At 46.1% G+C, this 143,170-nt stretch overlaps 2 protein-coding genes and 1 long non-coding RNA gene across 19 annotated transcripts; 1 reads left to right on the top strand and 2 right to left on the bottom strand.

Moving 5' to 3' along the window:
- Positions 1–58,719: 58,719 nt before the first annotated feature.
- On the top strand, positions 58,720–135,474 carry FGFR1 (fibroblast growth factor receptor 1). 10 transcript variants are annotated; one of them, XR_005660007.1, is made up of 20 exons: positions 58,720–58,836; positions 69,576–69,774; positions 96,116–96,382; positions 98,474–98,563; positions 99,235–99,407; positions 100,597–100,720; positions 101,680–101,870; positions 103,927–104,071; positions 106,060–106,262; positions 107,199–107,344; positions 107,650–107,771; positions 108,627–108,737; positions 110,054–110,244; positions 110,880–111,002; positions 111,186–111,256; positions 111,567–111,704; positions 111,854–111,959; positions 115,485–115,658; positions 121,741–121,904; positions 135,345–135,426. XR_005660007.1 is itself a non-coding variant. In XM_029066418.2 (19 exons), the coding sequence occupies exons 2-18, from the start codon at positions 69,684–69,686 to the stop codon at positions 115,656–115,658; spliced, it is 2,466 nt and encodes an 821-aa protein (XP_028922251.1). In that variant the 5' UTR covers positions 58,720–58,836; positions 69,576–69,683; the 3' UTR covers positions 135,345–135,474. The 10 variants fall into 10 exon arrangements, 9 of the variants coding, with proteins under 9 accessions (XP_028922251.1, XP_028922256.1, XP_028922254.1 ...); XM_029066418.2 differs by lacking the exon at positions 121,741–121,904 and having other exon boundaries at positions 135,345–135,474; XM_029066423.2 differs by lacking the exons at positions 115,485–115,658; positions 121,741–121,904 and having other exon boundaries at positions 58,721–58,836; positions 135,345–135,423.
- On the bottom strand, positions 64,657–86,632 carry LOC114812248. The gene is made up of 2 exons (XR_003759907.1): positions 86,473–86,632; positions 64,657–64,963 (listed from the first exon to the last, which is right to left on the bottom strand). It is a non-coding gene; the product is annotated as an uncharacterized LOC114812248 (long non-coding RNA).
- Positions 119,505–142,956, bottom strand: LETM2 (leucine zipper and EF-hand containing transmembrane protein 2). 8 transcript variants are annotated; one of them, XM_029066431.1, is made up of 13 exons: positions 142,891–142,956; positions 141,904–142,016; positions 141,665–141,799; positions 141,236–141,312; positions 135,354–135,807; positions 133,914–134,057; positions 127,720–127,857; positions 126,896–127,096; positions 126,093–126,212; positions 124,956–125,069; positions 122,969–123,061; positions 122,636–122,719; positions 119,505–120,718 (listed from the first exon to the last, which is right to left on the bottom strand). In XM_029066431.1, the coding sequence occupies exons 4-13, from the start codon at positions 141,280–141,282 to the stop codon at positions 120,659–120,661; spliced, it is 1,455 nt and encodes a 484-aa protein (XP_028922264.1). In that variant the 5' UTR covers positions 141,283–141,312; positions 141,665–141,799; positions 141,904–142,016; positions 142,891–142,956; the 3' UTR covers positions 119,505–120,658. The 8 variants fall into 8 exon arrangements, with proteins under 8 accessions (XP_028922264.1, XP_028922263.1, XP_028922262.1 ...); XM_029066430.2 differs by lacking the exon at positions 142,891–142,956 and adding an exon at positions 142,207–142,518; XM_029066429.2 differs by lacking the exon at positions 142,891–142,956 and having other exon boundaries at positions 141,594–141,799; positions 141,904–142,518.
- Positions 142,957–143,170: the final 214 nt, after the last annotated feature.

Raw genomic sequence — 143,170 nt, 5'->3', positions numbered from 1 at the left:
TTCGCTCACATATTTAATCTATCACTAAATCCTATCAGTTCAACCTTACACCATCACTAAAATCCACCCTCTCCTCTTCATCCAAACTGTTACCACATTAATCCAAGCTCTTATCCTACCTCGTCTCCTTGTCTCTTCCCACTCCAGTCCATACTTCACTCGGCTGCCCAGATCATTTTTCTACAAAAACATTCAGTTCATGTTTCTTCACTCCTCAAGAGCCTCCAGTGGTTACCCATCATCCTCCACATCAGAGACTCCTTACCATCGGCTTTAAAGCACTCACCTTGCTCCGTCCAATCTCACCTCCTACTACAGCCCAGTCTGCACACTTTGCTCCTCTAATGCCAACCTACTCACTGTGTCTCGATCTCATCTATCTCGCTGCCAACCTCTCATGCATGTCCTGCCTCTGGAATGCCCTTCCCCTTTATACCCAACAATTACTCTCCCCATCTTCAAAGCCTTAATGAAGCACATCTCCTCCAAGAGGACTTCTCTGATTAAGACCTTGTATCATTTTCTCCCACCACCTTTTTCATCGCCCTGATTTGCTCCCTTTATTCGATCCCTACTCTCAGCCCCACAGCACCTATGTACATACCAGTAATTTATTAATTTATATTAATGTCTGTCTCCCTTCTATGAGGTAACTCTGGGCAGGGAATTTGTCTACCAACTCTGTTATCTTGTACTCTCCCAAGCTCTTAGTACAGTGCTCTGCACACAGTAAGCACTCAATAAATACAATTGATTGACCGATGAGGCAGAGAGGAAAGGGAAACCATTAGAGGTTTTTGGGGAATGGGAAGTTGTGTGCAAAATGACATTTTAGAAAAACAATCTGGGCTGCAGAGTGAAGTATGGGCTGAGGAGGGAAGAGACTGGATGCAGAGAGATGAGTGAGGAAGCTGATGCAGAAGTGAAGACAGATGTGACGAGTGAGAAGCAGCAGAGAAGCAGCATGGTATAGTAGGTAGCCTGTGCTCTGTGCTCGGAATCAGAAGGTCATAGGTTCTAATGCCAGCTCCGCCACTTGTCTGCTGTGTAATCTTGAGCAAGTCACTTCACTTCTCTGGGTCTCAGTTGCCTCATCTGTAAAATGGGAATTGAGACTGTGAACAACTCAACTTGCTTGTATTCACCACAGCACTTAGCACAGAGCCTGACACATAGAACGCCCTTAACAAAGCACCATTATTATTATTATAAGTGCCTGGATGAGCGTGGGGTGGAGGGGACATTTAGTTAGAGAGGAAGAGGCAAATTCTGAAAATGCCACATATTTGCCTCCTTGACAGGTAGTTCATTCATTTATTCATTCAATAGTATTTATTGAGCACTTACTATGTGCAGAGCACTGTACTAAGCACTTGGAATGTACAATTCGCAACAGATAGAGACAATCCCTGCCCAATAAAGGGCTCACAGTCTCAATGACGGGTTGTGAGCCTGAAGTCGATCTTGGGGAAAAATTCACTCAGTTGTGCTCCAGACAGTCCAGTTCTCAGCTGGCCAGTTATGCCACCAACTGCCTTTATGCTGGTATTTTAATCTAAAGTACCGAGCCTCCCTCTGCCTCTGCTTCTGCCACCAGAGTCTATAGCTTGGAAGCAGCACCCTTCTTCAGGGTGAACTGGGAGAACACAAAAGCTCTGAAGCAAGTCTGCAGGGGAAGGGGCAGTCAGGGCCCCCATAGTGAAATGCTCTTGGGTCAGGAGGATAGGCACAAAATTTGTGTGTTCATTAAGTTACTTCACAAGCCCAGCATAACACATGTGATGTCATATATATCCATGAGTGCCATCAATGATGACCAGAATCTTACCTCTCCCTATCCACCTTCCATTCTCCCCAAAGGAAAAGAGCAGCCTTCTCTCCTCATAGAAAATTTTTGCTCCCAACACTCATTCTAGGATTTCCTTTGAGAGGGTGGTAACAAAAATAGGGCCAAGAACTCCAGCAAAAAACCCCAAATGAAGCCAAAGTGTCTGGGAAGATGGCTCACCTCCATCATCAGTAGCTTTCCTTTTAAAATGCTATTCAGTTCGGTACATGACCCACTGGCATTCCATTTACCATGGAGTTTTCCAAGAAATTGAGTAGGGAGCTCTTCTAGGAGATGTCAGGGAGGAAAATCCTTTCATCCAGGCAAGCCCCATCTGTTCTAAGAACCCACCCCCACCTCCCCTCCACTTCCGCGGAATGCAAGTGCTCACAGGATCATCAAAGACAGAGCCGATGCCGATAACTCAATGTTTGTTGACACGGTAAAATACTTCTTCTCAGGGTTATTGCTATACAAAACATCTTTTCTATCTCTCATCTTTTATGAATAAAGTGCACAATTGCTCCATTCATCACCACGGACGAATCTGTCACTGAATTCATAAGCTGCTTTCTGCCGGTAGGCAGGGCAAGATGCAGTAGTGAGTCAACCCGACAGGGACCAAACACGAGGATCAGATCATTCTCTGGCTTTGATAAAGCACCAGACACCTAGCCTGGAAATTGGGGGTAGGGGAGTGGGGAGAGGAGAAATCATATGGCCTCAGTGGCTTGAGAAACCCAGCAGAGGTGGTCCAAAAGGACAGGAAGCAGGTCAAGGACCTGAATGAAACATAAAAGAAATTTCCAAACCAAACCCAGACTTCTGGTTTAGAGTCAGCTTCAGGAGGAACAGAGACTCTGGGGGGCAGTGGGGAACAGGTTGGCAGAATGAACATTGGTCCGTCAAGGAAATGTTTCATGAGTGCCCACAGGGCTCACGCACACTTGAGGAACTGTGGTTTAAGAGGAGCTTGGTAGCAACAGGTTAAGGACCAAGTTTGGGCTGGCCCTGAGGCAAGATGAATAGGGACACCCCCCCAAAAAAAAGAGCTGGTTTCTGGGGATTCCAGAGGAGCCTGGCAGCCCCATATTGATTCTGCTTCCACCAACGTTACCAGTGGAGGCAGAAGCAAACGAGAATGAATAGCGGCTGTGCTGCCCTCCACCTTTTCACCGTCCTCAAGTGTTAATCTAGGACCCCCCTCTAAAGGACTGGCCCCTCTGCTTGCTTCCTTTGCTGAGCACAGCGCTGACCCCGGAGTGCGCTGACCCTGAAGTCCAGGGGAAGATCATGATCATGACTGCATGGGAATCTCCACTGGCTTTTCACATGCTGAGCATGGCGCCTGTGCCCCTGCCCTCCCCTTGCCCCCTACTTCACCCCTACCCCCCTCAACCAGGACTTACCCCCTCTCCACTATGGAGACAGGAAGCACTCAGCTCCTGCAGAGAGCAGGCATCTGCATAACCATAATTGAGCCTGTTTCTGTGGAGTGATTTGTGAGTCGAAAATATACTCCAGCAGTAAATCAGGTGGTAGGAAGTCCCCCCTCCCCACAACCCTCCTCTCCCGCAGCCCCCTGCTCTTCCTCACCCAAAGGGAGGTGGAATGGGTAGCCACATGGCTCCAGGAGTGGAAAAACTGTCCTGATTTAAGACACACTCTGTGCTGAAGTTTTTAGCATGAAGTCAAGAGCGGCCAGCCTGAAGGACAACGTTCCTGGCTCTCCTCCGACATCCCTGCAGGGAGCAGAAGCATTCACCTCTTTCTCTCCAGCTGGGGGGCTGCAGCCCAGGTGCCTAACTGGCCTCAGGGTTTTGAAAGCAGCCGCTTAACAGATCCTAACCCGAGAAGTTCTTCCAGAGAGTTTTCCGCTGCCCAGCTTGAATCAGTTTCCTGAACCTGGCCTCACCAGGAAGGCAGGGGGTTAGGGGACGACACCGGAAAGGGTAGCCAGTTGGAGCAGCCCTCAGTGGCCCCATATTTTGGGGAAGTCCTGTGGCAGCCCCATGAGGCGCTGCAGAAGGGAGGTTTTGGCCAACAGGTCCCAGTGGCCTGCCTGTGGGGAACGGTGCTTGGCACAGGGGCACTAAGGGAAGGTAGAGTGTCTGTCAGATGTGACTTCAGGGACTCCCTGACTCTAATAATAATTGTGGTATTTGTTCATTAATTAATTCATTCAATCATATTTATTGAGCCCTTACTGGGAGCTTGGGAGAGTACAATATAACAATAAAAAGACACAATCTCTGCCCACAGTGAGCTTACAGTCTAGAGGGGACAGGCACTGTACCAAGCACTGGGTGGATACAAGAAAATTGGGTTGGACACAATCTCTGCCCCACATTGGGCTCACAGTCTTAATTCCCATTTTACAGATAAGGTAACTGAGGCACAGAGGAAGTGAAGTGACTTGTCCAAGGTCACACAGCAGACAAGTAGCAGAGCGGGAGTAGAACCCAGGTCCTTCTGGCTGAATCCAGCGACTGTGTCAAATCTGATTATTTTGAACCTACCCCAGTATTTAGTACAGTTCCCAGCACATAATAAGAAAAAAAGAACTTTGCACACAGTAGGCGCTTAATAAAGACGATGACAACCATAATTACTAACTGCATATGAATGGATGCAAAGGATGCAGTATTTTCCAACACCTGCCTCTCTCCTTTCGGGGAGTGGGAGTCCCCTGGGACCACTGCTACCATCTGAAAAAGCCAAGGTTTGTGATTCTGTCCTCACCTCAAGAATTGGCTGCCCAAGGGGGAAAAATCTCAGTGTTCCTTTGCAGGTAAGGGATTTTATTGTCCTGGCTTCCAGATTGGGAGATAGGAGCCGTCTATATAACTTCCCCACTTCCAGCAACACTGGAAACTTTATTCATTTACATTAATGTCTGTCTCCCCCTCTAGACTTCAAGCTCAGTGAGAGCAGGGAACGTGTCTACCAAATCTGCTGTATTGTACTCTCCCAAGCGCTTAGTACAGTGCTTTGCTCACAGTAAGTGCTCAATAAATGCTATTGATTGATTGATCGATTGATTCCAGGAGATGCAAGCCCTCTCTCCCTCTGTCCTTCCCTCCCTCATCCCTCCATGCCCTCTCCCAGGTTCCAGGAGAAGAGAGAGGCTGTTCCTGCTTCCTTCCACCATCACTTACTGGGTGCTTAAACCCTGTCTCTCTCTGATTTTCTGTTTTCACTCCAGGCACTAGATCCGGCTCCAGGAAGCAGGTAGGAAACCGCAATTCTTGGGGTTAAATGGAGAATTATATTTAGTGCTCATGGAAAGCCAAATATTGGGTTAGCAGCCAGAAATGGGGAGGGGCGGGAAAGAACCTAAAGCAAACACCAGGGAGTAGGGATTGTGACAGAACAAGGTCTTATTCATTCTTCCGGACCCAGGTGCGAGGCCTCCGGGGGCGAGACCCGCTGAGCCCGGCTACCCAACCTGGTACCAGGGCCAGGGGCACTCAGACTTGGCAGAGGCCCAGTACTCCGATCCCGGCCCCAGAGCAAATAGAGGCTCCTGTGTACTCTTCCCCAGAGGGTACCTAAGCTCAACTCAGAACATGTAGACATCACGCCCTGGCAGGGACTCTGACCACTTGGGGCTTTCTTGTTCGAGACCTGATGAGGAGCGTTTAACCTGAGAGCGTGAGGCAAGTAAAGGGGCTTGGAATGGAACTGAACACGTGGTATCTCACAGCTACAATATCCAGAGACAGAGCACCATTCTCGCCCCAGAGGGACTCGGGGCCAGAGCTGGAGCGATGAGAAGAGCGAGTTCCGCTTGTCCCCCACCCACTCGGCCCTCCTCAGGCCATGTTGGCCTCTGCCTGGGCTTTGCTTATGAGGACCTCGGAGCTGACTCAGAGCTCAGCTTGCCTCTAAAAGCCCCAGGCCACCCCCGCAACCTGCATCCGGATGTCTTGGTCAGCGCTGCAAAGCTGTACTCATTTGGACTGTGAATAAGGTTGCTTCTGAGGAACGGAGGTAGCAGCTGGGCTCTAGTAAGAGCCCTGGAGAGAGGGGGGCAGAGGCAGGGAGGGAGATGTCGAGGGAACGGAGTGGGAGAGGAGGATGGAGGGGAAGGGCAGAGAGAGAGTCTGGCACTGGCTTTCCCATCTCCAGATGGAACACAGACACATCATGTCAAAACTCAGGTCCTGCTGAATATTCATAACCTCGATTTGCATGATTCATTTGCATTAAGTCTTGGGTTTCATCTCTGCTGACAAAAATGTCTCTCCAGCTGAAACGTCCTGGAATACTAAAAGGAAAGTGTCTTAAAGGAGAGCAGTCTGCAAATGATAAGGTCAAGTCTTCCTCCCTTGTCGGCCTCACCTAGTCTGGGAGAGTGCCAATCCCTCAATCAATCAGTGGTATTTACTGAGCACTTATAGGGTGTAGAGTATCATACTAAGTGCTTGGGATGGTACAATTCAGTAGATTTGATAGGCATGACCCCTGCCCACAAAAAGCTTACAGCCTACAGCGGGAGTCAGACATTAAAATAAACTACAGATAGGGAAAATAGTAGAGTACAAGGATATGTGCATAAGTGCTTCATCTTTCACCTGAAAGGACTGTTCCTTACAACAGCCCAGAAAACTCATCAAGAAAATATCTCCTTACACTTCGGAGCATAAGAAGCTAAAAAGCAGCATGGCCTAGTGAAAAGTACCTCAGTCTGGAAGTCAGAGGACCTGAACTCTAATCCCAGTTTTGCCACTTACCTGCTATATGTGACCTAGGGCAAGTCACTTAGTTTCTCTGTACTTCAGTTTCCTCGCCACCAAAATGGAGATCTAACACCTGTTCTCCCTCTTATTCATACTGTGAGTCCGATGTGGGACTTGATTACCTCATATCCACCCCATTGCTTGACATATAGTAAGCACTTAATGAATACCACAATTATTCTCATTTTTATTGGGAGTGAAAATTTTCCAACTGGTTTTTGGGCAGTATGAAGGTCCAGGGTAGGCAGCAAGATTTTTTTTTTTAATTGTATTTGTTAAGTCCTTACCATGTGCCAAGCACTGTACTAAGTGCTGGGGTAGTTGCAAGCTAATCAAGTTGGACACACACACTCACAAAAAAAAACACCTACAGCCAAGTCCCACATGGGGCTCACAGTCTAATCCCCAGATGAGGTAATCGAAGCACAGGTTACATAGCAGACAAGAGATAGGCAGATATTAGGACGCAGGCCCTTCGGACTCCCAGGCCTATGCTTTCTCCACTAGGCCACTCTGCCACTCTATTGTGGCGGCAATTTGTTTCTAATAAGGCTGAACCATGCAGGGAGGGGAAAAGAGTTCTGGGCTCAATTCTGGGAACTTCGTAGGAGAGGGGAGCGGAGCTAGTAGGAAAGTTGAGGCTTGGGGTCTGATTCGGTCCTAATGACAATGATAAGATCCCCAGTAGGTGGCAGAGACCAGAACGTTTCAGGACAACCTGTGGCCCATGTGAGATCTGGTTCATACTTTATTGTGGGGAATAGGGAGGAGGACCTGAGCGCTGTGCTCTCTGCTGCATCCGGTGGATCAGAGTTAGGGATCCTCTTCCTCTGGTTTACTATTAAAGTAATAGTGAATAGCAATGGGAAGCAGCATGGCCTAGTGAAAAAGAACTCAGACCTGGGAATCAGAGGCCCCAGTTTCTAATCCTGGCTCTATCACTTGTTTGTTGTGTAAACCTTGGGCAAGTCACTTAACTGCTCTGCACCTCAGGTTTTTCATCTGTAAAAAGGGGATTACATCCTACTCTCTCCTATTTAGTGTGTGAGCCCCATGTGGGACAGGAACTGTACCCAACCTGATAACCTTGTGGCTACCACAGGACTTAGAACAGTGCTTGGCACATAGTAAGTGTTTTTTATTGTTATTATTATTATCATTATTTAGTCCAGCTGGTGTCACTATCTAACTCCAGTAGTTGCCTATCAACCTCCGCTCCAAACAAAAACTCCTCACTCTAGGCTTCAAGGCTCTCCATCACCTTGCCCCTTCCTACCTCTCCTCCCTTCTCTCTTTCTACCGCCCACCCCGCACGCTCCGCTCCTCTGCCGCCCACCTCCTCACCGCTCCTCGGTCTCGCCTATCCCGCCATCGACCCCTGGGCCACGTCCTCCCGCGGTCCTGGAATGCCCTCCCTCCTCACCTCCGCCAAACTGATTCTCTTCCCCTCTTCAAAACCCTACTTAAAACTCACCTCCTACAAGAGGCCTTCCCAGACTGAGCTCCTCTTCTCCCTCTACTCCCTCTACCACCCCCCTTCACCTCTCCGCAGCTAAACCTTCTTTTCCCCCTTTTCCTCTGCTCCTCCCCCTCTCCCTTCCCATCCCCTCAGCACTGTACTCGTCCGCTCAACTGTATATATTTCCATTACCCTATTTATTTTGTTAATGAAATGTACATCGCCTTGATTCTATTTAGTTGCCATTGTTTTTACGAGATGTTCTTCCCCTTGACTCTATTTATTGCCATTGTTCTCGTCTGTCCGTCTCCCCCGATTAGACTGTAAGCCCGTCAAACGGCAGGGACTGTTTCTATCTGTTGCTGACTTGTTCATTCCAAGCGCTTAGTACAGTGCTCTGCACATAGTAAGCGCTCAATAAATACTATTGAATGAATATCTGGATGTAAAAAGTTAACCTTCAGTTCAAAGATGACTCTGCCGACAGTGAAAATTGCAGCCCTGAAAGTGAGTGCCACTGGGAGAAAATCTCTTGCATATTTGCCCATTTCATTTCTGAGAACATAAGAGTAAACTTTTTCTGGCCCCTCAAACAAATGATTAAGTAATCATAGTAGTAGCATTTATTGAGCACTCACTAGATGTAGTGCAGTGTACTAAGTGCTTGAGAAGTAAAGAATAATTACGTGAAAAGTTCCCTGCCATTTGGAGTTTATGCTGTAACAGCGGAGGTAAATATTTACAAACATAGAGTTCAAAAATAAATAAGCAGAAAAATGGAAAGAGCACAGGCCTGGAAGTCAGAGAACCTGGGCTCTAATCCCAGTTTTACAACCTGACTGTTGTATGACCTTGGGCAAATCACTTAACTTCTCTGTGCCTCAGGTTCCTCAACTGAAAAATGGGGATTCAATACCTGTCTTCCTTCCTACTTAGACAATGAGTCCCACGTGGGATAGGGATTGTGTCCGACCTGATTAATTTGTATCTATTTCAGCCCTTGACATATAGTAAGCATTTAACAAATACCACAATTATTATGCATCTACTCTACGTAGATAGATATGCTATATATATAAACATATTGTATATACATAGAAAACTTATTCATTCATTTGTATTTATTGAGCATTTACTGTGTGCAGAGTACTGTACTAAGCCCTTGGAATGCACAATTCAGCAACAGATAGCGACAGTCCCTGCCCAGGAATGGGTTCACAGTCTAAAAGTCTATATAGCATATATATATGCTAAAAAGGATACAAATCAATGCTAGATTTGGTTGAAGGGGAAGGTCTCTTAGAGGACGTGATTTTCATAAGGCTTTGAAGATGGGGAGAGTGATCACTTATTAGATATGAAGTGGGAGGGAGTTCAGGCCAAAGGCAGGACATGGGCAAGGGGTTGGCAGCGAGATAGATGAGACCGAGGTTCAGTGAATAGGATGGCATTAGAGGAGTGAAGTGAGCATGCTGGGTTGTAGCAGGAAATCAGTGAGGTAAGATAGGAGGGGGCAGGATGATTGAGTGCTTTAAAGCCCAATGGTAAGGAGTTTTTGTTTATTGCCAAATTGTACATTCCAAGCACTTAGTACAGTGTTCTGCACATAGTAAGTGCTCAATAAATGCTATTGAATGAATGAATGGATGGGCAAGCACTGGAAGTGCTTAAGGAATGGGGAAACAGGGATTGAATTTTTTTAGAAAAATAATCTGGACAGCAGAATGAAGAGATAGGGAGGTCAGGAACGAGGCTGATGCTGGAATCAAAGTAGGAGAGTACTTGGATGAACATGGTAGCAGTTTGGATGGAAGGGGAAGGGTGGATTTTACCAATGTTATGAAAGTAGAACTAAAGGGATTTGGTAACAGATTGAATATGTGGGTTGAATGAGAGACAGTAGGCTCGTTGTGGGCAGGGAATGTGTCCGTTAAATTGATATATTGTACTCTCCCCAGCGCTCAGTACAGTGCTTTGCACACAGTAAGCGCTTAAAAATATGATCGACTGAGAGATGACTTGAGGATAATGCCAATGTTATGGGCTTGTGAGAGAGGGAGAATGGTGGTGCTTTATACTGTGAAGGGAAAATCAAGGACCAGGTTTGGATGGGAAGATGAGGAGCTCTGTTTTGGACATGCTAAATTTGAGGTTTCAATGGGACATCCAAGTAGACATGTCTTAAGACAGGAGGAAATATGAGGCTGCAGAGAAGGAGAGAGATGAGGGCTTAGTTCAATTTTTGATTGGTACAGGCAGGTCATCCATTCTGGAGGCATGAGACGTGGGATGGGAGGTCAGGCGAAAGGTCAAGACTAGAGAGATAAATTTGGAAGTCACCCACATAGAGGTGGTAGTTAAAGTCATGTGAGCAGACGAGATTCCCAAGAGATTGGGTGCAAAGTGGGAAAGGTAGAGGGAAAAGGTATAACCTACTGAGAATAGAACATGTGCTTAAGTTGCTTTTGAGGAGTGGTGATGTGATGGTTTGCACTGAACCATCCACACTCTCTTGCCTGGTCCCACTGTGCCCAGTGACACACGTTGAGAGACAATGACAAGGAAAAGGGGTGTGGTCTGTGATCCTGGAACAGATCATCTCTGAGAATACAAAAGCAGTATTTAGTGATCACTATTGAGTATGACACCCAGAATGAGTTAGTAAGGTCAGGGGCATTTCTTTGGCAAACCAGGGGAAAAACAAAGACAAGAACTGAAAAACAAAACAAAGAACAACAACAGTGACCCAGAAAACCCACACAGTTGTTCTCCACACAGCTAGACAGGCTGGAGCCAGAAAATGGCAGGAAGATTAGAGTGTGACATAGGCAGGCAAGGGCGTTCATTTCAGAGGGGCAGGCTAGCGTCATTAGACAATGACTTTCACCTCTGGGCAGATTTGGGAGACCTGAGTTCAGCAATTGTCTGACTGCAAAACCACCCCAGATAGCCACTCCCTGACCATTGCACCCAAAATTGCTTGTTCTCCATCACAATGGCACCCAGTGAAACGATCCACTTAGCACTTAGTATAGTTCTCTGTACACAGTAAACATACAATAAATGTCATTGATTAATTGATTCAAAGAGCCAGCAGCAAAAGCAGGGTAGCTCAGTCCTCTGTCTGCATGTCTCCTGGTGGGCTTGCTAGCTTTTTTTGCTAGTTCGCTCTCAGTGGTATTTGTTAAGCACTTACCGTGTGCCAGGCACTGTACTAAGCACTGGGGTAGACACAGTCCACATCCCACATGAGGGCCTCATAGTCTTAATCCCCATTTTACAGGTGAGGTGACTGAGCCACAGAGAAGGGATGTGACTTGCCCAAGGTGGTAGAGCAGGGACTAGAGGCCAGGTCCTTCTGACTCCCAGACCCATGCTCTATCCAATATGCCATGCTGCTTCTCTTGGGCTACCAAACTGAAAACTTCCAAAATCCCTTATTTACACTTTTTGATCCAAAAGTAAATTGTTTGAAGAAAGTAAGCAATTCCAGATTGCTCTGATTTACAACACACCATACTGAGGAGGAAGCTGCCCTGTTCTTGTGCATAGGCTTTGCAGCTAAGGGTCACCAGGTGTGACTAGGGAGGTCTAAGGAAGTAACTGATAACCCCCTGAACATCATTCAAGGAGGTGCACATGACCTTTGACACGGTGGTCCACCCCTTCTCCTCGATATCTAAGCTTGGCTTTGCTGGGACTCTTCTCCTGGTTCTTTTCTTATCTCTCTTCTCAGTCTCTTTTGCTGGCTCCTCCTCTGCTTCCCACCTAATCAAGCAATTGTATTTATTGAGTGCTTACTGTATGCAGAGCACTGTTCTAAGTGCTTGGGGAAATACAATGTAGCAGACATATTCTCTACCCTTCAGGAGTTTAAAATCTAGAGGAAACAACCCTAACTATGGGAGTTCCTCAAGGCTTTGTTCTGGGTCCTCTTCTATTCTCCATCTATACCCACTCTCTTGGAGGACTTATCTATTGTAATGGCTTCCACTACAATCTCTTCTTGGATGATTCCTAAATCTCCCTCTCCAGCCCTGACCTCTCTCCACTCTGCACTCTCAGAGTTCCTTCAGCCATCAGGACATATCTACTTTGATGCCCCACCGACACCTCAAGCTTGCCAAAACAGATCTCCCTATCCTTCCATCCAAACCCTCTCCTCCCCACAACTTTTCCTTGACTGTAGGCAACACCACCATCTTCCCTGTCTCACAAGCTTGTAACTTTGATATTATCCTTGACTCATCTCATTCATTCAACCCAAATATTCAGTTCGTTGCCAAATCCTGCCATCTCTACCTTTAGAGCATCTCAAGAATCCTTCCCTTCCTTTCCATCCAAACTAATATCCTGCTGGTCCAAGCACTTATCATATCCCACCTAGATGACTGCATCACCTCCTCACTGACCTCCTATCCTCCATTCTTCCCTCTTCTGTTCATACTTCATTCTCCTACCTGAATCATTTTTCTAGAACATCATTCTGCATGTCTCCCCACTCCTCAAAAACTTCCAGTGGTTGCCTATCCACCTTGCTTCAAACCAACTCTTTACCATCAGCTTTAAGGCACTCAGTCAGCTCTCCCGCTCTTCCCTTACCTCACTCATCTACAACTCAGCCCTCATACCTTGTTCCTCTAACACCAATTTACTCACTGCATCTTGTTCTCATCTCTTTCAGTACTACCCCCTTTCTCAGGTCCTCCCTCTGTCTCAGAACTCCTTCCTACGTCATGTACACAGACCACCACCATTCCCATCTTCAAAGCCCTCCTAAAATATCTCTTTGAAGAGATCTTCCCTGACTAAACTGTCATTACTATACCCTATTTTCTTCCCTTCTGTGTTGCTAAAGAACTCTATCATATTGAACTTTTCCAAGCATTTAATACACCATAAATGCTCAACAAATCCCACTGATTGATCGATCAATTGATCTCACTTGTTACACTGGCACACAGAGTAACATGGAGATTTCACAGGTACCAATTTCCAGAAATATATGAAACTGGCTTTCTCCTAACACATTTCTGCAGGAGGATCCCTGAACCTCAGTAGCCTCAGAACCTTAGTGCTCCCGTTGGAAGGGTCATGGCAGATGGAGGCTCTGGGTGAAAACTAAACTTTAATGTAAATACCAGTCAGTCACTTATATTTATTGAGCACTTACTGTTTGCAGAGCACTGTACTAAGCATTTGGGAGAGTGCAATATAACAATAAACAGACACAATCCCTGCCCACAACAAGCTTACAGTATAGAAGGGGAGAGACAATATAAATAAAAGAATAAAAACATATTGTTCCATATCAGAACCAATCAGAGACAGGTCAACTGAAAATGAGACTACCCAATGTAATACAGGCTACTGGTCACTCCTGAGTGATGATTCCCAGCTGACCACACATGTACCAGCTGTGGTCACTGATCCCCTGGAGTCTAATATGGGTCCATTCCCTGATTAAGTGGTAACTTGTTGATTTATACCCTTAGGCTATAAACCCCCTATGAGACAGTGACTGGATCTGATCTGACTGTATTGTATCTACTCCCGGGCTCTGTGCAGTGCTTGGCACACAGTAGGTGATTAACAAATGCCACTGTCATTATTATCAGTATTATTACTAGTTGCTTAATTGATGCAGCTTGGAAAATGTTTTCCCTTTTAGCAGCATGGATAGAGTGTGGCCTGAGAGTCAGAAGGTCATGGGTTCTAATCGTGGTTCCACCACTTGGCTACTTGTCTGCTGTATGACCTTGGGAAAGTCACTTCTCTGAGCCTCAGTTACCTCATCTATTAAAAAATGGGGATTAGGAGTCTGATTCCACTGTGGGACAGGGACTGTGTCCAACCTAAATTATATGTACTGCTTAGAACAGTGCTTGACACATAGTAAGTGCTTAACAAGTACCATAATTATTTTAGAAAATGGATGGTCCTGATTAGGGAAGGGGTTGCCAGGCATAGTTTTCCAGTCCAGCTGTGAGGGTTGGAGACCTTCCCTCTTAGATCTCTCTGTCCCAGGGAGAACCAGGACAGAGAAACTGTGGTTTCAGTGTGCATCACCACTTGCCTGGGGTAGAATTTGCCACCACTGCTGCCTGCTTTGGACTCTCAGTAGCTGTCTTCTCTCCACACCTTCAGAAAGCAGAGGGGCTGGATCTTCATCTGAGGGAGATGGGCTATCCAGGAGGTTGTGTGCCCCCATCTGGGGCCTAGGAGGAGAGACCAGGAGTTCACCTAAAGAGCCTGCTCTCTTTCTGGGGGTCCACTCCAGCAGACTCTAGTGTCTCCAAAGAGAGTGAGCAATCAAGGCATTGGGCTGGAAAGATAGAGTTTGCTAAGAGAAAACCTTCCTGTCTTTACCCTCCTCAACGCTGCAAAGGGCCAGAGGGTGGGAGACCCTTGCCCTATTCCACTGAATTCCACTATAAACTCATGGTAGGCAGAGAATGTGTATACCAACTCTGTTATATCATACTCATTGTTATATCAATCAGTAAATACCATTGATTGATTGATTAAAAGTCCTAGGATCACTGGGAGAGATTTAGTAAAGTTGAGCTCCAGAAGGAATTAATTCAAGCCTGATGGGACTGATGGGAGCCAAGCAACAACTGAGCAAGAAACTGAAAAAGATTGAATGGAGAGAGGGAGGAAAAAGTCGAGAACTGAGAGAGGAGCTGCGAAATAGGCTAATGCCAAGAACTCAAATGATTTCCCAAAGCTACCAAGACCAGATGTCCCTTCAATAAAGCAATCATTCCAAGTGCCTTACGGGGGAGTGTGTGTCAGTGCATAATTACGGTATGTGTAGATGTGTGTGAATGTGCAAGAATGCATTTGTAATTATGCTGAGTCATGTGTATGTGTGTGTGTGTAGCAACATCCTTTTGTATTTTCTCAATTGCTTAGTACAGTGGTCTGCACATAGTAAGAGCTCAACAAATACCACTGAATGAATGAATGAATCAGTGCCTGAGACTCATACGTAATGACTCGGTCGCTAACGTTGTTTCCTGTGTGTGAATATGTATGTGTAAGCATGAACCAATGTCATTTTGCTTGCATGGGTGAATGAAATAATGTTGGTGCTAGGATTCATTGTGTGTGTGTGTGTGTGTGTGTGTGTGTGTGTGTGTGGTGTACATGTCAGCGGGTGAGTCATTGTGTGTGTGGGGTGTATGCGTGGAACGGATTCAATGAGTGAGTCACTGTGTATGAAAAAATGCTAGTGCCTGAATCATTATGTGTGCAAGTGTGTGGGTGCGAAACAAGTCATTGTTTGTATGTTGGTAAATGGAACAACATCAGTACCTAAATCATGTGTGTTCATTTGTGTAGGCAACATTGTCAGTGTGTCTGAGGGTGTACACACTTGTGTGAGCAGCCTATAGAAAGAGTTATCTAAAAACGTCAAGAATACCACCATGCAAATAGCCAATAGTATGTGAAAGATACAATGTGTTATTCACACCAAAAGTCACACACCACATTTCTGAATGGGTGCCAGACAAAGCCACCTGTCTCCAATTCCTGCTTAAACCTCCCTGTGGAGTAGGGCCAGGTTTTGCAGGCCTGTTCTGAACTATTCCCTCTTAGGTGGTTTTCCTCACTGTACTGGAGTCTTTCAAATGTTTGCATTCCCCATGGCCCCCCAGTCCAACATGGAACCAGAGTTCTTTGCCTTCTCTAGAAAGAAATGAAGAAATCTCTCTCCTTTTAAAAAAAAACAAACTCCATTTACCTCTTCTCAGAAATTCAGAGATTGATGCTCAAATAAGAAAGAACCTGAATCAAGTAATCCCAAGAAAGAGGCCTGGAGATGTCTCCACCCAATCTCCAGGCAAGTTTCCATTTTGACGGACTAGTTCGCTGTGTGGTCAATCCTTCTTCTTAGGCCCCTCTGGTACACAGTCAACTGAGACTGTTTACTCAGTAGCTGAATTATCCTGGCCCTGATCTCCCCTCCTCCTTCTCTTCCTCCTCCTCCTCCATTCTTTTGCTATCTGGCTTTTGGCCCTTCCTCTGCTCATTTATCCTTTTATAGGTGGGTAATTGGGTTAAGAAGGTAAAATCCAAATCAATCCATTTTGCTATATTTTCTCAGTACCTCTGGGAAAAGGGAGAGGTTGAAAATATTTTCTATTTTGGGAATTTTGGATAATTTGTTCATTATTTATATTTGCATATTCAAGTGGACATTCAATTATTTATTCTGATTTATTCTGGTAATGATGATAATAATAATTGTGTTATTTATTAAATGCTTACTCTATGCTTAATACTGTAATAAGCACAGGGTAGCCACAAGACAATCAGGTTGGACACAGATCCTGTCCCACATGGGGCTCACAGTTTATGTAGGAGGGAGAACACATATTTTTATTCCCATTTTGCAGAAAAGGAAAATTAGGCACAGAGAAGTTAAGGTCACGTACAAGTCACTTATAGAAAGTAAGTACCAGAGGCTGGTTTAGAACTCAAATCCTCTGACTCCCAGGCCAGTGCTCTTCCCATGATGCTTCTGATATTCCATTCTGATATATTCATTCCACTTCCTAGCTAATCTTTGCTCAACCTCCTGGTCCCACTATTTATAAATAATTTTGAATGTCTATCCCGAATAGAGTGGAAGTTTCTTATGGGAAGGAATATATGTTTCAACTCCGTTGGCCTTTCCCAAGTACTACTACTACTAATAATAATTGTAGTATTTGTTAAGCACTTACTATGTGCCAGACACTGTACTAAGCACTGGGATAGATACAAATTAATTGGGTTGGACACAATCCTTGTCCCACATGAAGCTCCCAGTCTCAATTCCCATTTTATGGATGAGGTAACTGAGGCCCAAAGAAGTGAAGTGACTTGCTCAAGGTCACACAGCAGACAAGTGGTGGAGCTAGGAACAGAACCCAGGTCCTCTAGTTCCCGGGACCGCGTTCTATCCACTAGGCACCCCTGTTTCACGTGCTGGGCTTCTTGCAGTGACAAGCTGTGTTACTTGTGTTTCACAGCACACTTTTCCCCACAGTGGTGGGCTGCCCTGTGCCACTGCTCCAGCCCTGGGCACAGCACCAGGGGCAGCATCCTCTCCAACAGCCAAGAAGGGGTCCCAGCCCCCAGCTGTCCACTGCTCCTCACCACTACCTCCACCCCTTGTCCCCTATCACCTCCCAACCACCAGCTCCACGTACCTGTTAGAGCAATTTTTTTTATACTCTGCAACTCTTGGTCATATTACTTTGTGAGTCTGCAGCTCTGGTTACTGCAACTAATATGGAACAATACAAAGTGCCTGCTCTTTAGGTTTCAATGTTTAGTACAGTGCTCAGCACATAGGAAATGCTTAACAAGCACCACAGTTATTGTTGTTACTTGTACAGTTACCAGTAACAGCCCTTATTTCACGTATTTCAGCTTCAAAACTCTTTTCCTGAAATAATGGCAGGGCTTCACCTTCCCGCTCTGAGCCCTGCCTATAGCAATGGGAGTGCATGGAAAGGGCAGAGAGTATATTTTCCTTGACAGAGGAGTGACTGAACAGCCTAGAGAAAATGACCTCTCCAGACAGAGAGTGCTGGAACACATTAGACTGTGCTAAGCCAAATTGTTCAATAAAAATAAAAGAAAAAAAAGCCAACAACCTAATAAGAGGCTTCAAATTTTCACACCCCAGCCCCATTAGAACAGTTAGAAGGATATTTCTCTCTCTCTCTCTCTCTTTTTTTTCTCTCTCTCTCTCATTCTCTCTTTCTCTTTCTCTCCCCTCTCTGTTGAAAGGCCTGGCAGTCAGGTATGGCTTTACTCTTCCTGGCTTGGATCAATACCCACCAACCACTAATCGTTTTGATTGATGGATATGACAACTCAGAGGGCCCCAGGAACCACTGACTTGCTCTTGGAATGGTGGCTGCAGGTGCCATAGCCCTTTCAACTGCATTTAATGCCCTTGGGGGACTATGCAAAACCAGTAAAAGATGCAAGTGCTCTATCCCAAAGAGTGCTTAGCCCCCAGTAGGTTCTCAGTAAATGCAGCAGGGGCTGTCACTGAAGAAAATATAGCATAGGTAAGAGGGAGAGAATAGAGAGACACAGTAGACCCAAATGGAAAAAGAAATAAATAGCCAATAAATCAGTAGACAAATGCCTGAATCCTGAGAAGGAAGAGGATGCAAAGGCATGGCCGGAAAAAAGGTAGAAGGTAATTACAGATAAGTACATAAATTCTGTGAGGCTGAGGGAGGGGTGAATAAGCATGCAAATCTAAATGCAAGGGTGATGCAGAAGGGAATGGGAGAAGAGGGAATGAGGGCTTAGTCGGGGAAGGCCTCTTGGAGGAGTTGTGCCTTCAATAAGGCTTTGAAGTGGGGGAAAGTAAAATTGTCAGATTTGAGGAAGGAGGGTGTTCCAGGCCAGGCAGGACATGGGCGAGAAGTCAGAGGTGAGATAGAATAGATTGAGGTACAATTAGTAGGTTGGCATTAGAGGAATGAAGTGTGCCAGCTGGGTTGTGGCAAATCAGAGAAGTGGCGTGGCTTAGTGGAAAGAACACCGGCTTGGGAGTCAGAGGATGTGGGTTCTATTCCTGCTTCTGTCTTCTGTCAGCTGTGTGACTTTGGGCAAGTCACTTAACTTCTCTGTGCCTCAGTGACCTCTTCTGTAAAATGGGGATTAAGACTGTGAGCCCTATGTGGGACAACCTGATTACTTTGTATCTACCCCAGCGCTTAGAACAGTGCTCAGCACATAGTAAGCACTTAACAAATGCCATCATTATTACTGTTATTATTACTAAGCAGTGTATTCAGAGAGTACGATACACCAGAGTTGGTAGGCACATTCCCTGTCTACAATGAGCTTTCAGTCTAGAGTAGGATACAGACACAAATATAAATAAATAAATTATAGATGTGGGAATAAGTGCTTTGGGTCTCAGGAAAGGGTGAATAAAGAGAGCAAATCCAAGTGCAAGACAGTCTCTCCAGATAAACAGAAAATCCTATCCAAGGGAACTTTCATCACTTCATCATTTATATACATGTGTTTAGTGCCTGCTGGGTTCAAAATCCTGGGCTTTTAGAACGCAGGAGGGGCTAGGATCTTTGTGAGCTTTTTGGTCTGGGATTTTTTACTTCCCCTCTGCCTAGACACAGCATTTTAGAGCTAAACCTAGAAGCCCTACCCTGTGCCGCCTCTCAAGAGTTTATTTACAAACACTGGAGCTTCCCCTAGTCTGGAATCTGCTGGCAAAGCTGACACATTTGGGATGTAATTTACAGCCCTTCCTGCCTAGCCCAAGCAGCGCCATCTGTTCCACAGGGTATGGCTTCCAGAGGCCAGGGTCTGTCCTCTCCTTGTAACCCTACCTGTGGGGAAAGGCACTTTGATGACCCACCAGATCAAAGATAAAACCAAAGTGTTTACAGTATCAACTTTCCTCCCTCTGGGCAGAAGTGTATCTTTCCCTGGCTGTAAAACTGAAATATCACTCTTTGAATGAATGTTCCAGTGTACCTCGATGCCCCCAGGGGACTCGGGGCCCAGCTGCCGTTCTCCCAGATTGCATAGGGAAGGTGAGTTGCTCACTGACTCTGCTTGTCCAGCGAATCAAGCCATCAATCAGCCTTAGGAGGGCCCTGTCGGCTTGGCACAGCTTGGCAACACTTCATCAGATGAGGAGCCCAAGGGCTTGAAGGCTCACTTCAGAGCCTTCCAAACTGCCAGGTTCTTGGTCCTTGGAACAGAGAGCAGCCCGAGTTTCTTCAGAGGGGCCAGAGACCCCTTACTTCACCCCTTACTTCTTTGACCCTGAGAAGAGCTCAGAGTTCCATCCCCCTGGGGAAGTCTAGAGCCAACAGAGGTGGTCCTGGTGCCTATTGTTTATACAACAGATCAGTCAGTCAGTCAGTCAGTCAGTTGTATTTACTGAGCACTTACTGTGTGCAGAGCACTGTATTAAGCTCTTGAGAGACTACAATGCAACAATAAATGGACACATTCTCTGCCCACAAAGAGATGTGTCCTTATAGGTATAGCTACTTTTAAAAAATTTTGTTATTAATAATAATTACAGTATTTAATAAGTGCTTACTATATGCCAGGCATTGTACTAAGCACTGGAGTAGGCACAAGCTAATCAGAATGGACACAGTCAATGTCCCACATGGGGGTCCCAGTCTGAATCCCCATTTTACAGTTGGGGTAAGTGGGGCACAAAGAAGTTAAGTGACTGGCCCAAGGTCACACAGCAGACAAGTAGTGGAGCTGGCATTAGAACCCAGTTCCTTCTAACTCCATTCCCAAGCTCTATCCACTTGACAACACTGCTTCTCTATTTTGTAGTACATCTGCATGCAAAACTGCACCCCCAATCCCTTAACCCTTGTGTTTTACCTTCAGTTGATGTTGTGCTTTACTAGTCAATGAGTGGCTCTAGTGTGCTAGGTGTTGTTCAAAACATTTGCACGGCACCAAGAGTTGCCCTCTTAAGTTCCCTCTGCCTCAGGGAAACAACGTGGCTCAGTGGAAAGAGCCTGGGCTTCGGAGTCAGAGGTCAGAGGTTCGACTCCCGGCTCTGCCACTTGTCAGCTGTGTGACAGTGGGCAAGTCACTTCACTTCTCTGTGCCTCAGTTACCTCATCTGTAAAATGGGGATTAACTGTGAGCCTCACGTGGGACGACCTGATTACTCTGTATCTACCCTAGCGCTTAGAACAGTGCTCTGCACATAGTAAGCGCTTAACAAATACCAACATTATTATTATTAAGAATATATAATCCACTGCCTCTCAGCTTCTACTGGGAAGGATCGAGCTAGGACAAGCAGAAGAAAGGACTGGATGGGCTTTAAGAAAGTGCCCCATTGGGTTATAAGAGGCTGAGGACTTGGACAATTGCGGGAGATCAGGAGGAACTTGTTTCCTGCCCCATGAATACCACTGTTGCTAGAGAACTTGCAGTTGCTGCTGAATATTGTATCATTCTGTGGTGTGTCCCATGCATGAAGGAAGCCTGGCCCAGTCCTGCAGAAGTCACTGGACAGGGAGAAGGGAGGGAAGGAAGGAGAAGGAGGGGAACTTCTCAAAGATCAGAGGAAAAATGGATAGAGAAAACAGAATCTCAGAAGTCCTTCCCACCTATGGTAGCTGAGCCTAGTGGAAAGAACACATGACTAGGAGTCAGCAGAAGCAGCGTAGCCTAGTGGTAAGAGCACTGGCCTGTGAGTTAGGGGATCTGGGTTCTAGTCCCACCCCTGCCACTCGCTTGCTGGGTGACCTTGGGCAAGTCACTTGGGTCTCAGTTTTCTCATCTGTGAAGTATGGATTCTACACCTGTTCTCCCTATTTTTTAGATGTCCTCCATGTGAGACAGGAACAGCATCCAACCTGATAATCTTGTATCTACTCAAGTGCTTAGTTCCATGCTTAGCACATAGTAAGCACTTAACAAATACCAAAAGTTTCATTATTAGGAGGCCCAATTTATAATCCTAGCTCTGCCACTTGCCTGCAGTGTGACCTCAGACAAGTTATTGAACTTTTTTTTTTAATGGTCCTTGTTAAACTCTTACTATGTGTCAAGCATTGTACTAATCCCTGGAGTAGATATAAGATAATGAGGTCAGACATGGTTCCTATCTCATGGAGCTCACAGTCTAAGTTGGAGGGAGTAGGATTTAATTCACATTTGACAGATGAGGTAACCAAGGCCCAGAGAAGTTAAGTGACTTGCCCAAGGTCACACAGCAAATGGTAGAGACAGAATTAGAACCCAGGTCCTTTAACTCCCAGGCCCATGCTCTTTCCTCTAGGTCATGCTGCTTTCTCTGTGCCTCAGTTTCTTCATTTGAACAATGAGGATAAAAATACTTGTTCTCCTTCCTTCTTAGGCTGTGAGCCCTGTGTGGGGTCTTGGTTACTTTGTATCTACAATTGGGGTTGGTGCATAGTAAGCACTTAATAAGTACCATCATTATTATGACTGCTCTCCCTGATCACATGCCCTTCTCTGGAATGTAATGATTTGTGAGAAGCCAGAGAGGCTAAAAATAGACACGGGGAGAGACAGAGAGAGAGAGAGAGAGAGAGAGAGAGAGAGAGAGAGAGAGAGAGAATGAGGGAGAAAGACATCATATAATAAAATAGGAATAAAACAGGTTATGAGAATGAAGCCAGGCATAACATCTGAAACTCAACACAAATAGGCCAACTTGCCATCTTTGTCACAACAACGACTCAGAGGGACAGAGCCAGTTAATTCTAAAACAGAAGGCATTTATGCATATCAGAGAGGAGAAGGAATAGTGATTGGGTTCCTGGTTCAGCCATTCTGGCCTGCCATCTGAATGGCCTGAGTTGGGCCTATTAGGTTCCCATTGTTTTGTCAGTAATAGGTGGGTACACCCAGTAATTTTTTTGTTTGGTACTGGTGTTTTTAATAGTATTTGTTAAGCACTTACTATGTGCCAGGTACTGTACTAAGTGCTGGAGTAGATACAAACTAATCAGGATACAAACTGATCACAGACTTAATCCCCATTTTACAGATGAGCTTATTGAGGCACAGAGAAGTTAAGTGATCTGTCCAAGGCCACACAGCTTACAAGTGGCAGAGCTGACAATAGAATCCAGATCCTTCTGACTTCTGGGCCCTTGCTCTATGCATTAGGCCATACCGCTTCTCATGCTTCTCATGACGTTTGCTAGGTATTTGGTTGGCTGGGGGTATCTTCGGCTGGCCATTCACTTCACATTCATTCAATCACATTTATTGAGTGCGTACTGTGTGCAGAGCACTGTACTAAGCACTTGGGAGAGTTCAATATAACAGTAAGCAGACAGATTCCCTGCCCGCAACATCTAGGGGGGAGAGAGACATTAATGTAAGTAAATTTTCACAGCCCCAGCTAGGGGAAGACCTGACAGCCCCCCTACTAGAGCAACTAATGCTGCAGGAGCGGGTGCCGGCACTACTAACGGAGCAGCCACTGCTGCTGGAGACACTGCTGGAGCCAGTCATGGAGCTGCTACAACTGCTAGAGCTGATTCCCAAGTCGCTGCCACTGCTCCCATGGTCTTGTCTGCTCTATGGTTGTTTGGAGATACCGATCATGTTTGTCTGTTGTTTGTCAGATCCCAGCTCCCGTTAGAGTCATCACTAACAGATAGGTCATGGCAGTCCAGCTGGTGGCAGCCCCAGGAGAAAATGCCTGACCTGCACTGAGCTGCCCTGGCTCCTCGAAGTGGATGAATATATTCCTCACCCCTTTATTTGACCTCCTTTTCCCCTTCTTCCTTTTCCTCCGCCTCTCATCCCCCTATCTCTTTTTTCTTCTTTCCCTCACTCTTTGGTCCCCTCTCTCTCCCCCTTGAACTGTGAGCCCCCTGGGGGACAGGGACTGTGTCCAATCTGATTATCTGGGGCTTACCCCAGTGCTTAGTGTGGCTCAGTGGAAAGAGTCTGAGCTTGGGAGTCAGAGGTCATGGGTTCTAATCCCGGCTCTGCAGCTTGTCGGCTGTGTGACTTTGGGCAAGTCACAACTTCTCTGTGCCTCAGTTACCTCATCTGTAAAAAGGGGATTAAGACTGTGAGCCCCATGTGGGACAACCTGATCACCTTGTATTCCCCAACGCTTAGAACAGTGCTTTGTACATAGTATGCTTTTAACAAATACCATCATGATTATTAGCAAAGCGCTTGGCACTCAGTAAGAGCTTAACAAATACCACAGTTAACCACAGTTATTATTATAATTATTTGCTATCTCCAGTACAAGCCCCATTCCACCTTAGAAGAGCAAGAGTTTGGTCACCTTGAAGAGCACATTGTGGGAGAGGGAGAGTGTGTTGGAGAGGGTTGGACTGTTGGGGAGCCACTAATCCTTGGTCAGCACTCAAATGTAAAATGACCCATTAGATATGTTCAGGAGGTGAAAATACTCTCCTTTACCCTCCTGGTGGGAATTGGCTTTCTGGAGAAAGTGGGGCTCAGAATGTGGAAAGAAAGGTCAGAGATGAGAAATGGCACAGTCTAGTGGATAGGGCATGGGCCTATGAGTCAGAAGAACTTGAATTCTAATCCCGGCTTTGCCACTTGTCTTTTGTGTGAACTTGGGCAATCCATTTCACTTCTCTGTGCCTCAGTTATCTCATCTGTAAAGTGGGGATTAAGACTGTAAGCCCCATGTGGGACAGGGACTCTGTCCAACTTGATTATCTTTTAACTACCCCAGTGCTTAGAATAGTGCTTGACATGTAGTAAGCACTTAACAAGTATAATAATTATTACCCCATGTGTGAGGTACCCCCTTCAAGGAAAGTGTGAGGAGGGAACAAAGGGAACAAAGAGGAAATGCACTTGATCAGTGAAAATGGAATAGGTGGGAAAGTGTGCATGACTTTCCAAGCAGAAAACACAACAGCCCAGAGGAGGAGGAGGCGGCTTTACCTAGTCCAGAGGAAGAGGAGAAGGAAGAGGAGGACTAAGAGGAGGCTTTAAACAGCCCAGACGAAGAGGAGGAGGTGGAGGAGAAGGAAGAAGAGGAGGAGGAGGAGAAGGAGGTGAAGGAAGTGGAAGAGGAGAAGGAGGCTTTACCCAATCTAGAAGAAGGGGAGGAGAATAAGGAAGAGGAGGAAAAGAGAAAGAAGGAGGAGGAAGAGGCTCTGCCCAGCCCTTTAGCAGGCACAGGGAGCACCACAGCCCCAGGTTTTTGTTTCATTGCCTTAACCCCTCCAAAGAACCCCTGGTCAAAGATAGAGCTCAAATGCATAGCCCCTTGACCCCCAGAAAGAACACCTGCCTACAGCCCAGCTTTGTCCCTAGGGCTGGAGAGGGATCATTCAGGTACTGATTCACCCAGGAAACAGAGGGGTAACCTGATTCTCTGGCTTGGTCCTGCAACAGACAAACATGATCGGTATCTCCAAACAACCATAGAGCAGACAAGACCATGGGAGCAGGAGATGGCATTCCCAGAGATCTCAGAGATGATCGGGTCTGGTCTCTGTCCCAAGGGCTGGGAAAGACCTGGTGTTTCTCCCTGCCTCTCCCCACTCAGGAGTGAGGGGGAGACTGAGCTGATGATGGCCTCTCTTTCTTTCCTGACCTAAGCAACAAAATGTCACTCCACTTCTTAGCTCCACCACCACCCTGATCCCTTGGAGCTCTTATCCACCACCCCAGCTTTCTCCCACCCATAAAGAGTGGGAGATTTGATTTGGGCAGAATGCATCAAATCAAAGTGGTTTCCCCAGCAACAGTAGGAGAAGCGGGGTTTACTTTCTCCACATAATTAATGCATGAGTTGGGGCTGAGAATGGCAAACAAGTTCATGTTACTAACAGGTTCACTGAACCTCATGCTCTGCTCCCAGGCCAGATCCCAGGGGATAAAGTTGCCACTTTCCTTGTTCTCCACTATTCCCCACCCCCATCACCCCCGGGCCTTCCCCCAGCTAGGTGAAGAACTCCAAAGGAATCCTCCTTGTGTACATGCTCAATTCCTTCTTCTCCATAGCATCTCTTCCACTCCCCACTTAAGCACCTTGGATACTGGGCCTAGGGTGCCCATCTCTCCAGTTTTACAATACACAGTCCAGTTTTTTATAACTGTGATATTTGTAAAGCGCTTAATACGTGCCAAACACTATACTAAATCCCGAGATAGATACAAGATACACATGCAGCTCACAGTCGAGATAGGAGGGAGGACAGTTATTGAATCCCCATTTTGCAGATAAGGGAATTGAGGCATAGAGAAGTGAAGTGATTTGCCCAAAGTCACACAGCAGACACGTGGTGGAGTTGGGATTAGAACCCAGGTCCCCTGGTTCCTAGGTCTACGCCCTTTTTCAGTTGGCCCGTTGGATGCCCAGGGCTGCAGGAGTCCTGGGGTGTTTTATAATAATAATAATTATTATTATGGTACTTGTTAAGCACTATGTGCCAGGCACTGAACTAAGTGCTGTCCCATATACTCACTTTCAGCCTCCAGCCTGCCTTTAGGGCAGCTCTGGCCGCCAATTTTCTGGGACTCTGGTTGCAGTGACTGAGTTTACATGGACCTGGAAGGCAAATTTAATGTCTCTGAAGCAAATGGGGGTGATCAGGATTCCCCCAAAGAAATGCTTTAGGTTTGAGTCGAATCTGGCTGGTTCAGTCAGTCGACCATATTTATTGAGTGCTTACTGTCTGTAGACCACTGTACTAAGTGTTTGGGAGAGTATAATATAACAGTAAACTGACACATTCCCTGCCCACAACAAGCTTACAGACTAGATGGGGGACTGTATGAAGTCCCCTCTCTAGAAGTCCTCCTTAGGTCCCCCCCTCTATGAAATACAACTGTATGAAGTCAACATCTTGAGAAACAGCATGGCCTAGTGGAAGGAGCATGGACCTGGCAGTCAGAAGGGCTAGAGTTCTAATCCCGGCTCCACCATTTGTCTGTTGTGTGTTCTTGGACAAATCACTTAATTTCTCTGTGCTTCAGTTACTTCAGTTGTAAAATAGGGATTAAAACTGTAAGCCCCATGTGAGACGCAGACTGTATCAACTGATCAATCAATCAGTGGTATTTATTGAGCATTTACAATATGCAGATCACTATAATAAGCACTTGGGAGAGTACAACAGAATTAGCAGACATGTTTCCTGTCCACTACGTGTTTACAGTCTAGAAGACCCGGCCTGATTAGCTTGTATTTACCCCAGCGCTTAGTACAGTGCCTGGAACATAGTAAGCACAAAACAAATACCCTCCCCCTCGAAAAAAAATAAAGTAATTCTGGTGGCCATGGTGATATGTAAGACTCACATGCATCTCAGGGTCCAGTTTTTGTTGTGTGTGCTGTCATTGGCTACCATACCTAAGCCCAAAGGACTGGATGTCAGTTTCTATACATAAGGGGAAGGTGACAGTAAGCTTTGGGCCTCAGTCCTCACTCCACACTCTTCTGAAAAGGGATTTTGGTTATCTAAACTTCCTGAGGGAAAATTTTTGATTTTGGAATTGTCCCAGGAGTCATAATGACAGTTCTGTCGGGATCTCTGCTTGGATTGAGAAAAAGGGGGTCTTCTGAAACTGGACTGGAATCCCCTCTCTCTGGACTGATGCCCTTAGGAAAATCCCAGATATAGCCCCCAGCCCATATTGGATTGAAAGTGAGAATAAAGACTGTTTGGGTGGGGAGTGGGGGTGGAGGGGAATGTTGCCAGTATTAGGAGTGTGTGAAAGGGCCGCTAAAGTTAAGAAGGCTCCCCTAACCTGGGAAAGTCCCCATTTTTCAGTCTTTGGTACCTCCCTACCTTTTGAGCCATCAGTGTCCATCAACCGCAGATTCTCCTCAGAATCCAAGGGACTGTTTCTAAATCTTTTGAATCAGCATGACCTAATAGAATAGAGTATGGGTGTGGGAGTCAGAAGGACCTGGGTTCTAATCCCGGCTCCTCCACTTTTCTGTTGTGTGACTTTAGGCAATCCTTCACTTCCCTGTGCCTCAGTTACCTCATCAGCAAAATGGGGATTAAGATTGTGAGTCCCATGTGGGACAATGTGTTCAACCTGATTAGCTTGTATCTACCCCAGTGCTTAGAACAGTGCTGAACACGTAGTAAGCGCTTAACAAACACCATCATCAGCAACAGCATCATTAAAACTGGGGTCTGGAAGTTTGGAGAAAACTAAAAACCCTTTCTTTCCACCTTCAAGTGTTATTAAAGTCTCATCTCCTCCAAAAGGCCTTCCCCTAAAAAGATCTCTTTTCCTCAGCTCACTCTCCCTTCTGCATCATCTATGTACTTGGATCTGTGACCTTGGATCTGTGACCCCAACCCCAAACCACTTATGTATATATTTTTAAATTGTATATTATATATTATTTATTCATATTAATGTTGGTCTCCCCCTTTAGACTGTAAGCTTGTTATAGGCAGGGAACGTGTCTGCTAATTCTGTTTTACTGTACTTTCCCAAGTGCTTAGTACAGTGCTCTGCACATAGTAAGCACTCAGTAAATACCACTAATTGATTGATTGATTGATTGATTGATTGATTGATTTTTCCACCACTCCACTCCCTTGACTGTCATACAGGGTGAAGCCCAGTCTCCTGCTAAGCTAGGGCTGGAGACACAGTGGGCTGCAGGAGAGTGGTGAGAGGGGAAGGAAAGGAGAGAAAGAGGAAAATTGTAGGCCTTGATCTGAGGACAGAGAAGAGTTCATGCAAAACCCAGAGCTACACTGGCTTCTTGTACACCTTTCTGGCCCTGTATTTGACTATGAAGAGGTTAGAGTGTGCAGGAGGGGTGGAGGGGGATGGGGAAAAAGCAAAGGGGTTGGTCAGGAATCCATCAGCCAGAGCTGCATGTACACACTCGGAAGCAATCTCCCGTGGGCCTGGGCCATAACACCACATTTCTCTAGGTAATTCAAGCCAAATATCCGTGGTTGTTTCTTAAAATTACTCAGAGAAGTGAGGAAAAATCTGAGGGCCACATAAGGGTGGTTCATAATTATTCAGATTTCTCAAACCATTGCCAACCTACAGGAAGGTTAACTACCAAAACCCTTTTCAGGAGGGTGTGGAGCAAGGACTGATGCACAAAGCCTACTGCCACCTTCCCCTCTACATTGAGAAGTAGGATGGCCTAGTGGAAAGAGCATAGGCCTGGGAGTCAAAAGACCTGAGTTCTAATCCCGACTCTGCCAATTGCTTGCTCTATGGCTCTGAGCAACTCACTTCTGTGCCTCAGTTCTCCCTCCTACTTAGAGACTGTGAGCCCCAAATGGGACAGGGACTGTGTCCAATCTGGTTAATTTATATCTAATCCAGCACTTAGAACTCTTACACAGAGTAAGTTTATAACAAGTTCCATTAAAAAAGCAAAACAAACAAAAATACCTTTCACTTTCCAGAGTGTTGCATCCAACTAGAAACACAAACATCTCCACCCTCGCCCACCCACAATCAGTGCACTGTACACACCCTCAGACACCCACCCCTCCATCTCTACTCTTGCATCTCACATGCCCAACACACATCCACCTGCCCACTGAAAAAGACAACCTTCCCCATCCTCTGAGTCATACAGGCATATCCCTCTGCCTTCCTTCAGGGGGATACTTTGAGGGCTGGTATTTATGGTCAGCCAGCCCAGGCACAGGGACGAGCTCACTGGGGCAGTAAGACCTGCCTGTAACCCCTGGCCAGGTTGTCTGGTGGAGGCAAGGCCAGTTGGCACCCTGCCATATCATGGTCAAGATTAAAGCGACTGTATTTTTAGAAACTCAGAGTGAGATCTTAGCAGCCCTGGGACTGAAAAGGCAGGAAAGAAAGAAAGAAAATAGAAAAACAGTCAGAGGAAGGACTGTGGGGGAGATAGAGAAACAGTGTGGGGAAGAGAATAGGACAGAAGTTGCATGTGATGATGGTGGGGTGTAAGGGGGAGGATACATAAAGAAAAGAGGGAAGAAGGGAGGAAGGAAGGGAGAGAGAGAGGGAGAGAGAGAATGAGAGAGCTAGGGAGTGAGAGAGATAGAAAGAGAGAGGAGAGAGAGGGAGCAAGAGAAAGAGAGAAGGAAGGAGAGAGTAGGGACAGTGAGAGGGGACAGAAGAGGACAATAAAGGAAACAGGAGAGAGGGAGGAAAATGGGACAGAAAGCGTGAAGATACAGACAAGGGAATGAACAGAAGGAAGAATGAAAAGGGCAGGGGTTACAGTAACTTGATTTACCTCCAGACACACACATACAAACAGGACTCTCCCACTTCCCCCTCCAGTTATCGCCCTATCTCCCTACTACCCTTCCTTTCCAAAATCCTAGAACGAGTCGTCTACAATCGATGCTTAGAATTCCTTAACTCCCATTCTCTCCTAGACCCCCTCCAATCTGGCTTCCGTCCCCTCCACTCTACCGAGACTGCTCTCTCTAAGGTCACCCGTGACCTCCTTCTTGCCAAATCCAATGGCTCCTACTCCATTCTAATCCTCCTTGACCTCTCTGCTGCCTTTGACACTGTCGACCATCCCCTCCTCCTCCATACCTTATCTCACCTTGGCTTCACGGACTCTGTCCTCTCCTGGTTCTCCTCTTACCTCTCTGGCCGGTCATTCTCGGTCTCCTTCGCTGGAGCCTCCTCCCCCTCCCATCCTTTAACTGTTGGAGTTCCTCAAGGGTCAGTTCTTGGCCCTCTTCTGTTCTCCATTTACACTCACTCCCTCGGTGAACTCATTCGCTCTCACGGCTTTGACTACCATCTCTACGCAGATGACACACAGATCTACATCTCCGCCCCAGTTCTCTCCCCCTCCCTTCAGGCTCGCATCTCCTCCTGCCTCCAGGACGTCTCCACCTGGATGTAGGCCCACCACCTAAAACTCAACATGAGCAAGACTGAGCTCCTCATCTTCCCTCCCAAACCCGGTCCTCTCCCAGACTTCTCTATCACCGTGGATGGCACGACCATCCTTCCCGTCTCTCGGGCCCGCAATCTCGGTGTCATCCTTGACTCGTCTCTCTCGTTCACCCCACACATCCTATCCGTTACCGAGACCTGCCGGTTTCACCTCTACAATATCACCAAGATCCGCCCTTTCCTCTCCACCCAAACGGCTACTTTACTGTTACGGGCTCTCGTTATATTCCGGCTAGACTACTGTGTCAGCCTTCTCTCTGACCTCCCTTCCTCCTCTCTCGCCCCGCTCCAGTCTATTCTTCACTCCGCTGCCCGGCTCATCTTCCTGCAGAAACGATCTGGGCATGTCACTCCCCTTCTTAAACAACTCAAGTGGTTGTCTATCAACCTCCGCTCCAAACAAAAACTCCTCACTCTAGGCTTCAAGGCTCTCCATCACCTTGCCCCTTCCTACCTCTCCTCCCTTCTCTCTTTCTACCACCCACCCCGCACGCTCCGCTCCTCTGCCGCCCACCTCCTCACCGTCCCTCGGTCTCGCCTATCCCGCCGTCGACCCCTGGGTCACGTCCTCCCGCGGTCCCGGAACGCCCTCCCTCCTCACCTCCGCCAAACTGATTCTCTTTCCCTCTTCAAAAACCTACTTAAAAATCACCTCCTCCAAGAGGCGTTCCCAGACTGAGCTCCTCTTCTCCCTCTACTCCCTCTGCCATCCCCCCTTTACCTCTCCGCAGCTTAACCCTCTTTTTCCCCTTTTCCCTCTGCTCCTCCACCTCTCCCTTCCCATCCCCACAGCACTGTACTCGTCCGCTCAACTGTATATATTTTCGTTACCCTATTTATTTTGTTAATGAATTGTACATCGCCTTGATTCTATTTAGTTGCCATTGTTTTTACGAGATGTTCTTCCCCTTGACTCTATTTATTGCCATTGTTCTTGTCTGTCCGTCTCCCCCGATTAGACTGTAAGCCCGTCAAACGGCAGGGACTGTCTCTATCTGTTGCCGACTTGTTCATCCCAAGCGCTTAGTACAGTGCTCTGCACATAGTAAGCACTCAATAAATACTATTGAATGAATGAATGAATGAATGAATGAATGAATGAATGAATGAATGAATGACTCAGCCAGCTGCCAGTCACTGATGCTGCTTCCTCCACTATCACTGTCAGATCACTGATGTTGCCTGTCACGGACTCTCAGGCCTCAACAGCAAGCACCCCCACTACCCCACTGCCTCTACCATGACCAACACCAGGCCATTTCCTGAAGCTTTCTGGCATGGCCAGAAACACATCAAAGGAAACACACCAGAAATCTTCAGGAAATGATCCAGGAAGTGGCCAGTTCAGCTGTGATAATGGCGACAGCAAGGACAACAGTGCCAGAAGTTGGGGGGAGAAGAAGACAGCCTGTCTTTTGCTCCTTCACTTAACTTCTTGCAGATGCCTTGCTGCTGTCATCACTGTTGAATCCCCTTCTGCTAGCCCAGCCACACATGGGACACTAAGCCATCCTAAGGCTTTCCAGATGATGGGATGGGATTTCCCCCACCAAAAAAAACTGGGACTGTCCCAAATTAGGTAGTGCAAGAGGCGATTGGATTTAAGATGGGAATGAGATTCAGGGGAACTCTTTCCTTATGCTGTCGAGTCATTTCCAACTCAAAGCGACTGTATGAACACACCTCTCCCAGAATGCCCTGCCTCCATCAGCAATTGTTCTGGTAATGTATCCACAGATTTAGCAACTCTCAATCACCCACTTCTGAGAGCAGTATGATGGTCTGATGTCCACAGTTTGCCCCTAAAGACACAGCTGAACAACTGAGTTCTGGAGCAACAGAGTTTGAATGCATACTTTCCTCCAGGTTCAGACTATCTTTAAGGGAATTCAGGTGTTTGCCCAGTTATTCTTCTAGACTGGAAACCCATTGTGGGCAGGGAACATGTTTACCAACTTTGTTATATTGTACTCTCCCAAGCACTTAGTACAGTGCCCGGCACACAACAAGTGCTCAATAAAGCCCATTGATTGTTTGATGGATCTTATATTTTCTCTTTCATGCTTTTTCCAAACAAGGTTACCAGAACCACTGCCCTATGCCCAGCTCCAGGCTAGCCAATTAAAGACTGGTATAAAGGGGAATTTGCCTATCCTCCCAGGGAGAAAGGAAGTCTGATAATAATTGATAATAATTGTGGTATTTGTTATGCACTTACTGTTTGTCCAGTGCTGGGGCAGATAAAAATTAATCAGAACAGGCACAGACTCTGTCCCACACGGGATTCACAATCTAAGTAGGAGAGACAACAGGTATTGAATCCTCATATTACAGATGAGGTAACTGAGGCACAGAGAAATGAAGTGACTTGCCTAAGGTCACACAGCCAGCAAGTGGCAGAGCCAAAATTAGAACCCAGGTCCTCTGGCTCCCAGGCCCATGCTCTTTCCGCTATGCCACGCTGCTTCTCTGAGCCCTCTAGAAGTCTGCCCCTCTGGACTGTAAGCTCGTTATGGGCAAGGAATGTGTCTGCTAATTCTGTTGTACTCCCAAGATCTTAGTACAGTGCTTTGCACATAGTAAACACTCAATAAATACCACTGATTTATTGATCCTCTGGTCCTCTGATACTCTACCCCTTCTCTGCCAAAAATTCACTCTCCTCTCCACCAGAACTTTTCTCTCTTCTCCCTTTCTGAAGTCATGAATTCTAGTCCCATCTTCCTTCTTTTGCTAAAGTTTGAAGGAACACTCTCCCCAATCCCTCAGTCTCCTTGGGCAGGTTAAATCTGATTTCAGGCCTCCAGAGAAGTTGAAAGGGAGAGGAAAAAAAAACCAGCGAGGTTAAGGCAGTTGTACCTGCCTAATCTCAACCTCATCCAGAATTCTGGGGACTCTCCACCATTCTGAATCTGTTTTCTCCTCTGAAATTTTGGGGGGAACTAATCCTGTCCCTTCTGCCTACTAGAGGAATGATGTGGATATAGAATAAACTTTTATAGAAGGTCTTGGAGTTGCATTCTTATTGACAACCTGTATGTTATGGCTCGGTTCCTCCTTGTGAAACTGGCTTTTGGAGGGAGTTGAGCTGAGCTATACCTCTGAGAGAGTGCGGCATAATGGGATGCAAATTGGAATCGGCTCCCATAAAGATGTATTATGCATGGACTTTCTATTAGATTTCATTCCAAAACCCATAATCCATCATACCGGCAGGTTCTCAATCCTGTGTCAGCGGTTTTCCATTGTCTGGTGTCTAATGCTGAATTCGTCCCCCACTATTGTGAGATTTGGACTTTAGCTCAGATCTATGTAGAATGGGGGAGATGCAGAATTCTCTTTTGCTCTCACAAACAATGGTTGAGAGGAGGCAGAAGCTGATGACAACACTTGGACCTTTTGATGACTTCAGGGAAACACTGACTACTGGTCCCAGGTCACACAACAGACAAGTGGCAGAGCCAGAATTAGAACCCAGGTTTTGTGACTCCAAGACCAGTGCTCTAGCCAAAAGGCCACACTGCTTCCCTTGGCAATCCGTGTGTGTGTGTGTGTGTGTGTGTGTGTGTGTGTGTGTGTGTAGCTAGGGCTCTAGGCTGTCTGGAAGCTACTGTGTGTCCCTTTTGTCCCTGTACCTATTGACATCCATTCTCCTCAACACAGTACCCACCTAACGTTAGTGAAGGTGCAGCAGCTGCTGGGTCACGCCTGGGTTGTGTGGGTTTGGCAGAGCTGGAGGACAAACCCAGAATGCTAAATCCAGCAGGCTCATCTGAGCTGTCTAGACAGGAAGTGATGCTAGGAACCGAGAAAGAACACTCCTCTAGGCAGGCCAGCAGACTGGCAGGCAGGGAGACAGGCAGGCAAGGAAACAAGCAGGGAGGTAGGCAGGTTAGGGGCCATGCAGGGAGGGAGGCCAACAGGTAGAGAGGCAGGGAGACAAGAAGGCAGGGAGGCAGGGAGGCAGGAAGACATGAAGCCAGGGAGGAAGGGAAGCGGGAAGGCAGGCAGGAAGGGAGGCAGGTGGGCAGGGGGAAGGCTTGGAGGCAGGCAGGAAGGGAGCAGGCTGCCACTGGCACTGCAGACGCGGGCTCCATAATCAGAAGAACTGGGGTGGCCAAAACCCTTGGTGACATAAAACCTTCGGATCAGGTCTGCTATGAGACCCTGGCCTGGGCTTTCTGGGCTATAACCATTGGAGGAACACCAATGCTGGTCGAAGAATGGCAAATGATCTGCTGAGAGAACCAGAAAAGCCAGGGTCAGCGGGCTGTTTGAATGCAGTGCCAACAGGGGGGCCAGAACAACTACAGGGAGAATGAAGAGGGACCCCAGGGTCCTCTCTAATGGTAACTGCTCTGCAGCGAGCAGGGCATGGGACTTTGCTTTGGAGTCCCTTATTTTGGAAAACAATAAGATTTGTTGAGAACCTAGAGAAAGTCTCTCTGAACCAGACAGATGTTAGTTTGTTTATGGTATTTGTTAAGCGCTTACTATGTGGCAGGCACTGTTCTAGGCCCTGGGGTAGATATATGCCTATTAGGTTGGGCAGCAGTCCATCTCCTACATAGGGCTCAAGGTTTTAATCCCTGGTTTTACAGATGAGGAAACTAAGGCACAGAGAAGTGAATGAAGTGACTTACCCAATGTCACACAGCAGACAAGTGGCAGAGCCGGGAGGAGAACCCAGGTTCTTCTGACTCTCAGGCCTGTTCTCTATCCGCTAGGCCATGCTGCTTAGTGCTCTCCACCTAGGAAGGGTCCAGCAGCACTAAGCTTGAGTCAACTCTAGCTTAGTTGAGAAGCAGCGTGGCGCAGTGGAAAGAGCACGGGCTTTGGAGTCAGGGCTCATGAGTTCAAATCCCAGCTCTGCCACTTGTCAGCTGTGTGACTGTGGGCAAGTCACTTAACTTCTCCGTGCCTCAGTTCCCTCATCTGTAAAATGGGGATTAAGACTGTGAGCCCCACGTGGGACAACCTGATTCCCCTGTGTCTACCCCAGCGCTTAGAACAGTGCTCGGCACATAGTAAGCGCTTAACAAATACCAACATTATTATTATTATTAACTCTAGGGGTTAGAATTGTTTTCCATTCCCAACCACTAGGGATATCCTAGCCTCCGGGTTGTAGCCTCTGGAGAAAGGTAGAAACGCAGCTCTCTTCCCACCATTCCAATACAAACAGATATCCCCAAATCCCTCTGAATCTCTGTTACTAAAAACTGCCAAAACAAGATTATTAGAGAATTGAAAATTTGTTGTTTTCCTGTACCTGATTTGGGATATTTTAAGTATAAGATTAGCAGATCATCCAAAAAACCTACCATTTTTTGATACAGAACACAAGAGAAATACGCAAATGCAAACAGTACGAGGAAAAAAAGTAATACGAGCAAAATCCATGTGGGGTTTTCTCTGCCCCTCTCCAGTTCTAACATAATTCTTATTATCTTTACATTTATTAAGCACTTATTTTGTGCAGAGCATTGTACTAGACACTTGGGAACATACAGTAGAAATAAGAGACTGACAAAAGAGCAAGATCATAACGACAAATGGTGAAAACAAAATGATGATGAAAATATTTGTTAAGCTCTTATTTTGCACCAAGCGTTATTCTAAGTACTTGGGGTAGAAACAAGGTAATTAGATCAAACACTGTCCCTGTCCCACATAGGGTTCACATTCTAAGAGGCAGGGAGACCAATCAATCAATCATATTTACTGAGTGCTTCTTGTGAGCGTAAAATGTACTAAATTCTCGAGAGTGTATGATACAACAGGTATTCTACGCCCATTTTACAGATGAAGTAATTGAGACCCAATGAGGTTAAGTAACTTGTCCAAGACCACACAGTAGACAGAGGAGTAAGCAGGTTCCTGACTCCTAGTACTGTGTGTGGTCTATCCATTTGGCCATGCATGGAAATTAATGTTAATAAATAGATAGATATACCCAGGAGTGCTAACTTGGTTTATAGGGTGGTATAACTTATAGAGGACTCCACAGCAAACGTCAAGATAACTAGGGTGATGTGACTAGGGAGATGAGAGATTTGTCAAGGTTTTGGAGGAGGGGATTTGTTGGGAGGGAGTTCCATGCAGGGGGAAATGCATGAGCAATGGTCAGAGACAAGAAATGCAAGAGAGATACAGTTAGAAGGAAGGACAGATTTGTCACTGGACCACCTCAGGTACTGCGGTTATTGCACTCATTAGTACAGCAAGACCAAATAGAAAGAACATGGGGCTGGGAGTTAATTCTAACCCCCAGCTCTGCCACTTGACTACTGTGTGATCTTGGGCAAGTCACTTAACTTCTCTGTGCCTCATTTTCCTAATTAGTAAAAAGGGGACTCACTACCTGATCTCTCATGTATTTAGACTGTGAGCCCCAGGTGGGTCAGGGACTGTCTGCCCTGACCATCTTATATCTATCCCAGTGCTTACTACAGTGCCTGACACATAGTAAGTGCTTAAGAAATACCACAATTATTATTGTTATTATTATTATTACTATTTTACAGTGTCCTCTCCTTGGGTGACTTCAATTCCAAATGGTTGAAGTCACCCTACAAATACTGTTGCAATGTGCTCTGATAATTTGTAGGACCCATACAGCAATTGAAACATTATTTTCAAGTATCTACCGTGTATAATATTGAAATAAACATTTTTAGTATTTTTTTTTAACTTGAAGACTTGCTTGCCCCACCAAATTTGTTACTTTGGGTCAGTCCTAAAGGACCTAATGGGAAATCCACCACTGACTGAAAGTGTTGCTTGAGAGGAGCGAAAAGTTTGAGCTGAGGTATAGCAGGTCCAGATAAGAGAGAGACAACTGGTGGGGAGCCTTGAAGCCAGTGGTTAGGGGGTTAGCCCAACCCTTGGAATTTTTTGACGACTACTGGGTCCTGAAGGATTCAGCTTGATTGAGTAGGGCCCCTTTCCTCTTTGATGTCCTCTGAAAACGTCTACATCTGGTGGCTTCGGGGACCAGCCAGCTGTTCTTAGCTTTGGACATCTGCCATCTCACCTCTGACAGCTCCTAGGCCCCTGCCTTTATGTTTATCTTATCCTATCTACTTTGACTCCATAAGGCAGTGAGCTTTGATTTGCATTTTAGCACACATCTTGTCTCTGCCAATTTCTCTTTTAACAAAATACAAAGTCAGATGCACAGATCTTTAAGGAAATACGAAAGTGTGAAAGATACAACCCCAAGATCTTAACCAAATGTTCCTTTAGAGCTTTGCACATTGGAGATAAATGATTCTGTCAGGAGGTGATTCAATCACCATTCATTCCCCTTCCCAGTCACTCAGAGTCCTATCCTGACCTCACCTATCTCAGTCCTTGAAATGAGTGCCTGTTATCTATAACTTTATATAAATGTAGTTCTATATATAAGTATGCACATATATGTATTTATATCTATAATTATAGATACATACATATATACATAGTAATATAGATATATATATATAACTTCCCTTGATTGAAAATGTTACTTTAGATGGTGATGCTATCTAGTCAGTTTGTGTAGTATACTAATAATTATTCTGATTACCATTTTCCTCTTAAGTATTTTATGCAAATTCTTGGAAAACCAATGAATAAATCAGTGGCATTTTGAGCATCTATTGTATTCAGAGCACTAAACTTAAAGGGCCTGAGAGAGTAGAGTAGAATTAATAGACAAGATCACTTGCCCTTAAGGAGCTAATAGTCAAATGGGAGAGACAGACACTAAAATAATTTACAAACTAGTGAAAGAATGAAAAAGGGATAGGTATATGAGTTAGTGCTAAAGTAATAGAGTATGAAAGAAATGTAAATAAGTACTGTAGAGGATGTGAGTCCTTGAGAGATTTAGTGGTGCAGAGAGCTGGGTGGCAGTTAAAGGATATAAACTGAGAGATTAGAAATTAATTGAGGAAGGCCTCCTGGAGGAGATGGGAATCCAGAATGGCTTTGAAGACTGGGTGTCAGATTTGTTCTGCCAGTGTGGTCTGCCAGATTTGAAGGGGGAAGGAGTTTCAGGCAGCAGGAAGGGCATGAGCAAGAGGGCCCTGGGTGGAAGAGACAGCAAGGCTGGACAAAAAGCAAGGAAGCAAGGCAGAGCAAGGAAGAGACAAAAAGATAGGTAGTTTTTTTTCAAATGCAGGCTTGCATTTTGCTACAGGTCATTTAAAAATACACTTGCTATATCCACTGGGCAAACCCTCCCACCCCTTCCCCCCTCCCCCACAAAAAAAAACCCAAAACAGTTTAGTTCCTGCCTAGGTCTGCACCAGCCAGGACTTTCCCTGACCTGAACTGTCTGCATTTCAGGGCAATCCTGAGGTCTTTAGCTTTCCCCATTCTGGCTGAAATGTTTCCAACTAGTGTACCCAAGATTATTGTTGTAAATTCCTGCCTCCATTTCATGTCAGTTAATCAATCAATCGAATTTACTGAGCACTTACTATGTGCAGAGCACCATACTAAACTGTCCTGAAGTTAAAACCCCCTTAAAGTGTGGGAATCTTTTGGAATTCCACTATCCGGTCTTTTCCTAAACTGGAACTACTATCTGTGCTTTGAGAAGTGTTTGTGAATTTTCATCTCTCCCCAGGTTTAGAGTGATCCTAATTAAGTGGACACCTGTTAGACTAAGATCCATGAGGGCAAGGATTATGTCTAGAAACTAAATTTTTCCCTCCAAAGCAATTAGTATAGTGTTCTGCACATAGTAAGCATTCAGTAAATACCATGGATTTATTGATTGGTGTCATCCATAGGTTCCTAGAATACAGACAAGCAGGCTCCCCTCTTGATGTTAAGAAGAGGTAAAAATTATTTACTTAACTAAATATAGTGTTTCAAGATACAATCAAACAGTATATTTATTGAATTCTTACTCTGTGCAGAGCACTTTTAAACGGTTGGGAGAGTACAGTATAATTCCTAGATATGATCCCTGCCTTCAAGAAACTTACCATCTAGTGGTGGGAATAGACCCTAAAATAAATTACAGGTAGAGAGAAGCAGCCCATAAGTGCACTATGTATGGTACATGAATACCCACTTCTTGAAGCAGAAATGCTGAAATTACAGTAGTGAAGGAAATAGAGTGGGAAAGGAGAGATTAATCAGGGAAAGCCGCCTGGAAAAGATACGATTTCAGAGGACCTTGAAGAAGAGGAGAGCCGAAGTCTGCTGGATGTGAAGAGCCAGGGGGCGGTTCTGATGGAAGGGAGAGCCTAAGTAAGAGGTCAGTGGCAAAGGAGATGAAAAGGGAGCACAGTGGATAGGTTGGAGCTCTTTGTGGGCAGGGATTGTCTTTATTGTTGTATTATACTTTCCCAAGTGCTTAGTATAGTGCTCTGCACACAGTAAGCACTTAATAAATACAATTGAATGCATGAATGAATGAACAGAGTCGCACTTAATAGTAACCAGGCCAATATAAGGTCAGGCAACATAAGGGCAAATCCCATTACAGAACCAAAGTCTTTTACACTTTCCTTAAATACAGATTAGCCGTTTGCCCATGTTCTTAGACCTCTTTCACTTGGCTTCTTTTTCAGTCCCCAGAAGCCAGGAGGCTTCAATCTTTAAAAGCTGAAAAGGCAGAGAGCAAGAGTTCTGTCCCTAGGGGTGTTTTACATCAATTTTTCAATCAATGGCATTTATTGAGCTCTTACAGTGTGCAGAGCACTGTAATAAACATTTGGGAGAAGTAAAGGTCCCATTCCCTGTTTTTGAGGACTTTGTAACCTAGTGGGAAGAGTTTTTTAGTTCCAGAGGTATCAATAGCTACAGGTAATGAAAAGCCTTCTGGCCTTCCCATAGCACAAGCAACCTCGCTGTGGGCAGGGAACGTATCTGTTATATTGCTATAATGCACTCTCCCAAGTGCTTAGTACAATGTCTGCATGCAGTAAGAACTTGAGACATACCACTGATGATAACAAACCCAGTAATACCTGCTTCCAGGTGTTAATAATAATCACATTAACATAATAATAATTGTGATATTTGTTAAGCACTATGTGCCATGAGCTGTATTAAGTTCTGGGGTAGTTATAAGCAGATTGGATACCATCCCTGTCCCACTTGGGGCTTACAGTCTAAGGGAGACGAAGAACCAAGTATCTTGTCCTCGTTTTTAAAGATGAGGAAACTGAGGCACAGAGAATTTAAGTAACTTGCCCAAGATCATATAGCAAGCAAGTGGCAGAGCCAGGATGGGAAGAACCCTGGTCTCCTGACTCCCAGGCTTCTTCTCACTTGGAATGGGTTTCTAGAAGTTGGCATGACAGGGGTGACTGCAATTCAAATCTTACATTTCACCTATTCCAATGGCATTGCAAAAGGATAAGTTGAAGCCTGACCTGGCCAGAACACCACATGGAATTTTTTTTTGATCTAGCTCATTGTTGAGAGCTGTTGAAGTTAGTAGAAATTTTGAAATTAGTTGAAATTAGTTGAAATTTTGAAATTAACAGTTGAATATTTGGTAGACTGTGTTTTACCCTGTCTGTCTGTCTCCCACTGCTCCTAAGACTGTGAGCTCCTTATTTTTTTTTAATGGTACTTGTTAAGCACTTAGTATGTCCCAAACACTTTACAAAGCACTGGGGTAGATATTAGATGATCTGGTTGGACACAATCCCTGTCCCAAGTCTGAGTGGATAAAGCATGGGCCTGGGAGTCAGAAGGACCTGGGTTCTATTCCCGGCTCCACCATTTGACTGCTGTGTGGCCTTGGGCAAGTCACTTCACTTCTCTGTGCCTCAGTTACTTCATCTGTAAAATAGGGTTTAAGACTGTGAGCCCTCTGTGGGACAGTGACTGTGTCTAACCCGATTTGCTTGTATCCAACACAGCACTTAGAACAGTGCCTGGTACATAGTAAGTGCTTAATAAATACAATTATTATTATCATTATTATTATTATGTCCTACATGGGCCTCCCAGCAAGCCCTGGGTGGACTTACTATTCTGTGTGGAGCTGAGTGGCTGGAGTCCCATTTGCAAAAAGGCTCAACTCCTCTCTCTCCATGCAGTTGCTTGCTCTTCTGCCCTCCCCAACTCCAGACACTGGCAAATCTCCATCTCCAGAAATACTTCTTAGCCCAGACAACCCATTACCCTGGCAGCAGGAGGAAGGCATGAATGAGCTCCCAACTGCAGCCAAATGATCTATTCACATCCCATTGCTCTGCTAACTCAGCTACAGAAACGTTAGTGCGCTTCAGGGCAGATGGTGATAACTGACTCAGTCTCCCAGTATGGGCAGGCTGAATCTGGGACTCTGACCAGGGCCTCCAAGATGCTCTTTTCCTCTCTGAAAGCCCATGCATTGGCAAGATGCCATCATCAATTGGTATTCCTGACTTGGGGTTGGGCAGCAGTAGGTAAGGGAGAATGGCAGCCCATAGGAAAGGGAAACACTTAGCTATGTTGGATCTTAGCAGGGTTGGGTGACAAGGAGACTAAGCCCATCAAGTGTTTCCCCAGCTACGGCCAAATGTCTGTTGTGTGAGAAAGGGCTACCCCTGCCTTAGAAGCCCTGCTTGTTTCCAATCTCCCACTGCCCAAAATGGAATTTATGAGAAAGAATATGTAAAGACCAAACGGACAAGAGGGAGTAGAGGCCCTTTCAGTCCCGTGTGTCACTCCTAACCCAGTTAAAATTGCTACCATTAACAATAGTCGATCATTTTATTGAGGACTTACTTTGGGCAGAGCACTGGATGAAGTGCTTGAGAGAGCATGATATAACAATAAAATAGATACATTCCCTGCCCATAACGAACGGACAGTCTAGAGGGGTTAGGGACACGCACTTTAGGGCTCTTTTCAAGTACGCCTCATTCTCTCACAGTCTTTCATTACTTTCCAATCTGTCCTACTGTAACTCAACTAACATTTACTAAGCACTCAGAATAGAGTGCATAACCTCAATTACAATGGGGTGATAAAACCTCTATTAGTATTAGGGAACATTATGTAACTGAAAAAAACAACACATTTTTCTTTAAGGCACTAAATCAGTTCTTTCTCTCCTGCTTATCCACTCTCTTCTGCCAATGCACCTCGGCTCACATTCTTCTTTCCTTTTTAGCCAACATCTTGCTCATGCATTTCCCTCCTACCTGGAATTTCCTCCTTCACATATGGCAGACCATCACTCTCTCCACTTTCAATGTCCTTCTGAGATTAAATTTCCTCCAGGAAGCCTTCCCTGATTAATTTCTCATCTCTCCATCCTGTAGCCCTCCAACTGCTTTGGATGCTTTGGGACCACCTAAGCTTATAAGTAGTCCCACACACTATGAGTACTTATACTCTCTTCAATCAATCAATGGTATTTATTGAGCACTTACATTGTACAGAGCACTATACTAAGCATTTTAAATGGTATTTGCTAATAAATAACAATAATAATGGTATTTGTTAAGTGCTTACTATGTGCCAAGCATTGTTCTAAGTGCTGGGGCAGATACAAGGTAATCAGATTGTCCCACATGGGACTCACAGTCTTAACTCCCATTTTATAGATGAGGTAACTGAGGCACAGAGAAGTTAAGTAACGTGCCCCAGGTCATACAGCAGACAAGTGGCAAAGCCGCGATTAGAACCCATGTCCTCTGACTCCCAAGTCTGTGCTATTTCCACTGAGCCATGCTGCTTCTTGTTAAGTGTTTATTATGTGCCATGCACTGTAGTAAACTCTGGGGTAGCTACAAGCTAATCAGGTTGGACTCAGTCCATGTCCAACAAGAGGATCACAATCTCAATCCCCATTTTACAGTGAGGTAACTGAGTCTCAGAGAAGTTAAGTGATTGGCCCAAGGTTACACAGCAGTCAAGTGGCAGAATTGGGATTAGAACCCAGGTCCTTCTGACTCCCAACCTCTGTGCTCTAACCACTTGACCATGCTGCTTCTCAAGCACTTGGGAGACTATAGTACAAAAGAGTAGGCATATATAATCCTTGCCCGCAAAGAGTTTACAGACTAGAGCAGTTTACCATTACCTCCTCTAAAACTGTAAAGTCTTTGAGGGCAGAGATCACATCTACTAACTCTATTGTATTCTCCTAAACACTTAAAACAATGCTCTGAATGCAAAAGATAATAAAAACTATAGATTGATTGATAGAGAAAAACATGGTCCTAATCTATAAGGAACTCCTATAAGGAATTTACAATCTAGTTTTCTCTCACATCTCTTCTTTGAAGAACAAATCCACAGGCATTTTCTTACTCCTGAGGTGCAGACAAGGGAATACACGTCTGAGGTCTAAACACAAGTAGATGATAGAGCATATTTGGAACTGAACCGGGATTAGAACCCAGTAGTCCAAGGAAGGGAAGGAGAGAGGAATCAATCAATGGTATTTATTAAGTGTTTATTGTGTGCAGAGCAATGTACTAAGCACTTGCAAGAGTACAATGTAACAATAAAACAAAGCTGAAGACATGTTCCCTGCCCACAGCGAGCTTATGGTATAGGGGGGAAGAAAAAGAGGATGGAGGAGAAGAAGGGAGACACATGAACAGGGTCTGTTCAAACCTGGTTATCTTGTGCCTACCCCAGCGCTTAATAAAGTGTTTGATATGTAGTAAGTGCTTAGCAAACACCAAAAAAAAAGAAAGAGGAAGGGGAAATAGTGCTCACTTTCTACTTCTTTGCCATCGCTGCCAACTTTTGTTGCCGCTGCTAAGAACAAAAGATGCCCAAGCCAGAAGGGGTTAGCCAGGGCTCCTGCTGCTTGGGCGGCATTAGCAGGAAATGAAGGCCCCTGATCTGCAAGTTGGGAGGCGAACAGGATCCCTGCAAACTGGCTCAACAGAATGTTTGATGAGCTTCTGGTGGGACTCCCAGGAGTGGCACAGCACATGTCTGCCTCACCCCCCAGGAAACCCATCAGGTTCCCTGGGCAGACCAGTGGTGAGACTCTTCTTTAGCCCAACCCCAGAGCCCAGCAGGAGTAAAAGGTTCCTCGCCACTGAACCAGGGTCTGTTGAAAGGAGGCACACACTGGAGAGAACCTTTGGGTTCCAGTTCTAGCCCCTGTGCCTCCTCAAGGGGCAGCAGGGTAGTCTAGCTAAGGCCACATAAACAACAGCAAAAACCAAGCTAATAGCTTCTCCCTCAGAGACCAGTCCCCAAAGGGTGATGGCATCCCTGAATCCTGGGTCTTTCCATTGATATTAATGGTAATTGTTAAGCAACACATAGTAAGCGCTTAACAAGTGCCATTGTTTATTTATTTATTTATTTACCAAGTACTGTTCTAGGCTCTAGGGTAGATAAAAGTTAATCAGGTTGGACACAGTCCCTGTCTCACACTCTTATTCCCCATTTTACAGAGGAGGGAACCAAGGACCAGAGAAGTGAAGTGTATTGCCCAAGGTCACACTGCAGATATGTTGCAGAGCCAGGATTAGAACCCATGTCCTTCTGACTCTCAGGCCCATACTCTTTCCACTAAGCCATGCTGCTGTCCGAATGACCAGCAACCAATCAATCCATCAATGGTATTTACTGAGCACTTCCTCTTTGCAGAGCACTATACTAAACAATTGGGAGAATATAATATAACAGAGCTGGTATATACGCTCCCTGCCCACCATGAACTTCCAGTCTAGAGTCTTGAAGGTCTTTAACTTCTGTACCTCTGGGCTCTGGACCCCAGCACAAGCTAATTCTGTCCCAGCAGTTTCAAGATAATCTTCTGTATCTCATATTGGTCACTACAGCAACCCTAGGAAAAATCTGTCACCCCTGGTCTGACAGTCTTGGGGGTCTGGACCCTGGCATGTTGGTTGCAGGTCCAACAGCACACACCACGGTGAGACTGTCTGGCCCAATTGTTGTCCTCAGACAATGAAGTACCATGTGAAGGTTCTTAATGAGTCTCTTCTGAGAGCCCACAATAGCTGTGTGGCTGCAACTCCCTGAATAGGCCTCTTTCTTCCCAGTCGGTGACTGTGGCTGCTCTATTCCCTGGGCTCCCTCCTCTCATTCTCTCTGCTGCCTCCTCTCTCATTGCTTTTCTCTTTTATTTTCCTTTTCTCTCCCTTTTCCTGACTCTCTTCTCCCTTCTCTGACATCTCTTTCAGAAAATCTCACTCGTGTTGCCCATCTTGGTCCGAATCCCATAGGTGTACAACTGTTTATCCGCTCTCAGTTCCTTCCCCAAACAGGGTGTATTTTAGGATTCCCAGAGAATGAGGGTGGGAATTACAGTGAAGCTTAGGGAGACACCCCATAGGTTTGACAGGTTCTACTTCTTTTTAGAGACCATCAGAATTTTACATAAACTGCAAGACTCAGGGACCTCTCTCTGTCCTGAATTCATGTTTTTCCTGGGACTTGGGCCCAAGGGTTTAAAAGAAATCATTCATTCAATTGTATTTATTAAGTGCTTACTGTGTGCAGAGCACTAAACTAAACGCTTGGGTAAGTACAATACAACAATAAGTGTCATTCCCTGCTCAAAATGAGCTCACAGTCTAGAGGAGGAGAGACAGATATTAATACAAATAAATAAAATTAAAGATATATAAAAGATGCCGTGGGAATGGGAGAGGGGAAAGAGCAAGGGGAGCAAGTCAGGGTGACGTATAAGGGGGTGGGAGATGAGGGAAAATGGGGTTTAGTCTGGGAAGACCTCTTGGAGGAGATGTGTCTTCAATAATGCCTTCAAAGGGGGAGTAGGGGCGGGGAGAGTAATGAGATCAGTCCCCTAGACAAAGGAAGAGAGGGAATAATATATACAGCAGCATTCTTCTGGCAGTCAGGAAAAGGACAAGATACTGGCGGTAGGGTAAAAATGAGTGGGAAAGAACTATTACCATTAGCATCATTATCACTGTCATGATTATTTTCTCACAATTCCCTAGAGAAAATAACAAAGCAATTAGGCATTAGTCAATGGAATATTCTAGTAGTTGAAATTTGGTTTTAAAGAATCCCTTGCTCTCCTGAAAAGTGGGAGTGCAGTTGTTGCTGCTGCTATTCCTAGCTTTATGATTCTTTCAATGAAAGAAAAATTACAGATCTGATCTGAGGGAATGGAGTTCCTTGAGGGCTGGCACCATGCCTTTTACTTCTGTTGTATGCTACCAAGCACCTAGACTAAAGAAGCTGCTCAATAAACACTGGTGATGATGGTGATGATAATCAATCAATCATGTTTACTGAGAGCTTACTGTGTGCAGAGCACTCTACTAAGCCCTTAAAAGAGTATGCTAAACAGAGTTGGTAGACATGTTCTCTGCTCACAACAAACTTATAGTCTAGAGGGGGATGCAGACATTAATAGAATTAAATAAATTACGGATACATACATAAGTACTATGGGACTGAGAGAGGGGTGAAATAAGGGTGGAAATTGAAGTGTGGGCGATGAGCAGAACACATTAATCCTCCTATATTTTAATTTGGAGGCTATCGCTTCCTCAAATGTTGACTGGTCCTTATGAAGGGTGGCTTCTCCATCCTCTCCTGTGGACATATAAATCCCTGATGGTGGGGTCCCTCTGAAATCAGAAGCGAGAGGCTGGTCCCACCTCCTCTCTTTGGGTTCCAAATTTGGAACCTGGTTGAATTAGAACTGTTGCTAGGCCTGCGATGGTCCTCCTCACTCTTATTGACACAGTCATGATTAATAATTGTGCTTACTATATGCCAACCTCTGTACTAAGTGCTGGGGAAGATACAAGGTAATCAGGTTGGCCACAGTTTCTGTCCCACATGTGGCTCACAGGAGATCAGGTATTTAAAGATGAGGAAACGGAGACACAGGGCAGTTAGGGGATTGGTCAGTACTTAGAAAAACTAAGGGTATTTATGTTCAATCCACTATATTGCTATCCCCTCTCCGTGGATAAGAATTTGTAGCGTGGTTGGAACGTATCTGACTGTGCTGCAAAGATTCATCAGTGGTATGGAAGGACCACTGGAGAAGGAGTGTTGACTAGTGGAGAGACTACAAGCCTGGGAGTCCTAAGGACCTGGGTTCTAATTCCACCTATGCCACTTGTCTGCTATGGGACCTTGGGCAAGTCACTTCTCTGTGACTCTGTTACTCATTTACCTCATCTTGTAAATGGTGATAAAGACTATGTGGACAGGTACTGTGTCTAACCCAATTACTTTGTATCTACCCCAGTGCTTAATACAGTGTCTGGCACATAGTAAGCACTTAACAGCATGGCTAAGTGGTCACGGTTCCCACTGCTGCTGATTCCTACCATTACATGCTCAACTCAGGTGGCAGTGGCCCTGGCAACTGGTGGCAATCACTCGGTCCCCCAGTCCCAGCAAAACTAGTCTTTCCAGGGCATTAATTGTTTGAGGCTGGAAAGTACAGTACAGAATCTGGCTCATAATAAGTGCTTAACAAATACCATTTTTTAAAAAAGGAGCAATTATGGCAAACTGAAGTGATGTTTCTGGTTAATGGAGGATGGGAGCAAGGGTGGTGGTGGCAGAGACAAGTGGTGGCAGCTGTGGTAACAAAAGAAAATGGTGGCTGAAGGCAGCTCAGAAAGTCCCTCCAATCCCTGTTCCTCTTGCCTCCTTTCTGCCTTTCTCCCCCATCTTTTTCCTCCCTTTCTCTTTGTCTCCTCCTTCTTAGTCTCTTTTCCTCTGACCTATTCTTTCCCTCCCTGCCACCACCCCCTATTCCTTTTGTCCTCACTTTTTTCTCTACCCTGATTTTTTTGGCCTCCCCCCCGGAGGTCACATGTTGGGCCCCATAAGATCTTGTCACCTTAAAAGAAGTTCTGGTTACTTTGAACCAAACACTTTCTCCTGAGAGGCTGCCCCTATTTTCTGTGGCAGCCTCTCGGCATCTAAATAGAAAGCAAAGTGAAGCAGAAAGCAGAAAATGAAAAAACAGCTTAAGGCAAGATCATCTGCTTCTCAGACCCTGGATAAAACTCCCTTAGCACAAGCCAGGTTTGGGGAATAGGTTCCTGCAGCCTATGAAAATATTAGGCCTCTGAATTCCAGATAAAACTATTTATTGTTCCAACGCGTTTCATAGCAATTCCATGCCTGTCATCAATACTCTTCTTTTACTGCCACAGACACGTGATAATCTGATCTGGAAGAAAAAAAAGGAGCAGAGTATCTGTAGAAACAAATATCATCAAATATCCTGGCTCCCATCCCAGGGTTTCAATAAAAACGTAGGAAGGAAGAAGGCAATAGAACTCAGCTCACATCAGCAAGTCTAAGTCTCCATGAAATCATTAAGAGAGTATTTTCAAGCTTCTCTTCTGATCTCCAAGATACCTAGTTGGGTGCTTCAGCCCCTTCAAATGGAAGGAAAGTGGTGGTGTCAGGCAGTCAGGCCAGCAAAATATCAAATATGTATCTTCCCTAGGATTTTTTTGCACACTTTCTCTTTGTCATAATAATAAGAATTCAATCAGTCAGTCAATCATATTAATTAAGGGCTTACTGTGTGCAGAGCACTGTACTAAGTGCTTGTATCTGTGAGATTTGTTATCTTCTAAACCTAAGATTTGAGGTAGTAATATATGGTAATTTATAAATCTTTGGATTGGGCTCATTTCTGCAAGTGAGAAAATACAGTAGGGTTCTGAATTGCCCATTTGGGTTTACAGGCCCTCAGAATAATAATAGTAATAATAATAATAATAATGGTACTTATTAAGTATTTAGTATGTGCCAAGCACTAAGAGCTGGAGTAGATGCAAGTTGGACATAGTCCCTGTCCCACATGGGGCTTAATCCCCATTTTACAGATGAGGCAACTGAGGCCCAGAGAAGTGAAGTGACTTTCCCAAGATCACAGCAGACATGTGGCAGACCCAGGATTAGAACTCTGTCTTTTTGACTCCCAAGCCCGTGTTCTATCCACTAAGTCTCGTTGCTTCTCAGAACCTACATATACAAACATACACTCCCCCTGTTTTCCTTGTCCTCTAGTCCCAATCACCTTAGTTTCTACTGGAGGAGGTTTGAATGACAGGGTGGGGGCAAAAGGAGTCTAAATTCTAGTAAAGGGCAAATGAAAAATAAACCTGCAGCATTCATGGAGAAAGACACATTAGATTGGAAAGGGTTTTTTTTTTCCTATCTCAATTCTCCATGGCACTCTTAGTAACAAGAGATGTTTTCTTAAAACACAATTTTTGTCCTGGCTTATTGGAGTCCCCTTAAGACATAAAAACCCCCATCTCCCATAACTATGATTGCCCTGACTGCAACTGTTAACTTGAAATTGCACAGCTAAGATTCATAGTCTCTGGCAAACTTCTCCACAGAGGACAGCACAACTTTGTTGTAGACACCATGACAGCCAAAAGTGAGGTCTGTGTGCCGAGTGTCAGATTACAACAACCCCTCCTTCCCTCCACCTTCCAATTCTTCATTATCCACCCAGAACCCCTTGGGCCAGGTCTAGAATATCAACATTGGTGTTCTTTCAGATCATTTAGAAATTAATTTTAAAAAGACACCCACACAACAATCTGAATTGTTTTAACACATGGTGAGCGTGTGATTCAGACATTTTTCATAATTCAGTGGTAAAATGAGGTACTTATTTCTCCCAGCTAAGAGCATATTTTACAGCCCCTTCTCTCTTACCCAGTAGAAAGGATACTGGATCTGATCTGCTGTGGGACACCACACTAATCAAGTGGACACCTGGATTTTAAAGCCAAATCCAATCCAACAATGTCAAGGAGCCATAGGTTGTAAACTCCTCTAAAATAGGTATCACATCTTATGCTTCACTGTTTCCCCTAGTGTCTATGATCCCTGCTCTGGGCACAGTAAATGCTCAATGAATACCATGCTTTGATGGATTCCTACTCCTCAAACAATAGTGTTCAGTAAATGCTATATATACTGGTTATTCACACTTGCTAAATGAACCAGCTTACTTTGACTATATAGACAACCAAGGTCAAACAAGGGACTCCAAAAGTGAATTATTGATCTTAGGATAGATTTGGTCTTGGTGAGAGGCATGCTGGTAGATCCAGGACCATGCCCACCTGCAGTGATTCATCTTCCCTCCCAGCCCCACGGCAGTTATATACATATTGGTAATTTATTTATTCATAATAATGTCTGTCTCCCGCTTTAGGCTGAAAGCTCACTGTGGGCAGAGACTGTGTCTGTTATTCTGTAATATTGCACTCCCCCAAGTGCTTAATACAACAAGCACACAATAAATACGATCGACTGACTGACAACTAAAACCTATCAATCTGGGTGCCAAATTGGTCTGAGGAATTCACTCCAGGTGGGCCAATGGCTGCTTCCTCAGTTTCTTCAACTGAATTTTGCCCCTGCCCTCCTACCCCTCCAAGGGCAGCCTGAAGAAGTGTCCCCAGCACCAGGGATGAAAACCCCTCCAACTCTCCGACTGTGAATGTTAGTTCACTCAGCTCAGCAAGTGAGGTTGGATGTTGTCAGGTTCCTGTCTTGACGTTATCAGCGACCCAGTGGCCAAGATGGCACAAGCAAAAGTTGTGCTCAATGTGGTCAAGTAGCAACGAGGGTTAAAAGGTATACCACACTGCCTCTTCTGTCCCCATGACCCTGACTATCTCCCTCCCTCTGTTCCCCCCCTCCACCCCCAGTACACACTTGGCATGGGGAATGGAATCTGGTTCCTCCAAAAACCAAACCACATTAAAAGCTCTGCTGGAACTGCTAACTCATTTCACCCAGTGGTTACCAAATGGCTGCCAGATGGTAATGGCTTCCAGGCAATAACTACTGGAGCCTGAGGTAATAGGCTTTGCAGTCTACCTGTGAGGAGGGACCTGTGAACATCCAGCCATCTGGAAACCCAAACAACCACTTCTCTGCCCAGGACAGCTGGAGGAATTGGAGCTCGCCGTGCATTTGCTCTGTTTTTCAGTAAACCCCAAAGCTTTGGCTGAAATAAAACAGAGGCCAGTTCCTAAACCTAACACTCCCTACCTCTCTGGGACCTCAATGCAATGAAGTTGGCAGTTCCCTCCTCTTGTTCCCCCACCCCCTGCCATCATAACATTGAGGTGCTAACTCCACAGTGCTGATGGGATTAAGGTGGTTGTTTAGCCAGAATGGGGCCTGCTGAGTCACCAAACTCAGAGGAACAGGAAGGAGGGGAAAATTGATTTGGGGTAAAAGACCTTTATCATAGAGAGCTTTCTTCAAGGGTCTTTAGGTATTAAGTTTTCTTGCCTTCTTTCTTCCTTACCACCAGTTTTGAGGTATCTTGCCCACTCCTCTCACTATGGAAAAGGGAGAAGCAGGAAAGCAGCATGACCTAGTGCAAAGAGCAGGGGCCTGAGAGCCAGAAAACCTGGATTCTAATCCCAGCTCCCCCCACTTGGCTGCTCTGTGACTTTGGACAAATCACTTAACTTCTCTGTGCCTCAGTTTCCTCAACTGCAAAATGGGGATTCAATACCTGTTCTCCCTCCTAGACTGTGAGGCCCATGTGGGACAGGGACTCTGTCTAGCATGTTTAACTTGTACCCACCTCAGCGGTTTGAACAGTGCTTAACAAATGTCAGTAAGCACTTAAATGCCATAAGAAAAAACTAGGGGATTCTCCTTCTTTCTGTCTTTCTCTTTCCAGCTAATGCAGAGGTTGCTCAGAAAAAGATGGTCTGGGGACACAGAGAAAGAGTCCTCTTTAATCTTCCAGTTGTTTACAAGTTCTTCCCATTCTTCCCACCATCTCCTTAAATTATTGGCCCCTTACAGGGAGGGCCTTTGGGCTTGAAGGGTAAAATCTACATATCTTCTCTGACCGTTTAGAGGCAAGATGATTGGGATACCAGACAAGAAGACTAGCCTGAGTTGCTAACCTTTACAGCCTGTAGAGGTTGAGAGCTTCCCTGTGGACATAAACCTGATAAACTTCCTCAAAGACAGAAGCCTTTCATTTCTTTCTTGAGATTACCACTTCAGTGATACCAACTTTGGTTCCTATCTTGTCATACTGGAGGCCTTTCACTAAGTGGAGGGAACAGCAGGCAGGTGAGGAATGTAGAATGAAAACAATTTATAGACAAAGACATTAACTTCATGGGGGCTACTAGGGTAGTTGTCCCCACAGGATTGGTCCCAAGGGAGTGAAGCTCCCCCTCCCCCCACCAACTTTTTGGGCAGCCCCACCCCTTAGTGCCAGAAAAAGATCTGTTGGATGGAGCCAAGATGGTGACTCCCACCCCCTGGTCCGAGCCAGCAAGACAGGGTCCCCAGTCTGGCCCTGAGACTCATGGGATTCCAGTTGGTTGGTATTTGTATTTGTTAAGCGCTTACTATGTGCTGAGTGATGTTCTAAGCGCTGGGGTAGATACAGGGTAATCAGGTTGTCCCAGGTGAGGCTCACAGTTAATCCCCATTTTACAGATGAGGTAACTGAGGCACAGAGAAGTCAAGTGACTTGCCCACAGTCACACAGCTGACAAATGGCAGAGCAGGGATTCGAACTCATGACCTCTGACTCCCAAGCCCGTGCTCTTTCCACTGAGCCATGCAGTTGTCCTTGCCTGGATGCGGGGCCTGGGTCAGAAGCCAGTCTTGTCCCAGAGCCACTGAGCTCCTTCCCTGTCCAGTCAAGCACTATGGCTTAGTGAATAGAGCATGGGCCTGGGAGTCAGAAGGACCTAGGTTCAAATCCCAGCTCCATCACTTGTCTGCTTTGTGACCTTGGGCAAGTCACTTCACTTCTCTGGGCCTCAGTTCCCTCATCTGTAAAATGGGGATGAAGAGTGTGAGGGACGGGGACAGTGTTCAACCTGATTCACTTATATTTCCCCCAGTGCTTAGAACAATGCTTGGCACATAGTAAGTGCTTAACGAATACCGTTATTATTATTAAGAACTGCCATCATCATCAAGCAACAGTGATGCCAAAGATGGGCCAGGGGAGCTGGAGCCTCCATGCCCAACTGTGAGCCCTGGGGAAGCATGAACTGTAGTGGCTCCTGGTCCTGACCTCGACGCTGCTGCTGGGAATGTGTCTACCAACTTTGTTATATTTTACTCTCCAAAGCACTTAGTACAGTGCTCTGCACATAGTAAGCGCTCAATAAATATGGCCGATTGATTACTGTTGCTGCTGCAGCAGCAGGTGGATGGTGGTACCACACTATGAAGGGACACAGTGGTTTTTCAGAGCTCATCCTCACAAGTGCTTGGGATGAAGATGAGAGTAGCCTCTGATCCAACCCCACAGCCTGGTAAGAATAAGCTGGGTGGCACCAGTCTCACTGGAGCAGGAGAAAGGAGAAAAGAGAGTGAAATAGCAACAAAACAGTAGGGAGGGTAAGTTAATTAAGCTGCTACTGTGCACAGAATGCTAAATTAAGCACTTAGTAGAGTACAAAAGGAGAGGCATCATCTTAATAATGGTATTTGTTAAGTACTTTCTAGGTGCCCAGCACTGGGGTAGATACAGATAATCAGGTCAGACACAGTCCCACACAAGGCTCATTAAGTAGAGGGACAACAGGTATTGAATCCTCATTTGACAGATAAAGAAACAGAGGTACAGAGAAGTTAAGTGCTTTATCCAAGATAGCACAGCAGGCAAGCGGCAAAGCCGGACTTAGAACCCAGCTCCTTTGACTTCCAGGCCCATGCCACTAAGCTATGCTGCTTCTCTGTGCCCTTTTGGTGTCCACTTCTTTTCTCCTCTTCTTTCTCCTCCTCTTCCTTTATTTCTCCCTTGAGGGCAGGGACTGTGTCCACCAACTCTACTGTACTGTACTTTCACAAGCACTTAGTACACTGCTCAGCACACTGTAAACGTTCAATAAATACCATTGATTGTTCTCTTCTCCTTTGTTTCCCTGCATCTTTCCTTCTCTCTCTCCCTATTTCTTTCACACTTTTCCTCCCTCACCAGCTAAAAGTCCTGCCCTCTGAATGTTCAACTCCAACTCCCCTCCTGATTAAAATAAAAATTTGGAACTCCTATAATCCAGGGACAAAGCAAACTTTAACAATAAGCATTGTTACACTGATGAGTAATGATGATGATGATGAGAATGGAGCTTTCTATCAGGAGCAATGGGGGAGACTTTAGGACCCAGAATCTGAGAACCTCCAGGAAGAATAGGTCCTAAGAGACCAACAGTTTCCTAAAGTCAGTGAATGAACCAAAAGATTTACCCATAACTTTCCTTTCAAAATGAAATGCAAAGTGCTTTACACCTGAGATCCCGGGATGTAGAACCACCTACAATGTTGAAATATCACTGAATGAAAAGCACTGCTTTAAGGACTGAAGTTATAGGTCTGAATTCCCAAGAGAGCACTAAGGCTTTAAGAAGAAAACACTTTCTTAGAAGTTGATTCTTGTGCAATCTCCCATTTCTGCTACCCTTCCTTTAGCCATTTCTCTCTTTGTTAGCACCTATACCAGAGGAGGGGCTGGAGAAGAAAAGAGTTAGAATTTAAATTAATCAATTCATTTACTTAATAGAAGAAGGTTCAGTTGAAGTTTTGGATTATCGGGATTTTATCTCTATCAACCACTGCCAGATATAATCAAAAGTTCACCAAAGGATAATTCTCCCCCATTTTGCCTTACAAAGAGGCACATAGTGTACCTGCCTCCCGTAGTGTACCTGGGGTTAGAGGCACCTGAACTACTGGATTTTAAATCTCACCAATGTTCTGTAGTATGACTGTGGAACACCACCACCACCATCTCTACAAAAAACCATATGGTGGGTGAGTTAGATGAAGTACAATGCCTGGCACATCGTGAGTGCTCAACAAATACCATAATTATTATTACTCATTCATTCATTCATTCAATCATATTTATTGAGCGCTTACTGTGTGCAGAGCACTGTACTAAGCACTTGGAATGAACAATTTGGCAACAGATAGGGACAATCCCTGCCCAACAAAGGGCTCACAGTCTAAAAGGGTGAGACAGCAAAACAAAACAAGTAATCATGCATTAATAACATCAAAATAGATAAAGAGAATCATAGATATATACACAGTAATAGAGTAATAAATGATATATACAAATATACACAAGTACTGCACAGAGGGGAAAGGGTAGAGCAGAGGGAGGGAGTAGGGGGACTGGGGAGGGGAGAGGGGCGGAGGGGAAGGGAAGGCTCAGTCTGGGAAGGCCTCCTGGAGGAGGTGAGCTCTCAGTAGGGCTTTGAAGGGGGGAAGAGAGTTAGTTTGGCAGATGTGAGGAGGGAGGGCATTCCAGGTCAGTGGTAAGACGTGGGCTAGGGGTGGACGGCGGGACAGGCAAGAATGAGGCCCAGTGAGGAGGTTAGTGGCAGAGGAGCAGAGTATGCTGTCTAGGCTGTAGGAGAGAAGGGAGGTGAGGTAGGAGGGGGCCAGGTGATGGAGAGCTTTGAAACCAAGAGTGAGGAGTTTATGAAGACTTATTATGAAGAAGGTACAGGAGAAGAAATGGGTAACAGTAGAAGGGAAACTCTAGGAGCGAGAATTCGAATCCGAGTTCCTTCTCGCTGTGATCATGGGGAAAAATTTTCCATTCTCTGGTCCTCGTCGTGGAAGAATACTGAAACCAAACAGATAGCAAACATTGTGGAGGCTGGTGCGACTGTGAGCAGTAACTAACGCCTTGGGCAAACATAGCTAAACGGAGATGACAGGGTGATCCAGAGTCTGTAAGAAAAATGACCCTAGGAATTCTCCTATTTGGGGGTGGATATAGAGAAAGTGGAATTCCATCATTCTTCCAAGAGGCATCTTTAAAAGTCAGGGTGGAATATGTCATTTATTCATTCATTCAATCAATCAATCATATTTATTGAGTGCTTACTGTGTGCAGAACACCGTACTAAGCGCTTGGAAAGTACAATTCGGCAACAAATAGAGACAATCCCTATCCAACAAAGGGCTCACAGTCTCGAAGTGGGAGACAGAAAACAAAACAAGTAGACAGGCATCAATAGCATCAGTATAAATAAATATAATTATAGATATGTACAAATTATTAATAAAATAAATAGAATAATAAAATAAAATGTCGAATGCATTGAGTGGTAGCCTCTCATCTGGAATTTGTAGCCGAGTAAAAATCATCATCATCACCATCAGTGATGTTTATTGAGCTTTACTGTATGCCGACCACTGTACTAAGTGCTTGGGAGAGCTCCATACAACAGAGCTGGTAGATGCTTTCCCTGCCTGTGGGTAATAATAACTTTGGTAACTGTTAAGCATTTACTATGCTCCAAGTATTGTTCTAAACATGCAGCAGATACGTTCCCTGTGGATAGAGCACGGGCCTGGGAGTCAGAAGGAACTGGGTTCCAAACCTGGCTACACCATTTGCTGTGTGAGCTTGGGCAAGTCTCTTGACTTTTCTGTGCCTCAATTACCTCAACTGTAACATGGGGATTAAAATCGTGAACCCCATGTGGGACAGGGACAGAGTCCAACCTGATTAGCTTGTATCCCCAGCGCTTAGTCCATTGCATGGCATATGGTAAACACTTAAATACCATTTAAAAACAGAAAAGATTTTACAGTCTAGAGCAATCATGTACTGCCTTGCCCCCAATCCCACCCCACCTCCATGACCCCGGAGTAATGATAAAACTTTTTCCCGCTGTCCCGAGTTGAAAGAAGCGAGGTCCAAATGATGGAATATTTTCCCCATAAAACCCAGCAAGATGTGGCAGGACTGGGATTAAAAATAATATTAATAATAACAATGATGGTATTTCTTTAGTGCTTACTATGTGCCAAGCACTGTTCTAAGCACTGGGGTAGATACAAGGTAATCTGGTTGTCCCATGTGGGGCTCACAGTCTTCACCCCCATTTTACAGATGAGGGAACTGAGGCCCAGAGAAGTGAAGTGACTTGCCCGAAGTCACACGGCAGACAAGAGAAGCAGTGTGGCTCAGTGGAAAGAGCATGGACTCAGGAGTCAGAGGCTGTGGATTCTAACTCCAGCTCCTCCACTTGTCAGCTCTGTGACTTTGGGCCAGTCACTTCACTTCTCTGTGCCTCTGTTCCCTCCTCTGTAAAATCGGGACAACCCGATTACCTTGTATCCACCCCAGCGTTTAGAACAGTGTATGACACACAGTCAGCGCCTAACAAACACGATCATCTCCAAGTGGCGGAGGTGGGATTAGAAACCTCTGATTCTACACTTTCAGCACTCAGGTTTGACAGCGACTGGCAGCGTGTCGTGGTTCAGTGGAAAGAGCCCAGGCTTGGGGGTCAGAGATTTTGGCTTCTAATCCCAACTCCGCCGCTAGTCAAGCTGTGTGACCTTGGGCAAGTCCCTTCCCTTCTCTGGGCCTCAGTTCATTCATTCAGTCGTATTTATTGAGTGCTTACTTTGTGCAGAGCCCAAGTACTCCATTCTCTCATCTGTAAAATGGGGATGAAGACTGTGAGCCCTAAGTGGGACCTGTTTACCTTGTATCTACCCCAGTGCTTAGAGCAGTTCTTGGCACATAGGAAGCGCTTAACAAGTACTAAACATTATTATTATTATTATTGCCGGCCCCCAGGGGCCTTTCCAAGGCAGAGGGTCCCTTCAGTGGAAATCCTCTGCCCCCTTCCCCCGCAGGGCACCAGGCCAGGTCCCCCGGGGGCCGAAAGGAGCGTGGAGTTAAGGGGAGAGTGGTTGCATCTGGCTGCTCCCGAGGGCGGCAGTATAGAAACTACAAGGTCCAGCAGGCAGCTTGGCAGGGGGAGGAGACAGAGGTGGGGACTTGGGGGAGGTGGGGACTTGGGGGCTGTGTGTGTGTGTGTGTGTGTGAGTGTGTGTGTGTGTGTGTGTGTGTGTGTGTGTGAGAGAGAGAGAGAGAGAGACTGCCTGGGCGCACAGAGGTTGGAGCAGGGAGAGAGCTGGGAGCTCCAGCCCGGGCTGCAGCGCAGGGTGGAGGAAAAAAGGCAGAGACACAGAGACAGAGAGACAGAGACAGGGAGAGGAGAGAGACCCGGGTGCACCACCCCTCGAGGAGCAGCGTTGGAGCTGGAGCCCCGGCGTTGCCCCCCCACCGCAGCCGGGCCCCGCCGCATCTTCGGCAGGATCCTGGACTGAGCGGTCCTGCTGGGGCGCCTCCAGGGAGCCCTCCGGGCGGCCAAGCCGAGGACCCCCCCGGCCCCGGCGGGCGATGGAGCCGGGCGCCCCGGGGGCGTGAGCCGCCGCCGGTCCCGGTCGCTCCGGGCGGAGGGGGGCACGGGAGGAGCCGCAGCCCCCCGGGCGGAGGGGGGAGCCCGGCCAAGGCCGCCGCCGCCGCCCCCCGCCCTCTCCGGCCGGCCCCGGGACCCATTGTTCCCGCCGGGGCTGGACGCGCCGGGCGGGGGCCGGTCCTGCCAACCCAGCTCGGCCACGCCTGGGACCCTGCCGGGACGGAGGTAAAACCAATCCCCGACCCCCCTCCCCCCAAAAAACCACAAAAATCCCCCCTTCTTATCCCCTCCCTCTCATTCATTCAATAGCATTCATTCCTCCTATTGATTGAGCTCTGACTGTCTGCGGAGCACTGCGTTTGGAAGCTCCAGTCGGCAACGGAGACCGTCCTTGCCCAACCACGGGCCCTCAGTCTTTTTAAAAAGACGATCCCCTCATGTCCCCCCCCCCCCCCAACCCAACTTCTCCGCCAACTCCCGTCGCTTTTTCCCCGGGACGCCGAGGAGTCCAGGGAGAGGAACTGGGAGAGGAGGAGGCGGGATCTGGGAAGCAGGGGAGACTGTGAGCCCGTCGTTGGGCGGGGATGGTCCCCATCTGTTGCCGAATTGTACATTCCAAGCGCTTACTACAGTGCTCTGCACATCGATAAGTACTATTGAAGGAGGGGAGGGGGAGGGGAAAGGGAGGAGGGAGTCGTCGCGGGAAGGAAGGGGTGGTCGACCCAGCCATCACCACCACCACTATTCCGTACTTCTCCCCCTCCTCCTACAATCCGCACTCTCCCTTCTCCACGTCGCCTTTTCGGATTCCTCGTGGAAATCCACTCCGCCCCAGCAGATCCCTTCGACCCTTTCACCAGCCCCCTTCAGTTAAGATGGGGTGTAGGGGCGATAGGCGCTTTCCTAAAATACAAAAGGGGTAGGGAAAGAAATGTACTTTTGGGGGGAAGGAAACTCTCATTTCCCTCCCTCCCCCATTGTCTGTGGGAAAGGACTGGAGGAGCTCCTTTGGGAGAGGATGTTTTAGTGTGGATTAGAAGGGGGTGGGGGCTCAGTTCTTATCTTGGAACTGAGTTGGGGGCGGTGTTTGTGAGGTGCGGGTCATTTTGCAGCATTTCACCTTGCGCCCCTAGCCAAGGCCTGGCCTGGGTTAACCTGGCCTTTGGCCCCGTGGTCCTGTGGTTTTCCGCGGGGGGCGGATGGTGGGTCGGGGGCGGGGGGAGGCGGGGAGAAAAAGGGGGTCCGGATGCTCAGATTCGGAGTAAACGGATTTGGGAGATCCCCATTCCCCCCAGCCAACCGGGCTGCCCCCCCCCCCCACCCCGGGACGAGACCAGCCTAGTTCTGCTGACCTCAAGCCATTACCCGTTTTTAAAAACAGTGCTGCGGTCATTTCGTCTTCCCTCGCCCGCCCCCACCCTCGCCTTTTTTTTTTAATTTTTCCAGATGTGGCACCAGTCAGCCCCATCTGGTTCCATTTCACCCAGTACAGCGGCATTGCCAGCACAGTGCCTTGCGTCTCTCTGTTCCCTTTTATCCCCTTCCCCGCCATCCCCGAGGCGCGAGGATCCTTCCCTTTTCCCTCAGGAAGGGAGCGTTTCGTGGGGTTTAAAAGGGCAAATCACGCCCCACACTTCAGGCTCCGATGGGGGTGAGGGGGAACATGCCAACCTGGGGTGGGCAGGGATAGGGAGCAGAAGGGGAGGCCCCTGGAATCAACTTGATCGACGACGGTCTCCCTTGGCAGTCCATATTGCCCAGAGCTGGCCCAGAACGACGGCTTGGGAACCCAAATGTTTGTTTTCTTTGCCCGCTCCAAGAAAGCCAAAATGTTTTGACTTCGACTCGGGGACCTCGGAGCTGGAAAGCCCCTTCCCATCCTGGGAGCCCGAGGGGCAGTCATGCGTTCCTTTTTCCATTCTTCCTCTGGAAGGTCGGGATTTGGCAGGGATTGGGGGCGTGTGAATGGGGCCTGGTTGAGGTGTTTTGCTTTTGCCTGCCCCAATCACTCCCTTGGTGTTTTTTAAGGGATTGTTTGGGCTGCAGCTCCCGGAAACGTTAAGGCATTGCCCTTACGTTTAAATAACGGTTATGTTTTTGAAGACACAGGGCGAGTGTCTTTCCCCCCATGCAATCCCTCTCCTTCCCAAGACAGGAAAGCTAGTTCTCTCCCTCTCTGTCTCTTTCTCTCCCTCTCTCTCTCAAATTGAAAACACTTCTCTGGTTTCCTTTGCGAGGCGGTAGTTTTGGAGGCTGTAATGAAATCGCACTTTCTCTAGACATGGTAATTAAGGTGACTGTTTCCTCAGCCAGATGTGCCCTGCCTAGATACACCTCCGGATGCTTTTTTTTTGGGGGGGGGGGTTAGCAGTTGTGTTATTCCGACTAAAACTTAACCCACCAATTTAACAAATATTTTTGTTGTGTTTTCTTTCTTTCCTCCACCCTCCGGTCCAGTTTGTGGGCTGGTGTGCAAATTCCCCTGTGCCACGGAGTGATGGTCCGTGGTTTAGCGTTCCCGTTGGCGCTCATCAGTAGGCGCTCATCACCTCCTCTGACTGTCTCCTTGTCTGTCCGTCTCCCCCGATTAGACTGTAAGCCCGTCAAACGGCAGGGACTGTCTCTATCTGTTGCCGACTTGTTCATCCCAAGCGCTTAGTACAGTGCTCTGCACATAGTAAGCGCTCAATAAATACTATTGAATGAATGAATATTGAATGAGACGGGTCGGTGCCCCCTCAGACAACTCTTGCAGTCTCACCTTCTGGCCTCTTAATGACTTGTTTACACCTTTCCTCCTAGTTAGGGGCAGGACTTAGCTAAGAGGAGGGTTCTCTGGGGCTGCTGGGACCCAGTGTCTGGTATTCTTTAGGAGCGAGATGGTTGAAGCAGGCTTTGCTCTGTTTTCGGATCATTCAGTCAGTCTTATTTTTTGAACGCTTACTATGTGCGTGCAGAACATTTTACTAGCACTCAGGAGAGTACAATATAACACACTTGGTAGACTCGGAGTGCTGGGATCACTCGGGAAAATATCTGCCATTTTTCCCTCTAGGTAGAGGTTAGGGTGGACAATGTTTTTAAGTAGAAGTAATCAGAATTTCCCCGGGCACTACTTTGCCCTCTCAGTCTACTTTTTAGAGGGGAGGGGAGAGTGCCTAGAGTAAAAGTCTCCAAGGCTCTGCCATGATCCGGGGGGCAGAGTTTGAGAATACGGGCCAAGGGGGCAGAGCCCAGGATGGAGCCCCATCATTGTTTTTGTTCCCGTTAGCTGTTGTTGGGTCCACAAATCCACACCGAAAAATGGGGATTGAACTGCTGTTCTTGTCGACTGGCACTGGGGCAAGTTCGAGGAGGAGTCCATAGATTTGGGCACTGCACACCCACACATGCCACATTCAAACTCACAAAACACTGAGGCCAAATGTTCAAGGTAATCCACATATTCCTAGAGTCCCCCAAAATGATCTCTTGAACACTTCACTTGCACTACCTCACCATTGATCTCAAACGTTCAAAATGATCTGCAGAACTACGCAGAAGGCTCTGCCCTACACTGCCCTGAAACTTAGAGCCTATGACTGCTTGAACGGAAGAAGGTGGATGGAGCCGACTCAAGAATCTTGTTCTGCAAAGGCCTCAGATGACTTGAGATGAGTTTAATTTCCTCTTGGGGAATTCGTCTTACAGTTCTTTTTTAAAGGGCTTTGTAAGAGGCCAGGGTCTCGGTGTTGTAGAGAGAGAAATGGAGAGGTATTCTTAGCTTTGGAGAAAGGGTTCTGTGCCTTTTAAAGAAGGTTAAGCATCTGATTTGGTACTGGGGCACTTTTTTCCAAGACTGCATCTGCTTTAAACATTAATTTTTTTTCTCCCCTTACATCAATTAAAGTTGCTGGTGTGCTTTTCATTTCAGCAAATTAGTCACCTGCCTGAACAAAGACTAGCCCATTCGAGGGCCACTGGGATGTCCCAGACAGTTTGATCTGGCTAACAAACTCCCATTCTTTGCTGGTTAGTATTCACTTTGCCTTAGAATTTGGAGGGAGAATTATTTACATTTCATTTATTAGTATGATGATCACCATCATTTTCATATTTCTTTCTTTAGTTCTGTTTATTCAAAGACTCGAGCAAAAATACTAGGGTTTTCCCTTGGGTTAAACCAATGAATTTTGCAAGCGAGGGCTACATAACTTCCTTCGAATGTTTATTAAGTGTTTGCTCAGCCCTCCCCCACACCCCCGCCCAAACCCAGAGCCTGGGAGTGTATTCCCTGCTCACTTCTGGGAAAGGTGAATGAAGACTTGTTTCTTTGGACCATATGCTTGCTGAGTGAGGGGAGGGCTGTCTCCTACCACTGCCTGATAGCGAAAGATTATAGGATGATTTTCCCTGAAAGTGGAAGCCTTTTAGAGCAGCTCCTTATGTAAGTGAGAGGGATTATGACTTTAGGTTCCACCCTTCCCAGTATTTGTAATCTGGGTAGGAGGAGAGGCCCTGCCCACCACACAGTTCTCTTTGGCCCAGCTCTGGCTGACCTGGAACCCAGAATTCCCAAAGAAATTCCTTTCTTGTTCCAGCACAGCTGGTAGCCCTGGAGTTTCCTGAGAGATCTGACTAGGAGTAACAGTGTAGTGGCCAAAAGGTGCAGCTGAGCTCACTAACTCTTGGCCCAGGCTCCTCTGTGAATGAATCTGGTAGAGCTAGGCTAGATAGTTTGCATCCCGAGGAGCTACATAAGCTCTGAAAAGTGGCATGGCCTAGTGGATAGAGCACTGGCTTGGGAGTCAAAAAGACCTGGGTTCTAATTCTGGCTCTGCCACTTGTCTGCTGTGTGACCTTGGGCAAATCACTCAACTTCTCTTTGCATCTGTAAAATGGGGATTAAGATGTGAGCTCCATGTGGGACATGGGCTCTGCTTAGCTTGTGTCTACCCCAGAGCTTAGTAATAAATAACAATAATGACATTTGTTGAGCACTTACTATGTTCCAAGCATTGTACTAAGCACTGGGGTGGATACAAGCAAATCTGGTTGGATGCATTCCCCTGTCCCATATGGGGCTCACACTCTCACTCTCATAAGGAGAAGTAGTGTTTACCAAAATAATGTTGGACCTTGGCATCACTGGGGATCTTCTTTAATGGACGATCCCCAGTCCTCTCACCCTTCTTTATTCTGCGTACCCTGAGGACAGGACATTAGGATCACTTAGGTACTAGATGGAAACATATCCAAACGCGAACCCTGTTGATCTGGGCTGGAAACTCCATATTAGTTGGGTTTTTTTCTTTCCTTTTCTTTTTTTTTTTTGCAGGTGTGGGGAGGGAGTAGAGGCTGAGGAGGGGAAAGACATAAATTGCTTTTAGGGGCCTCAGGCTAGAGTTGTTTCCCATTGATTTTCAATCAATCAATCAATCATATTTATTGATCACTTACTAGGTGCAGAACACTTTTCTGAGCACTTGGGTTAGTACAGTTGTCAGCATATTCCCAGGCTATTGCTTGTAGGCTTCTTTTAGGAGGGAAATGAACCCTAGTGGATTTGCTTTAGAAAATATTTTCAGAAAAGTGAACAAAATATTATTGATTCCTTCACACTCCATCTTCCCACCCCCCCAGAACTCAGTCACACACAGAGCTAAACTCTGTTCCTCCCCCGCAACTCCCCACCAAAGAGCCTGTTCCTGCTCTGAGACTGGGGCCAGTCCATTCTCTGTGCTCTACAAACTCCTCCAGGTTACCTGGGCAATTGTGTGATTTCCAACTGTGGAGAGAATGGAGAAGAAAAAGTGAAATGTTGAGTAGAGACATGTCAGAAGGTAGAACACCCTTCTACTAGTGCTAAGTTTTACCCCGTTAAATCAGTTTGATTGCAAGACAGGATGGATTGTTTTTGCTCCTATTACTGAGTAGTGGAGAGAACTGCATTTGTCGTCTGTTTTTTTTTTTTATGATGGTATTTGTTGTTAAGCATTTACCATGTGTGATGCACTATTCTGAGAGCTGGGGTAGATACAACTTAATCAGTTTGGACACAGTCGCTGTCCCACATGGGATTCACAGCCTGGTTACACTTTTATTCCTAGAATAAGATGGTGCTGTAGAGGAAGAGTGGAAAGTTTCAGGCTGTCTGCAGTGTGAAGGCTCCACTGAGTTCTCTTCTGTCCCCTCCTGGCTGCAGACTTTTTGGTGTTGAGCGTTGGAGGGGTAGTTTGTCCCTGCTCTTCCAGGCTGTCTTAGAGCTGATGAAGAAGAGGTGGAAGCAGGGTGGTGACCTTTGGAGGAGAAAGCTCCCTAAGGTTCTCTTGACTTTTCTTTGTTGTTTCAAGGGAATCCACTGTCTCCAGTTCTGGGTTGGAGAGAAGGAAAAAACATGAGCTGTTTCTGAGCTTCTCAGAGACAACGTTGGAAATGAAATTTAAAATGGTTCAGGAGCATTCATCTCCAAGAGACCTTCCTTGACTAATACCTCATTTTCCCTACTCCCTCTTCTCTCTGCATCACCTAAGCACTTGGATCTGTATCCTTTAAGCACTTGATATTCACCCTACCCTCAGTCCCACAGAGTTTATGTAATAATGATGGTATTTGTTAAGCACCTACTACAGCATTTAGAACAAGTGCCAGTGCTTAGAACAGTGCTTGGAACATAGTAAGTACTTAACAAATACCATCATTATTTTTATGTGTCAAGCACTGTTCTAAACTCTGGGGTAGATACAGGCTAATCAGGTTGGACACAGTCCCTGTCCCACATGGGTGCTCTTTGTCTTAAACTATAGCCATAGGTTATGTAAATGCCCGTCTTCCCTCTAGATTGTAAGCGCTTTGTGGACAGGGAACGAGTCTAGTAACTCTGGTATATTGTACTCTCCCAAGCATTTAGTACAGTGCTTTGCACACAGTAAGCCCTCAGTAAATGCCATTGATTGATCAACTGATTGATCGATCACAGTAGACAGAATGGAGGAGTACACCTGAACTAACACACTGATCAGAAAGCAAACTGAGTTTGGCTCTGGGCTCAGATCATGCATTTCCTTCTTTCCTTCTGCCTATTTGGCCAGGAACTGGAAATGGATATGGGGATGGGTGGGGACAAAAGTGGGCATGAGGGAAATAAGAATGTCTTTCAGGTATGTTCAGTGAATGCTCAAGGTATATGGGTATGTAGGTAACCTGCCTCTTACTTGAAACAGGTTCTCACTATGAGAAGCAGAGGGGTCTAGTGACAAGAGCACAGTCTTGGGAGTCAGGGGATGTAAGATTCTAATCCCAACTCTGCTAGTTGTCTGCTCTGTGACCTTGGGCCAGTCACTTCACTTTTCTGGACCTCAGTTACCGGATCTATAAAATGGGGATTGAGGCTGTGAGCCCCATGTGGGACAACCTGATTAGCTTGAATCTGCCCCAGCGCTTAGAACAGTGCTTGGCACATAGTGAGTGCTTAACAAATAACATTATTATTATTATTATTATTATTATTAAGGGTTACACAGCTGCTCCCCTTTGGCTACTAGGAAGTGACCACTCAGGACACAGCCAGCAGCATTTCTGTTTATTTAAAGCAACTCTGCAAGTCCTTGGCCCCTACTGACACTGTGGCCTGCCCCTAACAACTCCATTGGCTAATTGCTACCCACAGTCGGCCTGGTCAGGTCTTTGGGGACAGGGGTGGGATATGATTTAGTGACTTCGTAGTGGAAGGGAAGCAGCACTCACTCGGCCGGCCAGAAGGTCAGGTCTCCCGCTTACTTGGCCCGAGGGAGAAGCCAATTAGCCACTCCCTAGCCGTCTGGGATGCACACTTTCCACTGAGAATGGTAGGCCAGGAGAAGAGAGAACTGGGAGGAGCCAATTCCCAGCCTGTCAAGAGGGTGGACAGCCCTTGGAAGTATGGGGAGAGGGGTGGCTGAGGAAGGAGGGGGTGTGTGTTTGTGTACATGAAGCCAAGAATCCAGTGGAATTTGCAGCCAGCCCTCACTGACTCATTTTTAAGGGGACCAACCCAGTTCCGGGGCAGAAACTAAAACAGAGCTGCTGCTCCACATTAGGGCATATTCCGGGAAGGCGATTCCTTAAATAACTTGGGCTGTTCTGCGGAGCAGTTAGCAGAACGTGGGCAACCTGGAGAGTAGGGACAGTGGTCCATTAATGTCCTGCACAGGCCTTAGAATGCCAAAGACGATTTGTAAATATTTAACAGTGATTTCCTCCTGAGGGAGTTGGTTTAAAACTTACTTCCTGGGGCATCTCTGGATTTAAGGTTTTAGAGATTGTGATGTTGGCCTGAGGTCAAACTCTTGTTATGGGAACTTTAAAGAATCAAATGAGGGAGTCAGGGAGGACATGCACAATATTTCACTCTCCTCTCCATATTTTCAATTGCTGTTTTAGGCTGTAAGCTCGTTGTGGGCAGGAAATGTAGCTATTATATTGTTATATTGTACTCTCCCAAGCACTTTGCACACAATAAGGGCTCAATAAATACAATTGACTGATTGACTCTTCTTGATCCTCACAGTTTGCCAAAAGAAGGTTGGACCCACCTTTAGTTTCTTTCCTTGACGTTAGAGCTTGGGAGCAGCAGCCTTGTCAGAAAGAGATCCTTTCTGCCCTTGAGGCTGACTTTTTGTGCTAAATTGAGATGCTCCTGATTCATTCCCCTTGTGGTGGCTTCCTGATCTCACCAAGAGTGAAGCTGAGCTGGTCCTGATGTCCCAGTATCTGAAACACTTGCCCAAGTGACCCTCCAAGTCACTAAGTTAATAATAAGAAGCAACGTGGCTCAGTGGAAAGAACACGGGCTTAGAAATCAGAGGTCAAGGGTTCTAATCCCAACACCGCCACCTGTCAGGTGTGGGACTTTGGGCAAGTCACAACTTCTCGGTGCCTCAATTACCTCATCTGTAAAATGGGGATTAAGACTGTGAGCTTCATGTGGAACAACCTGATTACCCTGTTCTACCCCAGCGCTTAGAACAGTGCTTGGCACATAGTAAGTGCTTAACAAGTACCAACATTATTATTATTATTATTAATGATAGTATTTGCTAAGCGCTTACTATATGTCAAGCACTGTTCTAAGTGCTGGATACAATCAAATCAGGTTGGACACAGACCCTGTCCCACATAGGGCTAACAGTTTTAATCCTCATTTTACAGATGAGGGAACTCATGACTCCTTCATTTTCAATAGTACTGGGGGGCCACCTCTATGTAACCGACTTTTCTGGACTTGGACTTCTTGCCTTGGCCAGGTGGATTTCAGTATCAGTAGTCAGTCATTCAGTCATTCCTATTTATTGAGTACTTACTGTGTACAGAGCACTGAACTAAGCATTTGGGAGAGTACAATGTAACAGACACATTCCCTGCCCAAAGTGAGCTTATAGTCCAGAGGATGTATCAGGAGAATTTACTGAGCATGTACTGTGTACAGACTTTCCGTATTAGGTACCTGGGAAACTACAACATAAGCAGAAGATATGATCACTTCACTTGGAGCTTATTGTCTAATGGGCTGTAAATACCAATCAGTCAATCAGTGGTGTTTATTGAGCGCTTACTTAACACTGGACTAAGGACTTGGGAGACTACAATACACCAGAGTTGATAGACATGTTCCCTGCCCACATATGGGCCTGGGAGTCAGAAGGGCCTGGATTCTGATCCTGGCTCTGCCTCATGTCTGCTGTATGACCTCAGGCAAATCACTTACCTTCTCTGTGTTTCAGTTGCTTCATCTGTCAAATGGGGATAAGAGTAAGCCCCATGTAGGACAGGGACTGTGTCCAACCTGATTAACTTGTATCTACCCCTGTGCTTAGAACAATGCTTGGCACATAGGATATGCTTAACTGGTACCACAATTATTATAAATAAATAATTTAGGGATATGTACAGAAGCAGAGTGGCTTAGTGGAAAGAGCACAGGTCTGGGATCAGAGGGCATAGGTTCTATCCTGGCCCTGCCAATTGCTTGCTATGTGACCCTGGGCAAATCATTTAACTTCTCTTTTCCTCAGTTCTCTTGTCCTCCCTCTTCCGTAGAATGTGAAACCCATGTAGGACAGGGATTGTGTCCAATCTAATTAACTTTAATCTACCTCAGTGCTTAGAACATTATTGACAGATACTTAAGTGCTTAACAAATACCATAAAAATAAAGCACGGTGGGACTGATCATTTAGCATATATGCCATGGTTAGAATGAGAAAATAAATATATACGAAAGAGAAACATGTGAATACCTTTTAAAAATATGAATGCTGAGTTGGCTGATAGGATGGCCTGACTGGGAAGGAGGGGAGATTAAGCAGAAGGTGATAGTTTTAGGAAGACTTTGAAAGAGGTGAGGGTCATGGTTTGGTGAAAGTGTTTCAGGGAGGGGAACGGGTACAAACAGTATGTCGGCTGGAAGAGTCAAATGCAAGAAACAGTTGGGAGGTTGGCTTGGGTGTAACAGGAAATCTACCAGTTAATCAATCATTGGTATTTATTGAGTGCTTATTATGTGCAGAGAACTGTAGTAAGTGCTTGGGAGAGTGCAGTACAACAGAATTAGCAGACACGTTCCCTGCCCATAAAAGAACTTACAGTCTAGAGGGAAAAAGAGAGCCAGTAGATAAGAGGGAGTCAGCAGATGGAGGGCCTTGAAGCCGAAGGTGAGGGGTTCCCCAAGAGAATCTTACTTTGGTCAGCCTAGTGTTTGACTGGGACTTGCTTGGAAATCCAGAGCCCTTGACCCGTGAGACTGATCTTGGAAGTCTAACCCTCTTTCTCATGCCCCAGAAAGTTATCCCTCTGTGTGATGGACACTGGGGATGTGGATGCACATGATCGCTTACCTACCTCTCGAGGTCACCACCGCAATCACCTAGTTTTTCTTCCCCCTCCACTAGTTTTTCTCACCCAGACTGTTAATTCTCAATCACCACTCTAACTTTCTTTTCTACTAGGGTGAAGGATTGGCCATCTTGAGAAAGAGGAGTGGTGGTCCCAGGAGGAGGGCTGAGTCCCCATGGAGATGTGGAGCCCTGTCAACGACGTGTAGCCTCAGAACTGGGATGTGGAGCTGGAAGTGCCTCCTCTTCTGGGCTGTGCTGGTCACAGCCACACTCTGCCCTGCCAGAGCAGCCCCAACACTGCCCGAACACGGTAAGGCTAAGACCTGGGGAAAGTCAGAGCTCCGGCTCTCCCCTGGCTCAGTTATCATCATTATGTGTTTCATCCCTCTGGACAGATTGCAGGAATTACAAAGGTGATCGCAGGGCAATGGAAGTGTCGGCTGTGGGGGTCTTCAGGTCACTTGGGGTGGCTCCAATCTAGGGCAAGGGAGTGAGTGGAGTGGAGTTTATAAATTATCAAAGAGAACTTTGTGCAGCCCCAGTTGTAGGTTTTCTGGTGACAGAAAGCCCCGTGCCATCAGTGCTTGACTCTGTTCGAAGGGACTTTAGGTCTCTAGGGCCAGTTGGATTAGATGGTGGGTCGTCAGGGAGAAGATTGCTTCTTGCTTCCTGTTCTACGAGGCAGGGAATGTACCTGTTATATTGTACTCTCCCAAGTGCTTAGTATAGTGCTCTGCACACAGTAAGAGCTCAATATATACTATTGAATGAAGTGACAGTGCAGAAACACTGTTAAGTAAGGCCTCTGTACTCTGAAGAAGGATCCCAAGGTAACTTTTAAGTGGGTTTCAGGTCTGAGGATCAAGAGAACCTCCTGTGAGGAAAAAAAAAGTACATTTGACCTCATGGCCAGGGACATAGAAGATCAAAGACAGAGGTTCTAAGAAAAAGGGGAGTGTAATAGCTGGATAAAGGGGGAGACGGACATAAAATAAATTTTCCCAGGAAGGAGTGGAGAGAGGATAGAGACTATATGGAGTAGTGGGCAAGAATCTCCTTCCACCTATCTGTTAATCATTTTGTGTCTTTCTATCCCATTGACTTTTAGGACCTGGGAGAGGGAGACAAGTCTCCAACCTCTATTGTATCCTGAAAGCTTAGTACAATATGCCACTCAAATACTATTGAGTAATTGATCAGGATAGTTCAAGTGATCTGCTTTGAAGCAGGGCATGGGTTTTTTGTTTTGTTTTGGTTTTTTTTCCATAAGATGGGGAGAGTCCTGCTGTAGTCAGGCTTGGGATTTGAAGTTCTAATCGGTAGTGCTCGCTCCCAGTGTACTGAACATCTTTGGGGCCCAGGCCCCCAAGGAGCTGCCAACATGGCAGATGGAATGTGAACCCACACACCAAGAAGTCTGGCCCTCTTGGAAAGGTTTTATTGCTAGAATAGTTTTTGATGCTGGAACTCCTTACCCTATCTGAATGTCAGAGGTTAGCAAATGTTCTTGGGTTGGGGCTGGAGCTGTCAGCGTTTTCTTTTTCGCTAGTGTTGGAAAGCTTCATAAGGCTTCCTGAAAAATCTTCCTCCATCCTTTTCCCTCCCTCTCTCCTTTTCCCTTCCATTACATTTTATTTGGGGAAGGTCACATGAGACTTGTTTTGAGAGAACAGGCCCTGTATATTCTATATGGGGGCTTTGAAGACTATAGTAGTCATAGAATTTATTAATCAATCATGATTATGGTATTTGTGAAGCATCTTACTATGTGCAAAGTACCGTATTAAGCACTGGGGTAGGTACAAGATAATCAGATCAGATCCACTCCCTGTCTCATGTGGGGCTCATGGTCTAAGTAAGTGCAGCATGGCTCAGTGGATAGAGCATGATCCTGGGAGTCAGAAGGACCTAGGTTCTAATCCCAGGTCCACCACTTGTCTGCTTTGTGACTTGGGCAAGTCACTTAACTTCTCTGTGCCTCCGTTACCTTAACTATAAAATAGGGATGAAGACCCTGAGCCCAATGTGGGACAGAAACGGTGTCCAACCTGATTAACTTGTATCTACCCAAGCGCTTAGAACAGTGCTTGCCTCATAGCAAGTGCTTAACAAGGACCATTATTATTATTAATAATAACAATAATAATAATAAACACGAATGACTACTCAGGTAAAAAGAGTCAGAGTCATGTCGAGGGGAAATCAGTGCAGCAGGGCATGGCTGACCTGTAAGAATGTCCTGCCTTTTTAGAAGCAAACAATAGTTGAGGTTGAGTACAAAGTGGTTGACAAAGCAGACTTACCCTGTTGAAGTTTCAAGTACTGTCTGGGCCTACTTGCAGGACAATGATAAGTGCAACTCCTCAACCACTCCTTGCCTATACCTGACGTGGAGTTAGAGGATCAGTGATTGAGCCAAGAGGGCCGATGGCTGGTTGAAGAAAGAGAGGTTATAGTAAAAAAGTTTACACAATTGTATTTGTAGTTGCAGTACTCCCGAATCTTGTGCACCAACAAAGCAGGGCTTTGTCTTCATATTTCATGAGAAATGGACTGCTGTGTGGAGAGGCCATTTTTTACTGGTGCCAGAGTTGCCACCCCCACACTGTCTTCCCCAGTGTGCAACAGCATCCAAGACCTTTAATTAAATTCCCTTTTCTGCAGTAGTTATTATGGCATTTGTTCAGCTCTTACTATGTGGTAAGCACTCTTCCAAACGCTGGGGTAGATGCAAGCTATTCAGGATGGACACAGACCCTGGCCCATATGGAGCTCAAAGTGCAGTGATGATAATTGTGGTATTTGTTAATCACTTACTATGCATCAAGCACTATACTAAGCACTGGGTTAGATGCAAGATAATCAGGTTAGATACAATCCCTTTCCCGCATGGGGCTCACAGTCTGAACCCCATTTTGCAGATGAGGGAACTGAAACACAGAGAAGTGACTTGCCCAAGGTCATACAGCAGGCATGTGGCAGAGCCGAGATTAGAACACAGATCCTCTGACTCCCAGGCCTGTGCTCTTTCCACTAGGCCATGCTGCTTCTCCCCCATGAGCTCTTGTGAGTAGTCATTCACCCAGTTGCAAGCTTAAGCAGGTTTTTCCCGTGCCTAATATGACTATATCACCATGCACCTTTATTTTGGATGCCCAGCTTCCCTCTGCCTCACTTCCCGCCACGGAGGCTCTGGTGTTAACAGGGACCCAGAAGGGGAACGCAATGGCTCTGGAGTTAGAAAAGGGAGGGGAGGGTCAGACAGCTCCCAGAGAAATTTGTAGTATTGGGTAGACCAGGAGAGGCTTCTGACAAATGTTCTGTATGACATCATTCAGTTACAAAACCTGACCGGTTGGAATAGTTGGTCCGGTGAGTCTGAGTGTCCCAGTATCTGCAGGTGCTGACACTAGCCTCCCAACACTTACATGAGAAGCAGCATGGCCTAGTGGATAGAGCATGGGCCTGGAAGTCAGAAGGATCTGGGTTCTAATCCCAGCTTGGCCATGAATCTACTCTGTGACTTTGGGCAAGTCACTTCACTTCTCTGTGCCTCAGTTACCTCATCTGTAAAATGGGGATTCAGACTGTTAGTTTTATGCGGGACAGGGATTGTGTCCAACCTGATTAGCTTATGTCTACCCCAGTGCTTAGAACAGTGCTTGACACATAGTAAACACTTAACAAGTATCAACATGATGATTACACTAGGGCTTAGTACAGTGCTGGCACATAGTAAGCACTTAATAAATACCATTTAAAAAAAATCAACCAAAAACCCTAGAGGATTGCACTGATGGTGAGGCACTAGTTAAAAGATCAGCATGGCCTGCCAGAGAAGTCAACTATCTTGGTTCAGTTATCCAGCTGTTTAAATCCAACATAAATCCCCCACTTCCCTCTGTTGAAGATTATTCAGTTGAGGAAGGTCACCAGGAGGAAGCATCCCCCCCGTGGCTCTCCTGGGAGGATGGATGTGAGCTCTCTGGGAAGGGTTACTCAATCAGTGCCATTTGTTGAACACTTACCCGATGAATGCTTAGATGAATGCCTACCGGGTGCAAACCCCTCTACTGAGCGCTCAGAGCTTGTTTCCTTTTGATTCACAAACTTCTGTATAAGGTGAATGTCCTCTTCAAAGAGAATGGCACGTGACCCGCCGGGAGACTGGGGGGTCTTAAGATCTGAAAAGTATTTGGAGAGTAGTGGAACTGGACATTTGATTGCAGACTGCCCACGAATCCTAGAAGAGCCCCAGTTTTCCCAGGAAATGATGACAGAGCCTCTTATTAGGAACAACTGGAGAGCTTAGGTCCCGGAGCTTCAGGTCAGAGTACCATGCTCAGAGGAATTGATTATAGTGCTAGAGACTCATGCTGCAAGAGCAGCACTCATACTCATGCCTGTCTGCCTGGTATGTTTCTGCTGGGGTTTGGAGTGCAACAAGTGAGGGGGGTGAGGAGAGAGAGAGAGAAAGTGTGTGAATGTATGTGTGAGTCTGTGCGTGTGTGTGCACAAGCCAACAGAACCAGGAGATGTGGGCTAGATTGTGGCACGTGAGAATGCAAGGAGCTCACGTGTCCTTGCTTGTCCACGCTGGGGCAGCCGAGCCGTTCCGGCGCTGTATTCTTGGCTCTGGCCTCTGCATTGCTACACCATTAGCTCCACTGATTTTCCACTCGGTTGTTGCCAGCCAGCTCCCCGAAGCCGGAGAGGAGGAATTTCTCAGGGCAGTTGTGCAGTGAGGGAGGAGCTTGGGAGCCGTTGTCTCCAGAGGAGTCAGGGTTGGAGGAATTTGGTGGTTCATCAACTTCGGGGCCCAGTGATGAGAGTATAGGTGGCTGATAGGAGGACAGAATTGGCCAGCCCAGAACATAGACTTTGGAAAGGGAGGGTCACTGATTCTTTTTTTTTTTAAGTGCTTGCAGCCCCTGCACTGAGGTCAGTGGTGCAGCCAGAGTTCTTGCTCTCAGTTTGGGCCGGAAGCAGTGAGTGATGGCCTGTGTCTGGTTTGGTGATGAATAGCTGTGCCTCAGGGAAGAGGAGGGGGAGGGAAGGTCGGGGGTGAGGCATTATTATGCAGGGTGAGCCCCAGGGGCAGAGAGCAGGGTCAGCAGCTGGGGCCCTGTTTTTACAATGTACAGACCCCCGGGGCTACTGGGGGCTACTGGGGGGCTCCAGTTTGCCCTCTTCCTCCTGCAACCTGAAATGGAGGCAAACTCTTCCCTCACTCTTCCCTCACCCTAAAGTGTCCCTAGTCCTGGCCTACAGAGTATATCTATCCCCAACGCTTCTGACCAGTCTGAAGAAATGGAGGATTTATCTCAGGAAACTCCTCCCAACCCTTAATTATTTAGCACAAAAGTAAATGCTCCATTAGAGCTCTGCAAACTGGGGGAAAATCCTAAACCCCAGGAGTCAGATCCTGGAATCTGGCAAGCTGGCTTTTGGGGGATTCTGAAGTAATCAGTCAATCAATCAGTTTCCTGAGGGTTTACTGTGTGCAAAGCACCATACTAACTGCTTGGGAGAGTACAATATAACAGAGTTGGTAGACATATTTCCTGTCCACAGTGAGTTTACAGTATAGAGGGGGATATATAAATAAATTACGGCTATTTTTGTAAATGCTGTGGACTGAGGGAAGGGCGGATAAAGGGTTCAAATCCAAGGGCAAAGATGACCCAAGTTTAAGAGTGACACAGAAGGGAAGGATAGAAGAGGAAATTAAGGCTTAGTCAGAGAAGCCGTCTTGGAGGAGGTGTCCTTTTAATGAGGTTTTGAAGGTGGGGAGATTGATCATCTGTCAGATGTGAAGAGGGAGGGCATAATAAGGTTGGTATTTGTTAAGCACTTACTATGTGCAGAACACTGTTCTAAGCGCTGGGGGAGATACAGGATAATCAGGTTGTCCCACGTGAGACTCACAGTTAATCCCCATTTTACAGATGAGGGAACTGAGCACAGAGAAGTTAAGTGACTTGCCCACAGTCACACAGCTGACAAGTGGCAGAGCCGGGATTCGAACACATGACCTCTGACTCCCAAGCCCGGGCTCTTTCCACTGAGGCACGCTGCTACTCTGGAGGGCATTCCAGGCCAGAGACAGAAGGTGGGTGATGGGGGGAGGTGACGAGCAAGATAGAAGAAATGGAGGTACAGTAAGCCGGTTGGGTTATATAATAGGAAAGCAGCAAGATAAGGTAAGAGGGGGCAAGGAGTTTGCTTGCTTTAAAGCCAATGGTAAGGAATTTCTGTTTGGTGCAGAGGTGGACGGACAACCAGTAGAGGTTCTATTAGAAAGGGGAAACTTGGACTGAAAATTTTTGTAGAAAAATGATTTGGGCAGCAGAGTGAGGTATGGCCTGGGGTGGGGAGAGAGAGGAGGAAGGGAGATCAGCAAAAAAGGCTGTCATGGCAGGATAGGATTGGTTTTCCGTGGTAGCAGTTTGGATGGAGAGGAAAGGGAAGATTTTAGCGACACTGAACCAAAAAGATTTGGTAACAAAATGAATATGTGGGTTGAATGAGAGCGATGAGTAGAGTATAACGCCAAGGTCAAGGGCTTGTAAGACAGGGAGGATGGGGTGCTGTCTACACTGATGGTGAAGTGATGGGGAGGACAGGGTTTGTGTGGGAAGATGAGGAGTTGCATTTTGGATATGTTAACGTTGAGGTTTAGGTGGGTCATCCAAGTAAAGATGTCTTGAAGGCAGGAGGAAATACAAGATTGCAGAGAAGGGGACACATCAGGGCTGGAGATGTGTAGATTTGGGAATCATCTGCATAGAGAAGCAGCATGGCTTAGTGGAAAGAGCATGGGCTTGGGAGTCAGAGGTCGTGGGTTCTAATCCCGGCTCCGCCACTTAGCTGTGTGACTTCAGGCAAGTCACTTCACTTCTCTGGGCCTCAGTTACCTCATTTGTAAAATGGGGATTAAGACTGTGAGCCCCATATGGGACAACCTAATTACCTAGTATCTACCCCAGCACTTAGAACAGTGCTTGGCACAAAGTAAGCGCTTAACAAATACCATCACTATAGAGATGGTAGTTGAAGCCATGGGAGCTAATGAGTTCTTCAGGGGAATGGGTGTGGATGGAGAATAGAAGGGGATCCAGAACTGAGCCTTGAGGGACTCCCACAGGAGGTGGGAGGCAGAGAAGAAGCCCATGAAAGGGACTGAGAATGAGCCAATGGAGAGATGGGGGAACCGAGAGAGGACAGTGTCAGTGAAGTCAAGGTTGGATACTGTTTCCAGAAGGAGGGGTGTTCCACAGTATCAAAGGCAGCTGAGAGATCAAGAAGGATTGAGATGAAGTAGAGGCTGTTGGATTTGCCATTGGTGATGTTTGAGAGGGCAGAAAGAAGCGAAGGGGGCAGAAGCCAAATTGAGGGAATCAAGGAGAAAATTGGAGGAGAGGAAGTGGAGCAGCAAGTGTAGAATAGTAGGAAGGAGATGAGGCTATAACTGGAGGGAGCCGTGGAGACGGGAGGGTTATTTTTAGGAGAGGGGAGACCTTAGAAGGTTTGAAAGGAGTGGAGAAAAAGTCACTGGAAAGTGAAAAGCTAAAGATGGCAGTCAATGAGGAGAGAAGAGAGAGGGCAAGTGCTTTGATCAGGTGTGGAGGGATGGGGTCAGAGGTGCAGGTAGAGGGGGTGGATTTTTAGAGGAGGCAGGAGATCTCTTGAAATATTGCAGGGAGGCAGAGTTGCAGAAAGGGCATGAGGAGAGAAAGACTGGAAAGGAGGAGGGAAGATTATGCCTGATGGTTTCAATTTTCTCATTAAAGTACGTGGACAAGTCATTATGGGCAAGATATGGGGGAGGTGGAAGGGGGTATGAGGAGGGATTTAAATGTCTGAAACAAGTGGTGAGGGCAGTGGGCATAGGAGTCAGAAAGGATGGAGAAATAATGTTGCCAGGCAGAGGAGAGGGCAGAGTTAGAACAGGCAAGGATGATGAATTTGAGGTGGACGAAGTAGAGAAAAACAACATGGCCTAGTGGATAGACATGGGTCTGGGAGCCAAAGAACCAGGGTTCCAATCCCAGCTCAGCCACATGCCTGCTGTGTGAATTTAGGCAAGTCACTTAACTTCTGTACTTCAAGTTTCCTCAGATGCAACATGAGGATTCAATAATTGTTGTCCCAGCTTGATTGTGAGCCCCATGTGGGATAGGGACTGCATCTGGCCTGATTAATTCCTATCTACCCAGTACCTAGACCAGTCTTTGACACATAGTAAGCCTTTAATAAATGCCATTAAAAAAAAGAGGGAAGTAGCCACAACTTAAATTTTAGGGCTTCTCTGGCCCCAACAGGTGCCAGCATCAAAGTGCTAAGCTGATACCTCCATAGCCTGCATTCCTCCCCGCTCCCCCCAGCCCTGTTTATTGCTGTCAGGTGACTGCCTTGCCAAATGAGTTGGAACTGCCTTCACTTCACTACCCAAAGGCTGTCTGGATAAGGGGTAAAAGGAATCATCCAGCTGGCTCACAAGCAAAGAAGGATGGGCTTCCGGGAAGTAGGAGATTCAGTGCATTCTCTGTCTCGAGTTCTATGGCTCCTGAATCTCTAGGACAGGCTTGGGGAGAAGAGGTGAGTGCTGAGCCTGTTGCCTTTGTTACTGGAGCAAGTAGTACTATGAGTAATAATAATTGTGATATTTATTAGGTGCTTACTATGTGCCAAGCACTGTAGTAAGCACTGGGGAAGGTGCAAGATAATCCAGTTAGACACAGCCCCTGTTCCACATGGAACCCACAGTCAAAAGAAGAGGAAGAACAGGTGTTTCATCCCCATTTTACATATGAGGAAACTGAGGCCCAGAGAAGTAAAAGAGTTGCCCAAAGTCACACAACAGGCAAGTGGCAGCTAGGATTAGAGGACTGACTCTTTACTCCCGAATCCATGTGCTTTGCACTAGACCACATTGCTTATTGCTTAATAGCATTTATTAAGAACTTAATGTGTGCAAAGCACTGTAGTAAATGCTGTAAAAGAATACAGTGGTGAGAATTAGTCCTGATCCCTAGCCACTCCCCAAATCCAAGAGGCACATAAGGAAAGATGAAATGATAACAAATTGATAATAATATAAGGGACTAACTGGCAAATACAAGAAAAGTGGGGTATCGCGGCTAGAAGGGTAGAGCTTCAGGCTTCCCAGACCCAAGCCCAACAGTCACAGTCTTTTATAGACCTTCCGAATGTTCTAAAAATTGAGATTCAATCTATCAATTAATTGTATTTACTGAGCACTTACTGTGTACTGTATTAAGCACTTGGGAAAGTACAGTGTACAATACAACAGCGTTGGTAGACACATTCCCTGCCCACAAGGAGTTTACAACTTAGAGGGGGAGGCAGACATTAAATTAAATTAGTTATGTACATAGTGCCATGGAGCTGATGCTGGGGTGAATATCAAGTGCTTAAAGGCACAGATCTAAGCGCGAAGGGAATGCAGAAGGAAGAGAGAGTTGGGGAAATGAGGGCTAATTCGAGAAAGGCCTCTTGGAGGACATGTGATTTTAGTTAGGCTTTGAAGGTGAGGATAGTGGTGGTCTATCATATATGAAGTGGGAGGGAGGACATAGGCAAAAGGTTGGCAGCCTCGTCATTGTAGGAGTTCCTTTTCCCTGACCCTGAGCAAGGGCCAATGGGATACCAGGTAATAACAAATTTAATAATATGGTATTTGTTAAGCTCTTACTATTTGCCACGCACTGGGGTGGATACAGTCAAATCAGGTTGGACAGAGTCTCCGTCTCATGTGGGATTAACAATCTCAATCCTCATTTTACAGATGAGGTAACTGAGGCACAGAGAAGTGAAGTGAAGCATAGCAGACATGTGGCAGAGCCAGGATTGGCATGGGGTTGGGCTGGCAATGCAGCTATTCCTGCTGTTTCCCAGCCAATTAGTGTGAAGAAAAATTGAGCCCGAATTGGGTGGGGAGCATTGGTTGAGATTTCAGGGGATTAGGAGGGGGTGCAGTAGGAGAAGGATCTTCAGGGAGGGCTGAAATAGTGCTGTATCATATTTGGAAAGTGTAATTTCAAGAGACAGTCTCTCTACCCCCCCTCCCCCCCAACTAACACCTCCAACCCCTACTCTGAACACAGCACCTTTGTTTTTTCCATTCTGAGGGATCTACAGGTGTTTTGTTTGTGTGTCCCCTGTATTAGTATGAGATTCTGTCTTCCAAACAAGGTTTGCAGAGGGACAGGCCGGTTTTGGAACTCCTAGGATGATTCAATTCAGTCATATTTATTGAGCACTTACTTACAGTCTGCAAATCATTGTACTAAGTGCATGGGAGGGTAAAATACAACAATAAACGGATGCATTCCCTGCCCATGATGAGCTTACCTTTTCCCTTTTCCCTTGTAGCTGAGCCCCAAATGTCTGGTTTTGCCTGCAGCCTGAGCCTTCGGTCCCATCAAGATCTGGTTTGGGTTTGGTTTAGGGTGCCCAGATCAGGAAACCCTAGCATTCTAAGAACTCAGTAAGGGACCAATTTCCAAATCTGAGTTTATTGATGAGCTGTCTGATTCTGGGCTGGGGTAGTATTGCCTTTGGGAGGAAGAACAGGATGTCTCCCAAAGGGTTTGGAGGTGGGGGACAGTACATCTGTGGGGAGGGTTAGAGAAGCAGCATGGCCTAGTGGAAAGAGCAAGGGCTTGGGAGGCAGAGGTTGCAGGTTCTAATCCCACATCTGCTGCTTGTCTGTTGTGTGACATTGGGCAAGTCACTTCACTTCTCTGGACCTCGATTACCTCATCTGTAAAATGGGGATCGAGACTTGTGAGTCCCATGAGGGACAGAGACTGTGCCCAACCTGACTACCTTGTATCTACCCCAGCACTTAGAACAGCCTGGCAAATAGTAAGTGCTTAACAAATACAATCATCATCATTATTATTATTATATGAAGGACCAGTCCCCAAGCTGACTTTGCTCATTTCAGCTCCCTTTTACAACATGTGAAAATCACTGGAGGAATATCAGGAAGCAGCATGACCTAATGGATAAAAACATAACCCTGGGACTCTGAGGGTTCTAATTCCAGCTCTGCCAAATGCCTGCTCTGTGACCTTGGGCAAGTCACTTAACTTTTCTGTGCCTCAGTTTCCTCAACTGCAAAATGGGGATTCAATACCTGTTCTTCCTACTTAGACTGTGAACCCCATGTGGAATAGAGATTGTATCTGGCCCAACACTTAGAACAATGCTTGACACATAATAAGACCTTAAGAGATACCATACCAAAAAAAAAAAAGATCTGTACCTTTACTGATTGATTGTTTGCTTCAGACCTTTTAAGTGCTGCCCATGGGCCAGTTTCAGATTTGTGGCACTTGCTTACTTTAGTAACCATTATCCATGGTAAACTGGGTAGGATTTAAGATTCAGATTGAAATGGTTTTAACCTTTCAATTGCTCCCCGTAGTTTTCAAATAGGTTGTCATTTCAGAGTGGCACAGGCTCAGCCCGAGATTGGCGTTCTCTTGGGGCAGCTCTAGGGTAAATCCTAGGCCTTGCTGCTGCTGAGAGTACCCGATCTCGAGATTTCCACTCTGTGTCCATGTCTGAGCAATTTTAAGGCCTTGGGGAAAGAAAATCTTTAATTGGATACTAGAAAGGAGGGGTGAATATCATGAGCAGGTTTCATCCCACCACCTAACTCTGCTCCTGCGTCTCCACATTCAAAAGGGGGAGACTCCCTACATTAGATATAGCCTCACAATTTATAGAGCTTTTGCAAACTGATGAAGCCTCAGACTACCAGATTCTTTGATATAAAATTACTTTTTTCTTTTGAAGAAAATAGGAAAGTAGTGTAAACTGCTCCAGGTACCTTGGAGAATAATGTTGGCAGCAGTGGGATGGGAATGTGAGAAGAGATGAGACTAGCCAGAAATTTTGTTGTGGGAAGGGAACCTGTCTGATAACTCTGTTGTACTGTAGTAATAATAATATTAATAATTATGGTATTTGTTAAGCACTTACTATGTACCCAGCATTTTTCCAAGCATTTAGTACAGTGCTATCTGTATAGTAAGCACTCAGACACCACTGGTTGAGTGATTAATTGATTGAGGCTTAGACCAGGGCTCTTTATTCAGCTGAGGCTGCACCTCACCTTACCTCCAGTCAAAAAGGACAAAAAAGAAAGAAAGAAATAATGGTATTTGTTAAGCACTTACTATGTGCCAAGCACTGTTCTAAGCACTGGGGTAGATACAAGTTGTCCCACGTGGGGCTCACAGTCTTAATCCACATTTTACAGATGAGGTAACTGGCACAGAAGTTAAGTGCCTTGCCCAAGGTCACACAGCAGCCAAGTGGCAGAGCTGGGATTAGAACTCATGTCCTCTGACTCTCAAGCCCATGCTCTTTCCACTAAGCCAAACTGCACAGGGACTTCTTCACAGTCATCCAACTTAGCCCTAGAATAATAATAATAACAAGTGTTTATTAAGTGCTTACAAAGTGCCAAGCACTGTACTGAGTTAAGTGCTGGGGATATTAGATACTAAAATGCCCAATCAGGATCTCTGTCCTTGTGCTCAAAGCTGACCTGATTTTTGTAGTCTGCCTAGGCAAACTAAATTAAATTTTCTTTATTTTGTTTCTTCAAAAATCATTTGATAGAAACAGTACATACAAAAAGCACTTAGCAATTCCTCTGCCATCTCCCTCCATTGCCTTTTTCATAGCTCCATACCATTTTATCTGCCCCTAAACAATTCTATTCCCCTGCTTTCCCATAAACATCAATCCCAAGAACAAATTTTAAATGTTTGTAGTTCATAACCCTTAGTTTTGAAAATATCATTCGATCCTTTTTTTTCCTATATTTCAAGCTTCATCTTTGGGTAGCAGGCACAAGATGAGGCCTGCCAGATTCTCAGTTATGCAGGATTTAAGGTTGTCGAGCATTGGTGATACCTGGTCTTGAGTTTTCTACTGAGAGGGGGTGAGAGGAATGGGCCCTCACAAGATTTGGAGGACTAGACCACACTCTTGGCATGAGCACCCCAAGAACCAGAAAAATAAGCAGATTATGGAGAGGCAGCAGCTTTTGCCAACCCACCTCTTCCTCTCTGCCTGACTTATCTTTCCCAAACAATTTAGGCTAAGGGAGGGGGAGGAATCTAGCCAGGACCCAGAGTTAGAAAGGCAGTGGGAGGGAGGGTGATTACATTCCTTTCTTTGAGGGAATCTGACCAAGCATCAATAGCTTCGGGGTCAGAGCACCAGTGGAAAGCAGCCTTACATCTCTCCTGTTGATTCATCTCCCCCTCCCCCTGTAATGATCTTTCCATTACAGAACCCAGACCAGGAAGTGCATGACAGGTTGCAGCTGCAGACACATGGCCAAGGGGCCCCTGCTCTGGAAAGCCAGTGATGGGGAGGTGTGGGGGATATAGCTCTCAGCTCGCCAGGCCAACTCTTTCAATTTAACTGCCTAGAAGAAGGTGACTATTTCTGTCTCCCAGATATATGCCGTGGAGTCTTTGACAGACTTTCCTGGGGAGTAGGGGAACATCCTGAATCAACCTGGAGTTGAGCCCAGGGAAGACTATGGGTTTAATACCACTTGCACTTAACATTGTGCTCTGGACAATGTCTTGCAGCAAACTGCAGAGGACGGGGCACTAGGAGTAGAAAGTTGGGGAAAAAAAGGTCTATTTCAGGTCTATGAATATTTCTGGACCTCCCAAGAAGTTGATAATAGGCTCTGGGATATGAAGAGTCCCAAGTTGACTGATGGTAGGGGGGAAGAGAGGGCTGTTGGGTAGAAGGAAATGAGGAGCTTGCTCCAGATTCTGCCTTTGTGGCCCCAGGCTTTATTTGCCAGAGTACTGGTGTCTCTGGGGACAGGAGCATACGGCTAAAGTGAGTGTTTTTTCTCTCCCCCACCTTCAAAGTCTTATTGAGGGAACATCTCCTCCAAGAGGCCTTCCTGACTTAAGCCCTCTTTTCCTTTTCAACTCCTTTCTGTGTTCCTCTGACTTTCTCCTTTTATTCATCCCCTCAACCCCACTTATGTGTATACCTGTAATTTATTTATTTATTTATATTACTGTCTTTTTCTCCCTCTAGGCTGTAAACTGGTTGTGGGCAGGGAGTGTGGCTGCTTATTGTTATAGCGTACTCTCCCAAGCACTTAGTAAAGTGCTCTGCACACAGTAAGCCCTCAATAAATATGACTGACTGGAACTGCCAAGACTAGGTGTATATTTGCAAGTGCTGAGGATATGTGTAACTATATACTTGCTAGAGATGGTTGCTGGGTGCTGTGACTTGGGAGTGTTAGGAATTAATCAGGGAAGGCTTATTGCAGGAGGAGGTTGGATTTTAAGAGGACTTTGAACAGGTTGGTTGGTTTAGGGAAAGGTGAGAAGTCCAGGTTAGAGGAACAGTGAGTGGGGCTGGAGGAAGGAAGGTAGAACAAAGTAGAGTCAGGTTAGCGTGGGAGGAACAGAAAGTGTGAATTGGGGAAGTTGAGGACGAAGAGACTTATGTCAGATGGGGAAAGTGGGTTTAGTGCCTTGAAACAGATTGTGAGTTTTTGCTTGATGCGAAGGGAAATGGGAAGCTATTAGAAGTTTTCGAGGAGTGGAAAGATACGGGACAGGCTATTCTTCAAGATTATCTCTGTGCAGTAGAGTGTAATTTAGATTGGAGGGAAGAGGACTGGAGACTTGGAAACCAGTGAGAAGACTGATATAATAGTACAATCTCTTTGGGGCAACCCTCTCTGTCCTTGATAAAATGGGGCGGGCAGAAGCAAAGTGGGTTTTAATGGGGATCTGGGGAGTCAATACAGAATGTTTTCCGAACTCCCCCATTGAAAATGTATGTGTGTGGTGATGGGGTAGAGGTAGGGGGGAAGGGAGAACCCTTTTAAACTGCTCAAGTCTATTAGCACTATGTGGACACATTCCTCTGTTAATCGCATAATTACAGCCCCTTGCCCGCTGCTGGGGACTGAGGGAGTACCACGCCCAAGGCCAGAACGGGGAGGAGACAAACATTAGGTGGGTTGAGAGAGAGAAAGCAGGCATCGGCGCAACAGAACAAGCCTCGGAAGCCAGTACCCCATTTCCCTTCACCACCCCTCTTCTTGATCGGTTTCTGTAGCAGTTTATACTGCCATTTTGCCCTTCCTGCAAAATTCTCCAGGAAAATGACTTCTCAGCATTAATATAAACAATACAAATTAAGAGTGTAAACTAATTGTATTTATTGAGCACTTAGTGCGCAGAGCACTGTACTAAGCGCTTGGGAGAGTACAATATAACAATCAACAGATATTCCCTGCCCACAATGAGCTTACAGTCTAGAGTTTACAATAAACTCGTTGTGGACAGGGAATGTGCCTATTATATAGTAAGCGCTTAATAAATACGATCGACAGACTGTTTTATAGATATTAAGCATTTATAAATGACATATTATTTATATTAATGTCCATCTCCCCCTCTAGATATGGTCAAGGAATGTGTCGACCAACTCTTATATTGTAAGCTCCCTGCATTTAGTAGAGTGCTCAGGAAATATGATTGATAGGTTGCTTCTGGAAGGCTGTCCTCAAATAGGATGGGAGGTTTGGATTTTCCTTCTCCAGAACAAGTATCCAGGAACTCCTGAGAATTCATTCAGTAGTATTTATTGAGCGCTTACTATGTGCAGAGCACTGTACTAAGCGCTTGGAATGAACAAGTCGGCAACAGAAGAGAAGAAGTGGTGGTAGTAGTAAGCCTAGTTGATAGAGCCCAGGCTCGGGAGTCAGAAGGTCATGTGTTCTAATCTCTGCTCCTCCACTTGTCTGCTATGTGACCTTGGCAAATCACTTCACTTCTCTGGGCCTCAATGACCTCATCTGTAAAATGGGGATTGAGACTGAACGCCCCAGGTGGGATAGGGACCGTATCTAACCTGATTTGCTTAGATCCACCCCAGCCCTTAGTACTTTGCTTGGCACATAGTAAGTGCTTAACAAATGCCTTAATAATTAACAGTACAGTGCTCTGCACACATTCCATGTTCAATAAATATGATTGGTAATAGTAGCAGCAGCAACAGCAGCCAGGCCTAGTGGAAAGAGCATGGGCCTGGGATTCAGGGGACCTAAGTTCTAATCCCACCACTTCCCCTTGTCTTCTGTGTGACCTTGGACAAATCATTTAACTCTGCCTCAGTTCCCTTATCTGCCAAATGGGGATAATAATAATAATAATAATGTTGGTATTTCTTAAGTGCTTACTATGTGCCGAGCACTGTTCTAAGCACTGGGGTAATTACAGGGTAATCAGGTTGTCCCACATGAGGCTCACAGTTAATCCCCATTTTACAGATGAGGTAACTGAGGCACAGAGAAGTTAAGTGACTTGCCCAAAGTCACACAGCTGACAAGTGGCAGAGATGGGATTCGAACTCATGACCTCTGACTCCCAAGCCCATCCTGTTCTCCCTCCCCTTATGCTGTGAGCCCCATGTGGGACCTGATTACCTTGTATCCACCCCAGCACTTAGCGGTGTGCTTGGTAAATGGCAAGAGTTTAACAAATAGCACAATTATTTATTATTAGAGAAGCAGCGTGGCTCAGTGGAAAGAGCACGGGCTTGGGAGTCAGAGGTCACGGGTTCGAATCCCGGCTCTTCCACTTGTCAGCTGTGTGACTGGGCAAGTCACTTAACTTTTCTGTGCCTCAGTTCCCTCATCTGTAAAATGGGGACTGTGAGCCTCACGTGGGACAACCTGATTATCCTGTATCTACCCCAGCGCTTAGAACAGTGCTCTGCACATAGTAACTGCTTAATAAATACCAACATTATTATTATTATTAGCAGTAGTAGGTGTAGGAGGCTGGACCCCGAGCCCCCAGGCTGCTGTAGCCCAAGCCATGGGAGCCCTGTGCTCTGTTACAGTGAAGGGGTTGGACCTACAAAAGGCAGAAATCTTTTTTTAATAAAAACAAAACCAAACCCGAGCCGCCGAGCCCCCGGGCTGCTGAATGGCGATGGCTTCCTGTCGGGATTAGCGGGGCTGCCGGGCATGTGTGCTCTGCCTTTCTCTTCAGGAAATACCTTTAGTAAGCCCCGGTGGGGTCTCCATGGCAACAGGGGAGAGGACCTGCTGACAGAGGCCATTCAGCCCGCCATTGTTTCAGGCTCCCCTTTGTTGTGCGCTTTATTGCTGCCCCTCTGGCAAACACAGCAGTTTGCACCGTTTTGTCAGGCTGAATGCTGAGTTTTTACATTCTAATGGGCTCCTCTGGCAGCAGTCCATTTGCATGTAAAATGTTGCTCCTTCGCTTTTCCCCTCCTTCCTTTACCCCCGCCCTCTCCTCCGAAAAAGAGAAAAAAAGAAAACACCCAAATCTCAAATCCCTTGGGTATGTTGAGGCTGCTGAATGCTGCGGATTAAAAGGGGTGTCGGCCCCCTTTTCCAATTCCCTCCTGCTTTGGCTTCATGCCCCTGCCTTATGCCCCCCTATTTCTGGGGCAACGGGCTTTCCTTCCCACTGTAGGGGCTTTTAGGGAGTCTATCTCAAGGTCTCGACTCCCTCTTTAAAAACTGCGAAAGTTAATGACAGTTCATGCTCGAGGTTTTGCTGAGTTCCCCCATCTGGTCGGTCGTTGCTAGACTAAACTGAGTCTTCGGTTCCATTTCAAAGGAGAAATAAAATAATGAAAAACCATGGCAGAGGGTTCTGGAGCCATGTTGAGCACACTGCTTTGCGTTTCAAAGGCACTCTGCGTCCCTCCCCCTCCCACAATTGTCCTCTCATTTAGCTAGGGATGTTGGTTTGTGCCCGGGAATGTAAACACTTGTAGACCACCAGTTTTCCCCCAAGCTGTTGGGAGGATGGGCTTTTCGACAATGTTTCTTGGACTTCCCCATTCTAGTCTGGTTAGAGGCCTCCTTCCGGGTTTTAAGGTTGAAGGATAGTTGGATTTTTCTGCCGATGTTCACTGTGGGCTCTGAACCTTTCACCAAAATTTATCACCTTAAACTCTTCCTAGGACTGGGATAGAGAAGCAGCATGGCGTAATGAATAGAGCACGGGTGGGGCTAGGAGTCAGAAGGACCTGGGTTCTAATCCTCGATTTTACCACTTTTCTGTTGTGACCGTGTGCAAGTCACTTAAATTCTCTGTGCCTCAGTTACCTCATCTATAAAATTGGGATTAAGACTATGAGCCTCATGTAGATGGGGACTCTGACCTAAATGTTTACCGTGTTATCTACCCCAGTGCTTAGAACAGTGCCTGATAAACACTTAGCAAATATTTAAAAAAAATGAAGTCATTAGGAGGTGGTTGCACCCTCCTCTCCATCAGTCAATCAGTGGTATTTATTGAACACTTAACTATGTGCAGAACACTGTACTAAGCACTTGGAAGAGTATAGTTCAACAGAGTTAATATGGTATTTAAGTGCTTACTATGTGCCAGGGACTGTACTAAGCACTGGGGTGGATACAAGCAAATTGGGTTGGACACAGTCCCTATCCCATGTGAGGCTCACAGTCTCTATCCCCATTTTGTAGATGAGGTAACTGAAGACCAGAGAAATCAAGTGACTTGCCCAAGGTCACATAAGACAAGTGATGAAGTCGAAATTAGAGCCCGTGACCTTCTGACTCACAGACCCATGGTCTATAGAGTTGGCAGACATATTCCCTGCCTGCAACAAGTTTATAATCTAAAGGCGGGAGATGGACATTAATATAAATCATTTATAATACATAATTTAAAGTGTTGTGGGGTTGAGGGTGGGGTGACTATCAAATGCTCAAAGGTCACAGATTCAAATGCATAGATGATGCATAAGGGAGAGAGAGGTAGGAAAAGAGGATTTAATTGGAGAAGTTCTTTTGGCGGAGATGAGACCTTAATAATGTTGGAAAGGTGGGGAGAGTGGTGGTCTGGTGTATATGGATGGGGAGGGAGTTCCAGGCTAGGGGGAGGATGTGGGGAAAGGATTGGCAGAGAAATAGATGAGATTGCGGCACAGTGAGTGAGCCGGTCCTAGAAAAGCGAAGTGTGCTGGGCAGGCTATAGTGGGAGATCACTGAGGTGAGATAGGATGGGGTGAGCTGATTGAGTGTTTTAAAGCTGCTGGTAAGGAGTTTCTGTTTGATGTGGAAGTGGATGGGCAGCCATTGGAGATTCTTGAAAAGTGGGGAGACATGGACTGAACTATATTTAGAACAGTGATCTGTGCAGCAGAGTGAAGTATGGACTGGGGTTGGGAGAGACAGGAGGCAGGGAGGTCAACAACAAGGAGGCTGATGCAGTAATCAAGGCAAGATAGGATTAAATGCTTGGATCATTGTGGTAGCCGTTTGGATGGAGAGAAAAGGACAGATTTTAGTAAGGTGACGGTAGAACCAACAGGATATGGTGACATTGAATATGTGGATGGAATAAGAGAGATGATTTGAGAATATTGCCAAGGTTATGGGCTTGTGAGATAGGGGAGATAATGGTATTGTCTACAGTGATGGAAAAGAAAGAGGAGGATAGGGTCTAGGTAAGAAGATAAGGAGTTCTGTTTTGGACATATTTAGTTTGAGGTGTCCTGAAGGCAGGAGGAAATGTGAGATTGCAGCAGAGAAGAGAGATAAGGGCTGGAGATGTAGATTTGGGAATTATCCACATTAGGAATGGTAGTTGAAGCCATTGGAGAAAATGAGTTCTCCCAGGGAGTGGGTGTAGATGGAGAATAGAGGAGGACCTAGAACAGCTTTGGTTAACCTCCACTGTCATAGAGTTGGAAGCAAAGTAGGAACCAGCAAAAGAAACTGAAAAGGAGCCATCAGAGAGATAGGGAGAACCAAGAGAGGACACTGTCATTGAAGCCAAGGCTGGATAAAGTTTCAAGGAGAAAGGGGATGTTCTACAGAGTTGAAGGCAGCTGTGAGGTCTAGAAGGATTAGGATAGAGTAGAGAACACCAAATTTGGTGAGAAGGTTTCTGTGGAGTGAAGGGGGCTGAAGCCAGATTAGTGTTATAGTTAATTCAACAGTTTAGGGGCAGTCGTCTTATAAATTAGATGTTTTGGTACCAACAGTTTCCCCCTACCTATCCACTTTAGCCCCCTCAGCTTCAGAGAGCTTTATGGAGTGGATGGGAGAACTATATTCTGTTTGCTTTTAAATGACCTCCTGAGTATTCTTGTGTCCCTCTGATTCCCTTTAAAGGTGGAGTTTGGTGGGTTGAGAGGAGTTGGTATATCATTACATACTGGGTGCCTTCACCCTCTGCCTTGGACTTTTTGCCTCTGAACTTTTGCCTTCTATGTTCTTGCCCACATCCTTACTCTGGTTCTGGAGTTCCCTTCCCCTTCATATATGATAGACCACCACTCTCCCTACCTGCAGTGAGTCAGTCAATCAATGATACTTGGTGAGTACTTACTGTGTGCAGAGCACAGTACTAAGCATTTGGTAGAATACAATACAACAGCGTTAGTAGACATGTTCTCTGCCCACTTCAAAACCTTATTAAAATCACATCTCCTCCAACAGGCCCTCCCCCAAATAAGCCCTCTTCCCCTACTTGCTCTCCTTTTTAGGTTGCCTGTGCACTTGGATCTGTACTCCTCAGAGACAGCAGCCTGGCCTAGTGGATAGAGCAGGGGCTTGGGAGTCAGAAAGACCTGGGTTCTAATCCCAGCTCTATCACTTGTCTGCTGTTTGATCTTGAGCAAGTCGCTTAACTTCTCTGTGCCTCAATTACCTTGTCTGAAAAATGGGGATTAAGACTGTGAGCTCCATGTGGGACAGGGACTGTGTCCAACCTGATTTTCTTGTAACCAATCTAGCACTTAATACTCTGCCTGTCACATAGAAGGTGCTTAAATACCATTATTATTATTTAATCACTTGATATTCACCCCACCCTCAGAGCCACAGCACTTACATACATATCCATAATTTATTTTGTCTGTCTCCTCTAGACTGTGAGCCTCTTGTAGGCAGGGAATATGTCTACCAATTCTGTTATATTGTACTCTCCTAAGTGCTTAGTACAGTGCTCTGCGCACAGTAAGCACTCTGTCAGTACCTTTGATTTATTGATCATATTATCCCATCTTTTATACTGTCTGTTGGCAAACTGTTCCCCTCTGCTTATTTGCTAGATTATGAGCTACTGTAAGGCCAGGGTCCATCCTATGTATTTTTTTCCCCAGCATTTAGTATAGTGGTCTGCACATAGTCCTCTGAAGTAACTGGGAAACCTTCTTTCCACTTCTAAAAAAGGGAATCTGGCCTAGAGAAAGGAAGAGGGCTAGGTTACCCAGCTAGTCAGAGGCATCTGTGGTTACTTGGCTAATACAGCAGGGCATAGTACAGTTATAACAACACTGTATGGAAATTCTAGAAATATGTCACCTTATGCTACCTCCATCTATTTAGGTGTGTGTATGGGGTGGGGAGTTTATTTACTCTGTTGAATTCTTTGCTATTTGCATAAATATGGTGATACACTGTTCAGCCTTCTTGAGTATGTCAGGGATTGGGGCTTTGGTAATAAATAGGCTCTAATGAGTTTTAAAAAAATTAAGGACTGAAAGATTTTGGGAACCATTTTCCCCAAGTGCGAATCCATCTTATCTGCTGACAAACTACATGTTTTACTCTGTGTGGTTAGTCTTTGCAAAGAGAGGATTCTGAATGGCCGTTTTAACTATGATGTCCTATAATGTTCCCTATGCCAACAAGAAGAGGAATGTTAATGGTCTCTTTTCCCATCCTGGATCTGTGGATCCCCCAAGAGAGAAGAAAAGAGGTTTGGAGAATCTGTCTTCTTGAACCTAGGATCCCACTCTCTCCAAGCACCAGTCCTCCTTAGTTTGCATTTAGTGGCTTGAGGGAGAAAGGGCTAGGAAGAAAAATATCTTAGAGCCGATCTGGTTTATTAAACCCAAACAAGATTGTTTGCTGTGGCTTTGGAGGGTGAAACCCTACCAGTCAGCCACTGGTAAAATGCTGCACCTGTTATTTTACATTACAAAGAGGTACTAGTGCAGGAAGAGATGGCTTCTTGGCCAATGAAGCTATCAAACAGGCCTGAATTCACCAATGTGCAGGAAACCTCTCTAACTGGGGAGGGCCTGGGAAATATTCTTTTCCTTGAGTTTCTTCATCTTTCTCAGCTATTTCTATATGAATCATTGGTATTTATTGAGCACTTAGTGTATGCACCTACAAAGGTGCTGTACTCAGCACCTTTTTAAAAATGGTGTTTGTTAAGCATTTGCTACATAATGGGTACTGTTCTAAGTGTGAGGTACATATAAGCTAATAAGGATGGACACAGTCATTGTCCCACCTGGGGCTCACAATCTAAATCCCCATTTTACAGATGAGATAACTTCTCCATGCCTCAGTTCAGTTAAGTGACTTGCCCAAGGTTACAAGTGGCAAGTGGCAGAACCAGATTCTTCTGGACTCCCAGGCCTGTACTCTAGCCACAGTGCAACAGAGTTGGTAGATGTGATCCCTGTCCACAAGGAACTTATAGTTTACAGGAGGAAGACAGACATTAAAATAAGTCACAAATAAGGGAAATAGTGGAGCATAAAATTAATACATAAGTACTGTGGGGCTGGGGTGAGTATCCAAGTGCTTAATAATAATAATGGTATTTGTTAAACACTTACTATGTGCCAGGCACTGTATTAAGAGTGTGTACTTAGTCTGATCTTAAATTCCCAAAAAGAGATGATATGGAGGTGTCAGGATGGAATTTTACTAAATCTGTTTTGAGGCAATGATAGTGGTTTGGGAGCAAGAGGAAAAAAGCTGGAGGAGATAATTTGTCATCCATCCAGACATTCATTTGATGGGGCTTTATCCTCCACACCAGCTACTGACATGTTCCAGTAATAATTGTGGTATTTGTTAAGCGCTTAGTATGTGCCAAGCACTGTTCTAAGCGCTACGCACCCAATGTGCCTCTCTGCTTTGTTCTTTCTAGCTGAGTTCAAGCTGATTAGATTGATTGTAAGCTCCTTGTGGGCAGGAATCATGTCTCCCAACTGTACTATACTCTCCCAGGTGCTTAGTACAGTGCTCTGAACAGTGTAAGTGCTCAATAAATACTACTGAATCTCCCTTCACTGTTGGGCCCCCTACTGGTAGACTGGCATGTACAGAGCAATTTTTTTTAACGGTAGTTAAGTGATTATTATGTGTACTAAGCGCTGGGGAAGATACAAGCTAATCAGTTTGGACACAGTCTATGTCCCACAGGGGTTCACAATCTTTTTTACAGATTAAGGAACCAAGGCACAGAGGAGTGAAGTGACTTGCCCAAGGTCACATAGCAGATGTGGCAAAGAGAGGAATAGAACACAGGTCTATTTCCAGTTTCAAGTTTCCAGGCCTGCTCTCTATCCGTTAGGCCATGCTGCTCCTACAGGCTTACAAAACCTAGTAATGCCCATCATCATCACTGGTATTTTTGAGCAGGTACTGTACTGTACAGAGCACTATACAAAGCACTTTGGAGAGACCAACAGCTTTTTAGAAGCAGAGTGGCCTACGGGGTAGAGCACAAGCCTGGGAGTCAAAAGACATGGGTCCTAATCCTGGCTCTGTCACATGTCTGCTGTGTGACTTTGGTCAAGTCACAACTTCTGAGGCCTCAGTTACTACCTCATCTGTAAAATGGTGATTAAAACTGAAAGCCCCACATGAGATGTGGACTGTCAGACCTGATTAGCTTGTATCTATCCCAGCACTTAGTGTCCATAGTAAGCACTTAAAAATACCATTAAAAAAGAACTAGGCAGAACAGTAGTCAGGATGGGTGTTCTCCATTCTGAACTTAATTGGGAAAGGTGGAAAGCAATCTGCTTTCATCTCCAGAAAAAAGCATTTCAACAGAGCCAAACCTCCCTTTTTCCTCTCTTGGCTGTGCCATTCATTCCTTGTTACTGGTCTTTGGGACCTGCTGGAGAAGGGGAGAATGTGATGCCAGAAGCTGAGGTTGTCAGTCAACTGCTGGGCTGGAAATGGGTCTAGGATGAAATGTTTTTTCATTCATTCATTCAATCATATTTATTGAGCACTTATTATGTGCAGAGCACTATACTAAGTGCTTGGGAAAGTACAACAGTAAACAGTGACATTCCCTGCCCAAAAGCTCACAGACTAAGGGGTGGAGGGAGGCAGACATCAATACAAGTAAATATAATTACAGACAAGATATGTTTTTCAAGTCTTGTCCAGGGGCTAGTAGATGGGTACAGATCTCATGAGACACAAAATATTCAATTAATGAGGTCATCTAAAAAGAATGAGACTTTATCAATAGGTGCTTCTGCTGTTCTCAAATGTGGTAGCAGTAATAGTATTTATTGAGCACCCACTGGGTGTTGCGCACTAGACTAAATGCTTGGGAAAATTTAGGTTTGGCCCCAACTACCAATTTTATAACTTTCTGCTTTATAAAATTTGGGTTTGGCTCAGCCCCAACTACCACTTTTATAACTTTTTGCTTTATCCTAAAAATATCACAAACTTCTAAAATGGGAAAAAAAATTTTTAAAAAGCCTCACACAAACCTACTTTAAGTCAGTAGCATGGGCTATTTATTTACTTTGGTATACACTCTAGGGCAGGGCCAGGTCGGGTAAGGGAGGTCACTGTAAGTGTAGTTGTATCATTCTGTGTTACTGTCAGGTTCTTGAAATAGCCATTTTGCTGCTAAATTTTTGTTTCTACTTCTCAACACAGGAAAATCAAGTTTTAAGGTGTATAATTTTAATTTACAAAGGAAGAAAGAAAAGGTGTAGTTACTGAAAAAATGCAGACAGCTCAACACAGAACCCTGATAATACTGGGCAATCATGGAATGCGGGATCCTGTTTCGTATATATCCACATCTCTTAGTTGTCTTTGAATAAGTGTTCCTTCTTGACCACTGAAAGAAGAACAGGCCAATTTGGTCCCATGACATTATTTCCTGGAATTTTAGTGTATTCCTCAGTGTTCTTTTCAGCTTGATGTACCTATGATAACCCAATCTCTTATTTACTTAGTGTTTACTCTGGGCAAAGCACTGTCCTAAGTGCTTGGGAGAGTACAATAGAGGTAGTAGGCATAAACCCCACCCTCAAGGCGTTTACAGTCTAGTGGCGGGGTGGGGAGGAGAAAGACACTAAAATGAATTAAAGATGGGGGATAGATTAAATTCTTCACTGTTTCCCCACACCTTTATTCTATCTGCATGTCTACCCAGTTATGAGAAGATGGGAGGCGTATCGAGGAAACAGATTTAGGCTTTTCCCCCATATTCATTGCTAGAAACAAGTAATGTTGGTATTTGTGAAGCGCTTACTATGTGCCGAGCACTGTTCTAAGCGCTGGGGTAGACACAAGGGAATCAGTTTGTCCCACGTGGGGCTCACAGTCTTAATCCCCATTTTACAGATGAGGTAACTGAGTGGCACTGAGAGTGATGATCAGCAGTGGAGGATGCCTATGGGACCAGCGTCCTAAAGGGAAATGATGGTATTTTTCTTCCCCTTCATTTTGAGTGGCCATAACGCTATCAGAACTCAGCTTAATTCACATAAGTCATGCTTAGTTCTTGGCATGTGAATTCCTGTTTGGGCAGGGCCAGAATAGCTGCTATTGGATAGCTCAGGAGCCTGTGGGAAGTGAGTCCTGTTGTTTGGAGCCCCGGAGTAGGTTACTTGAACCTTGGCTCCTATGACCGGGCCTCGGCTGTGCCGCCTGGGACCGAAGGTGGGGGGATGGGGGAACAGTGGGGGAGCGTAATGGGGTGAGCCTTGAGTGGTGGGATGAGGAGAAAGGACCTTTGTATTTCAGCAGCCTACTGCTGCCAGAGCCAGCTTGGGTTTGGTGGCAGCTGTCGGTCTCTGTTCTTAATAGTCAGAAGCTCTGAATCCTTTGGCCCCAGCACCTGTTAGCTGGAGGTTCTCCTAAGCTGACCTCTCCTGGGGCTGTCACTCCCAAACAAGTGTCTTTGGGAGAGTGGCGGCCCCTCCGACCCCCACAAAGCCCTTGTGAATTGCTTTTGCCTATTATTCCCCTGGCCAGGAAAGCCTCCTGCTCCCCAGGTTGGCAGGGATTGCCCTGAGCGGCAGGATGTGTTCAGCTGCCTGAGAAGAAAGAGGGGCAAAGGAAAGGGAACTTGGGCTTTTCCTCCGACAAGAAGTAGCTGCTCTTGAACTGCAGCTGGTGGATGTGGGGAGAGGGCAACCCGAAGGCCCAGGCAGGGGACACTGATGTCAGGGTGAGGTGCTGAGGGAGGGCTCGGGGAGGTGCCCTTTTCCTACAGAACAGAAGGAGATGAAATCTGTGAAACGCTTAATGCTATTGCAGCTGCTTCCTAACTTCTTCCTCCCTCTTCCTGTTCCCTCAGAGTTGTCTGGATGGTGGTGTTGGGGAAAGGGGTCCTTGCTAGCCCCCGTTGATCCCCATGGTCAGGAGTTCCCTTTCTCCCAGCTGCCGAACAGGGCAAGGTGTGCTCTGGGTACCCCGGATCAGAGCAGCCGGAGTAACGCCCTGTGTCTCTCCTTCCTTCCTTCTCTCTTCCCGGTCTTTCCCTCCCTTGGCCTTCCCCTGTCTCTGCGGGTGGTCCCAGCCCTGCCCTGGGGAGCCCCCGTGGAAGTGGAGTCCTCATTGGCCCACCCTGGCGATCTGCTGCAGCTGCGCTGCCGGCTGCGGGACGATGTGCAGAGCATCAACTGGCTGCGGGACGGGGTGCAGCTGGCGGAGAGCAACCGCACCCGCATCACTGGGGAGGAGGTGGAGGTGCGGGATGCCGTGCCCTCCGACTCTGGCCTCTACGCCTGCGTGACCAACAGCCCCTCCGGCAGCGACATCACCTACTTCTCCGTCAACGTCTCAGGTTGGTAGCGCCATCCCCCTCTTCCTCCCACTATGCCGCCCCCACTTTGCTGCACAGCCGCTGCCCACTAACCATGCTGTCTGCCCGCCGCCTGGTTTAATAATGGTATTTGATAAGCGCTTACTATGTTCCAGGCACTGTACTAAGCGCTGGGGTAGATACGAGCAAATCGAGTTGGACATGGTCCCTGTCCCACGTGGGGGCTCACAGTCTCGATCCCCATTTTACAGTTGAGGTCACTGAGGTGCAGAGAAGTGACTTGCCCAAGGTCACACAGCAGTCGAGTGGCATAGCTAGGATTAGAACCCATGACCATCTGACTCCTAGGCCTGGGCTCTATCCACTATGCCACTCTATGAGGGATGGCCTGTTGGTGAGAACTTCAACTGGAGATCCTGAGGCCCCGGCAAAACCTTCCCCCCACGCCACCCAAGAGAGTCCTGTTGTCTCTGTAGTTGAACAGTAACTGCAGTTCTGAGTTCTCTCCCATTTTCAGGAGGTGAAATGCCCTCCACGGTGCCAGTTTGTGCCCAACCAGCTGACATGAAGCCACTGTCTACGCCAACCATCCAGGATGCCCAGCACAATGGCTATAAGTCAGAGTCATCATGTGCCCTCTTCAGTAGTGTGTCTACCCCACAGCCAGCCGGGAGCCGGGACATGGGCCAATTCGTGTCTTCTGCACCTCTATCCTGTGGGCTGCTTTCCACACCCTCTTCCCCATTCACTTTCAAGTTTCCCCAGGGCTGTGGTAGAGCTCCCCAAGCTTGGGCCAGGAGTCAAATTCTGCCCCGAGATTTCCCTTGGGCTTTGCACCGTGACTCAGGTGTGGAGTTGGAGTTCCTATACAACTCAGGAAGAGGCATTCCCAACCCCACTCAGGGCATGCAGCTATTTAGGGGCCCTGATCCTGAGTCGGGGCTCCGAGCCCCCAGATCCTTTCTCCTTCCCCATTACCCAACAGTGCCAGCAAGGACCAGAAAGAGATTTGATCTGACTCATAACAGTGCACACTGGAGGTTCTTTGGATTGAGGATGGCAGGACTGTCTTCCTGCTTTCTGCTCCTCCTTGGGCAAAAATTTGTTTTTTGTTTTCACTGGTATTTGTTAAGCGCTTATATGTGCCAGGCACTGTACTAAGCACTGGGGAAGATGCAAGGTCTTCAGGTTGGACACAATCCATGTGTCATTTGGGATTCACAGTCTTAATCTCCATTTTACAGATGAGGTAACTGAGGACCAGAGTAGTGACTTGCCCAAACTCACACAGCAGACGGACGAGTAACAGAGTCAGGATTAGAACCCATGGCCTTCTGACTCCCAGGCCTGTGCTCTATCCACTAGGCAATGCTGGTTCTCACTTTTGGTTAATTCTTGGTTGAGAAGTAGCCACACAAATAGGGAGGTTAGAGTGGGTTGCCTCGCTTTGGGAGTTAGGAGGAGTGAGAGAAGAGGAAGAACCATTTGGAAGCCCCTGTTAGGGCAGCTGGAGAGACGGTGTCCTCCTTAAAGTGGGTCTGAATGGTGGAACAGATCAACAGTGTTATCAAGGTACCCCTGAAGCAGGATTATTCCAATACCAAACAGTGCAAAGGTGGAAATACCATCATTATCATTATTATTTTGAAAGGATCCAGTACCAGGTGATGCTTTAGTACCAATTGCATCTATGAAGATCAAGAGTAACTATAGTTTGTGTTAATAACCGAGATGTGGGGTGGGGAGCAAGCTAGTCAAAGGGGAAAAGAGGCAAATGAAAAGTGCCCAGGCTATGCCTTTGGGCCTCCCTGTTCTGTCAGCATAATATTACTAAGTCTCCAAAGCCAGGCTGGGCAGTGGGTCATGGCATTATTTAAGTGAAAACTTAAATAGCGAGAAGCAATGCCAGGGAAGAACCTGGTTGGCACCGATGAAGTTAAGTGGCTTTCAGGATGAGTTTTTGTGTAGCTCTGGAGAGAGGGTGGGGCAGGGGAGGCCTCCAACTTGGGCATAGTGGGGACTGGGTACCAGAACTGGTGCTGGGCACGCAGAACCTTACGGGGGGGTCCCTTGTTATCAGAAGCGACCCTATCCTCCCCACCCCTCTCACAGATGCCCTCCCATCGGCTGAGGATGACGACGACGATGATGATTCCTCTTCCGAAGAGAAGGAGACGGACAACACCAAACCAAACCGTACGCGTGAGACACTATTTCCTTCTGACTATTTTCCCCTTGTAACGGATCGGGTTGTGGCCATAGCCCTTAGAGGAAGGATTGGTGGGCATTCTCCTAAAGATAGCCTGGGTTAGTTCAAGGTTCAGCGCAGTGGCTGTTGGGGGAGGTAGGGGGAAGCTGGAGGATTTTCTGTCCTGAGGCAGCAGTTCTTTAAATGCTTAGTCCATCCCAGAAATTTGCGCTGTTGAAGAGAAGCATGCCAGCCCCCATCTCCCACCTATTTTCCTTGAAAGTGTCATTTTTAGCAGAGGTGCCTGTGACAGAGGCCCCAGTCTGAAATGGCATCAGAAGCACCTTTGCCCGGTGTGTCCATGCAGGAAAAGGGCCAAGAACAAAGGCGAACACCCTCTCCAGGAGCAATATTCTCGTGGTGGCTCTCGGGGCCCAGACTCCATTTAAAGAATCATTGCCCCTAAGAAAGGACATCCTGGGGATGTGGCAGACAGTGTAGAGTGGAGAGGAGACCAAAAAGATGTAGTTTTTTGAGAGAACAGCTCACTGTGCTGGGTAGAGGGGGCAGGCGTCAGCCACCGAGAACATAAGGGCCCAGTTGGCTGGATCATCTCTGAGGTACATTAGCACCAGCCCACATCCCGTATTTCTCAGTCCCGCTGACCTTTGTCTCCTTCTGGTAGCTGTGGCTCCCTATTGGACATCTCCAGAAAAGATGGAGAAGAAGCTGCACGCGGTGCCGGCAGCCAAGACGGTGAAGTTCAAGTGTCCTTCAAGCGGCACCCCCAGTCCTACACTGCGTTGGCTGAAAAATGGCAAAGAGTTCAAACCCGACCACCGGATCGGGGGTTATAAGGTGTGGGGAACAGGGAAGTGGGGAAGCAAGACCAGGGGAAAATGGGGAGGAGGAATAAAGGTATATTAGGTGAAGAGAAGGAGTAGAAGGAAGATATGAGCGGACAGGAGTGAGCTGGTATTTCTCTTCATGGAACCCTTTCCCATTTCCCCAGGCACCCAGCCCCCAGAGCAGAGGGAAGGGGACAGGAGGATAATGATAGCACTCTCTCTTCTTCCCAGCTTCCTATGGGAAAATACCTCCTGACCGGATGGATGCACTCCCCCGCCAGTCTTTGTTCTACTTCATACCTTCTCCATCTAGCTACACTTGGACTCTCATCCCTCCTTACATTCTCTCTAAGAAAATTCTCCAAGGAAATATACTAGCAGGAATAAAAATCATCAATACATGAAACCAAAGAAAGTAAAAGACAACAAAAACTGTAACTCCATTCTGTCTTATAAATGATACCTTGAATTCACATAATGCTTTTATTTTTCCACAGCACTTTTACATCAATTAACTCACAACATGCCTATGAGGTAGGGAGAAGCAGGTGCTATTATCCTTATTTTACAGGCGAGGAAATGAGGCACAGAGCTATTAACTAGCGTGCCTGGATGTCAGAGCTGGAACTAAAACCCAGTCTCCTGTCTCCCTGAGCCCAGTTCTATCCAGTAGACTGTGATGCTATCCTTACATATTTGTTTTGGGTGTGTTTTTAGGATATAAGTATACAGAAGGGGGAGGTAGGGTTTTTCTTTTTCAAGTTTCATTTCTGAAGAGGTTGCATTTTGAGATTGGGGGGTGGGGACAGAACTTTTCACCAGGGACACTGAGCCAAGCGTAGGGGACAAGCTAAATCCCTCAGTGCCTAAAGTTAGCCCTTTGGGTAGGTGACATTAGAACAGAGCTTGTGCTTGAGCTCCCTGTGATGGTCTCCTTAGTGGATGAGGTATCAGGGGATGGTAAACTCTAGTTGAAGCTCCTTACTCTTTTTCCTACTCTATGGAGAACACTGTGCCCAGGGGGCACTGTGTCTTATAAATGCCACCTGCCTGGAGGGATGCAGATGGGCAGAAGGCATCAGTCTGGGAAGGACTGTTTTTCCTTTCCCCTTTAGCTGGACATCCAAAACAGGGGAAAATGAGGACCACTAAGGACACCAGCCCCTCTTCAATCCACCTGGTAACCTTTCTTCTCTCAGGTCCGTTATGCCACCTGGAGCATCATCATGGACTCGGTGGTGCCATCTGATAAGGGCAACTACACCTGTATTGTGGAGAACAAGTATGGCAGTATCAACCACACTTATCAACTGGACGTTGTGGGTAAGGACAGCAGTGAAGATGATAAGAATCAGGGGGAATAGGCTTTTAAAAGAAAGTCTTCCCCAGTTGGAAACCTAGAAAGGAGAAATGCGAGAAGGCAGGGGGCAGGGTGACTTAAAGAACAACCTTTAACTCCCTCAAAGGAATAATATTCAGGGTGAGGTGGGGCAACTAGTCTCGCAAAATAGGAATGGGAGAAGGTGACCTTAAATTGCATTTGGAAGAATTTCTTGAGTACAAGGGTCTTAGCATTAGAATGTATTCCCTCAAATAGGTTGTGGAATCCTTAAAAAAAGGGTAGGCATGACTTAGGGGATGGGAAGAAGGACTTTTCAAAATTCCTTCTAGCCCAACTGATGAAACAGAATAGGGTGCAATGGGGAATTGAGCTTGGAGCAGAGCTGGGTAGAAGGATTGGAAACTTGTGACCACCAGGAATCTTATACTGGGGTCTCTGGACTTTGTCCAGAAACATTGTCTATTGACCTCCATCTCTAGACGATAAGCTTCTTGTGAGCAGGAAACATGTCTACTAACTAACTTAGTGATATTGAACTCTCCCAAGGGCTTAGCAAAATGCTCTGCATACAGTTAATGCTCAATAAATGCAATTGATCGATTCACTAATAGAGACGCATCTACAGCACACCTCTGAAACCATTTCCTTGAGTGTACAGTGGCCTCAAGGATGTGTTAGCCCCATCAGACGGGTTTCCTTCTGAATTCTGTAAGCAATTAGGTCAATTCCAAAGATTGGGAATTTGTGGGGAGCCCAAGTAATCTATTACCCATTGAAGAGGGACCTCCCCACCCTAGATCCCAAGGTTAGGGGCAGAACCAGTCACTCTCTGGACACCAAAACTCTGGACTTCTAGAGGTGGTGTTTCCAAGTACACCCAGTCTCCACCCAGGCAGCAGCAAGGTATGATCTCTCCCTGGTTCTCCTCTCTCTTGCACAGAACGGTCACCTCACCGGCCCATCCTGCAGGCTGGACTACCTGCCAACAAGACAGTGGCTCTGGGCAGCAACGTGGAGTTTGTATGCAAAGTGTACAGTGACCCACAGCCCCACATCCAATGGCTGAAGCACATCGAGGTGAATGGGAGCAAGATTGGCCCAGACAACCTACCTTACGTCCAGATCCTGAAGGTAAAGTTGGGCCACAAGCCTGCAGACTTTGGCGATGGTCCCTGATGCCTAGGGAGGAGATTAGGATTGCCCTAGATGGGGCCAAGAGAGCCTTCCTTTGGAATTTAAGGCTGCAAGGGAAGAGGTGGAGGTATAAGGTGGGATGGTCTTTGGAAAGTGCTTTGAGATCTGCAGTATAGTGGAGCAATATCATAAAATGATTTCTCTGAAGCTCTGCCAACCAATTTCTCTGAGAGAGGCAGGTCTAGCCTTGGGCAGAACTTAAGACACAGCTCCTCTCTACTCCCTTCCAAGATCACTGGGTGTTTGGGATTGGGGGTCAGAGACAGGTAGGCTCACTAGACAAGCTGTGTGACTTTGGGCAAGTCACTTAAATTCTCTTGTGCCTCAGTTACCTCATCTGTGAAATAATCTGTATCCATCCTGATTATCTTGCATGGCCCAGTGCTTAATACAGTTCCTAACACGTAGTAGGTACTTAATAAAAACCATAAAAAAGGGGGCCACAATACAAGTGGACTATTAGATTTTGCTGCAGTATGAAATCCTATTCTTCCAGGGACATCAGCTCCTTTCTCCCTGCTCCTGGTTTCAGTTTGCTCCCTGCCCCCATCCCCCAAATCAGGAAGAATGTTATTTATGTCCCACCCTGATGGAGCCTTCAGGTAATTCCCCACGAAGCAGCCAGATGTTTGTAAAACGCGTTCCATTGTCTCCGAATGGAGCCACTAGCACAGTCTAGTCTTTTCCATAGCCATGTCCAGTTGATCAGACACAGCCGGTCTCTAGTAAGGCTGTGAGAATTGTTGGAGGGCAGCATCCTCCTCAAAACCCCAGAAGAAGGTGTGTGACTTAAGACAAAATAGAGAATGTGCTTGTCCGAAGTAATGAGTTTGGCGGGGGTGGAAATTTCAGTCAGATTCTCTCAACCTTTCAGAACTTCGATTTCATTTCCCAAAACAGAACATTAACAACAACAAAAAAAATCCCCCAACTCCCTGTGTAAATTCACCTCTTTTCCGTTCCCTGGGCCTGCCTGTCCCAAAAGCCACAAGGGAACTGAACCCTGCAGAGTCCAAGTGTCCACCCCGTTGACTGGTCTGTCGTTGGTTTGTTCCAGCATTCGGGGATTAATAGCTCGGATGCGGAGGTGCTGACCCTGTTCAATGTGACAGAGGCCCAGAGCGGGGAGTATGTGTGTAAGGTTTCCAATTATATTGGTGAAGCTAACCAGTCTGCGTGGCTCACTGTCACCAGACCTGTGGCAAAAGGTAACTGGGAGATGGGGTCCGATGCTGGGGGTTTGGCTTAGACCCTCAGCCGGTTGGCCAGGAGGGGAAACCGGCGCCAATCTCTCCCTGTTTCCTGCTGTTTCTGGTGCCCAAAGCCATGGAAAAATACCTGGCCTGGGAGGGCCAGTTTGGTTTGCTGCTCTGTTGTCCCCGTCCAGCCTCTCCCTTCCCTGCCCACTGTGTGTCCCCTGCTCTGCCTCCCTTGTGTACTGTCCTGCGGCAATAGTGAGCCTACAGGCCCAGCTCCTGGGGCTAGACAGTCTCTCTCCTTTTTCTCTCTCTCTCTCTCTCTTTCTCCCTACCCCTTACTCCCCAACCTCCCTCTTTCTCTCGTCCACTAGCTCTGTGTGAGTCTAGCAGCCTCCCTCCTTCCCTCACCTGTGTCAGCAGCCTCCCTCCTTCCCTCAAGTGTCTCCCCTCCCTTCCGCCTCCTCATGAAACCAAACGAGCCCCCTGCCTGCCAGTCCCATTTCTCCATGCCGCCCATTGCCAGCATGCTTGGATGGGCCGGGGGGCCAGTGTCTGGTGAAGGGTTTAACCAGCCGTCTTCTCCTCAGGTCTGCCGGAGTTCTCCTTCAGGGTCTCTGTCTTCTTTCTCTAACAGGTCTCGCTGCTGCCCGGGGTTTTATTTTGCCAAATGAGATGCTGGGGAGCATTTTCCTCCTTTCCTCTGTCTTCTCTCCTCCCTTCTCTTCTCTGTCCTCGATTGTCCTGGAGGTCTCATGTCCTGTGCTTGTCCGTTTTGCTTCCGTTGTCTCTTCTAGACGGCCGGAGTTAATACCACCGACAAGGAGATGGAAGTGCTGCACTTAAGGAATGTCTCCTTTGAGGATGCGGGGGAGTATACATGCTTGGCGGGTAACTCTATCGGGATCTCCCATCACTCTGCATGGTTGACCGTTCTGGAAGGTATATACTGTACTTCTCCTCTCGCTGTCCCGCCCCTACCTCGGGCACGGGGGGAGCATGCATTGCAAGGCCAGGAGGAGCCCGGTGTCCACGGAGAGGGAGAAGAGGGATGGGGGAGGCTCAGGTCCGGCAGGCGAGCCCTTCCTCTCCGCTCTGCCTTTGTTTGGTCCCTCCCACCCCTGCTCCTGCTCCAGCTCCCAGCCTGGGGGAGAATTCAGTACTATGCTGCCCAGGCACCTGTTTTGGCAGGTGGGTGGGGCCTCCCATCCACGTTCTGCATCTGGTTCTCCCTTTTGGCCATAGCAATGCATGCACTGGGTCTGGATTTAACCTGCAGCCGGGCTCTCCTCCAGGGCAAGCTCCTTACCTCTCCTGCTCAACGCTTCTTCATTTACACCCCAGGGACTAGAAGCCCACACAGTTCCCTATTTCCCCCAGGATGTCCTGCACGTCCTGGGGAAGAAGCCTTTCCTCCCACCTCCCCTCACTCCCACAACCCATCTTGCTGTAATGCTCCTGCTTTTCAGAGAAGGGGGAAAAGAAGTTAATCAAATTCCTCGGGTAGCAGGCAGCTAAGACAATTAAGACAGTGAGGTGGAGGGGGCTCAAGGAATCTCCTCTTGCCTCCTCCCCTTTCAGAAACTGGTAAAGAGCAACCATTTCTGGGCAACTTAAATCAGGGCCCGTTTCCAATGGCTGCCTTACGTTGAGCCTGGTGGTTGTCCCAAGAACCCCATTTAGCCTCCATTGCGGCAGCTAGGCCCAGTCTGGGCGTAGGGCAGGAGAGGAAGGAGTCTGTTCAGGGTGGTAGGGTGTCATACACTGGGGATGGAGCCGGTTGCCTCTGCCTTTTGGAATCTTTTGCATGTGGCTCCTGGAGTCTGCTCTGCTGTTGTTGCTCCTTTCTTTTTTTTTCTCCGCCCTTCCTGCCCCACAGTGCCGACAAGGACTGATAACACTCTGCCAGGAGCAGAGAAGAGTTCTGTTTTTGCCACAGTCTCGGTCCCTGTCCTGTGTGTAATTCCCATGTCTTTCCTGCTGTCTTTGTTTCTTGACACAGGGAAAAACCAGAAACTCTTCTCCCCGTTATCAGCCTCGCTATCTCCTTGTCGGCTGCAGGAGGCTCTGTTCCCGGGCTCTGACTCGTTGAACTGAGGCTGGGGTCATATATCTGTCTCTTGGGGCAAGGGAGTTTGGCTTTGTGGCTCGCTGTTAGGGATGAGGGAGTGGGAGGTGGGTGGGTGAGGGGGGCCATGGGTGGATAGAGTAACGGGCTCAGAGGGACCTCTTTGGGCTTGACTGGGGATTGTCCCATAGAAGTCTTGCATGTATGAGAAAGTAAGCCTTCCTGGCAGAACCATTTCCAAGGTAAATAAACTGAACTACAGTAGCTGGGGGAGCTGGGATGGGATATGATGGCAGGTGGGGTGGAGGGGATGGGGCTCTTTATATTTCTCTCTCCCATCAGACACACTTAGGAGGTTGAGGGCTGGGAGGTTGGGTCCCAGAAAGCTTGATGGAGTCTTTTTCCTAAAACAGTCTGAGTTTTAAAAAAAAAGATGTGTGTTTTAGTGGGTGTTCAATGTAGGTGAGGGGGATATTATCAGGGCCTGGCTAGTTTTACACCTTAGAGGGCCACACCTAGTTGGGAAGGCTGTGCAAGCTAAACAGGACAGGTTGACTTTCTTGAAGACCTGAGACAGCCAGTGAGTCGCTAGAATTCCCCTGCTCCAGGGCGTCACAGCTCTGTTCATTCTGAAGTGGTGTTTTCAGGATTACTCAGGGCTAAGACGTCACCCCCACGATGTCTGGCTGGCTCCATCCAGCTCCCTAAATCTCTAGGGAGGCTTTGAGTCCTAGGAAGAAGCTTTTGGGGGAAGAGAGGGAAGGGTCCCTTTTATTCTCACGGAGGTTGGATGTTAAGGTTTGGCCTCCCCAACCTGGGGCTTCATCCACATGCTTTCTGACACTTGTTCACACTGCCTCAGCCCTGGAGGAGCGACCGGCGGTGATGACCTCCCCTCTGTACCTGGAGATCATCATCTACTGCACAGGGGCCTTCCTCATCTCCTGCATGGTGGGGACCGTCATAGTTTATAAGATGAAGAGCGGCACTAAGAAGAGCGACTTCCACAGCCAGATGGCTGTACACAAGTTGGCCAAGAGTATTCCCCTGCGTAGACAGGTAACAGAAAGTAGATGGGGGGTTCACAAAGTCCATCCACCCACCCTCCCCCATTCTTCCTCCTCCATCTTCCCCAAGTCCCTGGCCTTGCTTGCTTTCTCCCCTCTTTCCTGCCTGGGACTCTTCCAAACTAGCCCTGGTAGTGCAGTACCAAGTATGTTCTCCTGCTCTCACTGCCCCAGCCAGAGCTCTGGTTCTCCTATCCCAGACTGCCTCGCCCATTCACTTGACCAAACTGGGAATTACAGATATGTGGCTCATGATCGTAACCTTGCTCACAGGTTGGGATGCTCAGAGGTGGGTGGGCTGGGGGTTGGGGGGGGGAGGGAAGGCGAGTTGAGGGTGAGAGAGAGTGGGGGGAAGGGAGAGAGAGAGAGAGACTGAGAAAGAGAGAAAGTAAACCCCACTGCACGGGACCAGTCAGATGGGAAGGGGAAGCTGGGAGAGAGTATGGGTTGGACCTAGGAGAGTCTCTTTCCATTTGCCCCTGTCTTCTCTGTCCTTCTTCCTACCCTTTCTCTCTCTCTCCCCAACCTCCTTTCCTTCCACCATCTCCAACCTCCCTCACCGTTCTCTTCAGCTGAAGTAGGACAGTTGGATGTGTGGGCTGGGGGAAAATAGTGGAGAGGGGTTAGAAAGGTCATGAACCCTGTGGCTCAGGCAAAGAGGTTAGTTGCTGTGAAGGCCCTGAGCATGCTGCTTTGAGACAAAGGCAAAGGTACCCTTGGGTGAATATCTGGGTCTGGAACCCAGTGGTGCTATGTATCTTATTAAGTCTTTTAAGAGTGGAGGAGCTCTGGGAAGGGGGACCTTTAATCCGTGGGCAGGGGTTGGCTTAGCCCCGTGGACCATCACCATGGCATTCTAAAGTCCCGCTGAGATAGGTGGGAGGAGTTTTTCCCCTTTCTCCCGCTGGAATGGTGACCCCACTCTCCCCGGCAGGTGTCGGCTGACTCCAGCACCTCCATGAACTCGGGGGTTCTGCTGGTGCGGCCCTCACGCCTCTCCTCCAGTGGAACCCCGATGCTGGCTGGGGTCTCGGAGTATGAGCTGCCTGAGGATCCCCGCTGGGAACTGCCCCGGGACAGGTAGGTCTCCGACCCCAGGGCTCTGGCAAAGGTGGGAGTTTGTAGGTGCCAGCACAGGTTGGGGGGTGGGCAGGAGCCCTACCAAAATGGATTCCCCCAACTCACTGGAGGTCTCCATATCCCCGGGACCTTCTTCCCCTGCCTCTTCTCCCTGCCCTCTCGTGGCTTCAGCCCCCCATCCCCACCCCTGATGCCACTTTTGGTTGAGTTGGACTTTCTGCCTCCTGCTTCTATTACCCTGGGCCGGATGAAATTCTGGCCCAATCTCCTGACCCATCTCATCCCATTCTCTATCCTTCCAACAGGTTGGTGCTAGGCAAACCTTTAGGTGAGGGCTGCTTCGGACAGGTGGTACTGGCGGAGGCCATTGGCCTGGACAAAGACAAGCCCAACCGGGTGACCAAGGTGGCGGTCAAGATGCTGAAATGTAAGTGATATATTGGGCCTCTAATGGCAGAAGGCCCCCTTCCTTTCTCCCCCACCACCCCCCCTCTTAATTTTCTTGTATGTGCAGCATGTAGGCCCCAGGGCAAGAGGAAAGTCCCATTTGGGATTTCTTTGTGGCTCTAGTTCAATTAACATCAAGAAGAGGCATGGCCTACTGAATAGAGATGGGCCTGGGTGTCAGAAGGACCTGGGGTCTAATCCTGGCTCCACCACTTCTGTGTTGTGTGACTTTGGGCAACTCATTTCACTTCTCTGGGCCTCAGTTACCTCACTGTAAAATGGGGATTAAGACTGTGAACCCCATGTGGGACATGGACTGTGTCCAATCTGATTAGCTTGTATCTATCCCAGTGCTTAGTAAAGTGCCTGGTTCACAGCAAGCATTTAACAAATGCCATAAAAATAAATAAATAAACCCTGCCTAGTGATCCCCAAGGCTCTGTTTTCTCCAGCAGAGAAACTCATACATTTTCCTTATAACCAGCTCTAAGGTCCCATCCTCTTGTCTGTCCATGCCCCATCCCATCTCCTCTAGACACTCCCCACAAAGGAATGTCTTGGTATATGAAGCAGGAGAGTGGAGAAGATAGGTATGCTCCCAAGGATGAGAGAGACTCAATCAGTGATATTTACTGAGAATTTAGTGCTTACTGTGTGCAGAACATTGTGCTAAGTACTTTGGGGAGTATAGTAGAGTTGGTGAGACATGGTCCCTGCCCTCAGGGAACTCACAATCTAATGGGAAACTTTCCTGCCTCCAAGTTTCCAGGCCCTTTGCCTCCACTCTGCTGCTACAGCAGAGTAAGAGAAGCTTATCCTTCATTTGTGCCCACAGCAGATGCAACAGAAAAGGACCTGTCAGATCTGATCTCTGAAATGGAGATGATGAAGATGATTGGGAAGCACAAGAACATTATCAATCTGCTGGGGGCCTGCACACAGGATGGTAAGAGCGGATGAGAGAAATCTGAGCAGGAGGGAGGAGAAGGGAATGCCCACAAGAGTCTATTAGAATGGGTTTAGAGAAGTCAAATTCAGTTCAAGGGCAATGTTGGCAAGCCCTTAATTGCTTCAAAGCAGAATCCTTTGGGAGGCCCTGGTACCTATAGGAGGTGAGCTAGACTGTATGTTTCTGCCCAAGCTACCAACAGCCACATTTAGTGTTACTGAAGCATGTCTGGGACTGAATTTGCAGAGAGAGAAAGTGCAATTCTCTTTGTGGGAGTGTATATGTTTTCGGAGAGTGGTAAGGTTGCACTCCTTTAAGAATTTGGATCCCTTTGGTAGCTTAAGTGGTTACTAGCCTAGAGAAGCATCATGGCCTAGTGGAAGAACATGGTTCTGAGAGTTAGAGATCCTGGGTTCCTTACCCCTTGTCTGCTGTGTAACCTAGGACAAGTCACTTCCCTTCTCTGTGCCTCATTTCCCTCATCTGCAAAATGGGGACTCAATACCTGTTCCTCCTTCCTACGTAGATTATGAACCCTCTGAGGGACCTGATTATATTGTATCTACCCCAGCATTTAGTATAGAGCTAGTCACATAGTAAGCACTTAAATGCCACAGTTATTTCTATTTTAATGTGGAAGGGTGACAGCCTTGTTCCCTTTCCTGTTTTGAAAGAGAGAAGCCCCATTAGAGTTGTAACTATCTCGGATTGGGGCACGTTGTTGCCTTGGGGGATCGTCTCTGTTTTTTTAGAGAAGCAGCCTGGACTGGTGGAGCAAGCAAAACCCTGGGAGTCAGGGGACCTGGGTTCTAATCCTGGATCAGCCACTTCCCCACTGTGACCTTAACTTCTCTGGACTCCAGTTTCCTCATCTTACAGATGCAGATAAAATACCTAGTCTCCCTATTACTTGGGTACTGTGAGCCCCATATGGGACAAGAAACTGTGGCTGACCTGATTATTCTGTGCCTATCCCAGGTCTCAGTGCAGTTCTTGGCACATATTAAGTCCTGAAGAAATACCACATTACAAATACCACAATAATAATACTGTTATTATCAATCTCATTCCCAAATCCTTCCATGGTGAGGTTGTTCATCACTGAAAATCAGAATGGGGCAATCTGAGTACCATCTATTCATTCAATCATATTTATTGAGCACTTACTATGTGCAGAGCACAGTACTAAGCGCTTGGGAGAGCACTATACAACAATAAACAGACAACATTCCCTGCCTAAAATGAGCTGACAGTCAAGTGGGCATGATGCCTGCCTCCTTCCCCACTGGCACATTCTCTTTTGTGTCCTCCAGGCCCGCTTTATGTCATCGTGGAATATGCATCTAAGGGCAACCTTCGTGAGTACCTCCAGGCCCGGCGGCCCCCTGGATTAGAATACTGTTACAACCCCAGCCATGCCCCTGAGGAGCAACTTTCCTCCAAGGATCTGGTCTCTTGTGCCTACCAGGTGGCCCGGGGCATGGAATATCTTGCCTCTAAAAAGGTAAGGGACCTGGGAAACAAAGGGCAGCTGGAAGGCTAAGGTGGATGGGTTTCGGGGGAAATGGATTTTCGGGTATGTGGGAATTAGAAGTGTGTTGGGAGGAATGGTAAGGATAAAACATGATATGTGTGGATCAGTGAATTCATTGAATTTCTGTAGCCAGGTAGGGCGGGGCTAGAAAGGCTTTGGGAAGTTAGTGAATCCTGAGAGCTGGGAATGAGGGGGGAAGGGCCTGATCTGAGAGGAGGAGGAGGCAGAAAAGGAGGCTGAGGGAAGGCATCCAAGACGATAATTCCACATATGAGGGTGTGGAAGCTAAGGACAGTGAAGGGAGTGTGAGGCTTGTACACATCTGTAATTTATTTATATTAACGTCTGTGACCCTCTCTAAACAGAAAGCTTGTTGTGGGCAGGAATTGTGTCTGCTTATTGTTAGATCGTACTCTCCCAAGCTCCTAACACAGTGCTCTGCACACAGCGCTCAATAAATATGCTTGAATAAGTGAATAAAAGGTGTTTTGGTTGAAGTAGAGAGTATGAGCCCAAGAGTAGAAAGAGACACAATAGCAATTAAGACAGAGGAGAGACCTTTATGGCAGAGGACCTCAAAACCTCCTTCCTCTCTCCTTTTTCAGTGCATACACCGGGACCTGGCAGCCCGGAATGTCCTTGTGACCGAGGACAATGTGATGAAGATCGCAGATTTTGGCCTGGCTCGGGATATCCATCACATCGACTACTACAAAAAGACCACCAATGTGAGTGAGGCAAGATGCGCCCATCCCATCTCTCGTTCTCTCCACCTGACAGTTTGTTCCCGTTCCCTCAGATTCTCTTGCTTCTGCATGACGACTGGTAGCATGAGCATGCCAGTCTCTATCTCTACTGCCTCCCAAGTGTCCTTGACACCGGTGTCTCCTCTTTTATTCTGCTACATATAGGGACGGCTGCCTGTGAAATGGATGGCCCCTGAGGCCTTGTTTGACCGGATCTACACACACCAGAGTGATGTGTGAGTTGCAGGGAGGAGGCAGCTTATGGGTGGTTTGGGGGGCAATGGGGAGGGAGACAAAAGGGGATCATGCTGGGGAGGGTCCTCTGCACTCTTATAAATCGCATAAGAGACACGCCAAAAGGGCCTTCCTTCCTGGAAAGTTACAACCCCTTCATGGGAGAGAAGTGGGGGGTAAACCAGGCCACTGTAGCTGAGTGTTGGCTGGACTGGAAAGCTGCTTTGGGGAAGGTCAGATCAAGATGGGCTTCCTTGGATTGGCCATAATGGTGGGCCCAAGGAGATCCTGTAGCTCTGGGCCTCCCCACAGATGGTCTTTCGGGGTACTGCTGTGGGAAATCTTCACCTTGGGCGGCTCTCCCTACCCCGGCGTTCCTGTGGAGGAACTCTTCAAGCTGCTGAAGGAGGGTCATCGCATGGACAAACCTAGCAACTGCACCAATGACCTGTGAGTTGAGAGGCCTTATAGCAGTGGGTCTGAGGGAGTAGTCATGTGGGAGGGGGTGGGGGGAGCATGACATTCTGGAAGGGTGGGAAAAACCAGGATGACAACCATCTCTTCCCCCTCCTTTCTCCACCTCACCATCCTTGCTCCAGGTACATGATGATGAGGGATTGCTGGCATGCGGTGCCTTCTCAGCGACCCACCTTCAAGCAGCTGGTGGAGGACCTAGACCGTATTGTGGCCTTGACCTCCAACCAGGTAAGGTCACCTCTTCTGGGCTGCATCAAAGTCTGTGTAATCCTGGGAGATTGCATGCTTTCAGGTTTGGGACTTCCTCCACCATTTCATCTTTGATGTTCATTTCTTCCTTCCTTTCTTCCTTTCCCTTTCTCGCCCTTCTTCCTCTCTCCCTCCCCTTGGATCCAACCCATCCTCTGTCCCATCCTTTACCCCAGCCTATCCTGTCCCACCTATGCGATGGCCTGGATTCTGTCCAGGGCCCAGAATTTGCTCTCTGCTTCGGGGGTACGGGTATAGGAACTGCTTCCCCTTTCCCTCGTTCAGTGACCCTTCCCCCTACCCCTTACAGGAGTACCTGGATCTCTCAGTGCCCCTGGACCAGTATTCGCCCGGCTTCCCGGACACTCGCAGTTCTACCTGCTCCTCGGGGGAGGATTCTGTCTTCTCCCACGACCCACTGCCCGAGGAGCCCTGCCTGCCCCGCCACCCAGCCCAGCTTGCTAATGGGGGACTCAAGAGGCGCTGACCTCCAAACTCCAGACTGTCATTCTTTGACTCTTTCTCGTTGGGTTCATTCCCCCTTCTTTTCCCCTCCCTTCTGAAAGGAGCTGGCTGTTTGCACCATGGCTGCCTGAAGGCTTCCCTACGGGCTGACTTACCCCATACTCTCAGCCTGCTTATGGGAGGGTTGGGGTTGGGGGGGTGGGGAGATGCTTTCAGTTGGTCACTTCACACCCCTGCCCCACCAACACCACCACCCACCCCCGCCAAGACCTCGGACCGGGACCACCCTCTGCCACCTGAATCCGGCCCGGGGGTGGGTATAGAAGTGGGGGGCTGAGCTGCCATCCATCTTTTTATTTTAAGTTACAAGGCTCTGCTGCCACATGTTGGGGTCTTGTCCTCAGGGCCGCCACATGGGGACGGTAGTTCTTTGGGCCCAGGGTGAAGAAGGTCTGTGCTTCAGGAGGATGGCACCTGTAGCTTGTTAATTCCAATACTAATTTGCTTTGCTGACCAAATACCTGGTATCAGAGGATTAGGAGAAGGCCATGACCAGTGTTATGGCCCTGGGGCCCAGCCCCATCCTGGGGGCTCTGTACATAGCTATGAAGAAAACACAAAGTGTATAAAATCTGAGTATATATTTACATGTCTTTTTAAAAAGGTTGTTACCAGAGATATACCCATCGGGTAGGGCACTCCTAGTGGCTGGGAGAAATTAATTGCTATATATTAAAAAAAAAAGAAGAAAAAAAAGAAAAGTTTTAAAAAAAATTCATATATTTTTTGCTATTTTTGCTGTTTTATTTTTTTAAATTATGTTCTAAACCTATTTTCAGTTTAGGTCCCTCAATAAAAATTGCTGCTGCTTCAGTTCATATGGGCTGTATGAAAAGGGAGAGAGAAAAGAAAATGAGGGAGTAACAGAAAGAAAGAAAAAAAAAAGCCAAAACTCCAGGCCCATGTTCATGTGTAAAGTTTCTGTGCCTTCCTGATTTGCCTCCTCAATCCCACTAGAATTCAAATTCTAATCTACCCTATTTCCTTCCCCTTTGCTGGGTGGTGGGGCAGCCCCCCAAACAGGAAAACCTTTCTTTTAATCTTCGCCTACCGAGAATTCCCGGAGGCTTACGGGGGGCTTTTTCCAACAACAGTTGAGGGGAGCCCAAGGGACTCCATGGTCAGAGTTGTGTGTGGCTCCCAAAAGAATGTATTCGTTTGTGGGCTCCATTTCCAACACATGGGATCATGTGGGCTCCCCTGAGCAGAGACATCTGGATGCAGGACAGGAACCCCCTGCCCGAGCGCAGCGGAGCTGGGCACGAGGCCAAGGCCAGAGCAGCCCTGAACAGCGGATTGCTTCCTCAGAGGAAGTTGTTGGAGGCAGCACTTGGAACATGACGCCTGGGGCAGGGAATCGGCTTGGAGAGAAAAGGGGTCAGTGCCTGAGCAATAGCCAAGCTGAGGGAGAGGGGAGCTGACTGATTTGCTTGAGGAAAGGCTCTGTGATGGGCCTTTCTTGGAAGCCCTGGGTAAAACTGCAGTCCCAGGGACAGCGCTAGGGAAGGGAGAGGGAGAGAGAGAGAGAGTGTGTGTGTGTGTGTGTGTGTGTTGTGTGTAAAAGGGATACATAGACCCAATTTTTATCATGACAGGTTGGCCCTGTAATTCTTCCACACTATCCCTCCACTCCTCCCTGATATTTATTATCTAAGGTAACTCAGCACACTTTTTCCTATGTCACCTCCTATTTTCCAAAGTATGTGCAGACCGATTCGATTATGGAAACATCCCAGGACACTGGCTTCTAATGGTTCTCTTTGCAGCACTGCACCTCCAACTCCTTCCCCCCACCCCGTTTTGGGACATTGCCTTTGCTTATGTGGACGTTTGTGTTCTCCTGACATCTGCTGGCCAATTTCTCACTCCACAGTGTTCAGCGTCTCTCCTGTTTCTCCCCCATCGCTCCGGCTTCTTTGTAAGCTGCACTCTACCACTGCCGCAGGATCACTTGTGAACTCTAATGCAAAATAAAGAATCACCCATATCTGATTTTTCAGGGGCGAAAGGGACTGGTTGTGTTTACAGTTCCTCTCTAAGATGGTCATCTTGCTCTTGTATCAAGGTTTATATACGTCACTACTAGATTGTCTCTTACAGCACAGTGGTTCTCTGAAAATTTGAACTCATTTTCCCCCTTTGAAATTGCACGTGTGTTTTTTTGGAAAGCATATTTTGGGTGTAGGGGGTGGGGAGTGGGGGAGGAAGGTTAACAGGAGCACATTTTTTTACCAGCCTAGAAAGCAGGATGTGTGGTCTAGTGGAAAGTGTACAGGCCTAGGAGTCAGGGGATCTGGGTTCTAATTATGCCTCTTTCACTTGTCTCTGGGAGGTCTTGGGAAGTCACTTAATTTCTGTGCCTCAGTTACCTCAGTTGTGAAAAAGGGTTTCAATATCAGTTTTACTGCCCTCTTTGACTGTGAGCCCGGTGTGGGCCCAGTGTGGTACAGGGACTGTGTCCAATCTGTTTACCTTGTATTTACCCCAGCTCTTAGTACAGTACTTGGCACACAGTGCTTAATCATTATTATTAGAGCTTTTATTGATCCTGGATTGGCTGTATAACCCAGGAAGTCACTTCTCTTATTTCCCCAATTATAAAATGCTAATTCTGGCCTTGACCCTACCTCCTGGAAACTCTGTTTGAAGAGATGAGATAAAGTTTGTGAAGCCCTTCGTGTTCCTTGAAGAAAGAAAGGGGGCAGGAAACGCAAAATCACCTAGGTTTTCCTCTAATAGAGCTGTCAACTCTGAAAGTGAAATTGAGCGTGTAGGAAATGAAATGGTAACAAAACTGTGATCAGATTGAGTCTGCTGGGATGTGGAACTCAGTTTATCTAATGAAGGTATTAAACTGAAAGAGAAGCCTGTCAAGAGTACTGAATGGGGTTAGTCTGTTGAGGGTTAAAAGATTTGAGTTGTCCAGTCACAGAAGCATTAATCAATACTGCACTGGGTCTCTTTGGTCTCTTTTAATAGCCACAACACATGGATCATTTGTCCCTTGGTACTGCTAATGTAAAATATCGATCTCAGGAAAAGAGGGTCCAGCCTCCAATGAAGCAAGAAGTCAATCTTGTCAATGGTAATGAAGTTGTGACTATCAACTACCACTGGATGGAGTCTGGAAAGCTGAAGTCTTATTTGCATTAGGTAAATTGCCATCTCTTTGAGTTTACATTTGGAATGCATTACATCAACTGTATCGGAGGCAAAGGGGAGAGCTATGTAGCCTTGGGCTTTAGCTAGCCACAAGCATTCTCTAGTTAAGCTCATCTTTATGAATAATATAGTAGAAGATCATTGTTGTGTTAGGCACAGATAAAACAGAAATAAAGGCACCCAGAAACAGGTCCTAAAGTGTCAACCTAACAGCTGGCATGAGCTCCGCTCTTTTGAACTGGCCCTGAAGAAAAGGGTAATGGGTGAGAAAGCAACTAAACCCAGGAAAATACTGGGGAAGAGCTCTTCATCAATCAAGAGTATTTATTCAATCAGTAGTGTTTATGTGACCACTGCACTAAGCACTTGGGAGAGGACAATACAACAGAACTAGCGGACATATTCACTGCCCACACTGAGCTTACAGTTTAGAGGGGAGACATTAATATAAGTAAATCATTGTATATCATTTACAGCTATGTAAAGAAGTGCTTTATGATTAAGCAAGGGGCAAATATCAAATGCCCAATGGTCACAGATCCAAGTGCATAGATAACACAGATGGGAGAGGGGGTTGGGGGAAAGAGGGCTTAATTGGGGAAGGCCTCTTGGAGGAGAAGTGATTTTAATAAGGCTTTGAAGGGGAGTGGTGATCTGGTGTATATAGAGCAGGAAGGGAGTTCCAGTCTAGGGGGAGGATATGGGAAAGGGGTCAAAGGTGAGATAGATGATCAGGGCACAGTGAGTAAGCTATTAGAGGAGGGAAGTGTGCGGGTTAGGAGGTAGGAGATCAGAGAGGAGGTAGGATGGGGCAAGCAGACAAAGAGCTTTAGGTCCACGGTAAGGAGTTTCTGTTTAATGTGGAGCTGGAAATGTAGATATTGGAGGTTTTTGAGAATTGAAGAGACAGATGGAATTTTTTAGATTATCCATGTAGCAGAGTGAAGAGTGAACTGGAGTGGGGAGATACAGGAGGCAGGGAGGTCAGCAAGAAGGCAGATGCAGGAATTAGGATAAGTGCTTGGATCAGCATCGTAGCATTTTGGTTGGAGAGGAAAGGGTGGATTTTGGGAACGTTGTGAAGGTATTTAGCATCTCTATGCAGAGCACTGTACTGAGCCTTGGGAGGGTAAAAGACAAATAAGGAGCTAACCAGTTTACAATTTGGCAAGAATCATATGGGTCAGAATAAAAGCAACCCAATTGATGTGGACTTTGGGTTTCAAGATGAAGTATAGCTGGGCTCCTTAATGCATGAACAATTTTCTGCATAACATCCACAGCCTTCACTGAGGGGTGACTATTTGCAAACCAAGTTTCCAGGTGCCTGGGAACATACAACAAAAGGCACAGCCCTTGTTCTCAAAGCTTTTAATCTAATGGGTTATATGTGTTTTTTCCAATGGGTCAAGGACAACTGTGAATTAAAAAAAAAAAAATTAGGCAAACATGGTAACACTGTCTAGAAATGAGCATAGGTTCAGTGGTGGTTTGAGCAAGGTTTCAACTGGGCTCGAATCCCACAGACTACCCTGGGCTCAGATAATCAGCCTGTACTGGGCTCTATGCTTGAAGGAGGAGGTTCACTCCTCTGTCTTAAAAAAAACTTGATGTTCTTTCTTCAGGAGGTAAGCTCATTAGTTGGAGGCTTTCCTCTATTCTGCAACCCTAGATCATTGAGAGTGGAGATCGAGCCAGGCCGTGACTGAGAATGTACAACTACAGTCCCTTGTAAATTAGATTGCTTTTTTTCCTCTTCAATCTCAGGACTGTTTGCAACATCAAATGGGATAAAAGCCAGGGGTGAAAGTAAAAATATTTTCTCTAACTGGACTGCTGCCATGGAGAGAGGGAGGTGTGTTGGGAGGGGGTGGTAAATGGGACAGGGTTGGGGGGGGTCAACCTGCTGCTGGGGGGGGGGGGCCTGGATTGCCCCAAGTTCTCCACTCAGAATGGGTGGGTGTACAGCCCTTGAAGAAGACACACATTCAACTCAAGGCCTCAGGAACAGTAAAAATGAGGGAAATGGGCCTGCAGCTGCTGGTGACCAAAGGGCTGGGACTTCTGCCTGCAAAATAATTTTCATGTTGGGGCAGCCACTCCAGGACTTTCTCTTTTATGGGAACCAAGTTCTGGCCCGTTCTGGTTTACTTCCACCCCTGGCAGGGGCCTGTCTTGCAGCTGAGGCCCCAGCCGTAGCATGGACAGACAGGCCCACTGGTAGATGAGTAGAGTGGAAAGAGCACGGGCTTTGGAGTCAGAGGTCATGAGTTCGAATCCCAGCTCTGCCACTTGTCTGCTGTGTGACCTTGGGCAAGTCACTTCACTTCTCTGTGCCTCAGTTACCTCATCTGTAAAATGGGGATGAAGACTGTGAGCCCCATGTGGGACAACCTGATTCCCCTGTGTCTACCCCAGCGCTTAGAACAGTGCTCTGCACATAGTAAGCGCTTAACAAATACCAACATTATTATTATATGCAGGCTGAGGAATTATGAAGCAGACTCATGGGAAGTTTTTGATGAGCACCAATCCTCCCTAGAGGCACATAAAAGTTGAACCCATTTCCCAGTCAGTCCTGGGAAATACAGCTTATGCATTTCCTGAGTTCTTTATTCATGGGGGGCTTTGAGGGTGGGATTTGGCTCTAAAAAACATTATGCCCTGAAAACAAGCCCTCAAAACGATAAGTTTGAGGATGCATGTTGAGCAGAAAGGACTTTTAAGCACAGGTTAAACCATAAAATGGAGGAGGAGCTGAGAAGGGCAACCAAAATGGGGGAAGGATAGACTTATATGGGGATAGACTGAAAAGCTTAGTTCTCTTAATTACCAAGACAAAGATTGAGAAGGTACATGATTGAACTTTGTAAAATCCAGGAGGGTGCAGAAGGAGGAATATGGAATTTTTAATCTCAAATCCCACAAAAACAAGACTAAGGGGCACCTAGCGAAGCTTGAAGATAGTAGGTTTGATAGAAACAAAAGAGAAGGCTTTCACAGAGCCTGGGGTAAACATATGAGACATGCTACCCCTGGGAGTTTTGCAAACAAAAAACAAAATAGAACTAGGGCTTGGATAAATTCATGAATAGGTGGTCAACAGTCAGTTAATGGGGAAAGTTGATAGTGTAAACAGAAAAATTGAAAGGTTTTAGAAGGGTTAAATACATACATAGTTCAGAAGTCCACGGTGAGTTGTTAGAGGAAAAAATTATGGTAATCCACTCATGCATTTGGATGTCAAAAAAGGCATATCACACTTTTCTTTTAAGCATTTTTGTTGCTCCTGGCAGAAACAGAATCCGGAGCTGGAAGTAGATGGCATTTCTTATGGAATGGAGTATTTTTTAGCGGCGTGAGGGAGTGTTGGGGGGAGGAATACAGCAGCTTCTTAAAGTTAAATCCAAGGAAACGGACTTGGCCAGAACCCTTTGCTTATTCATTCCCACTCTGTCCTGAGTAAGGCCAGAAAAGACAGAACTGAAGCACATCCAAAACACAAATATTACTTATTCAATAGGAACAAGATCAAGCATGTTAACTAGCTGATCCCTCGCCCACAACTAACCTTTAAAAACTAACGCTAAAGCATAGAAAAACATTCCACTACTTTAGAAATGTGAAAGTTTATTGTGAATCACCTCACTTATGCTAGTGGCAAGACTCTACAGCTGCTACTCTCTGAATAATGTTGGCATTTGCATGAGAGGAGATTCTAAGTTCTCCAGTACTGTGAGTCGAATAGTTAAGAGTAGAGTCCCACTGAGCACAGGGCTTTCCCTGCCAGATAAGGGAATGAAAAGAGGATGTAGGAAAATGCAGATTATTTCTATATTTGAGGTGGCCATGTTTATTCATTTAGATGATCCCAACCAGTCTGGGTAGCAAAATAAAAGTTTAATATAGTTTATTGGTCCCCAAGCAATTACCTTTCAATTTTACAGGAAGTAAAAACAATTTGTCTAATGGACCATGCTATATCACTAAATCATTGTTTGAAAAATAATAAATAAGTAGCTGAACATAATACTTGTTACTGGGTAACACAGGGACAATTAGACCTAAAACGAATAGAAAAGTCTGATTTGCCAAAGACCAGACCAGAGAAAAAATACTCCCAACCCAAACAAACAGTTAAGCCTAAAGCCCTACCTCACTACAGTTAATTATGTTTTCCAGAAAAACGGTGCCTAATGAAAGCCATATGTGCTAGGAGTGGAATCTTTTCCAGCACACTAATCTGTAGCCATCATAAGCCCAAGAGAGAATGTCAAAGCAACTAGGCCAGAGCCAACCCTTTTTGACTGCCAAGTCCTTTTTAACTCTTCCGTCCACTACAGGGCTTTCTTTTTTTTCTTTATGGGTTAAGAATACCCGAGGTTGTGCCACCTTTTCCTGGGTTACTTGGTGTCTAGGAGCCTGGCCTGCTTTCGGAGCAGCCATCGATACCTTCAGTTTCAAACAATCAATTTGAATCCAACATCACTGAATCACAGGCTCCAGTTAGTAAAGTGTTGCCCAACACATAATGCTTATTGTCATCTCCCCATTCCCACCCATTGTTTCAAGTTGGAGGAAGCCAATTTTTTATTCTTTTTTTTAAAGAATCAAGGTAGCTCTCATTTTTGACTTAGGGGAATGTTTCTATGAGAATCCTAAAAGATGTGGGCACAAAGTACCACGTCAGATAAAACCATTGTTAAACTCTAGATTAGACAAGTCAGTAAAAATGTCTTTATGCATTGTTTGAGGAATACATTGAGTATGGGAAGAAGTAATGGCTCAGAAGAAGTGGGTTTAGCTGTTGAGTTTCCCAAATGAATCGAAGCAATAGAATGCCTGCTTAAAGCCCCTAGAGGACTGCTACAATGACCGAAATCACCAATTCATATATGTTCCGCATGAAATTCAGTTGGCTGAGGCTGGGACTGTCTCAACTGTTGGTGCCAGGGCATGGCTTGGGATTACCGCTTCACCGTTGAGTGGGTTTACACTCCATTTGCACTAGCCTTGCTTTGGGATGAAGTCTGCGTTTTGGCCTGTAGAGCCTGGGTACAAACAAAATTAAAATTACCACTTCAATGTTAACATTCTGGAGGCCACAGATTCGTTTCCTTACTTCGAACAACATCACAGTCAGTTTGATACTGCTTTGTTTTCATTCCGCCTTTGGCATTGGAAATATCTGAGAACACGTTTCTGACAATGATGGTCTATCTGGATAGAACGTGATGTGGTGTTAGAAGGAACAGCTGTATGCTTGCCAAGGTATACATCCTACGATTGGAGTTTCCTTACCTGGGATTTCTTTAACCATGCCACGTCACTCTTCAAGAACTAACTACATTTGATGTAAATTGAGTTTGTAGACTACTAGGTGGACAAAATATGACAAAGAAATGCAGTGAGAGCACTTGTCTACAGGAGGGTCATGTCATCAGGCGCTTTTCTCAAATTGTCATCCATAGGCAGCAGGAAAAGTTGGGGCAGGAGCTCTACCGCTACCTTTTAAATGGGCTTGAGGAGGGGCAAAGTGCTTGTGAGGACCGTACTCTGGAAGAAAGCCATGTCTCCCCTTGTCTCCTTCCAAGGTCTGCCCCAAAGTCTAGACAATAGGGACAGTTGGGCCACTGTCCCTTCTCACTGGAGCAGGGTTTCATTTTGAGAAACTGTCCCTATTGTCTTTATTGAGAACTTATTGACATGACCCTCCTGTAGACAAGTGCTCTCACTGAATTCTGCATCTTTCCCATTGATTATTAACTGCTGGGGATGAGGTGATAGAATCAATTAATAATCAATGGTATTTATTGAGAACTTACTATGTGCAGAGTACTGAACTAAGCACCTGGGAGAGTACAATACAACAGAGTTGGCATGCACATTCCCTACCCACACTGAGCTTACAGTCTAGAGGGGCAAAGTGGAAAGTGGCATCTAGCTGCTATCCCCCATTTCCAGTTTGAATGAGTGAGTGGGAAAGATGCAGAATTCGGTTTTCATTTCCATGCCTGCGTTAAAGGGGTCGAGGTTGATAAGGCAGCTACATTTCTTCTGTTTATATTTCCAGCCCTGCTGCTGGTCCAATGAGAGAGCACTGCTCCAAGAATCAGGTCACCTGGGTTCTAATCCCGGTTCTACCTGTACCTGTCAAACAAGAGCCAAATCAGCACATGCTCGTCACAAAATATGGCAGCCCTACCCGTCGACTCTCTCTCTATGCCTGGAACCCAGGTGGGAACATGGACTGGCAAGGATGAGAAAGCACGAATGACGCTATGCAAACCGTTAGCATTAAAATCAATTCCGCTGCTAAGGTTTTTGGTCCTGAAGTTTCAGAATCGAGGGTCATCTGTCGTTCTTGATGGGGGAATCCACCCTCATCACTAGTATTTCTTGACTTTGGGCTCCTGTGCAGATGTGTTACACGTGAAACTTATTTCCCGGAAGAAAATTCTGCTCTCACACTCTAGGCCCTGACATCTTTAAGTGCAATAAATGGTTGCAGTTGAAGATGCAGTGATTAGAGCCTTTGGCCTACATTATCATAGAGATGCAACAGATTGGGCAGTGTTTCAATGAGGCTTACAACTGTGGCCAAGATCCTAAAAAAAATCTGGAAGAAAGAAGCTGTGTTTCCTAGTGGATAGAGCACAGGCCTGGAAGTCAGAGGAACCTGAGTTCTAGACCCAGCTCCACCACTTGTCTACTGTGTGACCTTGGGTGACTTCACTTCTCTATGCCTCTGTTACCTCATCTGTAGAATGGAGATTAAGAGCCTCAAGAGCCTCACATGGGACAGGGACTGTGTCTAACCCAATTTGCTTATATCTACCCCAGCACACGCTTAACGAATACCACAATTATTATTTCGTTAGTTTCTTACAGCTTCTTGAGAAGTGTATCTACCCCACCACATAAGAAGTGCTTAACAAACACCACAATTATTATTATTAGTTTCTTACAGCTTCTTTAGAAGTGTTGGTTTCAGCATGACATGGTGGTGGTGTCACAGGTGGCAGGGATGTAACAGGTGGCAGCGGTGTAACCTTAAATGACAGAATCTGCAGTTGGATTCAAGAATCGCACGCTTGTTCATTTATAATAGCTACCTTTGATCTTAGCATGATACCAAAAAGGCAAGTTTCAAATAGAACGGGAATATCAGCACTTTAGGCCCTTTGTAAGATTGACTGGAACTAATTCACACGGGAACTAAATCCTCCTAGTTTTGTGGTCTTTTATGGCATTCTGGTACTTCAATTTCATTGAAAAATATCAAAAAGGAAAAGTCTAACCTTGATTCCCTGCTGTTGAAGTGCGGGATCCACCAAGACCTCTTTAGAACCAGGAGAAGCAGGTGGTTCTCCAGCATCCTCTGCCTTTGACACCTGAGTAAAGGATAAACTGCTGAAGTTTGGTGTTGATATTATATATGCATCATCAAACACTTGCTCTTCTTTAGTCTGGAAGGCATCTCAGGAATATTTTTTGCACTTATTTTCCTATTTTACTAAACTGCCAATTTTCTGCTCTTTCCTGAGTTGCTAAAAGTATTCACAAGAAAAATGAGGCAGAAATAACCTGGATATTTAATTTTTGACCTTGCTAAAATGACAAAGTATTACTTTAATTAGACCAAGGGAACTGCAGCCTCCACCATGGCAAATCTGTGGCTCTGCAATTTCTCAATAAGTGACATTTCCTAATTAAGAAAATGATGAATTTAAAACATTTTAATGGCAAAGGAACAATCTTTAAACATTGTGAAACAAGTCTGGGATGAGTCTTAAAGTGCTAAAAGAACACTGTACTGTAAATCACTTTACTTACTTTGAGTTTATGCATAACTGTTGAGCTCACATTTTGTCCTTAAGGGAAGCAGAGAGCCTTAGTGGAGAGAGCATGGGCCTGAGGGTCAGAGGACCTGAGTTCTAATCCTGGCCCACCACTTTGCTGTGAACTTGAACAAGTCACTTCACTTCTCTGTGCTTTCAGTTCCCAAATCTGCAAAATGGCGATTCAATACCTCTTCTCCCTTGTACTTAGACTGTAAGCCCCATCTGAGATCTGATTATCTTGTACCTACCCCCGTGTTTAGTACAATTCTTGGCACATAGGAAGTTTTTGAATACCACAATTACAGTTGTTATTATTAAGAATGATAATGATAATAGTAATGAAAGACAAACATGGAGGAGAACACAGTTGCTCCTGTTTAGACTGTGAGCCCTGTGTGGGTCAAGGGCTATGTCCAACCTAACTAGTATCTACCCCAGCACCTAGAACAGTGTCTGGCACATAGTAAAGCACTTTATAAATACTGTAATTATTTATAATTATTAATACAGTCCACAAAAGGCCTGGGAGTGTTTCATAAAGCTATACGGCTTTATGGCTTGGGTGAACCCATGCTTCCTAAAGATCTTAAGTCCGGGAGCCAGATCAGGCTTGGTCTGGGCCAAAGAAAAGCCTTGTTTGGAATCAAACTGGACATGGAATCTGACTCCCTCTGGTCTGGGCATTCACCAAACAGTACTCTTCTAGAACAGTGACAAACACACAGTAAGTACTCAATAAATACAACTGACTGATTAAATGATTGATTGCTCTCTTCCATATAAGACTTTTGAGGCACAAGAGGCTACAATATTTCACTGCAAATTAACCAGGAAATCAGTGGCAAAGCTGGTACTGGGATTTCTAGCTCAAAACTCGGCTGCTTTTTTTGTCCTCTTAATCATGATCCTTCACTGCTGAATGTATTCCTTCTTTCTGAGAAGTTTCAGGTTGTTCATAAAGAAGGATTAGGACACAGAAGGGTGAGAACCAAATCAAGAACACTGTGCTGCCTCCAATTTTGGACCCCTGACTACCAGAGAGGTGGAGCTGACAGAGCAAGACAGGTCAAATAAAATGATTAAGCTGAAGAAAAAAACAATATTAAACTGACAGAGCAGTCTGCCTATACTGGAAGGATAAATATCAGTGGAGATGGGGGGCATTTAGTTTGAATTGTTAAAAGAGAGCTAATGAAAATAAAGGGAAATGTTAAGCTGAATATCCTAGAAAGTGAAGACCCTGAACTAAGGAAGAAACTCCCTATGGGAGAGGGAATGCTCCAGGGCTGAGACTGTCCAAAAGCAGCAGAGCCAAACCTCAGAGTCATTAGAAGCTACCAACAAGTGGCCGGTCAGCCTCTGAGGGCCTTTCCATTTCTAGCTGCCAGATGACAATTTCTGGTTATCGTGGAAGCCCAGAATCTCTATAAATCAGATTACTCACCTCAATGCTTGGGGGAATTTGAATAGGCTTCAGTTTTACATCTATCAGATACAAAGCACGGGATAACAACAGTAGAGAAGGTGGGACATTCTCCTTCAAGTGGAGGTCCAACCACTGGAAAATGGGAAGAGAAGGAAATATCAATGGGGCAAAACAGACCAAAAGGAAATGTCATCTCAGGTCCCAGTCTGAGGTCACATTAAGGCTAGCCACTCCAAAGCTCTCAAACGAACAGCTCATGTATTTGTGGAATCTCCTCAGAATGAGCTCAGTTTGGGTTTTAACTGCTATCAGTGCTTTGCACACAGTAAGCGCCCAATAAATGGGATTGAATGAATCACAAAATTGACTGAGCCTCCACTTAGTACAAGGTGCTGCCCAAAGCAGTTCTATAAGCATTCTGAACAGGAGGTGAAGAATATGAAAATGTTTTAGTTTACTGATCCAATGGCTCTCTGTTCTAGGAGCAGCCCAACAGAGGTCTAATAGCTAACACCTCGACAGTTGGACAATTAGTAATGGGTTCACTATTGTCTGTGGGTCCTAATCAATATCTCTCCACTTTATATTCATCCTTTAGCATTAAATTCCATGCTGGGGAATGGATTGGGGACCCAATGAATAGTTTAGACAAATGAAGCAGCGTGGCCTAGTGGAAAGAGCATGGGCCTGGGAGTCAGAGGACCCGGATGCTAATCCCGGCTCTGCCACTTGTCTGCCGTGACCTTGGGCAAGTCACTTAACTTCTCTGTGCCTCAGTTACCTCATCTGTTAAAATGTGGATTAAAGTTATGAGCACCAGGTGGGACATGGACTGTGCCCAACTTCATTGACTTGTGGCTACCCCAGTGCTACTGGAACATAGTAAGTGCTTAACAAATGCCTTAAAAAGAAAAAAAAAGGTGAGTTGATTTATGATGGAATCTTTTCCCAACTATTCCCTTCATGCTGTTTTTTCTGTAAATCAAAATGAACATGGCTCTGGATTCCTGCATAAACTCTTTCAAAACAAATATTGTTCAAACACAACAGCTCTTCATTTTCTGAATCTCACATCTGTAGGGATCAGTAAGGTTGAGGACTATCCAGAGTGGAAAAGAAATCACTGAAGAAGGCCCAGAGAAAGTTTCTACTTGCCTGTGTGAGTTGTTCTTTCAGCTGCTTCTCTGAGAGACCTAAAGACCTCATGCCCCTGGCCCTACAGGCGCTTTGTAATTCTGACACACTCAAAGCATTAACCCCTTCTTCAGCAATCATCTGAAATGAAAGGTTGGCATTAGGTCTCACATTTAGACCTTAAACCTAACTCTGAATAGAGGTGTAAACATCACTTGCCCCGAATGCAAGTATGGGTCTGTTCGAGGATGTTACTATTTATCCAGAAATTCTGAAAAGAAACACTCAGGTTGATGAGATCCCACTTTTGCTAGTTTGGGGGTAGAACTTTAGGTAGAGACTGATTCTGCTCCTATAAGAAACTCATAGTCACCATCACAGCAGTCCATCCTTCAAAACGTTCAGATAATGCTTATCTTCCTACTGAGTTCATCTCTTTGCCACAGTTCCCACTGAGCCAACCCAGCAGGCAGCGAGCTTGGTTTGGCATCAGTACTAGGGCAGAGAGTGGTGTACTTTTCTTGCCAGGCCAGTGTCAGGATCCCAGGAACTGCCAATTCCTTCCCAGTAGGCCCCTGGCTACTTATGATCAACCTCGGTTGCAGCAACAGAATTAATAATAGCTTTCAATAGTCTTCCGGAGAAAAGAGGACAGAGTGCAATGTGTAGAATCATCAGGGGATTCTGATTCTGGGCACTATTATGATGATCATCAGTTGTTGAAAGCACTGATTTTCTCGGGAAACCCGCCTCTGACACAGACAGATACTTTGCTGCAGGGCAAGGTCCCACTCTACTCGTTGTGGTTGCAGTTGGGCTCTTACCTCATCATCTGCTTTTATGGAACTGAGTTTCATAAGGAGCTGAAAGCGGAGAAGGTTGTTGGTGCCAAGGGCCTGCAACTCCAGGAGTTTGCAAAGGGCTACCAGCTGAGGGCGGTCGAGGTGCTCCAGGGCTAGTTCATCTTCAAACAGTTTGGAGAAGCTTACTATCTCCTTTGTGCTGGGTTGATGACCTGTCTGGACCTATGTAACAAGATATGGAGACATTAAAATATGCTCACTATATCCTTGGGCCTCTCCTAAAGCACTTAATAGGACCATTTCTCTAGGGATCTCAAAACATTTTCATTCATCCTCCCATGCCCAGAGACATTCCCATTTTGGGGAGGGGCAGACTGAGGCACTGAAAGAGAAGTGCCTTGCCCAGAGTTTATATAGTGACTGAACGTGACTGAATTAGGGAATTGGTGACTGAATGTGGAGTAGGATCCAAGCCTAATTCTACGGTTATAGCTACTAGTAGCCTATTCAGTAGCTCCATTAGTACGAATTATCTGCTATGAAAATAGACTCGTCTCTGAGGTTGAAAACTCCACATAAACATTAAAATGATTAATTATAGAGAACAGATAGGTATTTACACATGTGTACACATGCAAAGAGTAAGCTGTGCTAGAGTACAACCACTATTTAAAGGAAAACTTGCTTTGAGATTAGGCATTTGTTGCATATGTTTAGGCAGGTTTACTCAAAATATCGTATAGTTTATCTTTTTCTGTACTTTGGGTTTTAGTCATTCTTTAGTCCCTGTTAGTTCCCTAAAGCTCAAGAATGCTCCCTCTCCACCTTTGGCAAAAGGACGACACCTGCTTTACATAGATAGAGAACTGCTTGGTGGCCTCTCCCACAGTGACTTTGTTCCTTCTGGCCATCTCGGTTATGGTTTCTTGGAGAAATTTTGCTAGTTCCAACTTTGCACTCATTTTCTTTTTCTGTTTTTCTTCCTTAATGAGAGAAGAGGGGTAAAGAAGTTAATTTCTCTCCTTTTCCCCTCATGGCAGTAACCGTTTTTGGTGGGGGTTTTTTTACCATATCTAAAGATCTTTTTGAATGGATTACTGGTGAGCACGAGGGCAGATACGAGTTAATCTTTATTTTGCAACTTACCTTCTTAACTTTAATTTCCATCACTTTGTTTAATCATATTTATGGAGCACTTACTGTGTGCAGAGCAATGTACTAAGCCTTTGGGAGAGCACAATATAACAGAGTTGGTAGACATGTTCTCTGCCCAACAACAAGCTAAACAGTAATACAGTCAATCGTATTTATTGAGTGCTTATTGTGTGAAGAGCACTGTATTAAGCACTTGGGAGAGTACAATATAACAATATAACAGGCACATTCCCTGACCACAACGAATTTATAGTCTACTCTTACTACTATCCACTACTTCATTTACTGGGGTCCTTAAGGTGAGAATTAATTATGACTAAGTGCAATTAGCAGGTGCTGCCTCCAAGGAACTCCAAATTCTGGTCCCAATTTCCCTATCTGGAAACAATTTAAAAAATACCACCACGAGGATGTGCGCATGCCCCGTCCTCCATTCCCTGGCACCAGGGAAAGATGATTTGGCAGGCATAAACCCCTGATTCTATTTTTAAATTTCTAGGGGCAGCCTGGTAGTCCAGCTCTGGGTCTGTATCCCTTACAGAACTGGGCTTTATGGGCAGGGAAGGTGTCTGCTAATTCTGTTGTGTGGCACTCTCCCAAGTGCTTAGTACAGTGCACAGAGTAAGCACTCAAATACCACCAATTGATTGACTGATGAGAGAGTTATGGCCGCCGAGGTTGACAATCTTCAGGGACTGTGTGGGAAGGAGAAACAAGCCCATAAGACTCCAGAAGACATAATGGGAAGGAGGATTGTGAGGAGAAGATTCGGGAGGGAAAAAGCTGTAGGAACAGAAGAACCGCTGCAGAGGACAACTCTTCCTCTCCCCACCACGAGGTCATTAGGAAGCAAAGGGTCAGTTTCTCTCTCTACCTCTGCCTCTAGGGCTCCTGCCTCTAGGTCACTCTGTGGGCTCCAAAGTTTGAACCATCCTGTCACAACCTCCAGCAAGACAACATTATGAGAGAGATACAACCACTGAACTATGAGTAGGGCAAACTGCTACAAAAAGGCCAATCTGCTTTAATTCAGGCTACCTAACCACAGAGTTTAGTACTGGGGCAGAAAACATAAAAATTCCTCAAGGAATTTGTTCTGCCTTGGGCAAGCTCTTACTTCGTTCCCTCCTATCCGCCGGTTGGATCTGCAGTTGATCACAGACCTCTAGGCAATCTGAACCAACCATTAAGGCACAAGGGACTCAAACTAGAGTTTACTACAAAGAAAATAGCAAGTTCTTGGATCCTAAGACAGGAATCATAGAGCTGTTCACACCAGGAACTACTAATAGGAGGGCGGCCTGAATCAAGAAAGCTGCCAAGTGATGAGGAAGGACCTAGGATGCAAAGGGTAAGAGAAGTACCTCACTATGGTTGCTTCTTCATTTTCAAATTAACCAAATAATGCAGGTCCCCAGAATACACCGTGGCCTCAATTACTCAAATATTTCTGGCTGGTCTGAATTAACAAAACAATTCAGGTACAATTGCTATTTTTAGGACTCATTTTTTCAGGTAACATGTTTAGGAAGATCTATGTTGCATATTAGCCAAAATTTCTGGCAGCAACATTTTCAGCTGAAGTCTAGCAGCACACCTTGGGAAAAGCAAAGATAGCTCTAAACTAAATCCAAGTCACTGGAAGTAAGTTCCTCTTTTCTTTTTTTGCGCTTTCTTCCCCAAAGTAACCCAAAAAGGTTTAAAATAGTCTGATGGTGTTATTTCGGCATTTTGAATACTTCCTACTGAAAAATTAATTTGGTCTGTAGAGAAGTCCAGAAGAGAATTGGTGGAGACCAGTTCCATCTTGAAGAAGGGTGGAGCCCCAAAGAAAACTGCCAGCGTCAGGCTAAATGTTAAACTTCAATAGAGAATGAGCTGACGAGTAAGTCACCCTCTCATCTCTGAAAGAGGGAAAAATACTGAGAAATCCTAACTAAAACCGAAAAATTTAACTTTTGTTGCCATAAGAAAGCTAATAGGACTGTATTTCATTAAGTGTTTCTTGCACCTGCATTTTTACTATTTTCCCCAACATCTGATCATCCATCCCTTCCCCACAGCTCATGATGGCACCCCCCGCACCCCCTCGACCCTGCCCAACATCACTTGCCAAGTGTAGTCTGTGGACCCCCCTGCTCCATCATAGACAAACCTCCCTTAACCCTTGCCCTTTTCCTGATCCAGTCACTGCTCCTCCTCTCCATTCAACCATCACTCAACCATCAACTCACCTGCCTTTTCTCTCCAACATCCTTGCCTCACAAAACCGTTCTGTCTCCTGACAGACACCTCTGATCTCTCAACTCCCTCAAATTATTAATCATATTTATTGAGCATTTACTGTGTACAAAGCACTTTACTAAGTGATTGGGAGAGTGTGATATAGCAGAGTTGGCAGACATGATCCCAGCTCACTAGGAACTTACAGTCTACCAGAGGACACGGATATTACAATTAATTCCGGATATGCACATAAGTGCTGTGGGGTGAAGGTTGGGGTGAATCGAAGGTATAGATCCGAGTGTAAAGGCTACACAGAAGGGAGAGGGAGTAGGGGAACCGAGGGCTTAGTTGGGCAAAGCCTCTTGGAGATATGATTTTACTAAGACTCTGAAGGTGGGAAGAGCAATGGTCTATTAGATATGGAGTAGGGAGGCCAGAGACTGGATATGGGCAAGGGGTCAGCAGCAAGATGGACAAGATAGAAATACACTGAGTAGGTTGGTGTCAGAGGAGCAAAATGAGCATTCTGGGTTGTAGTAGGGAATCAGTGAGGTAAGATAGAGGGGGCAAGTTGATTGAGTGTTTTGAAGTCAACGGTAAAGAGTTTCTGTTTGATGCGGAAGTGGATAGGCAACCCCCGAGGGTTCTTGAGGTGTGGGGAAAGATGAACTGAACTTTTTTTAGAAAAATGACTTGGGCAGCAGATCCTAAGTCAGTCATCATGCCCCACTTGGTCTCCATACCCAACCTACTTTTTCTTGAACAAATCCACACTCTCAACTCTCCCTCTCCACTGAATTCAACCCTCTTACTCCCCTGTCTTTCAGTTGCTCTCAAATCACCAACCAGCAGCCCTGGACCACCTCCAAAGTACGCTTCCCCCACCCTTGGCCTTGAGCCGTGGAGCGCTGCTAACAGAAAACTAGACATCAGGCTGACCTCATCCATAGCACACTCATTCTTACCTGTTTTACTCTACCCCTCCTCTGCCCAGCAAAATTACTTCTCCACCTTTACTGACTCCCATGCCCATATCAGCTGTTTCTAACTCCCTCCGTCACCCCAGTCATTGGAACCTAATGACCTGGCCATCTATTTCATCGATAAAATTGAAACCACCTCCCTAAAACCTCCTCTGCATCATTCCAGTCTCACCCTCCCTGTTCCCTCTTCGACTTTCCCATCCCTCCCAGCATGGATATCTTCTGATTTCTCTTAAAAATCTACCGCTTTCACCTGTGCCTCCCATCCCAACCCTTCTCACTCTATTAAAACACTTGTCTCTTCCCTTCTTCACTCTGAACACCATCTTCAACTGCTCACTCTCCAGTGGCTCTTTCCCCACTGCTTTTCAACATGCTTGTGTATCTCTTATCTTAAAAAAAACTCTCCCTTGACCCTACAACACCCTCCAATTATTGAGAAGCAGTGTGGCTTAGTGAGAAGCAGCTTGGCTTAGTGGAAAGAGCCTGGGCTTGGGAGTTAGAGGTCATGAATTCTAATCCCGGCTCTGCCACTTATCAGCTGTGTGACTTTGGGCAAGTCACTTAACTTCTCTGTGCCTCAGTTACCTCATCTGTAAAATGGGGATTATGACTGTGAGCCCTATGTGGGACACCCTGATTACCTTGTATCTACCCCAGCGCTTAGAACAATGCTTGGCACATAGTAAGCGCTTAACAAATACCACCATTATTATCACCTCATCTCCCTTCTACCATTCCTTTCCAAATTCCTCAAAAGGGTTGTTTAACCCAGGCACCTACATTTCCTCTCCTGCTGTTCCCTTCTTCACCCCCTGCAATCTAGCTTCTGCCTCCTCCACTCCATGGAAACTGCCCTCTGCAAACTCACCAATGAACTTCTTTTTGACAAATCCAACAGACTCTGCACCATCCTAATCCTCTTAGATCTCTCAGCTGCCTTCAACACTGTGGACCACCTCCTTTCTCCTAGAAACACTAATTAACCATGGTTCTCCTCCTGTCTCTCTAGCCATTCCTTCTCAGTCTCTTTCACCAGTTCTTCCTTTGCCTCTCACCCCCTAACTGTGGGAATCCCTCAAGGCTCAGTTCTGGGTCCCCTTCTACACATATTCCCTTGGAGAACTGGGTCCCCTTCTACACACACTCCCTTGGAGAATTCATTAATTCTTACAGTTTCAATTATTATCTTTATACAGATAATATCCCAACTACCTCTCCAGCCCCAATCTCTCTCCTTCTCTGTAGCCTTGTATTTCCTCCTGCCTTCTGGAGATCTCTACTTGGATGTCCTGCTGATACCCTCAAACTTAACATGTGTAAAACAAAACTCTTCATCTCTCCACCCAAACCTTCTCCTCTTCCCTGACTATCCCATCCCTGTAGACAACACTACCTTCCCTGTTTCACAAATCTGTAATGTTGACATTCTCATCGACTCAGTTCTGTCATATCCCTCCTTGACTACCTCATCGGCCTCTTTATTGGCCTCCCTGTTTCCAGTCTGGCCTGCAGGTTCTATTCTCAGAACACCTTTAGAATCCGCCCCTTCCTCTCCTCTTAAACTTCTACCATGTGGGTCCAAGCATTTATCATATCTTTCCTTGACTACCATATAAGCTTCTTCGCTGGCCTTCCTGCCTCTAGTCTCTTCCCACTCCAATCCATATTTCCCTCTGCTGCCCGAAAATCTCTCTAAAAACACATTTTAAGCATGTTTCCCTAATCCTTCTTACTACTGGCTTTAAAACACCCACTCAGCTTGCCCCTTCCTACCTGATTTCGCTCATCTCCTTTTCCAGCCCAGCCCACACAATTTGCTCCCGTAACATCAACCTACTCACTGTGCCTCAGTCTTGTCTCTCTTGGTGCCGACCCCTTGATCTGGTCTGGAACTTTCAACCCCTTCATATCAGACATTCCACCACTCTCCCCATTTTCAAAGCCCTCCTAAAATCATATCTCCTCCAAGAAGCCTTTCCTATCTTCTCATTTCCTCACTCTATTCATCCTCACACTTTGATACTCATCCTACCAACACAGCATTTATGTACTTATCCTTATATTCTACTGCTTCCCCTACCTGTAATTTATTTTAAGGTCTGTCTCCCCAACTGGAGTGTAAGCTTCTCGAAAACAGGGATCGTTTAGCGACTCCACTTTACCGTTCCCTCCCAAGCACTTAATACAATGTTATGCACACAGTAAGGACTCTATCAATCAAATTTACTGAGCACTTACTGTGTGCAGAGCACACAACAATATAGCTGACACATTTCCTGCCCACAGTTAGCTTACTAAATGTCATTAATTGACTGATTCCATATTAAAGAGGGGATTTTTTCCCCTGCATTGAAAAAAACAAGTAAGAAAGTAGCTTCTAAGAAAATAAACTGGAGACTATATTTAACATCAGCCACCTCTTATACATGCTACTCCTCCGATCTCTCCTATGGCCATTACCCTCATGGTGTGATCAAGCGCTGAGTACAGTGCTCTGCACATAGTAAGTGCTCAATAAATACTAGTGAATGACTGACACCGGGGCTGTGCCTTCTTTCTGGGACAGCCCTTAAATTTCCCAAACAGTAGAACAGTTTCATTTCCTCTTCCAACTCTGGGTAGAGTAGGGGGAGTGTAAAGGGAAAAGTAAGTAAAAGTCCAAAAATACATACCTTTTTAGACTCAGTCTCAAAAGTTGATGGCAACATCTCTGGAAAGAGTTTCAGAAATACTGGTAACAGGAATTCCATGAAGGGCACAATTATGAAGACCATAAATGGAACAAGGCGGAAGAGATCAGCACAAGTCCTCAGCAGCTGAAAAATTCGTGCACATACATCACTCATTCTCAACTCGGCGTGCAATGCTATGCAGTCATGGAATTCACAGAATGCAGTTAGGGTGCCAGCACTGTATTTATGCTAATGATGGTATTTGTTAAGCGCTTACTATGTGCCAAGCACTGTACTAAGCCAAGCAAATTGGGTTGGACACAGTCCCTGTCCCACATGGGGCTCACAGTCTCAATCCCCATTTTACAGATGAGGTAACTGAGGCACAGAGAAGTGAAGTGACTTGTCCAAGGTCACAGAGAAGAGCAGTGGTGGAGTTGGGATTAGAACCCATGACCTTCAGACTCCTAGGCCCGTGATATATCCACTACACACAAACGTGCGGGGCCAGACCTAGGAAGGGAATGGATGATTGTAGCATCATCCTACACGATGTACATGACGATGTACAATCATCATGATTGTAGCTGTGTGGGGAAATGAAAGCTCATTGTGGGCAGGGAGCACGTCTACCAACTCTTTTATATTGTACTCTCCCAAGTACTTAGTACAGTACTCTGCACCCAGTAAGCATTCAATAAATACCACTGATTGGTTGAAACAGCATGGAGAGCAGACCCACATTTTATACCCCCAACCCCACAGCTTTATATTTTGTGTACACAGAGCACTAAATAGTCCCCGCATAATTTGAAAGAATTAATACTTTCCCCAAAATACCTACTTTATACTAGGAGGGAATAAATTCTGGTATTGGAAGGCCTGGGCTCATAAATATTCAAAAATGCTGCACTTTTTTTTTAAATGGTACTTGTTAAGTGTTTACTGTGTGCTAGGCACTGAACTAAGCACTGGGGTAGATAGAAGCTAATCAGGATGGAAATAGTCCATGTCCCACATGGGGCTCACAGTCTTAATCCCCATTTACAGATGAGGTAATCGAGGCACAGAGAAACAAAGTGACTTGCCCAAGGTCACATAGCAAGCAAATGGCAGAGTCAGGATTAGAACCCAGGTCCTCCTGACTCCCAGGCCCATGCTCTAATCACTAGGCACAGCAGCTTCCTTGAAGCATATTTCTGACTGTACACCTCTCCACACCTTGAAAGAGTAGCAAAGTGAACTTATACCCACTCTTTGGTTGAGAAACTGAGGAAGAGATTTTCAATTTCAAGTCTAGAGCAGCTGGCTAAAGAGCTCTAGGCCCCCATATCAGCAGTAAACAAAACTTTACTCCGTATTTTGTGGTTAGCATTTGGTGTCTGCTTTCACATCAGTCTTAACTTTGCTCTTTCTCCATTACATACTTAGGTTGCCTACCCTTCGCCTCTCTCGTCTGGTGAGCACCTGCCCGTGTAACAGCCTCCAAACCATTCTGGCAGCAACTTTGGTGTCAGTCCAAAGCAAGTGGAATCCATTGTAATAATGCATGAGTTCATCCCGCATTTTACGGCTCAAAGACCTCTTAGCCTCCTGCGTCACCTGCCCCTTGCCTGTTGGGGGCTTGGCACTTTTTTTCTCTAGCTTTTCTGTGGTTTGGTTAGGAGGAGGTTTGTTTGGGAGCTCTTGAAGCCAGCATGTGGATGTGTGTAGCTTTCTTATTGTTTTAGTTTGGAAATGAGGTAGCCTGTTGCTTAGCTGAAAAATGTGTAGTAGTTTCTTGCTTCCAGAGTTCTTCAAACAGGTTTGATTTAAATGAGAATCCGCAGGTTGGAAGAATGCAATGGATGGGGAAAATGCGAAGCATCTAGGCAGGACGAGAAGGTGAGGCCCTCTAGAAAATTAGAGACACATTCCTAAATGAATCATACAACTGCAAATTAAATTTACCAAAGGTTAGAGAAATAACCGCACTGTTGTAATTCTTGGAGTTTTTTTAATCCAATTAAAATATATTGAGGATTTTTACATTTTTTATAGTATTTGTTATGCACTTACTTTATGCCAGGCACTGACTAAGCACTGGGGTAGCTACAAGTTAATCAGGTTGAACAGTTTCAATCCCCATTTTACAGATGAGGTAACTGAGACACAGAGAAGTTAAGTGACTTGCCCAAAGTCTCACAGCAGAAAAGGAGCAGAGCTGGGATTAGCACCCAAGTCTTTCTGATTTCCAGGCTCATGCTTTATCCACTAGGCCATGTTGCTTCCACTTTGTATTTTATGCTTTGATTTGGTATAAATTCCACTAATAATTGATTAATGAAACATCACCAGTTACAACCCCAAGTTTAGGTAATATTCTCGCAAAAATAATAATAAGTGGATTAATTTTTAAGAATATATCAAATAACAGTAGCTAGAAATCCTGCAATAGTAAACATGAATTTCAATCTCGACCTGGAAGATGGGTCAAATTCTAGAATTTTAAGAATATATCATGTAACAGTGGCTACAAATCCTGCAGTAGTAAACATGAATTTCAATCTCAACCCAAAAGATGGGTCAAATTCTAGACCACACAGATTCCTTGTACAGTACGTGTTAAACGCCCCACGAAGGTGCTAAGTTTCCACTGGCTGGTCTCTACTTTTAACCCAAGAACTGTTAAAGAATCGAACAGAGTTATACAGTGTGGGCAACTATTAAAAAGCAGTTTCAGCTAAGCTCTGATGATTAACCAACGGCCCGAAAGCAGGTTATTACTTTGCCTAATCCAATGCCACGAACCTTCTCACGTAACAAAAACACATGCTGAGTCTCTGACTTGAGAGTCCTGGAGATTGTTACAAATATGACCTAGAGTAGGGTGAATGGACCACTATATATCCTAGTTTTAGCACAGCTCATATTTTCTAACACACTAGCATTCCAGGTTGTTCAAAAATAAAAGTGCCATTGTTTCTGGCAGAGCAACTTTTCCGGAAGCGATTTTACAATCAAAGCACCCTGACATTATTGGTCTTTATAAAGAGGTATGTAAGTTGAAAAACGTCGATGATGGAAATCCCAGGTGGGTGGAATCCCTGTCTACCGTGGGCAAGCTACCTTTCATCAAAAACCTGTTCTCCACCCCCTCACGCCTCCTCAATCGATCAATCAATAATATTTACTGAGCACTCTACTGAGACACATTCCTTACCCCCAAGGACTGCCTTAATGAGATCTGGCTCTCTCATGATGATGCTGCCTCCCCTGCTTCCTCGTGAGGATGTGGCCTTATCTCCTCCCTCTCCTGCCTCACTCCTGCTCCTAGCCCCTTAATATTGCTTCTGATCCGACCCCCATCTTCTCTTACCATATTTTTTTATGGTATTTGTTGAGCACTTAGTATATCTCTCAAACACTGCTCTAGGTTCTGGGGTAGATAGAAGTTAAATTAGGTCAGACCCAATCCCTGTCCTGCATGGGGCTCACAGTCTAAGAAGAGGGGAGAACAGGTATTTAATTCCCATTTTACAGTAGAGGAAACTGAGGCACAGAAAAGCTAAGTGACCAGCCTAGGGTTACCCGACAAGCAACTGGCAGATCCGGGATTAGAACCTACGTCCTTCTGACTCCCAGGCCCATGCTTTTTCCACTAATAATAATAATGGTATTTGTTAAGTGCTTACTATATGTGACAAGCACTGTCCTAAGCACTGGGGTAGATACAAGGTAATCAGGTTGTCCCATGTGGGGCTCGGAGTCTTAACCTCCATTATACAGATGAGATAACTTAGGCACAGAGAAGTAGAGTGGCTTGTCCAAGGTCATACAGCAGACAAGTGGTGGAGCCGGGATTAGAACCCACATCCTCTCACTCCCAAGCCCATGCTCTTTCCGTAAAGCCACGCTGCTTCTCTTAATTTTTGGAATTTAAATTTCACTGAAGCAAAGGAAAATGAAGGAGAAATTTTTAAAATGAGATGTTCCTACCAACAGTCTCTTCCACCCTGTACAACAAGTAGGTACTCCAGTACCTACTTGTAGGTAAATAAGTACCTACTTATTTACTGTCCTCCTGCCCCAACTTCTGCATTTCTGGCTAATTATGACACCAGCTCCTTCCTGATCTTACAACCTCCTACTTAATCCTTGGCTACTTCGTTCCCTATGTTGTTGAACTCCCTGATGCTCTGGTCGCCTACTTCCTTTCGCTTCTCAACTCTGCAGCCGTAAACCAACGTGGACATGGACTACATCTCATCAATGATTGTCCTCTATATTTACTCTCAATACTTGTCCCTCTGAAACCGAATCCTCACTCCTCTTAACAACGCTTGCTCCCACAAGGTTCCCCTCCCTTACCATAATCTTAAACCTCTTCCAAATACTACCCATCTCCCTGCTCCTTTTCTTGTACAAGCTCCTGTTAATTTCACTCCCACCCCACTAACTCTTTTTTTGACCGCCATAATCGGGTTTACTTCATTACTCCACCACAACATCAGTCTCAAAGGTCACCTCCTCACAGCTAAGTCAGAAGGGCTCTACTCTTTCCCAATTCCCCTGATCTCTCTTCTGCCTTCAACACTGGGGACCATTCCCTCCTGGAAATGCTATCCTTCCTTGGCTTTACCCACCTTGTTTTCCCCTGATTTTCCTCCTACCTCTCTGGCTGTTCTTTCTTAGTCTTGTTCACTGGCTCTGCTTATGCCTTTTTTTCTATTTTTAATTCTTTTAAGCATTTACTATATGCCAGCCACTGTAAGCACTTGGATAGATTGCAAGCTAATCAGGACAGACGGAGTCCATGTCCCATATGGGGCTCACAATATTACTAATCCCCATTTTACAGATGAGGTAACTGAGGCAACGAGAAGTTAAGTAACTTGCTTAGGGTCACACAGTAGACAAATGGAGGAGCCAGGATTAGAATCCAGGTCCTTTTGACTCCCAGCCCCGTGCTCTATCCACTAGACCACACTGCTTCTCATTCACCTTCTAAATCCTGCCAGTTCTTTCTCCACAACATTTTCTGTCTCCACCCCTTCCTCTCCACGCCAACATTTACTCTTCTGTCAAGCTCTCGACACATCATGGTTAGATCACTTAATCAGCCTCTTGGTTGGTCTCCTTGCTTCCAACCCTTACATGTTGCTGCTTGGATCACCTTCCTGAAGTATCACCTCTCTCCACTCCTCAGGCACCTTCAGTGGGTCCCCATTTCCCTCTTCATCAAGCTAAAATTCCCTACTGTTGACTTCAAGTCTTTCCACTGTTTTTCTCCATCTTAAGATCCATCATAGAGCCCTCTCAGCCGCTACTCCTCAGTTTGTACTCTGCTCCTCGCAAGTTCATCCTCTACCTCTCAACTCTCCCACCTCTATCGCCTTGCTCAAACTGTTCCCCCATCCTGGAACTCTTTCCCCCTAATAATCCACCAGACCACAGTTATCCTCAACTTCAAAGCTCTCCTACAATTCCATCTCCTTTGGGAAATCTTCCTTGATTAATTCACAATGCCATGGTCACTCTATTCCACTATCACCCATAGCACTTATATATCAATCAACTATATTTACTGAGCACTTGGAAAACTACAGTGCCTGACACATACTTAAGCGCTTAACAAATACCATAATTATTATTATTATAACAGAATTAGTAGACGAGTTCCCTGCCTTAACGAGCTTACGGTCTAGGGAATACTCATAGATTCCTATCTCGATCCTTCTATCTTCTTTTCTTTTTTATGGAATTTGGTAAGTATTAAGTATATGCTGGGCCCTGTACTAAGTGCTGGGTAGATACAAGTTTGGACACAGTCCCTGTCCCTCATGGGGCTCACAGTCTTAATCCCATTTTACAGACGAGGTAACTGTCACAGAGATGTTAAGTGACTTGCCCAAGGTCACATAACCAACAAGTGGAGGAGCCAGGGTTAGAACCCATGAGCTTGACTCCCAGGCCCATGCTCTATCCACTAGGCCATGTTGCTTTTTAATCAACGGTATCAGTGGTATTCATTCAATAGTATTTGAGTGCTTACTATGTGCAGAGCACTGTACTAAGTGCTTGGAATGTACAATTTGGCAACAGATAGAGACAATCCCTGCCCAATAACGGGCTCACAGTCTAAATGGTATTCAATCAATGGTATTGATTGAGTGCTTAACGTGTGAAGGGCACTGTACATCCTTATTCTTTCTCCTGCTCCCACTATTTAAGATTTTTGCCTGTTGACTATCTCCCCATTAGATTGAAAGACCCTGAAGGGCTCTGATCACGTGTCTCGCTTCTACTGCACTCTCTCAAGTGTTTAGAATAGTATTTGGCACTCACAAGGTACTCATTTACTAATGATGAAGGACATCAATGGGGCAAGTTTATAAGCTATTTTACCAATTACCATCCACCTAGTCAATAGTATTTATTGACCCAGTGTCCGCAGAGCACTGTACAAAAAGTACAAAAATTAAAAGAGCAAGGTCTCTGCCTTCAAGAAGCCAACCACTAGTACCTAAGATTCTTATTTTTTTAAAAAGTGTTATTTCTCCCCCATTTGACTATAAGCTCCTTGTCGGTAGAGATCATGTCTCCTTCAGCTATGGACTCTCCCTAGTGCTTACTTAGTACAGTGCTCAATTAATATGTTTGATTTCTTAGTTTTAGAACCAATCAAGATATAATTAAAAAACTATTGAAATTACAATACAATTAATTAATTTAATGTTGGTATTTGTAAGCGCTTACTATGTGCAGAGCACTGTTCTAAGCGCTGGGGTAAACACAGGGGAATCAGGGTTGTCCCACGTGGGGCTCACAGTCTTAATCCCCATTTTACAGATGAGGGAACTGAGGCACAGAGAAGTTAAGTGACTTGCCCACAGTCACACAGCTGACAAGTGGCAGAGCTGGGATTCAAACTCATGAGCCCTGACTCCAAAGCCCGTGCTCTTTCCACTGTGCCACGCTGCTTCTCATTACCATTGTAATACCCATTACAATGGTAATGGGTACATAATAGAAAGGATCATCATCATCAATGGTATTTATTGAGCGCATAATACATTCAGAGCACTATATTAAGGACTTCGGAGAGTACAATACAACGGAGTTGCTAGACATGTTCCCTGTCCACCAGAAGCTCACAATCTAGAAGGTTTATGCAACATTTTTGATCCTGCAGTGTGAAGTTAATATAAAGTTTTATTTTACTGGATTTCAATTTCCGAAAGTTGGAAGATACCAACTTTTAAAAAATGAGTCCCTCTCCCCTTCCCCACACTGCACCTCCAAAAGAATGACGTTCAAATAAACATAAAAACAATTCTTACCTTGATCTGGCCATTGCAAAAAGTACACTGCAGCTGAAAAGGGTCATGCTCTTATTATTTCAATTTGACAAGTAGACCTAGATAAAAGATGTAAATGAACAATTCAACATTTAGTAAGGCACCAGCCTGGAATAGAATGGGATTTTATTAAGATGTCTTAACTTCTCTCTTCCCTCTTTAGACTGTGAGCTCCTTTGTGGGTAGGGAACGTGTCTACCATCTCTGTTGTACTGTACTCTCCCAAGCGCTTAGTAGAGTGCTCTGTACTCAGTAGGTGCTAAATAAATACCACTGATCGATTAACTGGTGTTAACTTGAGAAGTTTGCACTTTTTTCCATCAAGATACTTGAAACTCACCTTATCCTCCCTCTGATTCCCTAGGAATTCTGCAGGAAAAGCCAGCATCCAAATAAGTGAGAACAGTGTACCTTTGGTTCTGCCTTGGGTAGAATGCCTAGAATTACTAAATAAGATCTGATGATTTGATGATGATCCTGGAGCGTAAACTTTCTGCGACAAACTATCATCAGGTCTTGCAATCAGCCCGCTCAGTTTCCAAATTCCTAAAATGGTAGCAAATTAACGCGTAACAAGTTGCTCTAAGCCAAACATTCAAACATCAAAAAATGTCATGTAACCTTCCTGGCTCGGCCTAGGGCTTGCTTACCTCCGCTTCTCCGCTCGAGTTAACGAAAACCTCAGAGCTCAAAGATAATGGATCATTCATTCATGTACCCACTGCCTCCAAAGATTAAAACACAAACAGCAGGCATCCTTAATCTGGGGACGAGGGAAGTATAGAAAACGAGAAAGACAGCGTGTATTGAATTAAGACAGTAAAGCCTCGCTCCATCTTGGCCAGTGCTGCAGGGGGGATGGTCCTAATCGTGTGGCCCCTACTTGGCCAGGGTCAAAAGGTGATGAGGGCCACCTTCTAGGGTGGTGTCAACAGCAGAATTAACTCACCCACCTCATCGGGAGAGCAAGGGCCTTGCCAGGGAGGATCAGAGCTGATCCCTGTCCCCCATGGGGCTCACAGTCTTACCCCCCCATTTTCCAGATGAGGGGATCTGGGGGATCAGAGAAGTGACTTGCCCAAGGTCACCCCAGCAGGCAAGTGGAGGAGCTGGGATTCGAACCCAGGTCCTTGGGATTCTAACCGCCGTCTGGGACGACAAAATTTGGCTGCAGAGTGAAAACCGACTTGAAAAGCACTTTTTAGTTTTTGGCAGTTAAGAGGCACAACCGACGGTCCCTCCGTCCTTGGCCCTGCCAGCCTCAGCAGGGGAGGGGACAGGTCCAATTGGGGGGGGGGTAGGCCGAGGATGGGGTGGGATGGAGGGGATGGGATGGAGGGGATGGGATGGAGGGGATGGGATGGAGGGGATGGGATGGAGGGGATGGAAGGGGTGGGCAGCTCCTCCTGGGCAACCTGCTGGGCTCCCTGACGACCCCCGAGGGTTGGCAGTTTGATGTAGGGGGGGAAAGGGCAGCAGGCCTGGGGGGAAATCAAGGGCCTTCGAGGGAGGACAAGGACCATTCGAGGACCAGACGGCTGAGAAGTTTGGGGTGACGGAGAAGGGGCAGGGATGGGGAGGGCGGGGAGCCGGCTTCGGCAGCAACTGGACTCCCCTCTCCGCCCTCCATCCCCTACCTCCTCCTCGGGAGGCCCCCTCGGTCCTCCCAACCCCTCGCTCGACCCGCCCCGCGCTAGAGGGGCCCGAGGGGGGCGCTCCTTCCCGCCCTTCAACCTCTATGATGAGCCCGAGTGGCGGCTCCAACCGACCAATGGGCTCCCAGAGCCCCGGCGGGTGGGCGGGGCCCCGCGCCAGCGGAGGAAAGGATCCCTCGCGCTCCCTGCTCCCCACAAGTGACTTCCGGTGGGGGGTGGCCACCCTCAGGGAGGAGGGGTAGGGGCCTGCCAGGCAGGGGGA

This window comes from Ornithorhynchus anatinus, chromosome 5 (genome assembly GCF_004115215.2).
Source record: "Ornithorhynchus anatinus isolate Pmale09 chromosome 5, mOrnAna1.pri.v4, whole genome shotgun sequence".
NCBI lineage: Eukaryota > Metazoa > Chordata > Mammalia > Monotremata > Ornithorhynchidae > Ornithorhynchus > Ornithorhynchus anatinus.
Note: the sequence above shows the minus strand (reverse complement) of the source record. Positions and strands in the feature narration are given on the sequence as shown.

Excerpts from the sequence above, each read along its gene's own strand:
- LETM2 (XM_029066431.1), bottom strand. The coding sequence starts at position 141,282 with ATGACCCTTTTCAGCTGCAGTGTACTTTTTGCAATGGCCAGATCAAG. Across the intron at positions 134,058-135,353 it reads CCAGACGAGAGAGGCGAAGG|CTGCTGAGGACTTGTGCTGA; the intron begins GTAGGCAACCTA and ends CGAATTTTTCAG. Across the intron at positions 123,062-124,955 it reads AAATTCCCCCAAGCATTGAG|GTGTCAAAGGCAGAGGATGC; the intron begins GTGAGTAATCTG and ends TCCTTTACTCAG.
- FGFR1 (XM_029066417.2), top strand. The coding sequence starts at position 69,684 with ATGTGGAGCTGGAAGTGCCTCCTCTTCTGGGCTGTGCTGGTCACAGCC. Across the intron at positions 107,345-107,649 it reads TGGGAACTGCCCCGGGACAG|GTTGGTGCTAGGCAAACCTT; the intron begins GTAGGTCTCCGA and ends TCCTTCCAACAG. Across the intron at positions 111,257-111,566 it reads TACACACACCAGAGTGATGT|ATGGTCTTTCGGGGTACTGC; the intron begins GTGAGTTGCAGG and ends GCCTCCCCACAG.